Genomic DNA, 144,179 nt, shown 5'->3' with positions numbered 1-144,179 from the left:
GCGAGGAGCTGGAGACTGGCACCGCTGTGGTGTGGCTGGGGCAGGGACTGACGCTGGTCAGCTCCCCTCAGGAGTACTTCCCCGGGGAATTACTCCCTCTTTGGGGAACAGCCGCGTCACAGCGGTGCTGCGCTTTAGCTGAGCTCTGGGAGCGCTGTCTGGTGAAGCGTGACAACCCCGTGCTGTCACTGCATCACCCTTGTCTCCTTGCTGGACTTGAGAGGGCCACCAGGCGGTTGGTGGGCTTTCAGAAGGGGCAGCACAGCCCAGGACCTGGGATTTGCCACTTCCTAGTGAGAGGCCAGGAGTTTTCAATGGCCCTGAAAGGGCTAGGTCTTGGGATTGGGCTGGGCTGACCGTGGCCCAGCCTGGAGGGCAGTGCAGAGGGGCAAGGGAAGCTCCCAGGACAGAGCTGGGCCCCGGACACTCTGCCCCAAGTGCAGCAAAGCCCCGTGCCACAGCCCGCCTGGCAGTGAAGGCTCCCGGACTTGGGCTCCATCCGATGCTGCAGCCCCGGGAGCAGGAAGGGAAGGGAGAGCGGGAGAGAGGCGTCCATGCCGTGACGTGATTTGCCCAGCAATCAAAGGTGCTCCATGTGCACAGAGCCATGATACTGATGCCTCCAGCTGGGGAAGGGCGGCTTCTGCCACAGTGGGTCCCCACCGGGTTCGTGCTCCCATGAACACAGCCAGACACAGGAGTCCTGGGGCAGAGACACCACCCCTGCCGGGCAGCAGCTGCTGTGTGCTCGCCTCCACGCTCGTTTGCTGTTAGAGTGGCTGCGCGCTAGGCAAAAGCTCCTAGGCCCAGGGAAGGCCCGACTTGGCAGCAGCAAGGGGAGGAGAAGAGAAGAGAGGAGAGGAGAGGTGAGGAGACCCAAGGGAAGAAGACAAAGGGCATGGGAAGCAGAGCCTCAGTGCCCAGCAGGCACCGGACTGAGGACTACACGCTTTTTGGGTGGGCTGGGCTGGGTGCAGGTTGTTGTGGCACCTGGGGATCTCCTGAGCTCCCGGGGGAAAGAGAAAGCTTGTGACCACCTTGAACTTAGGTAGCAAGGTTTTGGTAGCGGGGGGGGGCTGCAGGCACGGTTTCTGTGAGAAGCGCTCAGGAGCTGCTCCCATGTTGAACAGAGCCATTTCCAGTCGGCTACGTAACGGGCCAGACCTGAGCCCATCAGTGCCTCTAGTCGTGCCTCTGTCATAGGATAGTTAAGAAGAAGGTCAAAACCACTGTGCAGCGTCTGTGAGGGAAAGCAGTGAGAAAAATGTGAGAGAATCAACCCTGCAGATACCAAGGTCAGTGAAAAAGGAGGAGGACGAGATGGTCCAGGTGTCAAAGCAGAGACTCCCGTGCAGGCCGTGGAGAAGGCCATGGAGAAGACCATGGTGAAGCACATTGTCCCCCTGCAGCCCGTGGAGGACCATGCTGGAGCAGATATCCACACTGCAGCCTGTTGATGACCCCATGCTGGAGCAGGGAAACAGCGTGAAGAGTGGTAGAGACGAAGCGGCGTGGACTGACCGCAATCCCCATTCCCCATCCCCCTGCACCGCTAGATGGGGAGGAGGAGGTAGAAGAGTCAGGAGTGAAGTTGAGCCTGGGAAGAAGGGGGGCAAGGGTGAAGGTGGTTTTAGTTTTCTTTTTCTGTCTGTCTCACTATCCTACCCCATTTTCAAAAGGCAATCAAATTAGCGTCCCCAAATCGAGCCCGGTTTACCTGTGACGGTAACTGGTGAATGGATGGCAGTGGAGTGGCCCCGGCTGGGCAGCTGAACTCCCACCCAGACGCTGTCCTGGTTTCAGCTGGGATAGAGTTAATTGTCCTCCTAGTAGCTGGTATAGTGCTATGTTTTTGAGCTAGGTATGAGAAGAATGTTGATAACACTGATGTTTTCAGTTGTTGCTAAGTAATGTTGAGTCTAAAGTCAAGGATTTTTCAGCTTCTGATGCCCAGCCAGCGAGAAGGCTGGAGGGGCACAAGAAGTTGGCACAGGACACAACCAGGGCAGCTAACCCAAACTGGCCAACAGGGTATTCCATACCATGGGACGTCACGTCTCATAGGAACTGGGGGGAGTGGGGCAGGGGATCGCCGCTCAGGGACTAGCTGGGTGTCGATCAGTGGGTGGTGAGCGATTGCACTGCGCATCATTTGTACATTCCAATCCTTTTATTATTACTGTTGTCGTTTCATTAGTGTTATCATTATCATTACTAGTTTCTTCTTTTTTGTTCTATTAAACCGCTCTTATCTCAACCCACGAGTTTTACTTCTTCTCCTGATTTTCTCCCCCATCCCACTGGGTCGGGGGGGAAGTGAGTGAGCGGCTGCGTGGTGCTTAGTTGCTGGCTGGGGTTAAACCACGACAGACGCTCTCTGCCCACCACCGTCCATGGGGCAGGCTAGGGCATGGCAAGAACAAGAGTGGGAAACGCTGGGCTCAAAACATAGTTACGTTGAGGAAGAAAAGGAAGAGGAGGTGAGCGGGGTCCCCAGGAAGGCAGAAGAGAGCAACGAGGGGTGGCGGAGCCGGGAAAAGGTGGGCAGGAAGGGCAGGGCCTGGCAGCCAGGGCCTGTCCCGAAGCCCCAGCGCGGGATCAGGGCGAGCACGGGGCTGGCGGGGCAGCCCCAGCCCCAGCCCCCGGACGCCAGCCTGGGGATGGGGCCGGGCCAGGTGGGAGGCGAGAGGGCCAGCAGGCAGTTGGTGGGGTCTCGGAGGGGCAGCGCAGGCCAGGACCTGGCATTTGGCCCTTCCTAGCGAGAGGCCGGAGGCTTCGTACGGCCCTGCACGGGGCCGGGGCTCGGGACGGGGTGGGCCGGCCGTGGCCCAGCTGTGCTCGGCGTGGTCCAGCTGTGCTAGCCATTGCCCGGCGTTTGGGCGACTACGGCCTCCCTCGGTTCGGCTCGGCTCGGCTCGGGTCACTTCCTCCCATTGTCCCCGCATCACAGACGTCGCCGTAGCCGAGTGCCGGTGACACCACCGGTGCCGAAGGGGCGACGGCCCCGTGCATCACGCCTGCATCACAAACACGGGCCGAATATGGACGTGGGGCTGAGCGCGGCCGGGCGGCATTTTGCCGGCGAGCTGCCAGGTGGAGAGAGAGGCTCTCGAGCTGGGAAGGAAGAGCGAGCGGACCGGGTTAGCTGGTTCCGACTGCTCCTCCTCAAGCTCTCCTTGGCTCTCTCCGGCACGCTACAGGCACGTCTGTCATGCCTTGGGGAATGAGCTGGTCCCCCAGCGCGGCGGCCGTCGTCGCCTTCGCTGCTTTCCTGGGCTCGCTGCTGGTGGCGCTTGTCTACCGCCTCGCGGTGACCGTGGCCAAGCCCCAGGTAGGAGTCGGTGCTGGCGCTGAGCCGAGCCCGGGCCGTCAGGGTGGGGGTCAGCAGGGGCCCGGGAGCAGCCCCAGGGGCGGGCTGGAGGGGCCCTGCCTGGCAGGGGAGGCCGTTTCCCAGCCGGGCCCTGGCCAGCCTGGGCCAGGAGGCTCGGGGCAGGCACAGGCCTGACGCTGGCGGGCTCTGGTTTGCTGCCGGTGCTGCTGAGGCGGCAGGGAGCGTGCCCCTCTCACCCGCTGCTCTCCGTGCCCGTGCAGGAAAGGAGGCCGAAGAAGCGCCGAAGCAGAGGCGGCAAGGGGGATGCCAGAGGTGAGCGGCCCCTGGGCCAGGGCAGGTGCCCTGCAAAGACACCCCCTGGTCCCGCGGGCCCACCGCCCCGTCCGGGGATGCCCCGTCCGCTCACTCCGTCTCCTCTGCCTGCAGGCTTTCTCATCCTGGAGGCTTTACGGCCCGCAGGGACGCAGTAAGTGGAGCCGTCTCCCCCCCGGAGCACGACAGCCCCCGCCGGTATCCCCGCACAAGGGAGGTCCCACTAACGCTGCCCTCCGCCCCTCTGCAGTTCCCCCGTACACCCGGAGATGGATGCTGTGTATGGAATAGTCCATCAGTTCAACAGGACCCTGGAGGACCTAACAAGATATGTGGACATGTGAGGCCGCTGAGGAGGGGATGCAGACAGGGACGGGGGGGGCATGGCTGGGGGCAGCGGCTTGGGGAGGGCATGGGGAAATCCATGGGCCTAAAACGTGATGGGTGATACCCTTGCGGCAGGATTGACCTCTGTGGTGCAGAGCTGACGGTGTCTTCCCCTTTTCCTGGGGCAGAGGGAACTGCTGTGCCCGGCAGGCAGGGATGGGGCCTCAGGCACACGCTGGGTGGGATCCCAGGCAATGACGCAGCCTGCCGCCTCCTTTGGGGCAGGAGGGAGAGCCCCAGGGTCCTCGGGAGTGCTGGGCTCAGGCTTCCCCTCCTCCTCCCCCTCACACAGGCTCAACTGCGAGACGCCTGAGGGCAGCGACAGCTCCTGGACTTCCATCACGGCCAGTGAAGTCGGATCCTCTTCAAGCACCTCCCTGTCCCCTTCGAGGGAAGACCCCCACTCCTGCATCATGGCGAGCAAAGCCAGCTCCTCTGCAGAGGTGCCTCTGTCCCCTTTGACTGAGGACTCCTGGACTTCCATCACAGCGAGTCAAGTTGCCTGCTCTTCACGGGCCTCTCTCCCCACTCTTTGGGATGGAGCAGACATGGCTCATGCCTCCAGCATCCAGCCGGTCTGGGCAACTTGCCCACCCTGCAGGGAAGAGGTGGCCAGCTGCCTTGGGGCCGGCAGCGTGCAGCAGCACCAGCAAGAACTCGAGATCCAGCTGGGTGCTCCCACTCCACCTCCAGAGGTGCCCGACATCCACTCCAGGGAAACGGAGGTGCCTATCGCACACCACAAAGGCCAGGACACCTTGGAGGGCCCCATCCCAGCAACGAAACTGGAGCGGGAACTGGGCCTGCCAGCCGCTGTGGATGAGACGCTGCAGGACGTCCCAGCCTCAGCTCCTCCATCACCTCAGCAACCAGAAGAGCGTGATGTGATAGTGCTGCCTATGGTGCAGGACCTGTGCAAGGGAAGTGCCCAGGACAGAGCTGGGCCCCGAACACTCTGCCCCAAGTGCAGCAAAGCCCCGCACCACAGCCCGCCTGGCAGTGAAGGCTCCCAGACTTGCGCTCCATCTGATGCTGCAGCCCCGGGAGCAGGAAGGGAAGGGACAGCGGGAGAAAGGCGTCCACCCGAGGACAGGGCCAAGAAACAGCAGGGCCAGAAGACGGCTGCTGCCACCCAGCAGTCAGTGTGTGGGTCCACTCTACGGATCCCTCTGTTTCGGGATGGGTGGCTTCTGCCACTGCGTGCTCCCACCAGGCTCGAGCCCTCAGGAGAGCAGCCGGACACAGGAGTCCTGGGGCAGAGACACCACCTCTGCCGGGCAGCAGCTGCTGTGTGCTCGCCTCCACGCTCGTTTGCTGTTGGAGCGCCTGCACCAAGCTCCTAGGCACTGGGAAGGCCCAACTGGGCAGCAGCAGAAAGGAGAGGAGAGGTGAGGAGCCCCAAGGGAAGAGGACAAAGGGGATGGGAAGCAGAGCCTCAGGGCCCAGCAGGTTCCAGGCTGAGGGCACGACGCTCTTTGGGTGGCTGGGGCTGGTGGCAGGTTGTTGTTGTGGGGCTGGGGGCTGGGCTGGGCTCCTGGGGGAACGAGAAAGCCTGTGACCACCTTAGGAGGCGATGGGGAAGGACTCGGTGGGATGTCAGGGTGAGGCTTGCTCAGTGGGAGAGGCAGGTGCCATCTGGACATTGCTGGCCAGGGGACAGCAAGGTGGCAGCAGCCCTGGGGACACCGGCTCCTCTTGCCCCTGGGGAGCCTGTCCCTGTGCTGCTAGTTGGGAGCGCAAGGAGCAGCCCGACCTTCGGAACGTGACCGTGCTCTTCCTCTTGCAGGTGTCCAAGGGCAGCAGGGCCCAGCGGGGTATGGACCCAGTGAGCAGCAGATCCCCTCCAGGCCCTACCAGGAGCAGTAGCTCTCCCAATAAACGTGTTTCTTCTCGAAGGGAGCCCATGGGAGTCTTTTTTGACCTGGGGAGGAGCAGCCCCCTGGCCCACAGGAAGAGTTCGCAGACCCTGTGGACACGTGCCTGCGAGGGACACAGGCTCCAGTCCACTCTGGGCCAGAAGTGTTCCTGAGAGCGGCACAAGAGATGCCTCAGGAGGATGGGGAGACACCCGCCTGCAAGAGGGAGCACGGGGAAACATCTGGCAGCAGCACGGCCAGCCAGGAGACCCTGCCGGGCACCGATGGGAAGGGGCAGGGCCCTGGGGCTCAAGGGGATGTGCGTGGTCCTTCCCCTTCTGGCCAGGCAGAGCAGGCACCACCGCAGAGTGAAAGAGCTGCCCAAGGCAATCAGGCCAGGTGTCTGAGAGCCCCAGCATCTCCAATGGGGGCACGTGACTTTTCGCTGAAGTCCTTCTCCGATTTTGGCTTACGTAGAGGTCATGCTAAGGCCTGATTTATGCTGGGCATAGTGGCAGTACTTCAAAGCAAGAGCAACATTGGAGCAGGTTAAAGTGGCCAGGAAGGGCTAAATGTCGTTATGCAGCCATTATTACCCACAGCTTGCTGTTTCCTGCAGCCATCATGCTTTACATATTGATTGTCTGGTAGTTGCTTCAGAATGTTGTTGGGATTTGAGTCTTGGGAGTCCTAAGTTGTAAGTCATGAGTTGGGAGATGCGAGCTGGTAGTTGGGAGTTGTGACTTGGGAGTCAGAAGTCGGGAGTCACAAGTAAGGAACTGTGAGCTGGGATTTGCAAGTAGGGAGTCGTGAGTTGTGAATCTGGGAGTTGGGAGTGGGGAATTGTGAGGTGAGAGTTGGGAGTTCAGTGTTGCGATTTGGAGTCGGCAGTCGGGGGCTGCGTGTTGGGAGTTACAACTTGCAAGTTACAAGTTATGAATTACAGAGTTGTGAGTTAGAAACCTCATGAATTAATTAAGTGATGAATCATTGAATTCACTTTAGATTAGCCTGTGTAAAGGGGACCAGGCCCTTGTTTGCCATCTTTGCTTCTTTTCTTTCTTAATGAGCTCATAAAATAAAGTTTTATTGGCAGAGTACGTTGTCCTGTAAAATCGAGAGATCCAAACAGACCATGACAGGATGTTGGGACACCAGAGATGACATTGGACAATGGGTGCCACAGGGATGACCTGTGCCAGTGAAAATGCAGCTTTTCCTTTTACTGCGTTTCAATTAACACCGTCCAGTTGTTTTGAAAATGGCCTTGTTCCTGTGCTGTGAGCCACAGAGCAGCTCCCAAAGTGCCCTTCTCTGCCATGCAAGGTGGAGCAGAGCCCCTCGGGACTGCCCACAGCCACTGCCCGAGGGAGATGCCCTCGCAGTGCCTGCAGTGGTGCTGGGAACCTGGAGCCACCGGCATGCAACTGATGGTTGGAGAGAAGCCTTGCTGTGGGAACCTGGGGGCTTCTGCCACACATCAATGCTGCCCCATGGGAGGGAGCAAGGCTTTGGCATCGGCTAAGAGAAGGGTGTGCGGAGCCACACACCGATCCTGCAGTTTCTGCCAAGAAGCTGCCCCCTGGGAGGGATGAAGCGTGATGCCTGTGATACTGGACCATTCAGATGGCTGGAGGTGTTCATGGACATGTGTTGCCTAGCAAGAAGAGGTGGAGTTTGTAATGCACAGATGCTCTAGCTGCTGCAGCCCTCTGCCTTTTGGTGCCCTGAGGGGAGGGGGCTAAGGTTTACTGGGAGCAGGCCTGAGGCTGGCCAATATCCATGAAAGCATGTGAGGCGACCATTACTGCTTGCCTACAATGTCAAATAAGATTTAAAGCCAATCATCCAAACCATGCTCCTCCACAACATATCAGACAAGGAAAGGCCCTTTGGAGTACCTGGCAGGTTGACTATCTGGGCCCTTAAAACCATCCCATGGGAAAAGATACATCTTAGTAGGAGTGGAGGTGGTGTCAGGACTGACTATGGCCACAGCAGTTAATGCCGCTCCCAGGGAACGAACAATTCAGGTCCTGTGAGGGTGGTTTAGTGTTTTACCCATCCCTGACTATATCCAAAGTCACAACGGGTCACTTTTTACAGCCACTGTGGTACAGGACTGGGCACGAAAAGAAGGTATCATCAAATGGGTGTTTCACACCCCATATTATCCCCAGGCTATTGGTATGGTCGAATGAACTAATGGTTTAATCAAGAAACATGCTGATGTCTCACATCACAACTGGGATACACGGTTGCCACAAGTGGTCTTTATCATTAATAACCGCAGGGGAAGTTATGGAAACCCCAAAATTAGAGCGTTTTGCTCTGCTGAACCATTAACAAGTGACATCCCCTCACCTGATAATCAGAGGGGTTGGGTCTCACTGGAAATACATGCAGGCCAACCCATCATGGTAAAATTGCCCTCTATTGGCATTGTACCTGTGACACTGGTAAAGCCCGCGGGCTTATGTGCCTGGGAAGCCTTAGATAAGAATGGGAAAGCTCATTGCATAAGCACTTGATAGATAATTCCTCTTTTCTAAGACCCTGTCCCAAGGCCTGAGGTGCACTTTGTGCTGTTTTGTAAGACCATGGAAAAGCAAACCATTTGAATGCTCCTGCTGATAGCAGTAACAACAGCAGGCATGGACAGCAAGGACCTGGACAACAATGTGGTGGCTAAAATGATAGTGGGATTCGCACTTATGGTAAACAACTTAACTTCAATAATGGCCTGTCTGCCTACCCCTAAATCACTAGAGGACCCCCTACCAATCTTCGTGCAAAACATTAAAATAACGCTAATCCTTGAGCTCACATGACAACTGTGCAATAATTACAGCTGGGCCTGGGGAAAGGTTGGAGGTCACACTCGTACCATCTATAGTTGGTCACCTGGCACAGTAACTGCCAATTCAATATGGAAGGCAAAATGCAATTACCCCTTCCTACCCCCTAATAAGGCCATGGGGTGGAGTTTTAATGGTACAATGCCATGCTTTAATGTTCCCTGGGGAATTACTGAACATAATGACCAATGGAAAACAGATGATCATTCTCTACAGTATACCAAGCTGTTAAACGCCACCTGGTGCATTAGACACACCAAGAATAATAGTAACAACTGTCCCAACACTTGTCAAGAACCAGGGTTCAAGGGAGCCTAGGAAAAATGTCCCTTCAATTGCACATGGGGACCTGACGGGGTTGGCCAAAGGAATGGGATACCACCAGCAGAAAAATCCCCACATTGGGATTGCCAAACAGAAATCCACTGTGAGAGCATAGATAAAATGCCATTATTGTGGTTATAACCCCCCGTTTGGGAAGCTTTGGTACAGGGCTGCCTGTGTAGTAATACCAGCTATGCATGGCCCACTGCCCTGACATATAACACTTACGGAGACTGTCCTCCTCATGCACCCACACAAGGCCTATGTCAAGCATCTTATGTGCCCGCCCCTCCCAATCTAGTATGGCCGTGTTCCGATGGCCACTTGTATTCCCAGCTACACCCACCTGTCCCCGGAATGGCCTGCACATTAGTTGTGCCTTCCCTTTGCCCCATTTATCAAGAAGGGCCTTTGTGCCATAAGTGGTGGGATTGCAGCCCCTGGGAGATACAACTGCTAGAGAAGGGAACATGGCAGAGAGCAAAAATGCAACTGGGATGGTGGCCGGAGGCCGTATTTAGAATGGGGACTACCTCTGTCAAAAACCAACAAGCCATTCGTGACCTAACCATGCAGGTGTCTATTTTAGCCAATTCTACATCTGACAGCTTAGGACTCTTGAATGAACAATTACAACACACCAGCAAAATGACCGCCCAACACTGAGCTGTATTAGACCTGATGCTGCTAAAAGAACAACGCATGTGCGGAGTGCTGAATTTATCAGTAGATGATTGCTGCATTTATATCCCAAATATATCCATACCCCTTTGAACCCAGCTCGACAAAATGAAGAAAGTAGCAAAGGACTCAGAGGCAATTGCTGCTGCATTAAACACCACCTGGCTGGGAAAGATTTTTAACGCATTTGGGTTCTCGCTGTCAGGATGGTTGACCAGTCTTTTACTATCCTTAGTAATGGTTATAATCATAATTATTGCTATTTGTATTGTAATAAGTTGTGTTAAGTGCATGAGAATGCAGTCCGTATCCATTGTTAGATATGCTCCTTTAGAATTAACCCAAATAATAGATGTTCCAACAGATGTTCCAATAGTTGTTCTGTTATAATTGTAGAATAACTGAAGAAATGATAATTCATAATGAGCATCAATCCTCACCAAGACTGTGCTCCCTTCTAGCTTTGGCGGGAAGAGGTGGCTGTACCACCACTCCAAAGAAACCTGTCAGATCGTGACTGTGGTTACAGGGTGGATTATGTGGCAGGTACACCCAGCCCGATGAAGACTGAAACTTCTCGGCCACTGGACGGAAAGGGTTAAACTAGAAGCCGAGGTTTGGGGCTCGAGCCGCCCAGCCCACATGGTGACTGGAGTCATGTCCACAGAGTGTCCCAAGTCAGGTACCCCAGCGACCTGAGCCCACCAGAAACACCTCATCCAACGAAACACCTTGGCGAAGAGAAGTTTCTAGACCCCTGACCCACGATGACCATGAGCCCTGATCCGAGTTAGGGTATAAACGGAGCCTGCCAGAAGACCCCTTTGAGCCAGTCTTCCTCAGAGCCTCGGGTCTGCAGTTGGAGACTCTCCCCTTAGATCGGGACGCCCTCTAAGGAAACTTCCCAGCGTTGAGTGGCTCGCCTTACCCGTGAGAGAGATGTGCGCATCTTGAGTCATCGTTCTGAGCCTACATCTGCTTACAGTTTGTGTAGTGATAGTTCCCAGCTGACATCCTGAACCTGTAAATAAGTTGTGTTTGTTGCAGCATTTATGGCCTAATATTCCTGTTCAATCTGGCTGTTACATCTCAATATCACATAACATTCCTGTTCAGTTTGACCGTTGCATTTGATATCACTGAAGAAAATTGACTTTTGAAGTATATCGCTGCCAGCCTCGTGTTTCTGCGACACTGGAATGAGGCTGGGTAGCAATGCTAGTTCCAGGAGGGTGGCCTGTAGTGTCCCCAGCCTTTAGCCATCATGGCCTCCGTGCTGGCAGTTGGGAACTGTCCACCCCAACCAGCACCTTGCTGGATACCTCCCGCTCCGGCCTGGGCCCAAACTGGGATTGGCCCAGTGCCTGCCCCTGCCCTAAGCCAAAGCTGTCCTGGAACAGCGTCTCTGGGCAGGACCAGGGTCAGCCCTGCCCTGGAGTAGGACTGTGGCACTCCCCCCTGGGCCAGTAACCCCATGTACATATAGTACAAGGACTTCTGAAAATATATGTTTGCTTTCTGCAATAAACAAGGGACTATTTGGATCCAAGACTGTCATTAATGTTAACAGTGGGGGAGGGGGGAGGTTTAAACAGTCATCTCTGAAACTTCAGTATACTTTCTGGCTCCCTATCTGTGATACAGTCCTTGTGTGCCTGAAGAAGAAGCAGCAAGGGCTGGGCATTAACCACAGCACAGAAGGCTGTGTAACTGGCCTTTGGAGGGGAAGAGGTAGCAGTGCCCTGTGAAGATTGTACCGTGGTGTTTCTCATTGGTCTTACCTCATTTCTCATTGATGAATGCAATGGAAAGGTGCTGGAGGATTGATGGGAACACAAGAAAACTTCTCCAGCGACAGTTGTAAAATAACATGCAAAGTGTCCTCACTGGCCAGAGGAATTGTGTTATGCGGGATTTATTTGCCCATTTACGAAACTGGGGATCGGTGCAGGAACCCACTGCATGGGATAATTTCAGATCTCCTTTTTCTCTAAGGGCTTTTCTAGATAAATAGTAATGGCTCCTTGCTCAAGGCAAAGTTGGAGTTTATGCCGCCTCATGCAAAGAAAACGTAAGGAGCCTGAGGCAACCTTCTATTACTCACTGCAGGTGGGGAAGATGAGGGATGGTCTGAAACGTGGGGTAACAGGAAAACCAGCTGGAGCAGGCATTAGAGGCAGCAGTGCTTGGTAAGAAGGGAAGTGAGCTCAATGCACAGAAAACATGCACCTTCTCAGAGCAATTCAGTTTTTCACATTACAGTAATACATAAGTTCCTACCCCAGCCTAAATTGCCTTTTCCAGCCAGGAGCCTGGGCAAGGATGTGGCTTCAGAAAGCAAAATGGAACTACAGAAGCTGGCTGAGGATTCTCACCTTCAGTCCCCCAAATACAGGGACATCACTTCCAGCAATACCAGAAAGCTGCACTGCCTTGTTCCTGTCCTGGTTTAACCCCAGCCAGCAACTAAGCACCACGCAGCCGCTCACTCACTTCCCCCTGACCCAGTGGGATGGGGGAGAAAATTGGGAAAAAAGTAAAACTCATGGCTTGAGATAAGAACAGTTTAATAGAACAGAAAAGAAGAAACTAATAATGATAATGATAACACTAATGAAATGACAACAGTAATAATAAAAGAATTGGAATATATGAGTGATGCACAATGCAATTGCTCACCACCCACTGACCAATGCCCAGTTAGTCCCCGAGCGGTGATCCCCCCACCCCCACTCCCCCCAGTTTATATACTGGGCATGACATCACATGGTATGGAATACCCCATTGGCCAGTTTGGGTCAGCTGCCCTGGCTGTGTCCCCTCCCAGCTTCTTGTGCCCCTCCAGCCTTCCTGCTGGCTGGGCATCAGAAGCTGAAAAATCCTTGACTTTAGTCTAAACACTACTTAGCAACAACTGAAAACATCAGTGTGTTATCAACATTCTTCTCATACCGAACTGAAAAACATAGCACTGTACCAGCTACTAGGAGGACAATTAACTCTATCCCAGCTGAAACCAGGACAGTTCCCAATGCTCAGTTCTCCTTGATGTACTCAACAAGCATCTGGAGTCTAAAGGAGCCTCACTTATTTGTATGTAAGAGACTTTGTTGGTTGCTGACTTGCAACAGGCCATGTGACACAGGCCTGGAGCAAATCAGTAAATTCAGAAGCCAGACTGATGTATAAAGAGAGTATTTTCTCTTGTGAAGGCAAGAGTGGGGCAGATGACATGGTAATTACATATTCTTCATGAGTGCTGCTTTTCTTCCTTTGCCCAAAGCAGCTTTGGAGAAAGCATTCCTATTTCTGTATCTCTTATTTGCACTGCCTTTCCCTTCCACAAGAAATATTCACATTGAGAAGGTTTGTCATTCTTTCAAGGGAATTCAACAGCAGTGAGGGGATAACAGAATGCATGGTTGGTCGATGATGATCTGGGACCCTCTCCTGGAAGCCCTGAAGTGTGTACTGCAGCACCAACAGTTGTCAGAGGCCAAAGCTTGACGCAGAGGGGCCCTACCGAGTTGTACATTCCTAGGGGGGATGCTGTCCTCTTTCTCCTTCCCCTCAAGCTCTTCAGCTTTACTACCTCTGAGAAGATCTGGAGAGGAGAGCTTGGAAATTGAGTGCAGGATCCATACTTTGCTGAAGGCCTATGCAGAATGAGGTATAGGGACACGCACAGAGAAGGACAACAGTAATGAATGGTGGTTTTCTGTTGAGTAGAAAGCAAAAGAACTTGCCACAGCCTTTAGGTGTCAACTTGGCAATCAGCAAGGGTGTCGTTGCTCCTCACGGGCCTAAGTTGTTATAATCACAGAGCCCTAAGTCATCATTTGGCACCACTTGCTTTGCCTCAGGTAGCAATGAAATAGTGTGGGTGAACACTGTAACAGTGTGAGTGCCCCCCCTCCCCCGTCCCCCACCAAGACCTGGTGGTTTAGAAAATTTGGCTGACTCAGCTCTACCTGTAAGACCTCAGTAGACCATGGTCCATGGAAGTGGGGGAGGTAGAAGACTGCCAGAGGAAAAGCTATGATGCATCATGATAGCAAAGTAAACACGCCTGATGTACATTGAACAATGCTGAAGAAAAACGGAACAGAAACCAACCTCCTCAGTAATAAGCAGCAGACTCAGAGGCCCTCAGTGTTTGGATGTGATTTTCCCGTAGACATGTTTTTACAGCTGTGGTTAATGTGTGACTAATCCGTACTGTGGAGTAACCACACAACCACTCCTAGAGTGTGCAAGCACACATAGGTGCGCTTCAGCAGTAGGGGTTTTGTTTGAAAGTAGAAATGGTAACATCCGAAAAGAATACTTAAAACCAACAACACTTTTGAACAGGGCTCTAATCATTTATGCCATGCCCAAGAAACTTGCAGCTAGGCTCCAGTTTACATACATAACAAAAACCACCTCACAAGAACAATAAACAGTTCAAAGGCTTCTGTTTTCAGGTGCCTGCTATCAAACATTAACACCAGTATTTGAGCAGGAAGAGCAGACTCAACCAACATTTTCAAGAGCGTATGCAAACTGTCTTTTCCTCCAGTAGTACATTAATAGTAACAATAACAAAGCCACATTTTCAGTCTGCATAAAAGGCAGGTAATGTAGCTCAAAACCAACCATATTTTCCCCTGTGCCACACTGAGAACAATAAACCTCCAAGAAGACCTTCTTGACCCATTGCTCTGGGTCATGAAGATTGAACACTCAACTGCTATTTTAAGTTATTCATAAAGTCAACTTCAGGCCTGGATGTACTGAATGAGAAAGGACTGATTCCTCCAACAGCAGGGCTGTGTGCTGCATATAGCTGCATGTACAGTCCTACTCACTTCATGTGACAGTCCCCGAAGGGCTGGTCAAACCCTGGTGTCCATTCAGAGCTGGGCTGAAGGCCTCTGACCATAGAGGATGGATGATTAAGATGATTTCTGATTGCCAGCAAAGGTAGCTTTTCAGATATCCTCCAGGTATGGATGGGTAAGTAATTAGATGGGCCACCCTCTCACTCAATTGTGATACATGCAAACTTTCTGGTTTTATGCAATCTCCGCTTTATTTTGAGGGCTTCTAATCTGTGGCATTTCTTTGAAAAGACAATAATATTCTTTTATGGCCTTTTAAAATTATTTCAGCCTTAATTCCAGTTGGTTTGATTTTGTTCTGCACAGAGAATATCCTAAGTTTTAACACGTTTAAGCTTTCCTCAGCTAAGGCTTTGCATGAGGAAGTCTGGGTGTATCTGTTAGAATAACAAAAAACCCATGGGATTCCTTTAGGTCACACATCGGCTCGGCTCGTGCAGCAGGGAATGGCATCCAGCACACCGCCTAAGCCGGGCAGCAGCAGGTTGATGAACAGCATGTGCTCATGCTTAGGGAGCCACAGCCGCCTGGAGCATCTCCCAGAGGAGCAGCCCCTTGTGCTCAGCACCTACTAATTCCAAATCTGATGGGCGTCAGGAACCACTGCCTTGCAGAAAAGAAAGATATCTTGTTCAGAAGCTGCATTTCTGTACTACCGTTGAGTTTCTGCTGACACTCAAACCCTCTCCTTTCAGAATGAAATGCAACCTGTTTTACCACCCTAGGAAAACAGCTAGCCAGTCACCTAACACACAAGTTCCTAGGCTTTGTTTTGAGGGAGAAATACACTGTTGGCATCAGCAGAAGTTTCTTCCATGCTGCCCCAGTCCTTTCCTCAATGTCCTCCCCCACCTTAATCACCTGCAGCAGCTCCTAACTGTGTACAGAAGGAGGGATCTAGCTGGCTCCTGCCTATCATTGCCAGAGATAAGGCAGGTGTGACAGGTTTTGATGGTGGATTTTTGGAGGTTTTTTTTTTTTTTCTGCATCCTGTTTGGAAATATATTGCATACCGCAGTAGTACATGTACCACAGTTTGGGGACCCCTGGACTGGTGGCATATCTTAAGCATACAGCTGTCCCCCACACAGGTTCTTGGGGGTCAGGAATGCTGTGATGGTTGGCTCAGCCAAGTAGGGGTTCATGCTGAGGACCCTTCTATACAACAAAGTCACGTGGCTTTAGTTAAACTGGAACAGCTGTGTTCTGAGATCCACTAGCTATACAAATGCTAATCTTTCTTTACTTTTAAATCATGCCTATTTATTCTTTGCTATATGACATTTTAAAGTAGGATTTTCTACTTCTAAAAGAACTTCATATTTTCTGCCTTTTTTAGATTTAGTGACTGCCCTTACCTAGTTCCTGTTTTGATTTCGAGTTAGCACATACTTGTGTGTGCGTGCACATGCATACATATAAGCACGTGTACATGTACAAACGTGTTTGCACAGACAAAGCAGAGTACATTGGTCCAAATTATGTTTTGTTACCATCTCAAAGAATGGTCCAGAAGGCTGCCCATCTGCTTTTCCCATGCTAAAGCACACTAGGGGAAGGAGAGTAGTAAACTAGAGTAAATAGAATATGTGATAAATAAGAGCAGACCATTGGCACTGGGGTAAGATGAGACTGTCTGTGTGGAACAACAGAGCAGACTAAAGGGTAGTTCATAAACCCAGCCGTGTTGATACCTTAAGAAGCACGTTGCTCCAGATGGCTACACATTGCATCATCCTCTCTCTGTCCCCACACTTTCCTCTTGCGTTTGCTGCTTTTATGCTAGTGGGGCTAAATCTTGTTAGAATCCCAGCCTGGCTTATCTGGATTATGCTATAAGCAATGGTAAGTGTAGAAATGTGACGGTTTAAAGTTTGAATTAGAATTTTTTTTTCAGGCAGTGTTTGCAGAGAGGTGTAATTTGGAAAGTTTAATGATAGACAATTTGAAGAAACAGGTTGAGGAAGACCTATTTCACATTTTCTCCTAACAGAAGTGACACTGACTTGCCTAATTAGTCTAGTCTCTTAAAAGAGGTGGCTTTCCAGAAACCTCCACCTGGAAATGTGGCTCAGCTGACCTCATCTGTATTAGACAAAGAACTTTCTTCTCAGCTTATAGTGAAGTGGCCTGAAAAATTCCAACCTTGATCTAGAGATGGTTAGGAGGAAAAACAGGATAAGAGAGGAAGGTTTTTTTTAAACTGGTCTCTATTCTTTGCATAGACTATTGGCTGAAAGATGTCCTGCTGGCTCAGGAACTTTTCATACCATAATCTTCCTGAACATCAAACTTTGTATTCAATCCATTTTGATCTTTTGCCCCCACCATTAATGGAAGGATTCTCAAGGTTTTTAACTATTTCAATGTTTATACTTGCCTGTTTCTTTTTTTTTTTTTTTCTTGCTCCCATATTATTCTTTAGCCTAAATTGCTCATCTCTGTCTTTTGAATTGTCCTGTACCATGACAAGCATGCAGACAGCAACTGTAGGACCTGTCAGTCTGTGTTTTCCTGAGCTGAACAAACCAAACACCATTAGTTTACTGTGGGAAGAGACTGTACTCCCACTTCATTTTAATGTTTTTCCTCTGTTCCTTCCCAGCATGAATTAATCCTAAAGCATGTAGGTGATGGTAAGTGAAGGGCTCACTAGTTCTTTGTATAATGATACCCACGATGTTAAAAATTCCCTCTATTTCCTGGAAATGCCTTGGCTACTACATCCTGTATTTAATTTTTTTCCTTTCTTACAGCTGCATCACACAGATAATTATTCTAAAATTGACTAATTCACCTAGCCCTTTTTTCCCCTCTCTTATTCCCAGGTCAGAGCAGAAATTCCTGTTGTTCCCTCCTCTAATGCCTGACCTTGTCCTATTGAAGTTGATCCCAATTGTTACTTGTCAGAACATTAAAATATTCTACTCTTGATACTCCACACTGTGGAGGCTGCCCAAATTCACAACAGCAAATAATTCCATGTATTCCTTTCCATTTCAGACAATATTTAGAAAGATGTCCCCAAAAATGAGGTCTTTTCTTCCTTCTACCTCCCTGTCTTGCAGAGCCTGCTGCAGGCTCCTCCTCAGCCCATTCCTCACCGCTTTACAATTCTTCGACTAATCCCCAGCTTCCTCCTTCTGATTATTCATTTTCTGTGTGGCACTGATAAATTGCTTTACTGAAGTTCAATTAGATTAGATTGCGTTTGACTGAAAAAACTGCTATCAAAAGCAAGAGATCTAATTAGTCTGGCACAATCTACTTTTGGTGAATCTATTTCATATTTTATCTCACATATCAGCATCCTATCTTTTAATTTTTCTATCCATCAGATCCTTTTGTAAGGTTGTGCATACTGCTGAGGCCGTACCTCTTCTCCCCTCTTTCCTTAGTGCAGATACTGCACTTCATTTTCTGCAGTAAAACTGCTGTCCTCTAATTTGACAAACTTATTAAAAATGCTGTCCATCAGGCTCCCAGTTTCATGAGCTAAAGACCACCCCAGAATGCCAACTATTTGGGTTTGAGCTTCTATCTCATCTTCTCCTGCATATTTAAAAGGTTTTTTGAGTTTTGCTGCTACCTCAAATGGAGCAAATTTCATCCTGCACCTTTATTCCACTACTCATTTTCATCAATATACATACTAGTCCTGATGAAGACTCTGATAAGGCATTTATGAAATGTCTGAAATAGCTTTTCTCCTCAGTAACCCCCAGAGTGGCCCTCTTTTTTTTCCTGTTCTCTGTTTCAATTACAAGATTATACAGCCTTTTAGATTCGCTTTAGCTTCCTTTATAGGATCTAATGCAACCTGACAAAGTAAGAATTGTGAAAAGTCTTCCTCCTCTCATAGTTTGCCTTCCTTGACATTCGGTGCATTGTCATCCTCCAGCTCATTTTTCCAGAACAAAGGAGGAGTCAGATTTTCTGCCAGCCACATTCTTTGCATCTCACTTGTGAACAAGAGCAAATGTGGTAATGGCTCCAGCGCAGAAGAAGACGAAAGTCACGAAGCACAGTGAAGAGAAACGTGACTCAGGAAAACCCAGGCTAATCTGTGCCAGAATACAGAGGCAGACTACCCCTTCCATAGCTTATTCTCTCTTAGTATGGCAAAGTTTCTCTCAAGTGCACCCTGAGGATCAGACACTGTGTTTCACTTGTAAGAGTTTGCACATAGAAATTTCCCACTTCCCTCTGCAATTCATTTTTTCCCTCCCTGCCACCTTAACTTCCCACATTATCACTGACTAGAAAAGTGGAAGCAAAAGTCTTGGGAACCCCGAAGGAAGAGAATTGATAGGAGGTACGACACTGCTATGCAGAACAGTCAACTCCGATCTTACACAAGTCTTCTACCCAGTTTAAGGGACTGGCAAAGTTGGCATGCAGCTATGTTTTGGGGTTGTGTGGCAGAGTTTTGGTAGCGGGGGAGATGCTGCAGGGCTGGCTCCTGTGAGAAGCTGCCAGAAGCTTCCCCGGCTCCAAGTCGGACCCGCCGCTGGCCCAGGCCGAGCCCGTCAGCGATGGCGGTAGCGCCTCTGGGAGAACAGAGTTAAGAGGGGAACCTGCGGTGAGTAGGGATTGGAGTGTGAGAGGAACCCCTGTGCAGACCCCGAGGGCAGTGAGGGAGGAGGGCAGGAGGTTGATGCCCCCGCAGCCCGCGGTGATGGCAGGCTGTCCCCCCCCAGCCCACGGAGGGGAGCGGGGGAGCAGATGCCCACCTGCAGCCCGGGGAGAGAGGAGCCCACGCCGGAGCAGGGGGGTGGATGCCCCCCAGGATGGCCGGGACTCCGTGGGGAAGCCCGCGCTGGAGCAGGCTGTGCCTGAAGGACTGCAGCCCGTGGGAAGGACCCACGCTGGAGCAGTTCACGGAGAACTGCAGCCCGTGGGAAGGACCCCACGGTGGAGCAGGGGACGAGTGAGGAGTCCTCCCCCTGAGGAGGAAGGAGCGGCAGAGACAGCGTGTGAGGAGCTGACCCCAACCCCCATTCCCCGTCCCCCTGCGCTGCCGGGGGGAGGAGGGAGAGAAAACTAGCAGTAAAGTTAAGCCTGGGAAGAAGGGAAGCGTGGGGGGAAGGTGTTTTAGTTTTTATTTCTCATTATCCTTGTTTTGGTATGATTTGTAGTAAATTAAATTCAGTTTGTTTTTTTCCCCAAGTTGGGTCTGTTTTTTGCCCCTGACCATAAGTGGTGAGTGATCCCTCCCTGTCCTTGTCTCAACCCACGAGCATTTCGTTGTATTTTCTCCTCCCGATCCCACCGGGGCCGGGGCGGGGGGGTGGCAAGCAGTGAGCGAGCGGCTGCGTGGTGCTTTGCTATTGGCTGGGCTTAAACCACGACAAGCTAGAAAGCACTTTCCAGCTTTGTTTAGCTATGGAAGCAAAGTCTCCTAAACTCAATCCTTCGATCCTTTTGTCTGATCTCAAAACCTTCTGATTATCAAGATTCCTCCAAACATTTTCTGATGGGAAACACACAGCCCACATGGTTCCAGCGTAAGCAAGAGGAAATTGTAAACTAAAAATACGGTGGCTAATTTACAGAACAAAAAAAAAAAAAGTAAGTTTCTTACAGCCAAAAGCCTTGTAAAAGGAAAGAATTGTATAAGCTGCAGTAAGACCCAGACAGACAGGCAACAGCTTTTGACTTCCCTACTTTGTGAAGGACTTTTTCCTCTACTTCTGTTTTTCTCCATCTTGTCCCACACAAGCCATAGCACCCCAGAGTAATTGATGCTGTACAGCAGAATACTTAGGACAGGCCTGCTCTGTTCCCCCTCCTTGGAGCTACAATCTCCAAATTTGTCTTGGGAAGCATGTTTTAATACAAGGACTTGGAGTTGCCCCTCCTGCAGCCCTCTCTGCTCTCAAACTCCTGGAGGCAGAAGTGAGGTAGCAAGAGGAAGCCCTGTGGAACATTAACAACTTTTTTCACTTTTTAGGGGATGGTGACATACTGCGCAAGCAAGGAGAGCTGCCAAAATCAGAACCAGCATGAAATGCTGCAGGGCTCTAACGAAGAGATTTCATTCAAGTCTCCACGACAGCCTGTTCATATCCCACACCACTGCCTCAGGGTAGAGCAGCTCAACACAACTCGGACATCCAGGGCAGGGCAAGAGGGAAGCAGGCCACACTCATACCCTGCAGATTCTGAGCTGAACCTCTGTAGGTTTAGCACCAAAATTCACATTTCATACTTGGAATCCAACTTCTTAAAGAACTGGGCAGTCTTAAAAACCACAACTACTTTGTGAAGTATTATATAGAGCAATGTTCACAGATCAGGCACATTCTTGCCAAAATGCCATTTATTGCAGTATACTTTTACATGGCATACAGATAACCAAATGTTGCATCTTCTGTTAGAACTCATATTTCATTTGTACCACTTAAATAACACAGAATGTCATGTTTGTTTCACAAACTGTCAGTTTAGACTACCAAAATATACAGTTTTTTTCCTTTCCCCTTAGCAAGGTTGTGAGGTACAACTGAAGTTTACCACTTTATCTTCCTGTGCTTTACAAGAACCTTTTCATAGATAAACCTATCAAACAACATTTCTACATTCCTATACAAAGCAAAGAATTACAGCTGAAATTAACACCATCTGGTCATTGCATTAACCTATAAAAATTCATTCAGTAAAAAAAAAAAAAAAAAACAAAACACCAAAAACAAACCAACAAACAAACGTAATGGATTTTGCAGCTTTACTTAAAAACAGCCAGCTACACGTATGCGCAAGTTTTCCTTGTGCATAAAGAAGAGTTTGGAATCAAGAAGTGTTTTGGTTTTTTCTTGGGTTTGCAGAGAAGGCACCAATTTTAGCTGCGTAGCAGCTCAGGAGTGTTCTATACTTCATTTAAATTACGCAGGTTTTTAAGTTTTACTGTTAATGTGCAACATTTGTACCAACTGTTGCAATATTCTCCAATATTCTCCAATCATTCCCTCTGGCTCAACAGTACAAATATTTACATCAGTTGTAAACACTCCTCCACCCACCCCATACCTTCTGCACTGAGTGATGACGAACTGAACTTGCAAGAAGCTAACGAAAGGCAGAGCAGAAGTAAGGCTTGTGCAGAACACCACACTTTTCTTCTCACTCGGTTTGAGATACTCTGGAGAACTCCAGACCCCCAATGAGGCCTCAGTGCCCCACATCTGACAGCACATTGACCACCAACAGCTTCAGGCATCCAGACTTTCGTCAGGAGGTGCTTTTCGGCCCTTACTAGTCTGACATCCCTGGAGCTGCTTCTCTCCAAAGTGCAGGAACAGCTTCTGAAGAGCTGTTCTGGAGTCGCGAGAGTCAAGCACGCCAACTGTTGTATATATTTAAGGCCACCTACACTTAGCCTTCGTCAGGTTTGTTTCAGATGCTATGCTTCTCTACTCCTTAGCTGCGAAGTCACGATATGCTGCTTTCTACCTTCCACCCCTGTGTGCCAAGGTATTCTGTGGCATAGACGGCAGACCACGTTCCGAGACAACCGCTGTAAACAGTGCACAGAGAGGTAGGTGCTACAACACGCCGTCAGTCACCTGGTGACTACACAGTAGCGTGGGATAAGAGTATTTGCAGCATGACAGCCCAGCCTAGATTCAGCACCTAAGCAGAGGGAATGTCTGAGATGAGACTGCTTAGAAAAACCTATTTCTTACCCAAGCCTAGAAAGAGCAAGAGGGTAGTGGGACAGTCCAACGCTATTGGTAAAATGAACTCTCCACTTAGTTTGCGGGTCTTTGGGATTTGTTTTGTATTACTGTATGCACCAACTGCTTAGGAGCTGGTTCCGACTACAGGATAATGCTTCCAAAATATAAGTTATTTTAAACCGCGTGACAGTCATTTGCTTACCCTGCCCCTCACACCTCCTTTCACTAGAAATCATGTTCATCTTGATGTTTCATAGGCATTAAGTGCTCCAAACACGGCAGGTAGAAAGAGCTAGAGGATTGCAGTGTACCAAACGTCTGCCCAGCGCAGCAATTTGTTACACTTAAAATACATACATGAGTTAAATAGGAAGGATCCCTGCTATATAGAATTTGAGCACTGATAATTGTTTATTCTTGCTAGCCCTTTCCCTAAATACCAAGAGGTTTATACATACAGTGCTCCCTTATCTTCTCCCCACCGCCTGCCCCAGCAGTCTTTAGGTAAACCAAAGTGAGTTTAGGAACTTGCGGTCCCACTTCTGTTCAAAAAAAAGTAAAATAAAATAAAAAAGTTGTGCAAGAAAGCAGGGAATCTTCAATGAATCCAGATCTACTTTGTAGTTATAAAATTTCCAATGGCAAAGTGGTAAGGGCAAATAACCCAATGATCATATGGCTTAAGTTTAATGCAAAGCACACTAGGAGGTCCACGTGCAGGGAGAGAAGAGTCCAAGAAAGGTGGAATAAGAAGTGTCCTGAAGATCACTGTTTATGCATAGAATTCTTCTTGTTTGTGTGGTTTTTGGTATCCTCCATTAGACTGTTTTGGTTCATCCAGTGAATAGCTGCCTTCGTCTTTTTTCTTCATTCTGTACAGCATAAATGCAACTAGAAACACTGCAAACACCAAGCCTACTAGTCCTCCAGCAATAACACCTAGAAGGGGGAAAAAGCCACAAATTACTCTAGACGCCACACCAGATAACGCTAGTATCATTGTAAGTTCCAGATTGTTCCTTACTGCGCGGTCCCTGAATTCATGACTTCCAGAAACTAATTTGTGCCCCCTTCCCAAACCAGTCATCCTGCCGTTACCAAGATGAGAGCCTGCTCATCTACACGAGGTAAACCTAGAGAAACAGATCTCCCAGCGGGCTACGCTGCAAAGCACGTAAGGCTACGTTGTTCAACTCTAGTAATTTGACCCAGGCAGCATTAGAGCAGTTTTACTGTAATTTTTGAGAGGAGCGAAGCAATAGGTTTAAACACAAAATTCCAGATAACTAGCAGTAGCAGCTTTGCGATTAGCAGATTAATATTATGCCCCTGTTAGGGTTTTGACAACACAGAATCATGAATCACCACCCTTATTTCAGAGATCTAATGTAAAAGGTCGGCTTTCATACTCAGAGATGTACTTGCAGAACCGCAGCTTCTGCTGCCTGGAAGACTCCTACGAGAGTCTGCTTTTACCAACTAGAAATCCAGAATATCAGGTACCTCCAAGAACTTCTTTTCTGTCCATAATTCCCGAGGCTCCTGCTGCTTTGGCATTCCTCCCAGAGTCAGCTGGCACTTCTGAGTTCTGGGTGGGGACCAAATCCTCATCTTTAGTCAAGATGAAGTCTCCCTGTTGGGACATACAAGGCAGGTTATTCATGTTTCTCATCATGTCTGTTACTGCAGACTTTCCACAGCTTTGGTTTTTTCTCATCTAAAACCCTCCACCAATATAACCTAGTAAATCAATCATCGTTTTCGACAAATAACCACCCTTTCCTGCAAAACCAACTTACTAGATAATACTAAAGCCACCTCCCTGGAACGGGTGTCAAAGCTATTAGTGGGTGTCAAAGCTATTAGTCCTCACCGGGTCTCCGGAGCCATCCTCAGAAACCTCCTCATGTGTAGGAACAACATCCTTGGGAGCTGTCGTCGTGGGGGTGGCAGTGATGTCTCCCTCAGGATGGATGGTAGAGTGGGGCTCAGGCACGTCTTCAGTGTCTGGCATCTCAGAGCTAGGGATTTTAGGTTTGAGCTCGTGGACCGTGCCTGAGGCTTCTGAAGGAGTTACATGAACCACTGAAGGCAAGTGAGTAGTGGGGCTTCTCACTGTTGCTGTAACTGCATCGTTTGTTGGTTTCTCATCAGGAGAGCCCAGGATGGACACTTCGTCCTTCACAGCTACCACTGGCTCCTCTGTCACTACATTACTGGTCGCAGAAGGAGATATTACTTCCTTTTCAGTTCGGCTCTCAGTCCCGCGAAACAGCTGTTCGTTGAAATCCATTGGTGTTGCCAGTAATGAGGAATTAGTTGGTTCTCCTGGGATTCTCCAGGTGTGAGACTGGTCAGTCAGGGGACCTGCAAAACAAAAAAAATATTATCCTTGGCCAGTTTAGAGACCTATTAATAGTACCTTCAGGATGCTGCTCTAAGGAGGATGCCTAACCTGCATAGCCAATTTTCGTTACAACAGCAGTTCAGTTTGTTATTCCTTTTCAGTGGAATAAGGAGGGGACAGACCAATGTGCTATTCAGCAGTACTTTATTAGTCATCTGCTCCTCCCCAAGGCACAAGTGCTAGTCTGTTTGCAGACAGGTCGACAAGGGGGACATCTGCTTCCACTACACTGGTTGCTCAGGATGGTTATCTGACTCTTTTCTCATAAACATATTTTTATATGATTCAGAGCAGTCATCCATATACTCAAACACCCTTAGTCGCTGGCACATTTGGCACTGATGTCAGGGTCTTATTCCTGCAGAACTTAATCTAAAATACAAGCATGTGGCTGGAAGGAAGCAGAAGGATACCGTGCGTTAGCTTTCAATAGCTTGCTCTTTCCTCGGTAGCATCTCCTCAACTTCAGCACTGAACACCAAAGGTCTCTCTCATGCAGTTTAGTAATCATTCTGATAGACTTCTTCCCCACCCTAAACCCCCTTTATTCCACTTTTAAAAAATTATGGCCAATGGGAACTTGCGCCTCTGATGATATAAAATTTGCACTTGATGTATGTTGGCAGGTTGGGGTTTACACACCCTCGAGTGCTATCTCCTATCAGCTCGTAAGAGAGGACAAAGGCCCCTTCTTACAGTCTCTCTTCCCCATGAGTAAAGAATCAGTCCAGTTTCATAACATTCTTCACACAATATCTCATACTAGCAGTCACATGGAATATGCCTGCTTCTGCTCCCTTTCAAGTCTCCTACAACTCATTTTCTGCTAATTGTTAGTATCTGAAGCAATACAAGATGAATAGATTAGGCTCTTTCTGTGTTCCCAATTCTCATATTCTGGGGCGGGGGGGTGTATATGATTCCTCCCTTCCCCACTTTTAGCTTGGATGCTCATCAAGATCTCGATTGCCACATTCTGGAAGGATCAAGCACGAACAGTACAAGTGCTAATAACTCACCTGCACCTGAACCTGAGAACGCATCGTCATCATCACCAGATGAATCAAGGTCTTCAGGAGGAAGGTTCAGATTTGTAGTTTGCTTTAAAGAGAAGGGGAAAGGTGTGTTAGCGATGAGTTTACTTAAAGTTATCGTGTTGCTTGCGCAGAGTCCTCTAAGGGCTCCTGAAGGTTACACAAACTGTCTTTGTTCAGATTGCATTTTCTCATCTTTCTTCATTCCATCCTCCCTCCCCAAAAGAGTAGTTCTGGTTAGCCTGTTCAGTGTTGGAAAGGGCAGTCTTGCTGTCTCCCTTCTCTGCGCTGCTTCCAGGCTGCACTTGCTTTGGGAAAGAAGAAAGCAAGGAATCCGTTTAGAGCTGCATCCTGGTAGCAGCCGATGCTCAGTCCTTACACAACATAACCATTCTGCTTCAGGTTCTGCCTGCTCATGTCTTTGCTATCTACCAACCACTTCATCTGTAAATTACTGCATTACTTCTAAGGAGCAGAAAGGAAAGGGAGACATATTGGTTTGGCTTCTCTGCCTTTTTCAGCCCTTCCAGCGCTGTTCACATATCCGAAACTACAGCGTCTAACTGGAAGTAGAATAAGATTCCCTTTTTATAAGCATGATCACTCAGGCTAAGTCCGGAGGTAGAAGCCAGCCTTCCATGTAGGAGAATACAACCCTGAGCTTTCTCCATTTATGTTTCAAGGAGTACACTAACCAGCACAGTTCAGTACCTGAAACAAGAGGCCAAAGCCCTGTTCCACCGCACCTGTTTGTCATAACACACAATGTTCAAAGCTGTTCAGGATATCCAAAGAAGACAACACTAAATAAAGCAGAGTGATCACTTCGTGCACCTTGTTGCCCTCTGCTGTATAAACTTACTGTTCCTATTGGTACAACATGCTTGACTCTCAGCTCATAACTAGCCCCAGGTTTATCTCTGCAGGGCTACCATTACCTAACCTGTCATTCTCCCTTCTTGAATTTCAAACCAAAGCCCTGTCAGTCACTTCTTCTGAATTTAATCTTTCCCCATCCCACTACACTCCCCATCTTCCAGAATTTTGATTTCTATCCCATCCTCAAGATGCCCTTGTCATCCCCTTCCACCACTGCCCCATCTGCAAGTTTCGGAGATATTGCATTGCATCATCCAAGCCGATCATAGTTTTATCGGGAGTGTGAAATCTCATTTTATTACGTAAAAAGAACAACATACAGTCTTGCCAGTTTGCAACCAGGGCCACTGTATTTCTCTAGCTTGCATTAACACGGTGTCACTGAAAAATGACTATAACACTCATTTTCATCCTAGGAAGCAGTTAGTCAGCAGTAGTATGATCTGTCAAACAAAGCACTTGAGCTCTCTCATTGTCACTTTATTACCTACATGGCTGCCTTTATTGGCCCTATCTCCTTCTCATTCTTTTAAGATACCAGGTTTATCCAGTTTTCTCTTCTGTCCTTAATACCTTATCCATTCCCCACATTTCCATAGAAAACTACTTTCCAAGGTGGTTAACTAGCCCATTAGATTCAACCTCTCTGAGACAAGTATGCAAGCTGCCACCAGCCTAATCAGGCCCAAGATCTTATCCCTTCTAGGCAATCATTGTAGTTAGATATTTTTTTTTTAAACAACAAGAAAGTAAGAACAAAAAAAACTCATATAGACGTTAAACTTTTTAGCACTTTCCTTCTCTACTGGAAAAAAAAGCAAACCAAAACAAATCACTTTCCCTCAAGCTTCTACAAGCATATTTCTCGAGTAATTTCCAAGAAGAAACTACCCTTCAATTTTTTGTTTAGCTGCATGTCATGAGGTAATTTGGATTTTTAGATTTGTCCCTGCTTGTTTGCACTGTGCTTTTGCACTCAACCATGGAAAGTAGGTCAGGTAAGTACTTCCTGTATGTTTTTCTTCTTGTGTCGAAGGTCAGTGACTCACACAAGCTGATCTCACTACACTTCAAATATTACAGAGTACGAACTGTTGGTGCATAAAGAGTATGGAAAGAACTGCCAGGCTTCCCAAACTCTGCTCCCTTGAGCGTCCTTTCCAGTACGTTCAAAAGTGAAGTCAGACTTCAGAAATTGCACCATTTTGGTTGATGGGGGGGTTGGGGGCCACTTTTCTCCCTCCTTTCTTGCACTAGCAGTGGCAAGCACAATCCTTTATTCTCCCACTCCGCTTGGTTTTGAGTGCAAAGGATGCATTGCAAAAGGGGGGGTGCATTGTCCTCCCAGTGGGAAGACTCTACCTTGAAGCAGTTAGAAAGCAATCTCTCCAGCTCTTTATTGAGGAAGGGGACTGCCAATGCAGTGTAAGACATGTCACCATACACCTTTATCTAGGATTGAGACTGACGTCCCCCCAAATCTGAATCTTCAGGCGTAGCTCATACAGGATTTCCAAGAACTCCTGGACAGATTTGATGGTCTGCAGACCTTAGCAAGGATCACAGACTGCCAGGAAATGAAATGGCAACTCTTGATCCTGACTACCGAGCCAGCACCCCTTCCACTTGTGGTGTTAATGGATACGGCTTGTTCAGTCATGCCGCGCTTCCTTTCTCGTTATCCAGCGTGCTCAGCCAGCCTACCCTTACATTTCCCCTCACACCTGAGCTTTTAGCCTCTTCCCAGGCTGCTGCACGTTCTACTTCTCCATAGCCTTCGTCATGCACTTCTTTGAATCCTAGTTTGATTTCTGTATCTTAGCAGGGATAGCTAGGTCATCCTAAGAGGAGGAAAGTCCAGTGCAGCCCAGTCTAAACCAATGAGACCCATGCTGTTCCAGTGTAGAGCTGCCCAGCAGCCACCTGCAAACATGAAGGCAGACTCAGACCGGTTCCTGCCCCCTGAGGTTGGCTACTGTACTTCAAGAGAATAACAGAAAACATGATTCAGGATTAATAAAGCCTGCTTTCCACAGCTTTATATGAGAACTTAGTGAAGTTGCACTAAATGTGTCTTTCTACTTAAGTTGTCCCAAAGGGTTTAGTCCCAAGCTGCTCCTCTGGGAGTTGCGGCATCTCCCTTTGACCAGGTAGTTTGAGGCCTGGGATCTGAGAGGGACTGTCTTTGCCCCAAATACTCAAAGGACAGTACAGGATTATGCAGATGTACCAGTCAGAATATCCACAAAGTGATGTAACTTCATGACATCGTCCGATTTCACGACACGTGAGCATTAAGGGAACGTTTGCCTTATTTAGGTAACTGTACGGTTATAGAAAGACTACACTTCTTGCTCCATAGACTACCGCTTCAGTAAGCATGAAAGGCAGTAACCTTTCCTTATGGCACCACAAAACACAAGTACTGCAGAAAGGTCATGCTTCTATAACGATCTGCTGCTGAAGGATTTCAGACACAGCAAGGTTAACATAAAACACTGACTCAGGACAGCATTGGAAGGGATTGAACTAATTTGGGTTTGCATCAGGAAGACGGACCGTGCTGTTCAGACAACAAACACCTCGTGGTCAGGGCTTTTCCATGACCTTTTATTGCAGCTGAGTTACACCAATGAGAAAGGTTTTGATTAGTCAAGAGGATTAGGGGCACAGAACACAGATTGAATCACCAGGTTGTGCTATCATACGAAAGAGCTGAAAATAAATTCCAGCTTAAAGCAAGATTACTCTACCAACAACTTTGCATTACTTTAGCTCAAAATTTGATTACCAGACTGTTAGATATAATCAGCTAATGTGGATGTGCTTTTAGAAATTACTTCCATCATCATCCAGTTCATTTTTCAGTCCACTGAGACTATTCGTGGACCATTCAGATAGTAATTGATGCTGCAGAGGCTGGATGAACACATTTAAGTTCAGACGGTGGGATCCTTTGCAGGATCTCTGATGGTATCTCATGTATTCTAGTCAAAAAAACTTTCAATTCTTACACTGCACCTACAGCACACGTTGCTTTTTTACCATTTAACAAGCTCGTATCTTTTTAGCTGCCTTTTTTTTTTTTTAGCAGCTCAGACAACGCATTAGAAATAACTTGCCAAGCCCTTTTGATTTGGTGTCGCTGAATTCAGTTGCATGTGAGGGGTAAAATTTTTAACAGCATTTTTGATATGCGTTAACCAGTTCCCATTAACCAGTGGAAGACCCCCTTCCCCAAGTATCAAAGCAGCCTGTTTAGGGGAAACCCTGGGGAGACTGTTAGCCTCTGCTCTTGCTGAGCGCTGTATTGTTGCAGAACAATAGTTATTCAGTTCTGCTGGGACAACCAGAAAGCCGCTTAGTGGCATCTTCAAGTTAATCAAGAATGGGCCAGGCTTTCACAACTCATTAGCAGTATTATTGGATCCAGAAATCTGACATACTTTGGACTTTTTAAAAAAAAAAAAAAAAAAAAAAAAAAAAAAAAAGCATAATTTCTAACTATTCTTCAGTCTTCATTTTGGTTGCAGTCTCAGTACATGAATCTTTCTGTGCTTATCGCGTCAGCTGCCACAAAGTTCCCTCCTGCTAGAACACACATCTGAAGTACTCTCTCATGATGAAGGGGAGATTTGTAGTTTGTTAGTTGATCTCACCCCGCCCAAACTGGGAACCACATTTCTTTAATTTGGAGCCACGGTATATGTAAAAGGAAGCAGCTTTTTTCAAATTGCTCTTTGAGGTAAGCAAAAACACTGGCTTTGCCACAAGCTGCCACAAGCCCTAAACTAGATTAAGGATGATTTGTATCCCACTCTTATTAATCCTAGTTAGTGATCAGCCACAGCAGCATCAAAAACACTTGAAATCCTCCATTATCTAAATAATGCTGTTAAATTTGCACATTTGTTTCTCCTAATAAATCCTTCTTATTCAGCTGAAAAGGAATGAGCTGTAATGAGCTCTCCCACCTCAAACACTTCCGTGAGCATCCTGCAAGATTCTTCCAACTTTATGGGAAGCAAAACCAATGGCTTGCTCTTGTTTAGAGACATACAAGAACAAGACAAGCATTTGCTCTCTGGTTTCACTACTAAATATGGCACTGGAGCATCTGGAAAAAGACTGTCACAAGGATTTGAACAGCTGTAAAATAAACTCAAACAGAAAGGTTTGTCTTTCACTTTTTTCTATATATTGAAGAGCAGAGCTAGTCCCTCGAACAGAAATGCCATCTGAGGCAGAGCAGCCTGAAGAGCTTCTAACCTCAAAATACTGCTATTAGTGTGTGGGAAGACAAAACCACCTGCTGAAAGAAATTTTAGCTTTGTTAAACCTTGATATTCTGCAGTTAATAGCCCACGCATAATTAACTACAGTCCCAGATGTCCATGGTCTTCAGACAGCTTAAATGGTTAAAGGAAAAAAAAACCCAAACCACAAACCACCAGCACCCTCACCTATCCCCCTCCTTCTGTAGGCATACAGACTGCTACCATTAAGTTGACCCTGCAGACCTTCAATTTTAAGTCAGCCATAATTCTGAAGTAGCTGAAACACAGCTGACGCTTTTATGCAGCAAGTCAGAAGTGAAGCTTGCGTGCAAGTCTGCGGCATCAGAAGCAGCAGCAGTGTGGCACCATCTCAGCTAATGGCTCTTCCAGTTGGTTCTCCTGTCACTCCGCTGCTAAAGTTAACCACCAGTGCTGCTTGGTGACCCTGCAGGTTAATGAAGTGGTTTTCTTCCTAGAACAGCCAGACTAACAGCACAGGCCAAAGAGCAGAAAGACGGCTACAACCCGTCCCACAAACAGCCCATGGACTGCATAGCCGAGATTTAAGCAGTACTTTTATCCCTGGCTAGTGTTCTGATCAAGGCTGTTCAAAGCATTGCAACTATCTGCCCTCCCTATTTCAGCTGGTGTCGTTTCCCGCCTCCCTCAGTGAGCTTTTGCTGCATACCAGACTTCATCATCCCCACCCTTCCAACTATCAGTTCATGTCAACTGGAACAAGGCTGGTTAGTGGCTCACAGGGTGCTCCTTCCAAAGGGATACCGTCAGGCAGCTCTCAAGTGGAAAGTAAAGGATGCTCTTCTGCTTAGCAATGCAAGCACCATTTTAGCAGCAAGAGCTAAACATGCCAGTTAATCTGGCTGCTTCTCTATCAGATCATTATTACTATAAAGGAACCTGGAGAATCTTGGTTAACCGAGTTCTTACTGGCCTCCTTTTCTGGTTTTGTCTGGTGACTTGCGAAGGGGACTATCTTTGAGGGAAAGCTCCTAGCTGCAACAGCAATTGCTTTTGTTTGAGGCACGAACCACCTGATCGTCACACAGTAGCCACCTCTTGGCACTCAAGGCAGTGAAATACCTTCCAATCCCTACTCAAAATAGGATGAGAGCTTTTAGGATCTATTTCACTACGGGGAGAACAGACCAGACTGTAAACTCTGCCCACTGTCCCCTAGGCTTTGATCCTCCTTTTCTGTCGAGTTTTGTGGCCACAGCAGGAGAAGCATACTCTGATCCTTTGAACAAGATGCAGTGGCCAAAGAAGAAAAGCATCCAGCTACCCTATACACGCAGCCGCTACAGTCCCAATACTTCCAGAGGCTCACCCGATAAGTACCACACTATTACCCAATCAGCATTACATTTTCTCCTTACTGTGACAGGGCAACTTTTTTAATTACGTAGGGCTGAAACACAGCAATCAAACATGCCAAGAGCGAAAACGAACCAGCCTGTCACCGTCAGGTTGGGTTTCACATTGTGCAGTGGGGCCCTTTAAACTACCGCGTCCCACAAAAGCGTGTCACTTCATGCTTCCTGGGCCATCCCCTGCATAGCTGCTCGTGCAGTCCCACAGTGAACCAGATCAGGGAACTGGTCTGCGTGAAAAAAAAAAAAAAAAAAAAAAAAAAAAAAAAAAAAAAAAAAGAGGAGAAAACATCATGCAAAGAATTTTCCAGCAGGACAAGTTCCCCAATCCTGCTCGGTGCATGAATGCACAAGTGTTTGCATTGGCACAGGGCAGAGTGCGGCAGCCAGGGCTGCTTAAGCAATTCAGAGAATCACAGCCTGGGTTCCCGGGATGCTGACACACATTCCCCTACCCTGCGGCAGAGGGGCAGTAACATCCCTGCCACCGCCACGCATTATGGAAATGCGCATCACCGCCCTCAGACTGCAGGCAACATGCAAAGCAGAGGCTGACTCAAAGGGCTCCTACAAAAAGGAGCAAGGAGAGGGGTTGTAGGGAGAGCTCTTTCCTGCAGAGTTTGTTTGTTCATGATGGATAAGGTTTGTTCCGAAGTCTTGCAACAGCATTTTTAAGTCCTCGCGGATCTCTAAACACAGTCATAAAGGCTAGATAGATGCCTTATTCAGAAAAGCAGTAGTACTGCTTTTGCCTTGAGCCACCTGAACTTTACAGGAGTTACGGTGCGACTGCAGTTCAGTACCGGACAAGGGCATATTGCATGTCCTTCAGCAGGGAGGGCTCAGCAAAGCCAGGGATAGCAGGAGTCCAACAGGCTGACGGACACCACAGCTGGGGAACCTTGTGGCCATGCAACGTACACAGCATCAGTGACAACACGTCACTCGTGCGTGCTGCTAGGAGCGTACAGAGCACCATGTCAGTTCTGATGCAGAAGAGCTAAGCTGCCTCCAAGTTCTCTCTCAGCCAGCTCCCCTAGAAGTCTGGTCGGTCCTTCAGCAATACAGAGAAGCAAGTCAGAGGCTGTGCTCCTGCTTTTCCACCTGGAGGATGTATCAAACAAGTAAGGTCCTACACACTGCTTTCACTCATGCCAACCTGCTCCTTCCAGCCAAGCAATACAGCCCAGGCCAATGACTGAATCTCACCGACAGGTCAACACAACCACAGACGTGGCACACAACAAACACTCAACTCAACTCTGTATCAGTGGCAGGTGCAGGTTGTCACAACGTGGCCAAAAGCGCGGTACCTTTTGTCTCCCACATCCAAGGCAGCCTGTGTTTTGAAGTTGCAGTCTAATGAGAAAGCTCTTTTCCCTGCAGCTAATCTCATGAGAAGCAGCCAGTTCAGTTTTATGCTATAACTGATTTTCTTTAAAGAGCCTTCCCTGCAGCTCTTTAACATACTTGATAGTTCAGGCATTCATTTCTTCAGATAGCACGAGAAAGCCACAGTCAATGTATAACCTCAAAGAGTTGTGCAAAGTAGGTGCAGCTCAGTGGGGCCATACAGCTAACAGCTCCAGTTCATCCCGGGGAATTAATTTCAATCTATTTCAGCTGGCTTGAGATGAGCAGTGAGGTGCATAAGCCGAGACCAGACAAACCTAACTTGTTGTAAAACCCTGTGACTTAAAGTCACCAGCACTTCTTACTTTCTAGTGTAGCAAAACTAGCAGAGAAGATTCAGCCTTTCAGCAACAGCCAGTTCATCTGCTTATTTAGAAAAGTACAGACCAAGAATTGCTTAGTTTCAGCCAAAGCCAGCGGTGGGCTGCCCGTTCCAGGAACCCTGACAAAGTAAGGGTAAAAAAGGGGAGTATGCTGCAGGTCAGAAAATCTTTATGAAACAGAAACCCATCCAGCAAAAGGACTTTAGTAGCCCAAAACCTACTACCCATGCATACTAGTAACTGCAACACAGATAAACATGACCCTCCTGACGGAAGAAGAAATTAAAAGCGACAGGAACTAAGGTCCCTGCTGCCTCTTCCCCCCCTGCAGTAGCACAGCCACATGCCCCCGGGCTACCACGTATTCCGACATGGCTAGTTCACAACGTGTAGGATGACCGCAGCACACGCGCAGCGCCTGCTGTGGAGTTCAGGCAGGTGAGGTTGAGCAACCCACCTCAGACAAGTCATCAGCAGTTATAGCCACTTAAACGGAGACTGGACTTTGTAATGTTGCCCTCCAACACACGTAAACACATTGACCTTATGTCTTCAACAGCAGTCCCAGCAAAACCGGTCCCTATCCTTAGCCAATTATTCCCATCCATGCGTTGACGTCTGTTACCATGAACAAACAGCCTCGCTTGCATCTGGGTGCAAATTCCTTTCTTTGCCCCATCTCCTGCCACCCGCTCACCCTGTCTTACGGGACCAGCACTGAGGACTGCCACTGGAGCGAAACTCGCTACAGAACCACCGAGACTTCCCGGCACGTGCAACGGCAATTGCAGGCTTCAGACCACCCGATTGCTCCTTGACAGCATGCACGGGTTGGAGAAGCCAGTCTCCTCTCCCCATAAAGCTAAGAAACAACCCAGCTTCCAGTAAAGCAGACCAGTTAGCATTACAGCCCTGAGACTGATGAATGTAGTCCAAGACTGGGTTTGAGGGAAGAGCTGCAAAGTGGCTAGTGTCTCCATCCGTCCCATTTGAGACTGTCTTCTTCCAGTAGGCCTGTTAGCTCAAACTGGTCAGCGTGCAGCTGTAGGCCACGTGCCAGGATGCCGAGAGGCTCAACCTTGCACGTTCCTCCTGCTGAGGCCATCGCTGCAGAACAGGGCGCAAGGCTGCGGCACACCAACGTCGGGACACGAGAGGCGGTTCAGGGACTGTGGTCCCACAGGAGCACAACTGGCTCTTTTCATCTTCAGCCGTTCAGCTCAGGAAGCCCCAGCTCACAAATCAGAGACGTGTCTATTGGAAAGCGTGATGTGGTCTATGGCATCTCAAGTCTTCAAATTAGGCTGGTGGCACACTATGAATCACTGATGCTGCTCAGCAGCACCAGGAAAACTTGTGTGTGCCTCTGGTCCTGTTTCCTGGAGACAAATGTCATAAAACTTGACTGGTGGAACTACTACCCATTTCACATGAGCTCCATGCCAGCTTTTATGTGATCAGAAAACTACCCCAAGCAACATCACTTACAGCTGCATGAGGGCTCTGACCTGAGCAGATGTGTTCCCAGAAGTCAGAAGCAACCTCATCACCATGCTACATGGTATTGTGGGGGGGAAGAAGCTGTTCTACTTCACCTGAGGAAGGGAAGCCAACATGCAGCCAGGAATACTTCCTGCCTCCAGGAATTATTATTAGGCAAGAGTAAGTGCAACAGCCTTCAGTATCCAGGCACAAGGCTAGGAGAAGACCCAGCTTCTTATCTCAATCCTGGGAGTTTCCCTCTTCTCCTCCTTGAACTCTAGCAATTACCTAGTACGAGATATGCCAAGGAGCCAGGAGACAAAGCTGTAAGATCTTCTTGAAGGATCACAGAAGCATTTTCACTCTATTAGTGATACATAGATATGTTTCTAATTTGAGCAAACTGCTTGCAGTGCTACGCTCGGTCAGTGAAATCCAAGTTTCAGTTAAAAATCTCTAGTGTATCATCAAACTAAGGGTTTACTGGTAGTACTTCTGGTTCCTAGCAGCTAGGAAGTTATTTAAACCTCAGCAGAAAGATGAACTCGCAACCCTGGAGTACTAAAGGTCTCAGCTAAAGCAGGTTAGTTAGTAAACTTAATGAGACTCCTTAAACCTACAAATAGTTAGCCTTACAACAACAAAAAATGCTGACAAGGTATTCTGATTAGTTACATAAAGTTACAGTGGAACCACCCAGACTTAAGGCTTTATAGGAGGATAGATCCTATAGCAACTGAATATATCCTATGGCAACTGCTTATGCACAAGACAACAAAAATTACTTTCTATTTGCTGACACTTCAGTGGCAGAAACACCTGCCAGCTGTAAGGCCTGCTGCTATCAAACTCTGCTTTAGCTTCCCCGCTCATCTGCTCATCGCTTACCCTACAGGACATACATCAAGTCCTTCACATCATGACAACCAGCCTGAGACTCAACAATCCAAGACAAGGCCTTCTTGATCGCTTTTGTAAACTCACGTTCTCTCCAGAAGGAGGCACAATGAAGTCTCCAATGCTTGTGAAATGTTTCTTTCTGCTAACAATCTGCATTTTCCATACACACATCTCGGACATCCGTTACCTTTGAATGCTGTATTTCATTATAAATCTCATACCCAGCTTCTTAATTACGACACCGCCACTAACCCTCTTCAGGCACACCCCCACTGAAGAGCTGACTGATCATGGAACTGGAAGTATCCAGAAAGAGCTGCCTGGCTTGAAAAGACACTGTCCCAGTCTCCGTCTCACATGTGCGCACCAGATGGCCCGGCCGGTCACACCCCACAACCTGATCCCTTGGTGCTGTTATTTGTCAGTCTGCTACAGAAGATCTTGACTATCTGCAAGGGAGCTGCAGAGGTAAGTTAGACGTGGGCAGCAAAATGAGCCAAGAGCTGGCATTCGGTAGCTCCCTCCTGATTTGGTCGTGCTCCCTATAGCTAAGCTCTGATGAGTTCTAAGAAACTCTGTTCTTGCACAGCAAGAGTCACACCAGTCAGCTGCTGGTCTGTTAAGAAGGAACTTGCGAGTCTCAGTCAGCAGCCAGTTGCTGGACTCACACCGACCATGCAAGCAGCTTTAGATTTTGGGTTTGATCCAATGCAGGGCAGTTCCTGCGCCTTGGCAGGTCTTACACTAGCACACACTGTTAAGTGTACTTTTTGCATTTGCTTCTACGCCTCACCATTTCCAGTTTCAAGTAAACCAGCATGGATGTGAAGAAATCAAGTCTCTCCCTACATTATGAGGCACGATATCAGGTCTGTTTTATCCACAGGATCCTACAGTGTTGACTAAGCCTAGACTATTTATAATGCAGAAGTCTTCCCTGCCAAACAGATGCAGTTACACCAGCATGACTAAGCCATATGCACAAAAGGACTGAAACATCTCCACCAGATGCAGGAGCCACATCTCAGATCAGGAATACCCTGCTCCCCCATCCCAAGAGTCTTCTCAAAGAGGCACTTTCAGCATCAGCCCTTCCTTCCACATAGTCTTCGCAGCTCCTGAGTGCAGGTGCTAAAGAAAAGCAGCACGTACGTGTTTCGGGTACTACTAGTCTCCTTGGAATAAACAGCAGCAGGCCAGATGGTCTTTGGGCACAGGCTGGACGTTTCTCTGAATTACTCTAACATAGAACACAGTTCAGGCTGCATGAACTCCCTTTGAGAAATATGCATGTTCATAACTCCTGGAGCATACAGCAAGGGATCTACCCATATAAAACGGTGCAGAGATGAAGCTCTCAGTGCCTCTTCTAGGACACTAATGGTCTCTCTGTTCAGGTTTACAAAAGCATTGTTAATCCTGCATGTAACACAAAGTTCTGACAGCACTTGCTTACCAATGCCCCGTTTACAGTTAAATTATGCAACACCTCAATGAGATTATGGAAGCTGGCTGGTGTACTTCCAAGCTGAGTCATGAGGGTGTTGAAGTATCATTTCAAAGCTGAAGCATCAAATGAAATCCTCCCATCAGAAACAGTCTTAAAACTGCTGCTGCAATTGTGCTCTAGTCACCTATAGTTCTACTCATTTCAGAAATGAGCATTAGGCATTTCTTGACCAAAAACCTAGTAGATTAAAGTAATCAACTCCGACCTAGAGTCACTCAGTTGCACCATTTAGTACCACAGAGCCCTGAACAAGGAACTGTTACAAAGGCAGGAAAAACCAGAGAGCTTCCCTTTGATCCAAGCAAGTCTTACTGTAACAGATACTAGCCTCAGCTACCTCATGCCTTCATTTTGAGGTATACTGTTTGTTTACCTGGCTTCCCCATGGCCTTGTTTCAGAGCAGTCACCAAATCAGCTGAGGAGGTTAACGTTTAGGGGGAGATGCTACCACATTTGTGGAGTCTAGATGCTCCCCTGCCTCCTATGGGCAACTGTAAGACTTAATTTGTGATTTAGACATCCCTGCGTTTTACACGTCTATACTGTGAAGAGACAAGAGACATCGCTAATGCCACCTCTGATGGACTGTCAGGCATTAAGACAAATCAATAAAACAGTACCAAAGATTGCAAGGCAAGCTGAAGTGCTTTAGTACCAAGTTACTCCTACCACAACACGTCCTTTAGTTCAGGCAAGTTTCTGGCAAGGAGTACCATCGGGATAGCTAGATGCTACATAACAACAGATCAAACTTGTAAGACACTGTTCAAACATCACTAAGTTAAAGATATTTCATATATGAATAAACTTCTGGGTCTACTCACTGACTACCAACTCTAGTCAGCACAATATATCTCTAAAGAAAGCAGAGCATAAAATGCTGAAGGACCACCTTGTGGACCAATTCTAAAAGCACAGGCTGAATCACTGGCATGTACCAGCACCATCACTACTTGCCCTGGTTTCAGCTCAGATAGAGTTAATTTTCTTTCTAGTAGCTGGTACAGTGTTATGGTTTGGATTTAGTATGAGAATAATGTTGATAGCAACAACTGAAAACATCAGTGTGTTAAGTAGTGTTTATACTAAGCCAAGGACTTTTCAGCTTCTGATGCCCAGCCAGCAGGAAGGCTGGAGGGGCACAAGAAGTTGGGAGGGGACACAGCCAGGGCAGCTCACCCAAACTGGCCAGAGGGATATTCCATACCATGTGATGTCATGCCCAGTATATAAACTGGGGGGAGTTGGCCCGGGGAGGGGGGGCGGGGGCATGGATTGTTTGGGAACTAACTGGGCATCAGTCGGCAAGTGGTGAGCAACTACACTGTGCATCACTTGTTTTGTATATTCCAATTTTTTTTATTATTGTTATTGTCATTTTATTATCATCACTGTTATTTTCTTCCTTACTGTCCTATTAAACTGTTCTTATCTCAACCCACGAGTTTTACTTTTTTTTTTTCCCCCAATTCTCTCCCCCATCCCACTGGGGCGGGGTGGGGGGGAGCAAGCGAGCAGCTGCATGGTGTTGAGTTGCTGGCTGGGGTTAAACCACGACACTACTACACTGAATGCTTTGCTGTTCCAGGTTTGTAGTATTCACCTCGCAAACCTCAGCTGACTGATTACACAAGATTTCTCACGCAACTGTAGTTGCTCATCCTTCTGAAGCATCCAAAAAGGTTGAGTTTTCAGTGAGAGAGTCGTGATCTCCTATTACGAACTTTCACTTTCTTTTACTGGATACTGCAGTTTTCAGAATTTCATAATATTCTGGGCCTGCTGCCAGAGACCCACTGGCTACATCCATACTAGTAAATTAAACAACATCAGGGAACGTCCCCGGGCACTGGAACACAATCTATACCATCAAATTATTAGAATGATCTCTGGCACAGTTTCGAGCCTTGCCAACTGGTATGCCCCCAAATAATGCATGGGAAGGTTCCCCAGGAGGCAGTCTGGTGGTGGGAGAATGTTAAAGGATAAGTCAGAAAATAAGATTTGCTATACAACTGAGACTCTAGCATTTAAGTTGGCCACAGGACAACTAGTGTCCAACCTCTTTTACTTACCTGAATCAGCGTGAGGAGGTTTGGTGGATCTTTTTAACCCCTTTTGGCTGCATGCTGGGGAGGTGGGGGCATACTGAGCAGTTAGCACTTTCAGCCACTGCAGTAATGACTTCTAATTATTCATAATTGCATCTTCCAGCTTCTGTAGCAAGAAACTCACCATCATTTCACAGCTCGGTGCGACTACAGATGCAGACTGAGGAACTTTTTGCAAGTTAAACACCCTTCAGAGCAGAGCCGATGCTGCTGGAGGATTAAGCTAGCAGCTTTCCTCTTCGAGGCCATGAGTCAGTTGATGTAAGCGCACGATAGCAGAGCACTCCTCTGCCACTGCCCAGACACGCCAGAGTCAGCCTCTTTTGTTAGGTGCTTTGTTCACTGATGGGAAAGTAGTCACAATCTAGATGATTCCTCCGTTAGGACAGAAAGAGATTTAGAAGTCAAAGCTGTCTAGCTGCAGGCTGTTAGGCAAGTTTCGATGCAAGCCTCACTACCACTTTTCCACTGCACGTAGGTGCCACTTACACCCTGTTAGAGCCAGTGAGGTGGACAAATCTCATTTGGCCATCAAATCTGCTGGTGCGAGAGTCTCTGTTACAGTTTCATAAGCACAGACCACAACAGGGGACTGAAAAATATCACATATATTAGTGTTTGCGTTAGATAGGAATTCAAGCAACCTTTGTGGTTCCTCTAGTTCGGGCTTTTACTCCCCTTACCCTTCAATTTCTTGACCAAAGAAAGCCTGGGCTTTGTCCCTAAAGAAGATACCTGTTAGCTGGTCAGTGGGATAACAGGTCCTCTCTTCTGCAGAGATCTCTTACCAGAGACTGATGTTTTGGTAGGTAGACAGGCTGCTCTGAGCTCTTGTGGTTGTGCAGAGCACAGGCATCAGATCTCCCAGATCACCATCCTGGGGTCAGGGCACACGGCCTCCAAATCCTGCTGCGAGCTGGTCAACAAACAGCACATGACGGGGACAGATATCTCTCTATATAAATATATACATACCTGTATTTATATTTCTCCACTGGTCTCAAAGCATACAATAAGGCAGCAATAGGGTCCTGGTTTGGGACAGGAAAGAGTCTGGTAGTCTCTTCCTACAGCACTGCAGCTGCCAGCTCTGATCCCCACGGAACATACAAAGGCTCCCTACCAACACAGCCGCAGCAGTACCACTGCTATGACATGGAGCTTCACAAGAGCTCTCATCTGGAAATCGTTACGTTAATCACTGCTTGCTCTCCAGATGGTAGACTGGCTCCACTCTCCCCTGCCCACCTCTGGCTTCAATATACAGTCCACTCCTCTAGTAATCCCTAGCTGCAAGGGGCTGGACTGGAGCTGCTGACTGGCTCTGACCAGGATGCGGACCACGACCAGCGTTAGAAACGACTTGGAAGAGCTTTTCTGTGTACAGCACAGGACAGTCATGGTCTGCAGCGCTGCCCAGAAAGCATTCGGCACGCTCCCCTTACAGCTGGAACGGAGTTCAAGTTTCCTTCCATTTGAGAGGCAATAAGCTCCTCATCACGGGGCATGGGCAGACAAAGAGCAACCCCCGTTCTCTAGCGATGGCTTGTGTACGCTCAGGTGATGGAGCCAGGGCACTCAGGGGAGTTGTTGCACGAACCGGCTGTACTTTGCAGAAGGCTGGTTGACAAGAGTGTGTGCCTGGGACTCCCTACAGCCAGAAATCTAGACCGTCAGCCTTTGTTTCCATGACTGGCATACAAGACATTGTCATTACTGCACAGGCAGTGCAGAAAAGTTACGGGGTGGAGTATGACAAAAACACAGAAGCCTCCACGAAAGGCAAGATACCCACGAGTATTCTAAGCTGGTTGGGAGGCAGTTCCCTATCTTTTATCAGTACCTTTGATTTAGTCAGCAGTCATTCTGCCATAGCAATCCCGAAGACCTTTCAGTTATTAGAAAAGCCCTGAACACTAAGAGGCAAAATGAGTGGACATTAAAGAGAACCATATTGCAAAAACAAGGGCTATGGAGAAGACAGTTCTGCCAGAGAACACAGCAGCAAGACACTTCAGTGAAGTAGCAAGAGCTCTTCAACTGATCAATACCCGAAGGAGTTTCAAACTAGAAGGCTAGCAGAAAAAGCCATAACTTACAACACCTCCATGACTCAGTTGTAACTGCAGCTCCAGTGACTCAACGGGAAGTTCTATTACCAACTCCATCCAAATCCCACTAACACGCTGGTTCCCATCCAGCAAAGCAAGCCTCACTGGTGAGACTGGTCTCAGCGGTGAGATACAAACGTTACAGTCAAGCATGGCAAGGAGCCCAAGCTAACAGACTCCGTTGGACCCATGCCGGTTCCACAAGACCCAGAACGTCGACTGCAGCCAAGCACCGCTTGAGAAACTGAGAGGTTGGGAAACCACCACATTAGCAGATGTTGCTCCACAAGAGTTGCTTGTAGGAGGTCCAAATGTTATCTCACCTTGAGGTAAGGCTTCACAGTGCAGTAGCTTTTCCACTAGCATCTCCACTAGCATTTCTCCAGTAGAAAGTGCACTATCCCAGGTTTCTAGCCAGGCCAGATAAAGCTCATTTCTGTGGTACACCAGTAGCCTAGCAGAGCAGTAGTTCAAATGAAGTACGCTAGCCAACTCTAACTTAGGACCTGTTAATAATATTGACACTCAGCACTCCTAAGGAGACACCACATGCCCTGTGCAGCCTAGAGTATCTTCTCGGCTCAGAAGAGAAGTGAGCCTGTAAAAAACACCAAAAGTCCTTGCACTGTTGGTCAAAACAACTTCCACTTTGCAAGTTCACTGCCTGTATCAAAGTCTAGGGAGTAACAAAGGTTCCTCACTTCTAATCCACAAAGAAACAGCGCCTTTAAATACTGAAATGCTCAGCTCGCAATCCTCCCCCCCAAAAATACATCCACTTAGGTTTCTGCTCATATTCCTCGCTCCAGAACACTGATACAGGACCCAACTATACTCCCTCATTTCTTCCACAGCCTTTAGCAGAGCAGGGCTACGGTATTGTTTGGAGGCACCGATCCAGCTGCACTGGAACAGGAGGGAGCTGCTGTTCTAGCTGAGAACTGATGTTTCCCACTGCTTTGCTAGTTCTCTTGGCACAGAAACAGCACCTGTCCAGTCTGTTTGTTTATGGAGAGAGTTACCATGAAAACTTCACAAATAAAAAGACTATCACTTTGAGTTAAATTGCTGTCAGGTAAAGACACTAAAGGTGTCGATGCTCCCCTTATAGGCAAAATGAGATCTAGTCAACAAAGCCCCGGCAAAGAAACTCATCTTGAAGTAGACGTGCAGGGGCTGGTCAGATAATCGCTCTCTTTGGCTCCACTGATTACATCACCGTGACTATAATGAGGGCTTAGGCACCTAGCACACACACAGACACCTACATTTAGGTGCCCTAACATCAACTGAGCATTGTCCTGAGGGACTAGTGCCATTTGAAGTACCCTATGTCTCAGCGAGTGCATCAATCTCCAGCTGTCCCGGAGTGCTGTATTAATAGTTCTGAGTTAATAGAGTAGGAGACATCCAAGACAAAAATACTAACGCTGCAATGCTGAAGCACAGCAATTTTGTCATTGACAGCACCTCCTCGGGAAAGGGGTCCGGTCCCATCTTCTCGCTCCCAAGAAGCTCCCTCCTCCCTGTAGCAGGCCCTACTAAAATCTCATCTCCCTAGATGCCGGATGACACAAACCAGTGTGGAATGTCCCTCTCGGAGGCATTAGTGTGGTTCTTGGACACAGGAGCCACTTCAAACAAGGTTACGACAAAGCGCTACTATACAGGCCACCTGGAGACACCTAAGCCCTAGCAATGCAAAACACGTACTTAACGTGGACCAATTTTGCTGCTAAAACAGCAGCCTACATTTCAGGTTAGTGCACTAGCTTAATTTTAGAAGGCTTACAGGTTTCTTGCACTTGCTGTAACTTGTCTCGGGTTGTTAGAGAGGATTGTTTGGTTTCCAGAAGTTTCAGAGTGCTGCCATTAAAAATGTTAGCTCTTCTAGATGCTTGAAACGGCGAGAAACCTGGAACAAAGGACTACAAACTTGCACCAGAGCCCCCTTACACGATACAAACCACAGCTTATTAGTCTCTGCTCTAATCAAAGTTGACCAGATACAATAGAGTCACCATTTTACCGGCAGGTAGGCACCAGCAAGTGAGTGTTCAGATGGAGAAGCGCTGTTTATAGTGCTTGATAAATAATGTGACGCCGCTCTGCAGGTACTACAGCAGAAAGTGTTTCCTCCTTATCCACTGCCTACATGTTTAATAAGCAAGCTGGACTACCTAATTTCTTCTAATTAGTTTACATTCAGATAGGAATGACATCACCCTTGGAAAAAGGTTCTGCCTGCTCTGCTAAGCTTCTGTTAACCGCCAGCATGCACCTACACCAGATGAAACAATCAAACCCCTGTTCTCCTTCACGGTACAGCCTGGATTGTCCACTGCCCTCCTGCAGCAGGCTATGCATCTTGGCTCAGTCAGCTTCATGGCAGGGTTATACCACGTAAAAGTTTCCATTTGAGAGAATAACTAGGTTAATCCATTAAGATGCATCAGCCTTCTTATTTCAAGGAAATCAATGCCCCCATCATAACAGCAGAGGGCAATTACTCTCATACAAGGTGTTTTGAGCAACGAAGCGTCACCTTGAAGAAGAACAGGAACCTCCCCAACCATTCCTGCGGGTAAGAGTACCTGGAAAGAAAAGCGCTATCGTTCGGCCACTTTCTTGGTCCTGCTTATTATTATTCTATGACAATATGCATGGATGCGTCAAGTCAGGACATGGTTTAGTGGGCTTGGTTAATGGTTGGACTCGACGATCTTGAAGGTCTTTTCTAACCTAAATGATTCTATGATTCTAAGTCATCTGGCACTAGCCAAGGGTCAAGTGACGTGCCAGCAGCAGTGGCAAGCTTTCCAATAATCGGACCACCAAGAACCCAACACAACCACGCCAGTGCCCGCAGCGCTGTGATCTGGCATATGCAAAGGACTGCGTAAGGTCACTCTGCTTTCTGTGCCCAACACACGAGGCGTTCTGCCACTTGATGCAAACACGTAATTATTCCAGATGGGTGGGAAAGGCAGCTCAGCCCGTGTCATTGACATTTCGACATGGGAGAAAGGCCACGTGATCACCAGAAGGGAAACAGCCTCGACGCTGAGTCACTGTGGAGAGCCCCAAGGACTTGGGTTCCTCCATGCGTTCACCCAGGAAGCCCCTCAATCTGAAGCGTCATCCGAGCCTGCGTGTCTCTTGCAGACAGAAAAACTCCAGACAAGCATTTACTTCATGTCCTTATCATTTCTAGTAAGGAATATTTATCACAGGGGAATTTTATCTGAATGCGCTAAAGAGGCTGCAAATTAACTGCAGTTTTTCCACTTTATTCAGCAGAAAGCTTATTCAGAAGCTATGAGCAGAGCCCTCTCCCCACGAAACAGAGCTGATTACGCACACATGCTTGTCATTTTTAGCTGTAACCACTCACTACCACGTGGGCTAGAAGTGTACGTGTCCAGATCTACAGGTAGAGCTCCCAGGCAGAATGGTACAGGAAAACCGGAGGTATTCTGAGCAGCCTGGATCCTGCCGAGCAGTTTGTTCTGCCGCTCCTTATCCAACTGCTCCTGTAGTTCATCTCCAGACAAGTTTCAAACCAATTATTCCCTTCCAGAAATAAAAAACCGCCGGTTTTGACTCCGGCGATCCCGCCTGCTCACGCAAAGCCTCACGTCCCACTTTTTCCTTCTAACGCACCCAAAGGAGAAGACTCCGGCAGCGACGCCCGGGCGGGCGGCCGGGAGCCCGTGTCCCTCACCCCCCCCCCCAGGAGAAAGGGACGGCGACTCGGGCTCTGTGCCCCTCGAGAGGCGGCCACCGGCCCCCCCCCCCCCCCGCTCACCCCCCGCAGCGAGCCCCGGGCCCCCCGCACGGGCCAAGCGAGGCACTTTTACGAGGCGGCGGTGCCAGGTTTCTGTGGGAAGGCCCTCCTCAGGCAGAGGGGAGGCAGGGAGCCTGCCGGGGGGGGAACACACACACCACACACACACACGCACGGCCATCTTCTGTTCACGGATGACATCTGGCGGCTGCTGCTGCGCGGAGGCAGAGCCTTCCCGGGCCGAGAGGCTGCCCGCAGCCCCGCGGGGACCGTCCCCGGGACACCGGAGTTTGGAGAAAGCTCCAGCCTCCCCGTGGCCGTCTTAACTCCGCTCAGGGGGAGCGCACGAAACGAGGGGGGGGGCGGTGAGGAGGGAGAAAGCGGACGCCCCCCCCCCACCTCCCGCCCCGGGCACGGGGAGGTGGGGGGGGGGGGGGGGGGGGCAGCCGGAGGATTTGTGCGCCGAGCCGACCCCCGGGATTTTTTTTTTTTTTTTTAGTGGGCAGGAGGAAAAGGCATCCGGGCGGACCCTCTGCCGGGCACAAAGGCGGTCGGGGAGCAGCCGACCCCGAGCTCCCTTCGGCGCCGGGCTGCGCCGAGGGGCGCGGCAGGAGCCCCCCCCCCCCCGTTTCAGAAGCCACCCGTGACCGCGGGGGAGGGCTCCCCGGCCACCGCCGAACCACAAAGGGCCGCATGCGAGCGCTCGCCCCAACCCGCCCGCTCCACGGGGCGCTCCACGCCGGAGGGAGGACGGAAGCATCCCCCCCCCCCCCCCCCGTCCCGCCCCGCCGCCCCGGTCCCTTTCCCGGGCGCACCGAGGGGCTGCCGCTCCCCGGCGGGGGGTTACCGGGCAGCGCCGCCCGCCCCGCAGCGCAGCGCGCCGGGGCGGAGCCGCCGGCAGGTCGGGATCAGCCGCAGCGGGTCTGGTTTGAATTAAGGCTGCCGGGGCAGCGGGGGCTGGAGCCCGCCGCCAGCACAAAAGGCCACCGAAGCCCTCCTGGCAGGGCACGGTTCCCCTGCAAGAACCTGTCGGGGCGGGGGGGGGGGGGGGGGGAAGCCGGGCGGCTGACGGGGCGCCACGGCCCCCCCAGCCCACCCCGGTCCCGGTCCCGCCCGGTCCCCGCCGCCCCACGTGCGCCGCCGCCCCCCCCCCCCCCCCCGCCCCGCCGGCAGCGGGCTCACCGGGACAGCAGCCTGGAAGCAAAGGGCCACCAGCCCCACGGCCACCACGCGTATCATCATCCTTCCTCCTCGCCGGGCCTCGGGAGCGCGCAGCCTGCCCCTTCCCCTCTTCCCGCGGTCTCCTCCGCCGCTCTTGCCCCGCTCCTCTTACTGTTCTTTTAAGTAGCTGCGGGGTCTCTCCCTTTTCTATTTTTGTCTTTTTTTTTTTTTTTTTTCTTTCTTTCTTTTTCCCCCCCCTTCGCAAGCCGCCGAACCACCCTCCCAGCAGCGCTCTGCGGCGGCGAGGAGTTGAACTCTGTCTTTTAATGAACTCACTGCAACAACCTTCACCTTACGGCCAACCCCCCCCCCCCCCCTTCCCCGGCCGGCTCCGCCTCCGCTCCCCTCCCCGGCCCCGGGCCCGGCCCGGCCGGCCCGCCCTGCCGCCCGCCCCCGCTTCCTGCCGCCGCGCTACCTGCGCCGGCACCGCCGGGCCCGGGGCCCGGCCCGTCCCCCCCCCCGTTGTGTCCCCCCCCTCCATCCTCATCCCCATCCCCATCCCCGGCCGGCGGCAGCCGTCGCTTCCCTCCCATTGCATTCGCAGATTTCCTCTGCGGCAGCGGCAATGCTCCCGCCGAGCTTCCTTCCTTCTCGCTAAAAATAATAATTATTAATAATAACGACGGTGTTAAAAGCGCTCCCTTCCCTTTCCAGTGTGGGAAAATCACGGGGGTGCTCTGCCTTCCCCCCTTCCCCCGGCACCGCTCCCGGGACAGCCCGTCTGCGCCGAAGCTCCCCATCCCCTCCCGCGGGGGGTTCTCCCCGACAAAATAAGTTTGGTTTTGGTTTTTTTTTGGGGGGGGGGGGTTGTCCTCCCTCCCGCCCGCGGATCCCCGGGGCTGGCCCCGCACCCTCTGCCCGTGCGCGCCTTCGTCGCACCCGATTTTCTGCTGCTCGGGTTTTCTGGCAGTGTGAAATGCTGCGAGAGGTTTGCGGCAAAAAGTGCTGCTTTAAAAGAAGCGCCCTCCTGCAATAAATTACCCCCGCTTCTCGAGTTAGAAGCAACTTCAGCGCTGCTGCGGGTGGGTCGTTTGCACATCTCACCCTAGATAGCAAAAATGAGGCAGGCAACCATCCCGCAAAAAATAGACCACGGGCTGAATTTTATTACCCTGCCTACAGGGTCAGGGCTGGAGTTCCTGTTTGCTTCCAGTCAATTCAGTTGCCTTTTTTTTTTTTCCTCACGTGTGTGTGCCAGCGCATGTTGAAGTGTTTTCTATAAACAATGCGACTGAATGTGTGCGCAAACATTACTAAAAAAAAAAAGGCAGTTTTTAAGAATTAATACTGCTGCTGGGAGCTGCAGGAGCGCACGTTGGCTGATGTGCACCGCATGCGTGCAGAACAGCTGGATGGACGAGGGATGTGGCCAAGCCTATGGGCATGGGACCGTGCTGCCCCGGGACTGCTGGGGTGGGGGGGTACCCAAAAAAGAGCCGTAACCGGCGCTTCCTGGTTGCTCAGGAGGCTTTTGGTGGGTGTTGGTCCATCTCTGCCAGACCCAGGCTCCCTTCCTACAGCTGTGGCCCAAAGGCTTCATAGACCTAATTGGATAGTCAATGTGGCTAAAACTGTTGTGATTTTATCAGATGCCTTTAATTAGCATTCTTTCTTTCCCTCTCTCTTAAATTACTCATGCAGCCTTCCTAGGAACGACTCCTGCCACGCCGCCTTTCCTTCAGGTGAGCCATGGCCACCCCGTTCCTCTCCCCGCGATGGGGAGAAGACGGCACCCCGCAGCCGAGATGGCCGCTGGCCCGCGAGGCGGCCAGACGGAACGGCGGGGTGGGGAAAAGATGCAAAATAAAAGTCGTGGGGGCACGGAGGTGCCTGGCGGGTGGCTGTGCCGGAGCAGCGGCTCCCGGGTGGGAGAGCAGACTGCTGCTGAGGGAAGGGGGGAGAGCGGCCCTTCCGAGCCACGTCTCGAGCCTGGCGCAACCCAGAACGTCGCAGATGAGACTTTTGGGATGGGGCTTGGGACAGAGATGCTCGGTGGTGGGGCCTGCAGAGCGTGAGGCCGAAAACGTCGCCCGGGCTTGGTTGTGACATCCAGCTGCGACGGCATGACTGGGAATGGGGAAACGCGCACCGGGCACGGTCAGCCTTCTCGGCTGATGTCGGCGTGGCAGGGGCCGGTTTGGCCACGGCTGCGTCTGCTGGACCCTTGCAGCCGCGGAGGAGGGAGGACACATTCCGCAAGGGCTGCTCCTGGGAACAGCGGCGGGGCACCGGTGGGGTTGCACGACGTATGGGTTTCATACAAGCGTGGGCACGTGTGTGTTCGGGGAGACGGTAGATCAAATAGCGCTGTGGGACTTCTCGCTGGAGTTGCTAGAAAACATTTAGAGCTCGATCGGGATGTTCTGGTCAGGATCTGTGAATGGGGTAAGGGAAGAACAATGCTGCGTTTGGAAGCCAAGTGTTTTCAGTGACATTCCCGTGCCCTCTGCTTGATCATTGAAGCATGCTAAGTATTGTGGTTTCAGTCAAAAGAGCTCCATGCTGAAAAGCCAGATGAGACTTGTATGGAAAGGAGTTTCTTGGCAGCCCAGAGCTCAGGGGATGATAGGAGTTGGTTGCCTCTGCCCAGTACAGTGGAGCTGCGGGGATTTCCCAGAACTGGATCAAGGGCTTCCAGCAGCGTAGCCCAATTGAACTCAGCCTCCCTGGGGATGAGGGGCTGGTTTGAACTGTGTCCTGCCATGGGAAGAGGGGAAACGCAGCCGGGGGAGGAATCCAGCCCGCTGCTTCCGCCACCACCAGAGGCAAGGGGGGAGCAGGGATGGCAACTGGTGCTTTTGGGCAACCGCCACCATTCTTCACTGCGTTCCGCAGCAGAAGCCATCGTTCCTTATCCCCTAATGAATGTGAGCATCACGCAGCAGCAGGAGCTGCCGGCCTGGCTTTCCAGGTGTCGGACCTACCCACAGGAGTGTGTGAGGACGTGGCCACTGTCACCGTGTGTCCTCACCTCGCATTTGCCCACCAGCAGCCGTGGAGCCTGCAGAGCAGATGACTGCATCTTCTCCTGAAGTCCGGTGCCATGAGTCCTTAGATGGTTTATTAATGGACTGTGACCAGATGGGGTGGGGTTAGAGAAAGCTGATTCTGTTCCAAGTTCCTTAACAAGGGTTGGATCGTTCCTGTGGCATCAGGCTGGATAGGTTCACACATCACAACTCGGTGACTTCACCTGTTGACAAACTTGTTGGAGGATGCTACAGCCCGACGCCTTGGGATGGAGAAGGGGAGTATGTTCCCTAATACGTGGTAGGGCGTTAGAGTATAGGCAAATACTGAGAATGCTTTAAGCGTACAGGCAGTTAGTTGCCCGCCCGCTGGGGTCGTGGAGTTGACAGCTCACTGCTGATGGGTGCTATCTCTGGTTGGCTGCAGGTAGTTGGCTTCCCTGCTGATGATTGGCGTTTTCTCAATTGTTGCTTTTGTGCCAGAGAGCAAACTCTTCTTTTTGCCCTGTTTGGTAGCTCAGTTATCTAAAGGGAGCTTACAAGAAGAGGAAACCCACAGCTCCTTGTGCATTTCACTTCTCAGCTATCACGTGTAGGCAAGGCTTTGAGTGAAAGCCCTGAATCTGTGTGGCGATTGCTGAGCAGGACAGAGAGGAAAGAGGGTGCCTTCAGACGCATGGGGCAGTTACAGGATATTAAATACCTTTAGTTAAATGCGCTCAGATTGAGTCTGCCCCAGAAACTGTGTGGAGTGAGGTGGGAGATGCACCCAAAACAAGTGATGGTGTCTGGTAAGGGCTTGAAGTACTGTCAGTGACATTCCCTTTGGCGTCTGGGGTTTTCCCATGGATGGTGCCTCAGAACGGCGAGCTGGCAACGAGAGGTCTTGATCAGTGGCCCCAAACGTGGGGATGGAAGGGGAAGGATTGTTTGTCCTGAGAGGGCCAGGAGGAGGTTAGGACAATGTGGCTGGTGGTCTATTTGGAGACTGCGGAGACCAGGAAGGTTTGCAAAGTTTCATTCCCTGCCAGCCTGGAGCTTCTCTACTCCTTCCCCTTTAAAGTCCCTCTGGCCAGTGCCTCTGTTCCCCATGGCTCACACCACATCCTCCTCTTTCTAACTCCATGCAGTAACAAAAGAACGATCTGCCTATCCCTTAAATCAGTACCGAGTGTAAGAACAAGTCTGCAGAGGAAGCAGCCTGGACCTTGAACCTTGCATTACCAAAGCTTGTCTGCCAGCGGGCAACATTTGGCATCCAGTCATCGTGCTGGCTCATCTGGGAGCCCAGACGCTGCGGTCCCCGATTCCCAAGACCGTCACTCTTTGTTCAGGGTGGTGGCACCGAATACGCTTAACTCTCTTCCCGCCTCCTCCCATGCCTTGGCGAATCCCATGCGGTTTGTTTTGGATGTCCTTTTGCACTGGTGTAGAAATAATTGATTCTGACCCTTTCAAATGCCGACTGTGATTTATAGGAGGATCACCTGAACCCACCCAGTACGCTTGCACCGTGAGATCTGATTTAGCTTGTTCTGTCCAGCCGCCTTTGCAGTGAGTCAGCCGTCCCTGAGCAGCTCCGTCTGCCTCCTGGCTTTCACTCCCGGGAAGTGAGGGACCAAAGGATGCTCCCCCCTGGCCCACACTGAGGCGTGGAGTGTGAAGTTAGCCTGAGGGGATGTCTGCTCTGATCTCCTTTCTTCTCCCCCATGTAATGCTCTGATGGAAGGGATGACCTTGCTTATTTGGACAAGAATAAGCCTTCTTGCAAAAACTCCAAGGTTTTTTTTTTTCAGCTCAAACAATGCAATGTTTAATGGTCCAAGTGTCAGTGTAGCTGCAGTGTTGGCTTTATAGACACCAACTGAATCAACTTGGCTGCCTCTCCCAAAAATTTGGTGGCTTTTTTTCTTCTCCTCCATCCCCTTTCCCCGTGTCCTGCTAATGAGAACTTCTGGGTGGACACTGAAAACTATAGATAAATGAGTGTGTGCCACTAACCAAATATTTCTTGACCTAATTTAGTAGAGCTTCCTTTGGCAAAAGCCCAGCTGGCAGTGGCATGCCACTTTTGTGATAGTTTTCATAAACAGCTGTAATAAAACCAGCTGCATTTCTTTGATGCTGCGTGTGAGGGCCTTGTAGGATCCTGCATGCTCATTACAGAGAGCCTCAGAACTGGATTTTGGGGGCTGGTGAATCAAAATCTATGGAGGGGTTTCCCATTAGCCTCCATGGGGTTTGGCTGAAGTTACATGGATGTTGCCCACAAGAAAAGACTGACTCGCTCTCTCTTCATGAGGTCTTTTGCTGTAATACTGGCTGGTGCTTCCACTGTTCAACAATATTGGCCCACCAGTCTCGGGGCTTGTGGACTACGCAGGTATTTCTCAGGGCACTTACCTGAATAACCACTTTTTTTTGTTGTTTTTTTCCTTGCCCAGGGAGAGACTCTCCTGCATTTCTGTGATTCACTTACCCATGTGGTTAACTCAGGACAGCTCACTTGCGGTGACTAACACCGGTTTGCAGTGTGTGATCCCTCAACCTCTGTGACCCTAAATAATTTGAGCACAGAATGGGGTTTGCTCTGGCATGAAAATGAGCACGGAGAGAAGGGGTATCATGATTCCCAGGCGGCTGCTGCTGCCGGGAGCTTCGGAGAAAAGGGAAGAAGCACAGGGAGGACAGAGCCCCGCTTGGTACCGGCTGACTTTCTCTCTGGCAGCCGGCCTGGCTCTTCTGGGGGGGTTCCATCGGTCCTGTGGTCCCACGAGGGACAGGAGCTTTCTTCAGTGCGTTCACTGGGGAAACGCTGAGACCAAGACTCGCAGGTTGGACGCCTGAGCTGCAAACCCTCTGACCGTGGATGAGAAGTTGGACTTCTCATAGCTGCCTGCCATCCTGCAAAGTAGGGGCTGTGATACTTAGCGTCTTTGTAGTGCCTTGATGACTGCCACGAGAATAAAAATATGTATAGTTTTAGTCCTACAGCTGGCCCTGGCAGTGCCACAGAGACCCATTATTTGCCTGGGAGAGGTGGGGACTCCAGGTCAAATGAGGTATAATCTCTTATCAAAGGACTCCTGTATTTTCTCTGTGTATTCCTTTACTGTCCTGGTTTGTGATAGAGGCTCCTGGGTGCTCGAATAACTCGCATAAAACCTTAATGAAAATTCTCCTTGTGGGATGTGGTGCCTGTACTCTTACAATGAAACTCTTGAAATTTGCTATCAGGTTTTGCATAAACCAGTGCTGTACGGCTAGTTAAAAAGTTCCAAATGAAGGAGAAAACTAAAGACTTTTAACCAAAATATAGAAATATCAGTCCACATGAGACATGTTACCTGTATGCTTCAAAACTGTTGCTTTTAAACAGCCAAATGACTTGGGTTTAGGTGTTTCTGCTACATGGAGAATTTGAGTAAGCACGTATAGCTCCAGAATTCTGCCAAAGCAGGTTTAATACTCCTACGTATGCAAAAAAGCTGTGGTCTTGGAAGAAGCAGATGCTGTAGCAGAGTAATCGTGAGAGCAGGGTTAGGCTGCATCAGAGGTTTTAGTTCAATTTCAGTAACTGCCGGTTAGAACAGAGATTTGCAACATTGTGAAAAATACTGTTGGTTTTTTTCCTTTTTGTCAAGCTGGTATGATCTGGACTCCAGATTCACTGAGCATCTCTGAGTAATGCTGCTCTTGGGCTGACTTCAGGTTTTACCATTTACTCTCGCTACCAATCGTGACTGTGCCGTGAATTTGATTCGATATAACAGACAGGTTTTCTTCCTGATTAACCAAAGGGATGCGTCTTGCTGCAATTATCGTCCTTCATTGAGCATTTTGAGGCCACTTACCCATTTCCGCAGATACTGGCCGTCTCAGGGCTGTGTGCCGTCACTCCGCTGCCGTATCCCTCCGGGCGGTACAAGTGTCTCTCAGCCCTTGCTGTCATAGCGTTGATTCACCCGTTGATTCCCCACCCATCCTGCCACATCCCTCATCGTGGACCTTCTCACGCTTTCCTTAGGAAAACGCCTTCGCCCAGCTCCCGTTGTCACCCCGCCTGGGCGCGGGGCTGGTGTAACCCCCGCCCCGGGGAGGTTTGTGCTCCCGCGCCCCAGGGATGGAGCTGGTGCAAGGCTGGAGCGGAGAGCAAAGCCGCGCTCGAGGTGTCTGCCCCTCAGCATGTCACCCGCGACGAACCACCACCACGGGCACATCTGCCCCGGCGGGCGGCAGGGTGCACGGCCGCAGGGGGGAGAGCGGGGGGCACGGGAGGGGACGTGCTCGGGTGAGGAGCGGGAAGAAAGGAGGGGAGCAAGGGCTGTAACCCCCGTTGGGCTGCGGGGTGGGTTTCTGCAGTGCCGACCTACATGTCTACGGGGAAGAGGGAGCTGGGGTTTTACCTTGGGTTTAAGCTTTGCGCGTGGCATGTGTGCGTGCTGCCTGCCCCGCTCTGAGCAGCACTAACTCTGCCACAGTGAACACAGACGTTTTAATTGCTTAATTTTTTCCGCCTTTTTGTTTCCTTTTTGAAGTTTGGTTTCTTTTTAGGCGATTGTGAAATTAGCTACGCTTTACCGGGAGGCCTGGAATGAAGGCTTTGCTGTGCATAATGGAGTCTTTTTATTATTATTATTTTTTAAAGATACCATTGGGTTCCCAAGGTGCTCCTTCTCCCTCCCCTCTCCCCTTCTCCCAGTATTTATAATCCAAAGAGTCATTATGGTTGTTTATTCCATGGTGGTTACAGTAGCTTTGAGCGTGTGTGTATGTATGTATATGCTTTGTTTCTCCATCTCTCATCCCGTCCTATTCTGCAATATAAAGCTGTTCTCACTCCCACCCCCAACAAACCCTTTGGGCCTATTCCTGCCTTCTATTCCCTCCCCACCTTTTAGCCACTGATTTATAAGAAGTTGCTTATCGGTTTCTGGTACCTTCTAGGTGAAGAGGCCCATTGTCTATATGAAGGTGTCCAGTGCCATCTTAGATGCCCTTCTGGAGTAGAAGGTAGAGGCTAGGCTGAGGCAAGCTCCTAGGGGATGTTCACCTGCCCTGTCCAGGTGTCTTGGATGCTCAAGGGTGTCTCCAACGGCACCAGTTACCAACACAGGCAACAGGATCTGTTCCCAGTGTATGTGTCTGAATGGAAGTGTCTACACCTAAACAGAAGTGGTTTTAAACCGGGATGGTGTCTCCCCCGTAGCCTTTCTGATGGCGAGTAGCTGCGTGACCCTGGTGGGAGTATCCCTTCTGGAAGTGGGTAGCGGGAGCCGTGCAGCACTTCACAGAAGTGTGGAGTGGGTGACCTTTAACGCCCTGACCAGATCTCTGGGCTTTTGGTTCCCCACGTGTGGAGGGGGTGGCACACGGGGTAGGGCTGGATGAGAGACCCTTTCCCAGCAGCATGCGAACTCGTATGACTCCCAAACTGGGGCGAATAATCAAACCCTTGGTTCTCAGGAGACACATGACATTTCAAGGAAATAGGAGACATCATGTGAATTTTGGAGTACTTAAGATAGTCAGTTTTCAAACAAAAAGGCTTTTTAAGAGCCAAATGGCCCAGCTGAATGAGATCAGTGTATAGCCTGGAGCTCTGACAGGGGTGAACTCTGCTCCATTCATCCCATCCCTCCATGCAGGGGGTTGGAATTGACTCTGTGGCTTGCGTAGAGTTTGTCCATCCTCAGCTCTTCAGCCCTCTGTAACCCTTGGTTAAAGAGCGCTTGCTCCGATTGTTTTACCAGCCTCTGGAAGCCGGTTTACATACAAAGGTGTGGAGCAGGGAACAGCACTGAGGCAGACCCACCAGACCTGAGCCAACGGGGAAGCAACTGAGCTGAATCCTTCCCCAAGATCCTAGCTTGTATGAGCAGATGGTCTCCCGAAACCTCTCGTCCTGGATTGATCTGGGGGCGGGGGAGAATTGCAAATACTTTCCAATCCTGTATTTCAGTTCTCTTAGAGAAAGGGAGATAAGGATTATATAGGGGAGGAAAGAGAGGTCTTCATTCCCACCAGGGAACCTCTAACTTCTGGTTCTCCCGAGGTAGGCAAGAACTAGGGTGCCTGTATTTGCAGTCATGGGAGAAGAGAACATAGCTGTGAACGTGCTTTCTGTCATCATCTCTCTCGCTGGCAAGGCCGGCTGGTGCTTTCTGCCACCACCTTCCCGTGTGTTGCCCTTGCCATCACACATCCCCTTCTTGCAGTTTCCATTGGCCCTCGGTAAGAACTTGTGTACCTCTGGGGATCTTACTTTATTTTGGGACCTACTTTAAGTGACACCTGAAACGGCTCTGCTTCCGTAGCACTGTGAAAAGCCCTTTCACAAGAACAGACTGTGGTCTTGCAGCCTGGGAGGGCACAGCAAACTTGACCTGTAAGGAGAAGGACCTCAGCAGGCTTGGCCAATTCCTCACCCGTCCCCGCTGGTGACATCCCTCTGCAGTGGTCGGGTACCACGGCAGCTCCGCGCCGCTGTGGATACAATTTGTAGCCGGCAACCGAAGCGAGCGTTTGTGAAACCGTAGCGTGTGAACCTGCCTCGCGATGAGCAGACAAGCAGGCTGCGTTCCCTGAACAGCCTCCACCACCTGAGCGCGGTTGTGCTGGAGAAGGGCTGTCTCCCTCCCCGCCTCCCTTAGGCTTGGCTGGGAAAAGAGCCGGCAGCCGAGCCGGGGAAGGGCTGCGGTGCTGTGCGGCTGCCAGGAAATCTGAACCCTCCAGGCAGGTCTTAAGCTCAAACGAAGCTCATTAGGGCTGCTCAGCCCAGCTCAGCAAGGGGTTTCTCCCTGTCCAACGGTCTAGTACATCAGCTGCGTCACCTGCAACGTGCCCCTGACTCTTGTTTGCAGATCTAGATGCTTTCGGGCTGAGTAGGTACTGTGCAAGCAGAGGAAGAAGAGGCGGAAAGCCTCTCGTGCCCGGAGAACTAATGCTGGTGAGAGGGTGAACATTTTATTCCTATGTTCGTTCTTCCTAATGAAACGAAGAGGGTCTTTAGAATAGGTCTTCCTACATTTCAGCTGCTATATAAAAAGCCTCTGGAGCGTTTCCAATTTGTTAATGATGGGGGAATGCTACTCCCAAGATATATTTTGCATTAAGCGAGTCTGGGAGAATTGAGGCGGAGACAAGGATCTCGAGAGCAGAACTTACCCACTCCCACCTGCATGCTTTAGGAGTCATGCTCCATCTTGTGCTATTTGTGATGCAACGAATGGTTCAAGCTGTGCTAAAAGCCCAGCCCAAATTCAGAAGTAGAAAGTGAACCCGCCCAGCTCCTTGTGGTTAGGACATACTCCTGTGAAGTGAGGGAGGTGGGTTCAAACCCCTGAGGCTGATAAAGGGAACTAATTCAAGCATCTCATTTGCTGGGCAAGTTCCCTAACCACAGAGCTAGCATGCAAAAAAGGAGCAGGCTCCATCCAAAGGGGCCGATGCAGGAAACACCCCTGCACCACCTCACTGAGGAATACCAGCAGTTCGGTTAAACCCCTAAGCTTGGTCTTCCCCACGGGCTCTCCGCCCCCGATGCAGGGCAGTAGCTTCCAATAGCCTCTATGTTCTGAAACTTAACAGGTAACACTGGGTTTTGGTTCACTCTCTTGGATAAAGCAGTTGCCTCCTTTCTTTAACAGGGGCACCGCGCGAGCAGGGAAAAGCCTATGCACTGTATGGGCTCTGGAGTGCTGTCACCACTTGAGGGACATCCTTCCATCCTTTCCGTGTGGGAGGAGGTGAAAGGGAGCTGTGACTGGTCTTTCCACGATAACGATGCTGGTTTCTAATCCCTTCTGAGAATGGACTGGGGGAGGCCTGGGCTGCTCTGCCACACAGGAGCACTGACACCCCCGGCTCATTCTGCAGCATCGCTCACGCTGTCTCTTCCAGGGTGGCAGGATCTACGTTTGCTAAGTTCTCCCAAACCTCTCTAGCCCAGCTCTGCACACCAGCCCTTGAAGAACCAAGCAAAGCCCTGAGAGGGATATATGCTATCCCCGACAGCAACCAAGCTGCGTCATCCCCAAGCCAAGAGGTGCTTGAATCAGCATCTCTGGGCACAGATAGCGCCTGCAAGTGTTTCTGGCATTGTTCACAATCACAGGAAATACTTCAAATTGAAACTTCAGGCAGAGCGAAGCACTGCCTGTAGCACACGCTCATCGAAACACCAGTGCTGCCCATAGACTAATGAGACTTCGGGATCCCTTCGAGTGCTACCAGTAGCTTGGTACGGTGTGAACCGTTGTGTCAACAGACGGATGCTTCGACCCTTTTGCGGGCTGGGGACCAGGACTGGGACAGCTGAGGTCAGATACAGCATGTGGTTTTTCCCTTTCCTTCCTCAAGCAGCAACACAAACTACATCATCACTGAGCAAAACTACAAAACAACCTGCCACTCTCAGGACAGACTATGACCAGCTGCCATGCACTCTATAAAATTCAGCATTAGAGCACTGCCGCTGACCTGACTGCAACCATTCAGTAGCAAATTGCTTTTCTGTAGAGTTAGCACTGGGTTTTCTCCCCAGGCGCATGACTTGGATGCAATCTGCAATTTTAATGACCAGTCACTAGATCTTAAAATGCTTTTGCAATTGTTCTTTCAGCTTTAATTCCCAGAATGACACGGTGGGAGTTGCTGTCACCCCACTGTTTACCCATTTTCCTAGTTACCCTATGTTAAACATCAAACATTCTCATGGAACAAAACTGACTGACAGATCAACCTAATTACCACGCTACTACACAGTGAGTCATAAGCATCTCTTCAAACGCCTGTTCCTTAGAGCAGAGGGAAGAAGAGTGACTAAATCAGTTTCTGAATCTCCTTCAGCACTCTAAAACACCTAGACATTATGACCCCTGAAACCTTAATCTTTCCCACACTCTGATGAAAAAGTATCAGTGGATCTAGCAGTCAGCGACGGAGGCAATAGTATTATGGTTGCTCTGTCCATAAGGGGCTACTTCGAGGAGTTATTTTAACACCAAAAAGTGGGAACACTTCCCCTGCAGTTGACAGACCACTTCGCTCCACACCTTAAGCCAAAAACGGTCCTTTGAAAAAATCCCAGGCTGTTACAGAAACGAGTGTGGATCCAATGCTGCCATAGACAGCTAGCAGTCTTAGCCCTCTCAAGTGCTCAAGAACTCATCCTGGATCCACTGGTGTATGAAGAAACTGTTGTCAGGTTGTAGCTGTAACTATATATTGGTAAAGATTTTTTGTAAGACAATATGAAGGCTTAGCTGCTCAGAACTAGCCTCTGGAAACTTAATGATCTAATGAAGGGTTTTTCAATAATTGACCGATTCCCATCAGATCACCAGAAATGAGTACCTTTTCAAAGCTGGGCTCCACAGATAGCAGACAAGTCGTGTAACTGAGAATATAAAGAATGGCTGGTTTCCTACAGGAAAAAACACAAGACCAGATGTATTTCACACAGTGTTATTCACACATTTTCATTTGGATTTTTACAGTATATACATGTGAACATTACATTATTCAATATGAGCCACCTGGAGTCAAACCTAATCAAACTGGTCCATAAACAATCTATATCAAAAAGCAATACTTGAGCAAAAAGTCTAGTTAGTGGTTCTACCCAAAGCCTAGAACAGTTGAAAGGAAAACCAGTGATTTTCAAGTTCCTGGATAGAATTTGTGCAAAATGATTTTAGGAGAGCAAGTGGAAGATTATGTTCAAGATACTGAAAGCACTAAGGATGATAATTCTAGGACTGTTTAAATTCAGCCATGGCATGAATGCTACAGGGACAAAGTACTGGGACATGATGAGTTTCTGCCTAACTTACTGTCTTGTATGTTGGAGAGAATGTCGGCTCTGTAGATTATAACACACAGCATTTGTACACAGGGTAAAGACAGTCACTGAAGAGAATTAACGTGTCCAAGGAAGTGGCTCAAAACTCATCCTTTGTGTGACTATGGGAAAGCTCTGGCTCCAATGACAGGGCTTGTACCTCCCGAGAGGAATTTTGTGAACTGCCACGCAAAAACTACTTGGCAATGAAGACTGTACTTACTGAAAATAATTAGGCCTACTACATCACTTAATGCAGGCACTAAATGACAGCTTCAGAAACTGGAAGTAGGCCAGAACAAAGTTTCCTATTTGCCTATTAATGACTTAATGCTACCATTAGAAAAAAGTAGCGCCTCAGATGTATGCTTTCATAGGATTTATGTAAACCTGATATAAACAGTAATACGACAGAATTCCTTATACAAGTTTATACCACTACTATTTTCTTTCCTCATGATCAGACTCCTACCATAACAGCCTTTTATTTGATCAACGCTCAAGACATTGTTTTCAAACTATCTTGTTGATCAAAACTTTAGGTTAAGCCATCCAAATGAATGTTTTACACAAAATACTTACTTCAACAACATACAAAGCACTTTCTTTATCTTTCAGAAACTGAATATACAAAGTAAGCTTTTTCCAAAATATTTCCATAGGCAAAGGATTAAAAAGGATTTTAATTATACACATATGGTCACAATTCTGCCTTAAAAAGATCATTGGGAAATGTACATAAGGCCGCTTGTAAATGTACATCATCTTTATGTTACTGTTACAATGTCATATGTCCAGAGAAAAAAATTGACAGTATCATACATATTTGCTTTACGCTGGGAGAAGGCTATTCAAAAATACAGTACTCTTCTGTACAAAAAAATCATGCCACATTTATTAAGATGGAAGAAGCATTGGTTTCTGTGATAACCAAATATTTCAGTCCATTTCTTACTATGCTTATTATCCCGACTTAAAATTTGAACAGATTGATTTCCCAAAGTGTCCATATTAACAGAATCAACAGCTATGTTATAAACAAAACATAATGTTTCTCACAATAGATAAAAAGAAAGCCGGTTCATATTTCTGAAACCATATAAAGATAGAATTTAAAAAAATCACTCTTGATTTGCTGAAATAAATTTACATTATACAACACTATATGCCAGGGGGAGAAAAGGGAATGGGGATATGAATATACACTAAAATGCAAATTTTTGTCCCAAAAAGGGGTAAAACAAATTACATTTACAGCATGAAGGTTTACAAATGTACATCTGTACAACCAAGGTAAGCATCACTACTAAATTAGCAAGGCTTGTAATAAACATCGAAACGAGAGATTTGTTTTCAAACTGTAAACTTACACCTATTAACTACACGTATACAATGCATATATTTATAGGAAGCAAAAAAGCTATCTGAATATTTAATCAATCATGCTTAAATGTTGAGCTATCAAGTTTACTTTTCAGTGGCCCCTTTTCTCTTCATCAATACCTATTTTTTGCATCTACAGTGAGAAAGCAAAATAAATGCTCAACACTTTCAAATCCTTACAATTCTATATGCAAAATAAAAAAATACAAATCTCTACTCTTCCTGCGTTGTAAAACTGACTGTAAAGTTAATACAGGGTTCACTCTTTTTCCAACAGTGTACTTTACTGAGTGGAAGTACCACCATCATTGTAATCTCTCTACCTTGTACAACAATTAAATATATAAGTATATACAGCACTTTTATTTTTAATACATCGCTAGAGAAAACCTTAGGGCATCATTTTAAAAAAAATGTATCCACAGCAGGTGATGAAAGCTAGTCTTTTAAAGTTTCCATTGTTTTGTTATTCCCTACTTTAATTTGCTGTGCCCTGTTTATTATTTGGATAGTGTGTTGTGAACCACCAAAATACAACTTAACTTTTCAACATGTTAAATAATGTTTATGCAGCTGATCAATTTTAATCTGGTATAAAAGACTTCACACAAAAGGGAAAAATAAGGATTAATTCTATATACAACTCTATAAACCTGTTGTGCTATGATGCTGGGTAGACCTACCAGATTGCAAGCCAGTGTATTAAAAGAATACTGTACTTTTTCCCTTTAAAAACTATTTCAGTGACTTTACAAGGTAAAAATTTACAAAATATGTGACAGCTATTTTGATACAATTACATCATATACAGGCATTCTGTGCTTTGCCAGCCATCCAATCTGATAGGTCTCTGGATCAGGGCTGGAGATATTTTTTTTCTTTTTTTTTTTAATAATTCACTCCCCAAAAATATACACAAGAATAAAAATTTTACAAATGGATGAACAAAGTCAATAAATAGATTTAAAAAAATCAGAACATTTATAGTTAAGTTGTATGTTTTGATCATTCACAATTCAATTTTCCTTCCATTTCTTTTCATCTTTTACAGCATCCCATTTGGTGGTCCACCAATTGGCCCCAGATCAGCACTGTTCTTCAGGTAATACTTTTCCAACTTGGCCAGAATGTGTTTGCCATAGGTATATTTACGCAGAGTTGTGATGTGGGGTCGAATCTGTAAGAAGAAACACGTTACTTTTCCCCCCCCCCCTCAAAAATTTTAAGTAGAGGTTACTACACTTTAAAAATATTATGTAAAAAAAAAAAGTCGGACGCTTGCATTTCAAAATTTTGGAAGTTTCTGGAAATACGTACAATTGGTGACTTGACTCACCAAACAATTGATGAACCTGTCAGAGGAAAAGGGAGGTAGCCCTTTTGTGGGAGTGCCCTGTTGGTGAGTGGGGGAAGTAGAGCTCCTGCAGGAATATACCGGGCTCTGCGTTATGAGCCTAGGGCAATTACGGCAATAGCACTTTTGTCCATGTCTGGATATTCTTAAGTAGAAAGTGTGCCTGTATGTTAGGAAGCCTAGGAATCTCTTTTGGGGGAATTTCAGAATGGATAACCGGCAAATAAAACGAGAAACCTGTATTTCTTCCGTTATATTAATAAAGATGACAGATACTTCATGTACCTTGTGCATTATTATTTTCCGCTGAGCAGGTTCAGCCATATCAATCATCTTCTGAACAACATAGTTGGCATACTGGTCCTTCATCATGGTGTATAAGGCACTGTGAGGACCATCATTCTGGCAACAGACCTCATCAATAAGTAAAGCTCTTTCAGCACGAGAAGCATGAGTTACACATTTTTCTACCACATTGCTGAAAAATAAGACAAATGCATTCTGTGACTTAAGATGTAACATTCTTTTAAGTAGCAATTTTAAATTTATCTGAACGGTTCAAGTGTCTTAACACCACTAAACAGCGCACTGTAAACACGTCAAGTCCTGATTTCCAAATTTTCAGTCTATAATGATTAAGTTAAAGGATTATACACTCCTACTCATGTAAAAAAGTAGTTTTCTGATACTTAGTATCTTGTAGGAGAGATTTTCCACTGGACCTACAGTAGATATACTGGATCTCAGGTTGCAGAGGTATTCTAGTACATCTATGTTGGTTGTGGGCCCTTCTAACAGACAATAGAGAAAGCCAGATACAAGGCTTCCTTGCTTTTTGAATAAAGGCGCTTATCAGGAGCATGCCTAGATCAGAGATATTGTCAAATATTTCTTTTGTAGAGAAAGTCTCTGACCTTTCAGATACCTCAGAAGCTGCAAAGGCTATCAATGCTTGTAAGACAGCAAAGTGATTCTGGTCCTAAGTTTGTGCTTTAGAAATTAAGCAAGTTCCAAGGAGAGGATTATGAGCAGTTCTATTTAGGCAAAGAAAAATAAAATCCAGACAAACTTGCTAGTTTGCATACAATCAATTTTTAATACAAATGCCCCCATAATGCCACAGTGCATTTCTACTTAATGTTGATGACAAGGTTAGTCTCACTAAATCCAGGATGAATTCTGAGGTGTGTTTTCCTTAGCAAAAGGCACATAATCCATATTTCAGCAAAAAGCTGAAAGGATGAGTTTTAAGTTCTAACTTCAGAGTAGTTCAGGACTTCTACAATGGTCTTTGAGATTTCCTAATGCATAAAATCCTTGTCAGGCTGAACCACCACTTTTTAAGGCTAGCCTTTTTATACTTGTAAATTGCTTGGCTGGACTGATAAACGACAGTCAGGAAGTCCTAGCTTATCATCATCAGTGTATCAAGCAAGTTCTAGGAGAGCTTTTCACCTGGCCCTAGGGATCCTCACATAAATACTTGTACAAGTGCAGGGAATGGGTTCCAAGGTGAACATAAACCATCCCATAAACCCATGGAATCTTCTTTGTTTTGCTACGGAACAGCATTTCCCCTTTCCCTTCCCCAAATCTAGTATAGAAATACCACTACCATTCATCTCTATAAAAATATGAAATTTCGGGAGGCAAGTTACATAACAGAAAAAACCCTATCATATCCTTTTTGTAACACAATAAATAAACCCAATATTACAACTTTAAAAGGTTAGTGAATCTTTAATATATGAAGGCTGTGCAATACCTGGCAAATTTGTGCTGACTCAGAGCTAGAACTTTTCCTCTTATTTCTGAAACTATTTTACTCTTGTCTTCAGGACGACCGTGCTCCAGTACATGTTGAATGACATAATTTCCGTATTGATCCTGAAAATAAGATGACTTCAATTTTCTTTTGTGTTCATACCAAGGAATCCATACAGCTTTTGTATATTTGCACAAACTTTCAAATTACTATTTGCACAGATACAAGGAAAAATACAATAATGGCAACTTTATAGAAACAAAGCGATGCAAGAAATATTCCATCAAGAATTACTTAATGGACCACAAAATTTACATGCAAAATGCAAATAATCTGTAAAACCAGCATTTTGCTAGAGTACCTTTTATCCTCTTAAAGAAAGAAGTCCTCAAAATTAAGATCATCATTCTTTAACAGCCATAGTATCTCCCTGAACTTTGGTTCCCCAAGACAGTTATGTTTTAACTAGAGACTTGTATATACAAGAAACCACTGAGAAATAAATGAGACTGTGAATATGTAGCAAAAGGCAATTCTTGCTTTTTTATGTGTGGAAATTCCTACTGAACTCTGAGTCCCTTCCAGTATTTTAAACGGATTCAATTTCAAAGCCATCTGTAGCACTCATTTTGTTCATCTGAGACCGAGACAGGAAATCATGTTGTATAAGGTCTTTTGCCTTCTTTTAGAAAAGATGCCCCTTTTGTGTAAGAATATGCAACATTTATATTTTTGACAATGTATTTGTGTTTAGACATTATTAGAAGTTATCTGAAGGGACACCTGAGTGAATCACGATAGACTACAAAAAGGCAATCTTTGCAATGAAAATTATACTAGTTCTGTGCATTTACAATGTATATTCGAAGCTACAGTCAAAAGTATAAGAAAAAGGCTTTTTATATCTTCTTTGCCTCCCAACTTCCAAATTCATTTTCATTAAAACTATGGAAGGAAAGAAAAACAAAAAATCAATGTCTACAAAACTAAAAAGAGGCAAATGAATTTAAACAATTTCTTAAACTAAGAAATAGGAATAAATTGTAACAACAAAAAAAAGCTCTGAAATACATTAAAAAGTGAATATATGTACTAACCTGCACTAGCTGTTCCGTGTGTTGATGCAGCTCTTCCAAGATTGGCAAAGTCTGCTCAGCAGTACAGTGTTCCAGAATACGCTGAATTACTCTACAACCATATGGATGAGTTGAAAGTACAAATACCTTAAAATAGGATTGCAAACTGAAGTTAAACCAACTGAAGTTTACAGATATAGTAATGTTACCATGTTTGAAATGGAATTGAACATGCCTACTACTTCTATAAAAAACACAGTCTTGCCTGCCAATATCAGAATTCCATCTCCAGTAGAAACTGGGAAAAGATGAAAATGCAGTTTTTTGCGTGTCAAGGACTCCAGTAATTATACAACTAAGAACCCAAGTTTTCATTACAATGTTTCTAGCCTACTTAGCTACAAAGGAAAGCCTGGAAGTATGACCCTTAGTTAAGCACTGTTCACCTTTCAAGCTTTCCCTTTAACTTTGTACTTCATTTTCAAATCTTAGGATGTTGACACTTATAAAAAGGAGTTCAATTTTTCTGGCAGATTTTCACTGATTTCACATTCCAGCATATAGAACAGGCTCCCTGTTACAGATATAAAGTTTGTAAATAAGTATTCAAAACATAGTCAAAATCTTGCTTATTCCATTTGTTTGCTTCTCCAGAAGCCAGGTTTGTGTTTCAGGAATTAATTTAGAAGATTTAAAGAGTCAGCATTCATCAGAACTGAACACAGAATCTTGTCTGATTAGACATTGATCCAAATGATGCAGGCAGGTGAAAGAGACATATTGTTACATGACATAACTAAAGTGTGGTATTTTTCATTTGCCACTTCAGATTAGCTAGTATTTTTTATATAAAATTGCTTGGAGCTGAGGAGGGATTTCCAGTAAATAGAGTCACATTTTAGTCAAGGGGCTCTATTTACAGTTTAGAAACTGCATCTCATCTACCCCATACACACTTTTTGATGTAAAAAGACCTGACTCTAGAAACCCTGGTATGCCATTTACTATGTACAATAATAATTCAGACATTCTTGTGTAAAATGTGAGAGAAGGATATTGTAGATTTTGTTAAGAAATATATTTGGCCATCCACTAAAGTAAAATTTAGTAACACAGCCAAGTTAGTAAGATTTTTACAATTCTTCTCAAGACTATAAAAGTACACGTTTGTCTCAGAGTATTAAAATTTTATTTAGCTGCAGCATATTCTCTAGCCTGCAGCATAATCTCAATCTTATATTAATAACTTTTTTGGAAACAAAACCAAATCCCCAACCTTAAATAAACAAATACCACCCCCCTTTACTTAACACTAGCCCATATGTAGGGAACAGATTAGTATATTTCTTTAAGGTATTTCCTTAATGATAGACATTAATTGGGAAACATGAACAACAGGGTTGCAACATAAGCAACTGAAGAAAATGGAAATTTTAATGAAAAATATAAGCTAGAGAGCAGATACTTTATTACATAAAAAATGGCAATGTTAGAAGTTATAAAGGAAATTTGAAATGGCATATCACGAAACTCAGAAAGTCTGGCTTCAAGCCAAATACCTCTATTGGTATTTATAATGCATCCAAACAGGTCTTTCTAGAGCCTCACCTCCAACAGATTCATCTTTTTACAGCATGTTAACTGCCTCTTCAACAGCTTTTCCATTTTATCATCCCTTTTTTATCCTACTTAAAACAAGCTGACTGCAATGTGTCAAACCCTATCTTGTATATGCAAATGATGGAAAAAGATCAGCAGATCAAAGCAGCCCTACAGAAGAGGAAATGAACTGTTGACACTACCTGTCCTTTGAATGCGTCAATGATGAACTGGAGTGACTGGGGTTGAACACACTCAATACATTTTTGTACAACGTGGTTTCCATTTTGGTCTTTCACACATTTCAGAACATGACCATCCAACTCTTTCACCATTTCATTCTGAAAAAAAAGATTATCATTGTCTTTACAATAATTCCCCCCACCCCCCCCCCCCCCCCCCCGGAATATTCCATTTCATCCTAACCATCCAATCTTTATATTCACTGCTGTTTTACTTGTGTACCTCAGCAATTTAATTTAAACAACTACTTTAGTCCCTAGGGCATTTCATAATGAAAGGAACAATCAACAATTTAAGCAAGTAAAAAGATGGATGCAATAAAAAGAAATAAAAAAAAAAAAAATTGCTCTAACTTACAATTACCTGCTGGTCAGGTGAGATTGACTCAAGTGCTTTCTGAATAACACGACAACCATACATCTGTAGGGCTAACGGCAGAACATGACCACGTATGCGTGTTGCTAGGGCTAACTTTTGATCCAGGCTTCCAAACTAAAAGAAAATAAATATGCTGTTAACAAATGAAGACATATTGCACCATCCTGGAATTTACACGATAGAGTTTAAGTACTTTCATCATCTATTACAGGTTTACTGAGCACCTTGAATGATTTTTCCCCTTTGTATTTTTGGTGGGTATATTTACCAGAAGTTTTTATATTCTAAATGCAACATTTTGTAATGTTCCACATTCTAATCACACACCTGCTATCAAATGCATGACCTCGAAAGACAACAGAAAAGATTGAAGTAGTTTATACTTGACTCTCTGTAGGAATATTTAAGTGCAATAACCCACTTATTTAGACAAATTATACCAGGCAAATTAATTACAGATCACTGTAATGTATTAATTCAAACCAGATTTTCCCTGATATCTCAAATTTGTATGGATCAGTGTATTTTACATCTTGTATACAGTAAGCAAGCTGTAACAGGAAGTGAGGAGGGGAAAGATTTCAATCCCTGAAGTAGCTTCTTGGTAACTTCATGTGACTTGAACAATCATTCTTACCACGGGCACTTTAGGAAATCTAAAAATACTTGCGCTTTGCAGAGCAAAATCAAAATTATTTTGTACACGTGCTGTATTAGAGTATAATTTAACCAATGTTTTTCAGCAGTAGCTACTTCCTGCCCATATTATTCCCACCACGGTGCTACTACAACCTTCTGTGCTGCTCCATGTTGAGCAGAATAGAAGCCAGTCAAGCTTCATAATAATACACATAACCCTGTTCCCAGATCCCCCACACAAGCTCCTGAGTTGGTACAGCACAAGAGACCACAAAGAAGTGATGACTCTGAACAATCAGCTGGGTGGCACCAGCAACATTCATGCAGCACTGCTGAGAACTGTCACACCCCACACCTGTAGTCACCTAAGGCTCTGAAGAAAGCTCAAACAACTTCGCCTTCCTACTAAAATAATGAACTAAATCCATTGCTACACCTAAAGCCTAGTGCACTGTTTTCATGAGAACTCTTCCGCAGAATTAAGATGAAAACACTCAACTGACAATGATTATCTATGTATCCATCCAACCTAACGTTATGGAAAAAACCCAGCAATTGATGATAATTGAGCAAGATCAAGATTTTACATACCATACATCAGCCATGCTTTTCAGAAGATTTTTTTATTTGTAAAAAAGAATATCAAGTAAAAAAGAAAGTGAGCACATTGTTTCGTAGATTACTCATTAAAAACTACATTCCTGTTTACAGCAACCATCTTATTTCTTACTGGACATTTTCCAGCTTCACCTTCTATCCACCCAGATACTTTGATATGGTCCTTGATTTAAAGTACACCATGCTAGATACCTTTCCTACACATAACTTTTTCCAGGACACACGTATTGGTTTTTCTTCTCTCTGTAAGTCAAATTTTGTCACTGTCTAATAAGGCTTTTTTTTTTTTTTTAACCCCATAGTTGTTAACAAAAACCAAAGCTGTTTTAAACACTAGTTTTAGTAACATTGGGTGTATCTTATGACATCCCTTCCTCAAAATTATTCCACCTCAATAAATTTTATGTGAGTTTCTTCATATACAGCACTGGATGAAGTTCACACAGCTATTTACTTGGGTGCAAGAGCATTTTCCAGATCCACTCTTTACCAAGATGCAGTAACCAACAAAAAGTATCCTTCAAATCTTTGTCTCCCATCATCTGCTGAAAGTGTCTGTAAATTACGCAAAGCCTGAGTGTGCAGCCTGTACATTCACCAATATTCACCAACATATGCACCACCAGTGTAAAGAGAAACTGTGCCTGTTACGAAAAAAAAACGGGATACAGAACAGAAAACACATGTGCAGTGTTATATGTTTGGGTTCTGTGGTAGAAGTCCAGTAGAATTCTGCTCTGATGTTAAGAAAAAAACAGTTAAATTTAATCAGATTTTACAGCATTTCATTTGCATTTCTGTTCATACACTCAGTGTTATGCTTACCTCAAAGAACTTCTGTATTACATAGTTTCCAAACACATCAGTCATCAATTGATATGCTGCTTGCAGGATCTCATTAAATACCATCTGGCGCTCAGCTGGAGTAGCTCGCTCCAGCTTTTGCTGTATAAATCTAAGTGCAAAAAAAAAAAAGGTACATTATGCTTTACATAAACAACAGGAAAACCTCTCAAACGCTGTTTCAATGAGACACCTCAAAATTCTAAAGCAAGTATTCAACATTTATAGAACTTATTAAAATGAAAGTAGTGCCTTTGCATATAAAAGGATACATTTTAGCAAAATTATACTTTAAAACTTTCATTTGAAAAGGATTAAAGATGAAAAGAATAACATTATCTAAGTACCTGATGATGTATTGCTGAAAAATGGTTTTAGATTCCAGATGCCAGATATTTTGTTTTCTTAACCAACGCCTTTTTGATACCTAAATACTAGAGTTTACAAGTCTAGTTATGAGGCTATTTCTACACTGAGAACTTCTACAAGCAGCTAAATTTATCCTACTTTTATAATGAAATTTCCTAGAGAAGAAAAAGGTTGGTGTAAGAGCATGTGCTCCAATTAATGGCATGCTTTGTATTAAGATGACTAGCAGCTCATTCAAATGTTTGATGTTAATGTAACAATATCAAAGCAGTAAAATATTATTAAGACATTAACTTTACTATAATAATTACCTAGAACCATGCTGGTCTTGGGAAAATTCAACAATATGTCCAACAAGGTCTCTTAGTTGAAGATTAGGGAAACGATTGTTTCTGAAATCTTCCAGCAATCGACTACGTCCAGAAGGCATAATATCAGACCTACTGTAACGAAGGCGTGAAGGAGGGAAGAGCTGACTGGTGGAGCTAAAAAGACTGGAGGTACTTGCCGCACTGCGATACTTTGCTTCGGCTCCAGGTGCTGCAGAAATATAGCGACCACTACCATTTGTCAGTCCTCCTACAAGGAAGCAGTTCTGTCAGTAAAAGCCGTAAGGAAAATAGGCAACAGCAAAACAGTAAGTGTACTAGAACTACAGATATACCCTGGAGCCAAAGAAAACAACAGTGTGGTCTTGTTATTTATATTTACCTCATTATGGCTGGAGGAGTTACATAGCTTTATCTTCCAATAAATAAAACCATTCTCCTCATCATTTTAATTTTTTGTGAAGGGCACCAGGAAAAGAAATGTCATTAGAAGAATATAACAAAGCAGGTAAAGTGAGAACCCGCTCAGACTTACAGAAACTTTAGAATTGGGTGGGCCTTAGCTTAGTGGGCAAATTTCCACTTCACAAGTAATACTGACTTATAGCCTTGTTAGTAGTCTTAAAGTTAGCCAATTGTTTCAAAACAGACCATGAAATCTGAACTACCCTTCAGTCCCTATTGAAGCACCTTTCCAACTTAATAGTGTGAAAGGGTATTTTTGGGGAGGCACACATGATGCCTCTTGTCATGCTGTACCTGTTCTGCAGGATATCTGATGACTTCAGCATCCCAGGCTTTCAAGCTGGTACCTCTTGTAAGCACTAAGTATGTCAAATTTCAAACCAGGTAACTAAGAATGCTCTACTCTAATTCTAAAACAAACAAAGACACATCAAACTGAAGTTCCTTTTAGAAACATGAACTCCTTTCCTTGCTGCAAAAACATCCATCACTCTCACTACACTTTGTTTTTCCTTACTTTCCAAGAACTGAATTGCCTTCCTATGTTTAGGTCCTATTCCCTTTTGCTAGTGATTCCAACGACAGCTATCACCATCTCACAGTCCTGTGAATTTCTCGTCATATATTGCTCTCTAATCAGTTTATGCCACTCTAAACTCCTCCAGCAGGCCTCCCCCTCCACTTTACAACAAGCAGCAATTATCATAAGCGGCATGCAAACAAAGCATCTTTCTCAACTACAGTATGATTTTAAAAGGGATACTACTACTATACTACAAGCAGAAATATTCAAAAGACAACTCCCACCTAGAAACTTCAACTCTACTACTTAAAAAAAACCAAAACAAAAACCTCAAAAACTCCCTGAAGTTATTGAGTATGAATTGGAAAAGGAAAGCATTTTCAGTTTCCCTATCCAGAAAGTGACACAGTAACTGAAAGCCCTTTCAAAGTCAACAGAAAAAATATCTACACTTGAATTTAAAACAAATTGCAGTATGTGCTGTTTGAATGGTGCTCTATTACAAAATTAATTATTAAAAAAAAAAAAGAAAAAAAGAAAAAAAAAGAGGAATCAGCTGACAGTGCCCCAGCCAAGCCTTCTTTTGGTTCCAAGTATTTATAAGGCTAGGCAACAACAGTGTTACAGTGGGCTGATAATGTACTAATGGTAAAGTATCTTTTCGAAAGGTCAAACTGCAATACCAGAATTTGAGATGTTAGTGCTCTGCAAGACACATCAAGCATCACATTTATTGCACTGTATAGGATTATGCCCTGAAATAGAAATAATTAGTATTTATTTTACAATTAGTTTTCAAAATTCAGTGGTAAGAATCAGTAAAGGATCAGTAAATACTTTATGCCCCACAACACCTTTTAAAAACTACTAGGTTTTCTTTTAAATTAAAGCCTCTTAATTCTTTACAGCCACAAAAATCAGGTTCTTTTTACCTATCATTTTTAGTTTCCGTTGACAATCACTATTTCCAGAAAAGAGCCAACAGTGACATGATACTAACAGACAAAAAGAAAAAAGAAACCCAACATTCTGCAGGTGAAGCAGTATGCAGAGTGATGCTCTACAGTAATTTCTCTTCCAGGAATGGCCTTCTAAATAACCAAAAGTTATGCATCTGTAATTACAGTATTTCTCATCTAGATTATTTAAATATATGAATGAAATCCTAGCTTCCCTGTAAATGCTGTGTAATACTACTATTTAATGCCACGAGATGGCAGCAAAGCCCGTTTAAAAGGAAGTCTTATAGGCTACTTTCCTGTTTTAGCATCTCTATTGCTCCACTGATCACATGCTCAATTCTGTGCCACAGACTAATAGGGTAGTTTTGATTACATGCTCACAAACTGCAGGGTTCTAGTTAGCACACACAGTCATGGAACTGCACATGTGAATCAGGAATTATTTCAGGTAGGGTGTGGGGTTTTTTTTGTTTTTTTTTCTTTTTTTTTTTTTTTTTACTGAGCCTTCATGTAAGTGTAAATTAAATGTGACAACTTATCCAGCAATTAAAACAAATTAAGAAACTTGGTAAGGTTTTAACAAATATGCTATGTATGTGTAGTAGAACTGCACGTATACAATACATTTCACACTCAGGATTATCAAGGCTTTCTTCAGTCTAATTTGGGAACGATCCCTTTTTAAGACTTGTAAGATGACTATGCTACAACTGGGAGACTCCTGTCTAGCCTGTGAAACTACTGCAGACAATCACGTTAAGCAGGATCGTAATACAGGAAGGCTGAAAACATATCCATTGTGCCTAGAAGAACTTGTCATACTTCAAAAGCACACAGAAAGCTTAACCTTGTAAACCCCTGGATATTATTATAAAAAACAGTAATTTAATAGATAATTAGCTTCTCTTCTCATGTAACCTTTTATTACAGCAGCAGTGTTACAGCTCAGTGGCAACTCTGCAAATCTGAAAAATAGTAAAACCCCCAAAATAAAAGCATATTGTCATAGGTACTTATTATATGCAGATATACTCTTGTATACAACAAATTATTTTCTTAAATACTGTACTCATCATTTTCTCAGTCCAAAACCACCAAAGCATTAGTGTGGACATCAAGGACACCTGGTCTTCTTCCTGAAGACTTTGAGTGTGAACGGCTTACAAATGAAAACTGAATTCTAGTTATCCAAATCCTCCTGGTTAGCCTACCATACCTGCACGCTCTTCAAGAACTCAGGATGCTTTGTTTTACAGATCTGATTCCAAACTAGAAAGGTAACAGCCTAGGTCTTATAAATTATTTGGGGAACATACTCAACTGAATAAAGCACCTAGTCTAAACTGAAGTTTCAGTGCAAACACTGAAGTTTTAAAAGACTGTTATCAGGCATCAGTATAGCCGCACAATTACAAACCATTGGGGAATAAAGTGTGCAGCTCATTCTTCAGATAATCACTTCGCTATCACTTCTGATCTCGTAAAACAAAGATCTCCAATGCAATGAATAATATTAAGTTGTTTTACAGTTTAATTGAACCTAAATCCCTGTGACTAGTGTATAGGGAAGAAGAGGCACAGAGGTATAAAGGGGATATAGACCATCTAAAACAGAGCCTTACTAAGCTTCAAGGACACAAAGCATGTTAAATTACTAACTCCTTAACATGGATAGCATATTTAATGTAAAGGAGAACATGAAAAAAATATTAAAAACTAGGTCTAGGCACAATTATTTTGATAGCATTAGTCTGTTAGTACTTATTACCAAAGTATTTCTTCGATTGTTTCTAACCAAGACATAAACCAGATTTACTGCACAGTAACTGCTGTTTATACCAGTCAGCAGTATTATTTTCTAGTAAAATACATGAGTATATAAACACTTTAAACTTGATTTCTACAAAGTACTTGTTCATCTGTAAAAAAAGTAGCTTCATCTCATCCTCAGCTAAAAATTTAATCTTCACACGGAAAACAGAATTACACATATATATGTACACATTTATGCATATATATATGTATATTTTATTAATCAATGCAAGTGCTTATTATGCCTGGTTTACCGAAGCCCTACAGAGTAGGTACGCAGTAGAGGCAATGCGAGTTCCCCATACTGTCTTGCCAAGGGGCCTTTACTCTTACCCAGAATGACCACTTCCGAAGATAAAGTATCAGTCTAAACTACTAACAAGCTTGGCTAGCAACGCATAGAAAATAATTCCTCCAAAAGCCCAGATTTTAAAAATCTTACTCTACGCCAAACCATTAAAATGCTGCAATGTACCAAACAGAGTAAGCACTACCAATCTAAAAGGATTTTTAATAACATAGGAAAAATACTTCCTCTTGCAGTTTTTTTGTCCCTGGGAGTGAAAGGGTAGTTCAAATTCATGACCTTACTGCTCCAACTGATTACAGCAAAGAAGCAGTTACAGACAACTTGACAAATCCCTTCAAATACAGGAAAACTGACACTAGAACAAAGTAATTAGCACATTCCTATTTTAGGGTGTTGAATAAGAGTTCGTGAGAAAAGATAAAAACAGTAAAATATCATGAATTTCTTGTAAAAGGGAAATTGGTCTTTTAAGTTACAAATTGCAGCAGTGTCTGACAAAGGGGTTATAAAACCATGCACCCTTTCCCAGTATTGTGCTCTAGTATTCTGGTGGCTGAAACAGGAGCAACCGAGCTTGATGCCCATTTTAAAACAGGAGTTAAACTTAGCTGAACCTGTTGATATAAGCAGGCAGGACAAGTTTTGAAGGTGGAGGGAGAGCTGCATTTGACAGGCATTATCAGAATACCAATGAAAACTGCATGCAGACATGAACTTACAATGTTGTTCTACTCTGAAAAGTGACTATGCGATAATCATACCCTTCTTAAAAAATACTCCCTGTTTGATTTCAGGTATAACTTCTCTTTTGGTGAGAAAGCTTTGCCTTTTTATTTTTATTTTTTATATGTGAGAACAAAACAAATGCTTCCAAGAGTGGTTGATGAACACACCGGAATAAATTTAACAGGACAAACAATTAACTGCAGAAATAGTCTTCAACTTTTTGCGATTGCGTACCTTGGATGTAACTGCACAAAGATATGACACGGGGCAGAGTGCAGGAAATGCGAAAAAAAAAAAAAAATTACTGCATTTTTGTGAAAGCAAAAATCCAAAAGACCTCAATTTCCAAATTTCAGATTGATTAGGTAAGGTAGCAAAAATTTACCCGTAATCAAGGTCCACTTCATTTGGAAGATGAAGAGGCAGTACACATGGAAGCCAACAAGGTTGTGTCAATTTTCAGAGTACAACTGTACGTTCTGGCCTTTACACACTGATCTAGTACATGATTTTAACAAACTATTATGCTTAGTTCACACTGCCAAACAGTCCAAAATGGATTAAAATCAGTATTTAACAATTTCTGGTGATAGAGGTAATCCTCTATACTGATCGCAGCTTATTTTCTCAGAACTGAAAAAAGTCTTTTAACATTTATCAAATGTGAAACAACACAAAACTTCAAATGTTTTGAATTTTAGATAATGCCTTCCAAAATTTGGTTTAAGTATAGTTTTCAGTAATATGAAAACTATTGTGAGAGTACTTCGAAAAGAAAGAAAGAAAAAGATTTCCATCATAACCCCATTGTCAGATGTTCAGAACTTTCTCAAAAGCCTCCATTTGGGCTGAAACTTTCCATGCTTGGTCTCAGCCCAAAGGTGCACTTTGTAGACCTGAAAAAGGAAAAAAGGTAAGTAAAAAAAAATAAAACGTGCTGAAACATCCCCTTGCCCAGTTTTACTTCGGGTATTCAGCACTTAACCGTGAAGGGGATACTGAACTGTAGATGTAATATATTTAAATTACTTTTAACCTTGTAATACATATCACTCACACATTTCTCACAAAGTGTATTTTGGTAGGCACTTTTAAATTTTTTCCTGTTTTATTTGCACTAATAGAAGTACAGGGGATTAGGTTGCCTACTACATGCACAAAACTGTGCACTGAATAGTTACTGGAGCAACAGGCAACGCAATCTTGAAAATACATCCAGTTTCATTGTATGATTTTAGCATCCAAATTAAATGACTACAAATATTTGCAGCAAAAAAAGGGAAAGTTTATCAAGTAACCTCAGGGTAGAGGCATTATCTTCTAAATATACTGTAGGCTGTGGTGGGGTTTCTTTAGATTTTTTGATTTTATTTTATTTTTAAATTTTTTTAAAAAGGTTGAGCTCCCATGTCATCTAACTAGCTCAAAATTTTTTCTAAAAGATTACTACCATCATTCCTTAAAAAATACATCCGATAACAGAGAGCCACCACTGACAAAGCCTTTGCTACTTTTTACAAATGCTTTTTCTTTTTTTTCCACCACCCTGGTGATAAACTACTGTCTTCCTGGCAAAGCATCCGGGCCATGAGGTAGTAGGCTCACTGATCAAAAATCACCTTTCAATACATTTTACATGGAGAGCTTTGCTCACTTTTCTACTTGATCATAGTAAGGGGCAGTAGTGAAAGTCACTTCACTGTTAAACACAGTATCATCTTAAAACATCCTTGAAGTGGTAGTACACTGAAGTAGAAACAAAAATAATGCACCTTTGCTTGTCATACTGTAGAAACTTAATAAAAAAAAGGATCAGTAAGTCTTACTGGGCTCTCTATCGGGCTTCTGCAAGGGAAGAAAAATCAGTTGTTGGCCCGATACTGCAAAAAGTTGAGTGCCCTCCACTGTCAAATCAATGAGCATTTAGGCGTGCTCTTCCCCTTTCAGGAATGGCCCCTCTTCATTACAAAACTGTTTAACAGCAAAGGTAATGTGACATCTCTTATGCAACATATATTTTACACATAGAAATACATACACACATACAAACAAAAAGTGTTTTTTTGGTTTTTTGTTTTTGTTTTTTTTACCTAAATGCAAACTGGATGAGGATCCATGTGATGAAAGTGATGGCGGTGGCGTAAGTGAATGTCCTGGCGTTTGGCTTGGCAGAGGCATGCCTATTGGACTTGGAGAGGAGGAAAATCCCAGACTATTGTAAAATGGCTGCCCTATGGGTGCTAGGCTGCTACTAGATCTTTTGTACAAGTCAGAGCTAGTAGATAGAGAATCTCTCCTTGTGGCACTACTACTTGCAGAACTGCCAACTGAAGAAGAAATAAAAAGACCCTAATTACACAGTGTCAACTGAATAAAACCTATCCCCAACTACAGCTGGGCAATAACAGATGCGATCACAATAATTACAGCAATCGTTACGACAAAGACAATTACTGTGATAACCACACATACTTTTAAGTAAATCTAAGTGGGTATAAACATACCACTGATAAGTAATTTCACCAATGCCCATGTCTTTCAACATTTCATTCTAGACTTCTCACAGTGATATTGCAGTAGTCTATTTTAACCGCCTGGCTTCAGGCTTTGGGACAAATATGGAATTTATGAGATTAGATTACACTGTCACTTTATAGAATAAATAATTCTAAAAATATTTCCACTAAACTCTTTGATACAATTTTCTCCACCATAAATTATAAGTCAGACAGTGATACTTGATTTCAGGAAAAAGGCTAGAGACAATTGGTTGTTGTTGTTGCTGTTGTTTAAGGCTTCAGAAAATAATCTATGTTGCTGTTCAGCTGTTTCTGAACTTCCTCTTGTTTGTGAACCCCTCACCTGTAGGAAAAAAATGACTACTTAAAATGCCCTACAAGAATTATAGTTCTCAAAGAAGTGTTTTGAAAAGATATTGTAAAGAGGGAATAGGCTAAGAAGAAGACGAAAAGCAGAGCAGAGATAGGAAAATTACGGTGAGAAATAAAAATGTAATTCTACTGCTACCAGTATTTCTGAAAGACAAATTAGACTAGAAGCTTTGGATAACAGTGTATTAGTGAAGGACTGGTTATCCTGCACAGCATCATTCAGCAGGGCGATGAACAGTCTAGGATAAATTAGGAGAACAATAAAAAGTTTTTAGAAATGTTAAATTCTAATATCTGTTGCATACTAGTGAAATATTAAGCTAGAGTGCTTATTTTAAACACTGGAACATTATTATACTCATGAACAAAACCAAGATTATGGGTATTTTTGATAACAAAGATACTTTTAAGCTGAATTTGGAACATTGATTTCTTCTTCAACTTAAAAAGGAAAAGGTCAGAATTTATACTTCCATAATCTTTACCCATGTCAGGTACCTTCCTACTAAAGCTGGCAGCATGGCCCAATATAAAGGTCGCCCGATACTTCCCATTTTAAGACACTAATTTGTTTTCTCATAACATTATCAACTTCGCTAATACTTATCATGGCACGTACCTGCTTGGACCAAATTTTTCAAAGAAATTCTGCCCAAACAACACTGCCATTTCAGAAAAACAGGCAAGGAAAGATGCTTTATCCTTGGCAAAATAATCCAGCTACCTATTATTTGAGAAGTTAATGCTTTCACGTACTCAGTCCAATATACTAGCAACAGGAGACCTTTATTTTCATGCTCTCTTTGACTGAGCTAAAAGTCTTAGCAAAAGCACACTTCACACAAGTTCAGCACAGATCTGCTACAGACTCATAGCTGAAAACTTAAACTCCTGTCCATACATGGCACATCTGAGATGGCTGATAAAGGTTTTCCCTGCAATTGAACTTCTAGGCGTCTGTGTGCCTTGCCAAAAATGGACTCTGAAATCGCTGTCCAAGATTCCACCTTGTGTTCAGAAGGGCCATCAGGCAGTGTGAAAAGGAAGTTTTCTACTTCAAATGCAGAGGAGACAAAAGCCAAACACAAGAAATAGACCGGGAGGGGGAAAAAAAAAAAAAGAAAACCAAAAAACGAGAAGAAACCAGAACCAGGAGGAGAGAAAGGTCAGACAAAGGAGCCAACAAGGAGACTGCAAGAAAAACCGGCAAGCACTTTCAAAACCAGTGGGACTGAGGATGAAAAGAAAGCAGATCTGAAGAAACATTAGGCTGTAGAAGGTGTATGTGACTGTGGGGCAAAAAGACTGGAATAGTAAGCTGATGATGGGAACATCACACAGTACAAGCAGAAACAGAAATGTATTTGGGAGGGGGAGGGGAAGCAGGAGATAAATGTTGCCTGGAAACTGGGAAGGAAGACTAGAGGAGAAGCCAGAAGGAAAAGATACTGGACTAACTAGGCAAGGAGTTTGAGAATAAGAAATCAGAAGAGCAAATTAAGGCAACAGTTGAAAGAAATCTCAAGATTTGAGACTTGCTCTACAGGTTCTGGCTCAGCTAGTTAACCATGTGAATGTTAATACAATGCTACATGATGGATTGTTATTTTTCCAACTATGAAAAAAAGCTAAGCAAACTTCAGCTTTCTTTCAGGGTTTCTTACTCAGCTAAATTACTGCAGCTTAACAAGTTACCATGAACCAGCTGAGCTGCATTTTCACACACACACAAGCAAAGCTCACAAAACCTAGAAGATAATTTGAATTAGCTTACCCCTCTTCACCACTGTTTAAGCTAATGCAATTACTTACACTTGTTATGAGCCAGAAGTAGGCATCTGGAAAGCTGCTGTAGTTGATCTAATTCTTAGCTACCTGTTAAGCTGCAGTAACTTATCATGTACCTAAACTTTTAAAATGGAGTACAAATAACTTTATATTAAAAGAGCAGAGACTGTAAAGTATATACAGCCATTTATATTGTATGCTTGCCTCTTCCTGTTTTTACTTTGTTGTTCAGTCATTCAGCTAGAACATGCTCACCTTTGCTTTTTTTGCAGAGCTATTTTTTTTTTTCCCCTGCAACAACTGAAAACGTAAGGGCAAGAAGTGTATTGCATCTGTCAGTCTTCATGGCTGTATTTTAACTGAAATTCAACCTTTACAACACACTGAGGGGAGTTACAAAGAAGCTGAAACTTTGGCAGGTAAAAAATTAAACTTGTTTTTAATTTGCCTCAACATGCATTAATACCATTTGTATAAGTATTCATCTGTGTAATTCAATTCAAATATACATACAGCTCAGGAACTCTTGAAAAAATAAAAAAAATCAGGAAGCATTTTTTAAGTGGCTGTTACGGTAAGTACCATTTATACTTGGCAGAAGGGCACTCTCAATATACTTTTATTCCAATGATACTACTAAAAATATTTCAGGTTTAGATAGCACCTTTCATCAGCACTTCTCAAACTGCAAAAGCATGGGCTTGCTGCTTCCCTCTGGAAACTACCACGCTAATTAAATCACCTAGAATACTGCTGCAAGATTTCAGCATATGCTGTCTATGCTGAAGACTTTGGACAAAGCTCTGGAACTGACCTTTACTACAAGAAAAATGCTTGATCTCCTGTGCCAGAAAGAACTATGCTGATTCTGCTTAAGTAGATACACAACTAAAATTTTTATTTTATGGAGGTCCTTGTGATAATGCTGGATAGACTTTTATGACTTAAAACTACTCTATCTAGAGACTTAAAATAGGTGCACTGCATTAAATATGCAAACATACTTATCATTACTATCTATCAATGAAATGAAACTGTACCTAGAGTGAAACACAGCTGCGAAGAATTCACTGAAATCCTGCAAGTAGCTCAGGACAAATTATATTACAAAATACAGCACTTGGATAGCCCAATTACTTTGTAAATAAGTTTCACCTGCTGTGGTACTATGGAAAATTAAGAAACCCTACACAACTCAGTAGCCTCTACATTTTGGGGTTTTTAATTTTTTTTTTAAATTAAATATGGTATGTTTAGAGTCTCCTACTCCACTCTTTAATATCAGATACTAGAGAGGATCAGTGTAAAACTTGATTCTGGACTTCCTAGCAGTAGTTTTGTTAAGATAAATAATTTTCCAGATTATTTTACGAAAAACAACACTGAAAATCTCTGTGTTGGTATGCGGTATATTTGATGTCATTATTCTCCTCCACTTAGTTACCAAATAACAGGTACCGTCTTTTAACACTGAAGGGTGTGTTTTTCCTTCTTTTTTCCCCACATATTAAGCTAACTTGTAATAATCTTCACTTTTTACATTTCTTTCAACATTTCGTTTTTTTTTTTAAATTATTTCCCTTCGAGCATTTAACTTTGTTGAAAAGAATACTGTTAAGAGTACATAAATCTCCCCCAATTTCTACCCATCTGCAAGGTACATAAGATTATAAACATGCTCTGCTGAAGAAATACTACTATTAATAATAATTATTCAGTGCCGTAACTTAAGAGATTAATAGCCAAAGGAAATATTCTTTAGAAAAGATATTTTGCTTGCCTCACTAGTACCGAATCTGAAATATAAGAAAACCTACCTTGCATGTTTAAAAACTGCGAGTAAGAAATTTCTGCTATAGAGCAGAAAAATTATGGCAGTGTTGATTTTTTTTTTTTAAAAATACAATCAGGTTGATAATATTTAGGAGCATCTGTTGAAATAATTTAAGGCCCCAAACTTGCACAGAACTATTTAACTTAACTGTTTCTAAGACTGTACCTACTAGAGTTAACAAGGACTATTCTTGAGTATTAAGTCTTTCTGTTTTATGAATCCTATAAAAAATGTTATGGAAACACAGAACTTAAATATTAGATAAAATTTTGAAAGTCATATGCGATTTAATTTTTTTAAAAATTAGGAATTTTCCTGACATGAAAATTACAACAAAAGAATGAATCTCAAACATCATCAATTGTTATTTTAAGCACAGAATGAAGACTTCCTTGAAAATAAAAAAGCTTACTAAAAACAGTAACAAACTTTGGGGGCAGAGTACAGTGCTCAATACGTAGTATTTTGGAGATAATCTATGACTACAGGATATTCTTCAAAAATGCATCTTGTATACAGAGCCCAAGTGAATTTAAAAAAACCCTTTTTCTTCCCCTATAATTTGTTTTACACTTGAATAACCTATTTTTGCATTCTTTTTAGAAATGTATGTGTATATAATATGTCTGGATACAGATACGGTTCTTTGCTTAACACAAAAGTCTCAAAGAATTTCCTCACTATGTTAACAACCTACCTGATGAGCCAAATCCACCAAGTGCAGAGCCGATAGCTGCTCCTAAAGAGCTGCTACTTCCAAAGCCAAGAGATGTGCTTCCTGGTTGGCCAGGACCATGTGAAAAAAGGGAACTGCTCTGGGAGTTATTGGTCAAAGAGTTACTGCCATAAAATGAATTGGATTGTAGGCTACTATTTGTTTGCTGTTGCTGTTGCTGCGGCTGGGCACCAAGTGGCCGAAATAGACCGTTCGTGGCTCCTGCGAGATTGTTTGCTGTTCCTCCAGCTGAAGCAGCTGCAGCTGTAAAACAGATGTTTTCAATCATAATTACTCTCTCAAACATTTCTGACTGAAAATGGACTATTCAGATCTAAATCATATTTTCCTGAAGCCCTCTTAAACAAGCAGAAATTCACACATTAAAGGACTAAAAGAGACTTTATATAGTATTACACAGTCTTAATTACCTGAGAAAAAAAAATAAAGACAGCATATGTTGTAGGCTAGTCAAGGTTGCAGAACTGTTAATGTAATTGAGGGAATTTTCAGTGTAAACATGTAAGACATTACCGTTTACTGAACTGTACTTTTATATCCAAAGTTGCAATAGCAGAGTTGCAGCTAAGAGTCAAAGACATTTTCAGCTACTAACGTCAAAAGCGAGTTCTGCACAAAGAAGCTTACAGATTAACTTAAAATCTAATTTTCTGAACAAATTAATTTAATTAATCTGGTGTTAGTATTTTGGATTTTAATTTAACAAATGTAATGAATACAATGGTTCAGTAAAGTAGTACCAGACATTATCCCTGATAAAAAGAGAAAAAGAAAACTAGAGACTTTTGATATAACTAATTCTCCTCTTCTGCTGTCCATTCTACAGTTTTCTTCCTTGCCACACTTTACTGGAGAAAATACTTTCAGGAGAAAAGCATAGCAAGGCCCCAGAGCACTCCATCATCTTCTGCCAGGCCGAAGCAATGAAATGATGCTTCCCAGAGGACACCATTTAGGGATTGATGAGAAGTGCATGTTATATGCATGGGGAGAGGGAAAGGGGAAAAATGTTCTTATCTGACAAGCAACAACATTTGCAGAAACATGCCTGTATAGGTATGGGGAGAGGAGTGTAAATTTGAATTAAAAAAAGGAAAACTACATCTCTGAGACATAGCAGTCTCTCTCAGAGAAAGGGAGGCAACAGAATAAGAAAGAGAGCATGTATGGTATGTCCTTCACAACTAGAAAACTTCACAGATGCATACAAAACACATCAACAATATCAAATACTAATGAACCAACATTACTATTAAGATTCAGTACAGAAGTGGAAGAAACCTCCATGCAGGATCAAATACTTACCTGCTTGTGCTGCTGCAGAACTGATTATAACAGGAGTTGAGGCCACCAATCTGACTGGTGCTCCAAGGCCAGTTCTCGCTCCAGGGCCTACTACTAAGGCACCAGTCTGATCGTAATAGGCAGTGGGAGCTAGTACTTGATAGCCTACACAACACAGAATACAAGAATTAGTAGTACAGATAGTCTCATATAGTCAGCATTTCTTCTCTCCTTGAAATATTCTGACAACAAACTACATGGGCATAAACAGCAATTCTGCCATATAGCCTTAGAACATCAACTGGACATTGAAAGAAAAAACAGTGAACACAAAACAGTGTGACAAAATCTTAATTTAGAAATGCTCTACATATTTTTTTAAAACTAGAGTAACAGCTAAATTTAGTAGTCTAAAGTTGAATTTTATTTTCAACGTTAACAAATTAAGTTTCTAACACCATAGTGAAGAGGTACAGGAACAACAAAACTGGCCATATTTGGATCATTATTGAATCAACTTCTTTCATCAATTTAAAATATTCTACATTTCTCTTGTACTCCCTTTGCACATGGAAAAGGTATCGAAATCTGTACAATTAAAGGGCTGAACTAAATGCAAAGTTGGCAATTCCATACATTACCTAGCCACACTTACAAGTCCATCTACAAAAAACACATTAGGAAAGGAATGCTGTATGTGCAGGAACACCTTGGACCAGTCAGTTTCACAGAAAAAGAATGACTGTAATCCAAGTATAATTTCATTCAGCTGACAGTTAAGAGTTGGAACTGGGGGAGAAAAAGAAGGAGGAATTGAAAAAGGAGAAAAGCAGCAGTAGGAAGGAAAACAGGACACAAGATATGAATGAAGGAAAGCAAAAGAGAGCAAAACAAAAAACCATTTAGGACAAGAGCAAGAGAGTTAATTTTAAAGCTCTGACACTTTATAGTGAAGTAGAAGAATTGGAGTAAGAATCCCTAAAAAAATGGAAGACAAGAGCTAGGATAATCTAAGAAAGGGTGCTGACAACGAAAAGATAACACCATCTAATTTTGAGGTTGACTATTCTTATAAAGCAATAAAACAAAACCCAAGAGAATTTCAATATTCCTCCCATGTTCAGATATATATTAATGCTATTAAGAAAAAAGTTAAGATTGCAAAAATCACACATCTATTTTTGTATGTGTAAGAACCAAGACTTTGCATACTATTTTAAGTCAGTTTCCATGTATGTTCAGAACTAGGTCTAACAGAATTCTCTCTGAAATACACATGGACCTGAACATAAAGACCTGGGCCTCTAATTCCAGGTGAGTACCTCAATCGCCAGGCTTCCAAGTCATATTTTCTCCTCCTCAATTTCTAAAACATCTGTGTAATCTCTTCTGCCTAGCTGCCTTGCTCCAAAAACAGAGCTGGAAACACCATCTGCCTACTGGCCTGGTGGTTACGGTACTGCAGGGAAGCTGGAGTCAGGTCCAAATTCTCTCACACTAAGAAAATCTGAAGGTATGAAGGAGACTCAGATAGTAACTGAACAGGAGAAGAGTAATGAGACCCCAGATCTTTAGGTTCAAGTCATGGTTCTGGAGATGAATGCACTATACTGCTTATGAAAACTTGTCATTACTATCATTCCAAACCTGTTTGTTCTAACCGCTCACTACTTGTTTTGCATTCCAGGTGCATCTACCTTCCTGTGCTGTTGGTGGGAAAGAGAAGACAGTTGTCCTCCGCAGAGTTTGTCTGAAAGTTTGGCTAGTTAAAAACAACCAGAACAGGTTCATAGAATTGAATTGGTTAGGAAACCTTCACTATAGGTACCACTGCCTCTTCCACCTACAAAACTGTGTTGTGCTCCTCTACCACCTTCACCACTAAGAAAGGTCGCTACACTACCAAGGCAGGGAAAGGCGAGAATGACTGCTGTCTGTTTTACTGTAGTTCTGTAAAGAACACAGCATAGCTTATTAGAAGATCTGTGACACAGTAGGAAAGCTCTTTATAAAACCACGTATGTTCCTGCAAACATTAGCTATGTTTATTTACTAGTACCTACATAATTTCGACTTTTACTCATAGCGCATTCAATTGATAATACCATGTTGGTCCTGCCATTTGTTACTGCTCTGTCATATAACACCACTGTTTCAGAACTCAGAATTGGCTAATACTTAACAGTATTTACTCTGTCCACCTACCCTCTTCAAATGTTCAAACCCATGGATAATGCTATAGCTGTATAAAGAAGGACTGGGAGCCAAACCAAAAAAGATAACTTATTGCATAAATTAAATTTACTGGGATTAATACTAATGGAGTTTAATAATTTTAGATTTTCTAAAATAATTGACTAGTATGACTGCTGAATTAAAAAACGGAAGCAACTTGCACTTGCTCTTTGCATTACAAAATGCCCAATTACTCTTGATACTTCCTTGCCACTATCTTATCTGTGATGCCACCCACAAACAGGTCATTTAAAGTTAGTAATAATAAACTAGGTCATTAGCATCAAGATACCATACATCGCAGAAGGTTCAGGCTATGCATCAGAACTGGTGGATGCTTCTATGTTCCTCATCTCTGAAATGAATACTTTCTGACCTGGAATAGGAAGTCTCCCAGCTTTCTACTCAAATCTACTACACCAAAAGCAATGTAGGACTATTCGTGAAATTGCTGAGAGCTTGCTAAGTGCATCTGCAGCCTCAAAGGTATAAAATTACTTGCTTTGACATCAAAAATACTATTTCAGAGAGACCATCTCAGATCAGATTAAGTAATTGAAGAACACCTCTCATAGCAAAACTTAAGTCTTCCGCTTTCCCTTCTTTCACAGTATTCTACAAACTCTGCACTCCACCCCAGAAAGATGAGCACAAAGATAAAAACTATTTCCCAGCCTTCTCTCTTATCAAAGATAAGATGTGACTTGCCAGCTGATCTCCTCTCTAATTCCCTCTTTCCTCCTGTTTCAGTTTTTATTACTTTTCCAGCACATCATCAGCATCTCCCTGTGGCTGTGCAATTTCCCCTCCAAATTAACAACTACCAAAGCTCATTTCAGTGCCTTCACATTCAAGCTTACTGTGGTCTTCCACTGCAACCAAAAAACTAAAACATACTCTTTACTTCCTAATCAGTTCATATCACACCTTTTATTTTAGAATTCAACTGCTCTGTCAACACTTACTGTCTCCAGATCAGTGGGGAATATGAAAGTAAACAATCTGGTTTACCAATACTGTGCTTTGCTGAAATGATTTCTAAATGTCTCCAAAACCACAGACTCTGAAAACTTTCTGTATTCTTTTCACACAAACCTTAAATGTTCTTAAAGAATGAGAGGAAATCTGTTCTCTTGGCTTGTGCAGCCCATTCTTAGTGTTGCTCTTATCCATCCAGTAATTTCTTCACTGTCTTTCACCGGATACTTCACACTCTCTTCTCACATTTTTGTATGTAATACCACAAAGCTTTGCCCAGATCTCCTACTCCCTTCCCTCTATGTAATTTCCCTCGCTGATGACACCCAAACGTATGTCAGAGTTTGTCACTTCTCTCTACTCAATGTAACAGATGTGATGCTTCTTACTGCCAACTGAATTATCTGCCCCTTTTAACACCACCATCCTGACACCTCTCTCTCTCCACTCAGGAGCATAACCTGCAAGTCACTGTAGAGTCCTCTCTCCCTAAGTAGGAAATTTACAGCTTCTTCATTTTCAACATTCCCAAGATCCCATTATTCTCTGCATACAGATTTGAAAATTTATTCAGCTCTCAATTTTCCATCTTTCCTTAAATGCTGAAGTCTTCACTTCAGTCTCCCAAGCTCACCAAAACCTGAACCACTATAACTTTTCATTTGTTCTGATGAAGATATGCACAGCCTTATCTCTGCACTTGTCCTCTCACAAATCAAATTCAGAGCTTACTATCCTCCCAGTAAATAATTTATACTTTCTATAACCATTGTAACTTTGCCAATACTGTAACTCCCTGTATGTCTGCCACAATTATATTTGAGTTCTATTTCATACTACCTGGAATGCATGACCCACTGCAATGTCACACTTCAAATTCCTCTAGGTAATAAAAAATGCAATGCCAATAGACAGAAATGGTTGATTTTATTGTTTTATACAAGTTTTTCGGACAATGCAATTTATGTGCCCACCTGCGTGCTAGATGCACCATTACAGTCAGTGCTAACAGCTTCACTTGCATGAATTCAATAAAACTAAGTTGCATCTGATCTAGCCAATGCAGTCAATGAAGCCTCCGGAGGGATTGAGCTGACGGGCTGCTAGACATCTATTGTAGGGTAAGCTGAGCAGCTCTGCAGCCTCTGTACAGCATGTCCAGCCGTTGTCTGTGATGAGGCCTGGTTTCATTCATAGAAAAGAATGTATACTCATCATATTATTATGAAATTGGGAGTACCCTCTGACTTTGTCTTGCACATTTATTCAATCAGAAACTGTCTGGTTTTTAAGAATCCTTGTAAGTGAAAGACTTGCTAAATTAGGACTGGAAGAATTTAAAATGTAATTGCGTAACTCTAATGCAACATATATTTCACTTTTGATAGTTTTAAAAAAGAACCTGAATTTTTCTAAAAAGAGACTTAGAAACATTACATGAAAAGTAACCTGGATTTCAGACAATTTCTCTTTGCACTTAGGATGAAATATGTGCCTTACATGCTACATGAATACACCTCCCTAAATTAATATGGAAATACTGGAAATATCAAATTTGAAAAATAAAACAATCCCACAGTTGGGATAGCTCATTAATTTCATCCAACATGAAGGCTGTGGCAAGAAGAAAGCAGCTGAAAATTTGAAGACAGCAGTATGGATGAGCTGACTAATATACTCTCATTTATTAGCTTGCAGTGAAGCCAAACTACAAATGTCCTCTCTGCAAAGAATATTCAAAAGCTTGAAATTCAATTTGGACCTACACTTTCTTGTAAAACATCTAAGTCCATTGAAACAAGAATTCCACACACTTTCTGCTTGTTTATTACGTTGTATGTGTTGTTCAGTGGTTAGTTACTATCTGGGATTCACTTAATCACATTTTGGTAACCAGATGTAATTTAGTGATCTTGACTCAATTTTATAGTAAGTGAATAGAATAAGGCACCTCTGGAGCAAAACCCACTTTAGGATAAATCAGGTAACTAAAATAGAGTCAGATGAATCAAGACTAAAAGTTCCTATTTCTCTTCAGTAGCTATAAAAGGAGCCTTAAGTATCTAGCTCAAATACAGACATCTAAAACAGTATCATGATTCCCATCTAAAATGGCTTGTATTCATTTCATCATCCCATATCCTCCTCCTGCACCTAGAAAGACAAATCACCAGCGCTCCCCATAACTCACTATGAAACCAGCTTATGATGATTGAGAAGACAAACGTCCTTTTTGTTTATATTTTGAGCCCTATTCCCTGTAACAGTGTGGTCAGTAAGGCTGAAAGCCAGTTGCACACAATTCCTATTACAGAACAGTCTCAAATATGTTCACATGAATAAAGTTTTTCTCTAGCCATTCAGGCATGCAGCAGATGGGACAAAGAAGCAGCCTACAATGGAAATTGAATAAAAAGGTTGCTGCCCTCATGGAAAAACCTCTTGGGGGCTCATGGAGGAGGAAAAAAGTCTTCAGGTCCAGTCTTCACAGGACAGACTCTTGCATTACTGAGTTTATGTATGTGACCACTCAGTATTACTTTCAATCACCCATTTGGGGAGGGGGCCTTATTGTGGGTTTTAAGAACTACCCTTGAACTAAGACAGATACTTTTCTTTTTGAAAATAATGCTCTTTTTACATCTTCCCATAATGAAGTCACAAATTTGGGCTGGGTCAAGGTCTTAGATGTTGATCTGACTCAAGCTACATGTCACAGGCTTTTTACAAGGCACGGACCACCCCATAGTCTTAGAGCTCCATGTCGAAAGCAAGACCTAATAACTAACTATAAACAAACACACACCCCCCACACCCAAACATACAAAAACTGGTATAGCTAAGCCTTTGAGGCTTTTGCAAAGATGCTTATAGCATCTCTGGTATGCCTCAGTGTTTGCAGGCCTTCTCTGCTGCTTTGGTGAGTACAGAGATACCACTTGACAGGTGCTGTGACAGCACACTTTGCTGATTCTCAGGTGAAATATGCTAAAAGCTGAAGATACTACTGCATGAGAAGAAATAAAAATGGCAGTTTAAAACAAAAAGGACAAGAAAAACACAAGAGCCAGTCTGTTCTGCAGCTAGAGGTGTAAAATCCGATCGTGTGAGGCAAAGTGCACAACGCAGTCCTGGAGCATCCAGCAACAAATTAACTCTGACTTCCCATAGGTTGTGAGGCATTTCACAGTAGTGCTGACAGAGGAGAGAGCCTGTACAAGTCAAAAGCATTTGCAGCTACCATCAACATTACCTAACTTAACTATGTAAAATCTTAACTTTCATACTGAAGAACGGCCAAGTATACTTAAGTTTTCTTGCTCAGGTAATTGTACCAAACACTTAAAAGTGATGCTGAACTTCATGCTAACACATTGTGCATTTATGACACATGTACTGAGACTCAGAATAACCATCCCCCGAATAAGTCAGAAGCCACGCATGCTAAAAGCATCTGAGGCTCCAAGCTTTGGAGTGCTTCCACTTCAAGCATGTTGTGATCTTCAGGGATGATTAAGCAGTCACTTTCTTTTAAATTTCCTAATTTTGGATTCTGAATTTTAGATCTATTATTGTTGTTATTGTTATTATTATATGCCACAAGTAAAAAATAACTTCAGAAAGACAAATTAATACTCCCTGTTGCAGAGTAATGAGACAACTCATGACGTTTTAAGACAGCGTGTATATGAAATTATCCTGCAAAAATCTACGATACTCCTTGTGTACACATTTGTAACAACAAATACAGAGAAAACACTCCAAATAAAAAATGCTAGAGGAATTTCTTGTGCTCTAAGAATCCCGTGCCAGTATTTTAATCCAACTGAACAACATAAAACTACATAAAACACAATTTTAAGCAGCTTATCATAAACATAACAGGACTTTGATAGTTAATCTGTTATTTAATAACACCAATATTTTAACTTTCAGTGATTCTCTTAATCCACTGATAACATACATACCTGGCATGCCTGTAGCAAGACCCTGACCAAAAGCCAAAGCTGGATTTGCTGCTGCAGCTGCTGCAAGTGACTCTGCCTGCTGCCCTTGCTGACCCTGATTGGGAGTAAGGGGGCGCTGAGTTGCTCCAGCTCGCAGAACCTGGAAAAGACCAAAACAACACCCTTTCCTTAAAAGCTAAGAAAGCAAGCCCATTATATTCTGAAAGAGGTCTAGAACAGTTGCTTTGCATATTTGATGCCACTTAGCTCCGAGTTTCATTTTGGGAATACTCCACCTTATTGGTTTCAAGGATATATACAAAGAATAAAAGGCATAAACTAGTTTGCTGACAAATGTGACAATAAAGTATCTGGTCTGCTCTGGACAGCAGAATCATGTATGTTCCATTGATAGTAATGATTATAAAGCAAGGAAGAAAATCTGTAAGAGTGATACGTTTATGATCACATTATCTATTAACTGAACACATGTCCTTCCCTGATAAATGCATTTGTTTACATTATTTTCAGGCAATTAATGATTTAAGTCTGAATACTTCAGAGCCTGTAGTAACTCATCTAAATAATTAACACTACACTGCCAACAGTGCTGTAAAAAAATGCACCCACTAAGTTTTAAGAATTCATATAACACTCCATCACCACGCAACACAGGCTTATTTTATTATGTTCTGACAGCGTATCTCTGGGAATCCGATTGAAAAGCAGTCTAAATTCTTGCAACTACTCTATTCCTCTTGGTTAAAATAATCTTTTCCAGGTCCAAAATAAGAGAAGTACAATCTATAATATATCCCCACAAAGTATCTCACGTGCTTTGCAGAAATTGAATATTAATTTTATGGAGAAAGCAAAAAAAAAAAAAAAAAAAACCCAAAACAAAACACTGGAGGGATGATATACATTCAGTTATGAAAGCAGTTCACTGATAACAATAATCAGTAGGAAGAAAGATCCACCTGAATATTAAAGCAGTGATGAAGCTACTCTGGAACTTCATGGTAACTCAAAGTCACTTCTCAAATTTACAAGAATGGCATGGAACTTAACCATATTGCCAGAAAAAAAAACCCCACCACACCATTTACATTCATTCAAGCATAAGATCATCATAAGATTTCGGTTTTCCCTTTGTGGAAAAAGGCCATTTGTTTATACTGAAAGATCATATAATGGTTTTAAAAATGGATCCAGAGTAACAATAGCAAATTAGCTTTTTTTTTTTTTTAGTTACTTAAAGAAATGGAATTTTCAACAAGTTCTTGTAACAATTGCTTATTCTTGATTTAACAAGGCAAAAATAACATATGGCACGTGATGATGTTATAATACAATTATCCTCTCACAGAAAAGTATGCAGGGTAATCCTTCTTCCCCATGAAACAAAAAAACTACTAATAACACCTTTATTTCCCTAATTTTTAAAGGGACAAAGAAAAACCTGTAACATTCCATTTCCCAGCTAATTAATAAAAACACCAATAATTTTTTTCCCAAGCTTAAAAGAAAAAATATCCTCCTAAAACATCCCTTTTCATCCACTTATGTTAGCTTTCTAGATTTTTAACTTTACATTAATTTTTGAGTAACTGTGCAGATAGCATTACCTAGACATAAACATAACAGCACAGTGACCTGGATTAAAGGAACTATTTTTCATGGTTTTTATTTTAAAAATTGGGAATGCAAAATAAGCTGAATATTAAGTATTGCAGTAAGTGAATTTTTAAAGACAATCAGTAATATAAGGAAATGGAGAATTTTTAATATTCATTCATTATTTGATACAACACATCTGAATTATGTAAAATTTTCTAGAAGCTGATCCTTATATACTGAGAATATTAAGGTAAGGCTTTAAATGTGCATCTCTTTTTTATGAAGGACATACCGGCTGCTGTCCCTGTTGTGCCTGTGAAGCCGCTTGCTGATTTGCTGTGGTATTTGCTGCTGCAGCTTGCTGCTGAAATAAATTGGCTGGATACACCCCCCATGGAACACCATAATACTGAGGCGGAACCACAGCAGGACCTAAAACCAGAAAACATGATTATTCCATCTGTTTCAGCTAGTTAAAATAATTGTTTATATTGTTTGTAGCATCCCTCATTAGTCTATCTTCTATACGTCAAAACAGGAATCAGCATTAAAAAGAAATGAATTCCCATATTAGCCAAAATGATATATGCACACATATGGGTTAAAGGATTCACATCAAACCATACCTTCTCTATGAAAAAAATAAACACCCTTGTGAGACTCAGGTGACAAAGAAAAAACTTAAAGTAATCAAAGCTTGTATACCAAAGAACAGTCAAAATCAGTTTCCATAGTTGGAAAAAAAGATCACTTCAGAACACCACAGAATGAACCAAGTTCATTCTCCTGATAGTGATACACTGAGACTTTGATCACCTATTATTCCTCCTTTCTGTACGCTTCCTTTGCTCATAAACACAACTATTGCCTTTCCCTCCCCTGCCTACCACATCACGCTCTTCAGAGTGAGCACAGTTACCTCTTCCAGTCTATTGATAAAGAATCTGTAGAGAAGTGAGCTTTCTATGTCGTTGTATTGTACACATAATGCATTATGTATACATATATTTTAGTTCTTTCTACTGCCTTGCCTGTGAAACCACCAACTGGAGATAAGAGGGTTTTTTTCAAAATGCTATGCTCAGGTCTGAGCTCTAGCTGGGACTTAAAATACTCAGTAGTGTTGTTTCACAGTGATACCTATTAACTTTTTAAGAGATTTTCCTGGGCTTGGGGTTTATCTGTTGTCTGGGCCTTTTAGCATGCTGGAGGTCATCTTTATTCTCATGCCCACTGGGAATGAGAAAACCTGGAATTAGAAAATTAATGCACCAAGTAAAAACACACAAGGAAAGGCTAGCTATCTCATCTTTCGAAAACAATACATACTACTACTGTCAGATGAAACCTTATTAAGGATAAACATTTTTAGAACAGAAGAAACCTAACTGTTGTATACAAAAGTCCAGTGGAAAGAAATACTCAGAATCCATATATAACAGAAACTGGATCTCTTTACATTTTAGTGAAAATTTTCAAACCCACAATATTAATTTTCCTACAAGTCCCTCCTTCCTAGAAATACATGTACAGAGAATAAACAGGATGGATTTCAGCTTTTTTCTAATTCCGTTCAGTAAAATTATCAAGATAGACACTAGAAAGTGTTCAGTTACCTGCTAGGGTAGCTGCTGCAGCTAATCCAGCTGCAGTGTATGGGTCAGTACCTGGAGGAGCAGCACTGATAATGTATGGGTTTGGCACAAAAGCAGCTGGAGCCAAGCCTGCTGAGAATACGCCTGCTACAGTAATAAACAGAGTTTAATTATAGCTAACATACTTAGCAAGCATCGTCATATTCAAACTACATCTGTTAAAATCAGAACTGCTTGTACTTTCGAAGTTTCTAAGAGCAGGTACACCATTACAAAAAAATCAACACTTCTATGTCTTCTCACCAGTCTTTTCTTACTAATCGCAAGGCCCAACAGCTTTGTTTTGCTGGATCTACAGACTCCAAGGAAATTTCTCTCATATGTATCTACCCACCCTTATATAGAAGAGATTATTCTAAGTGGAATTTACCTTGTCCAGTTTTAACTATCTAAAAGTTACACTAGTCTTACAACTAAATCTGTATCAGACAAATCATCTAGTGTCTTAAGTGAATCTGCCAGATAGAATGAATCACCTGCTAGAGATACAAATCTCTTTTCACTGACAATAGGGGGAAAAAAATCTAACCAGGTAGTTTGAATTAGATACCTAGGTTTTAAACAGCCAGTTATGGGATGCTAATCTTACTTTCAAGAATCCAAATTTGATAGAAAGGATCATAATGGAAGGAGACAACTGAAGAAACTCAGTCAAACAAAGCAACGCTACCCAGAGTTTCCCCTGTCAGTCAGGTTCACGTACTTTCTCCAACACTGAAGCAGCAACTGGTCCAGCAAGCATAGCACACCAAGCTATGTTCCTCCTTCCAAATAGGCGGCTTCTTGCTAAATTTCTATTAATATGCATATCAGAGGAGGCTGCATTTCAAAGGGGCAAGATACAGCTGACTGCTCAGTCCGCACTTTATACAAAGTAGGGGCTTCTCTGCACTGTAGAAGCCAAAGACAGGACTTGTGGATTTGCACAAACGTCTCAATCTGCCATGCTCCCAGCTCTGAGGCTGTATTAATCAGCCACATAAACGCTAAAGAGCTGCCACTTTTAAACCCCAGCTACAGGGTGCTGATCCCTCTCTGAACAGACCTCACAATCTAGCTAAACAAGCTGGTGGGAAAACACAACTGTCACCATATTGCAGGAGAATATGGACACATCCCTTTGGAGATGCTGCTTTCTATTTCTGTCTGCCCTTCTGATCCTGAGAACTCTTTTCCCCTCAAAGAGGAAGGAGATAGGTGCACACACCTCAACAACCTAGTGGTGGAGAGTGGGAAGGACAGGAATCTTTAAATCTGCCCTACAGTGTCATAATCTGAAGAGCTCCTTCCTTAAATAACAAATCGTTTCCATGTGAGTTCCAACCTCCCTCACCCTAAACACACAGCTTCCCTAGAGGCAGATAAAACTGTTGTCACTGAATTATAGCCTCCTTGATGAGTTGCCAGCACACAAAGAACTTTATGTCTTTAATTAATTCACTGGATTACTTTAAAGAGACAGAAAAAAGTACTTGCTAAAGAATTAATTCCATCACAGAGAAAGGTACCCAACAAGAATAAAGAGCTATCTGCTTAAAAGGTCCCATTAACGAAGAAGAATGAATTAACACAAAAGTCTGATTTCAAAATCCTACTATACAATGGTTTTTGACTGGATTATCAAAAATACTAAACTGCAACAGAACAACAGAACTATTTTTGTTATTTTAGTAAATAAAGCTAGTGTTTCTATCACTACTTATAGCAGGAAAGCTTTTACTTTTTCTCCCATCAAAATTCAACTATTGTGCTACACAAGCAAAAATAATTTTTATTTCTTTGTGAGCAACAGTTCAAAGCAGGCAAAAATTTACACAACAGAAAACTTTCTCTAAGGACAGGACAGCCTTATGCAGTCATTCTGAGCAGTTTTCAGGAGAACTACTAAAATGGGCCAACTGATCAGTATGTATTTGAATTAGAATACCATGGGTAAAACTGAAAGGATTATACCAAAGCAACACACCCACTTTTGCCAGGGATGCCTGCTGTACTTTACAAAAACCTCACCTATGTGTGGCTGCTGAGCTGCAGCCAGTGCGTATTGCTGCTGCTGGGCTGCTGTTAACTGTTGAACAGTCAGAGCATTAGTCCTCTGGAAAAGCTATTGGAAAAGATAAAAAAAGATGCATTTCAGTTTTCAAAAGTCAGGGCTATAACATACTGGGATTTACTTACAGAAAAAGATTTTAAACCAAGATTCTATCCTAATAAGTTACTAAACTAGAAAATTATGCACCAATATTCTTCTAGATTAAATATACATTTATTTGCCTTTGACTAAGTCACAGACAAAATAAAATCAAATGTATTATATGCTTAAATGACGGATTATCGAAGAGGATGACACACAACTTAAAGGACCAATTTGCCATGTTTTCAAGTCCAGTACTAACCTGCTGCTGAGAATTGTAGTCAAAGAGTCCTACAGTAGCTCCTGAAGAGTCCATTTGTACCTGATTGCCAGGATAGTCAAACTGTAGAGAATCAAGACCAACTTGTTCCATGGCATCTAGATTCTGATTTTCTGGATTTGAGAATTCTTCTACCAGAGGCTTGTGGGCTGTAGGATTGGGAAGTGGACCTAATCCTTCTGTGGTGCTGGGATTGGGGCCCAAGCGTTCAGCTACTTCTGTTGGGGAGGCTTGTCGACTTCCAGGGGTACGACTGTTTAGAAGAAATTCAAGATAGGCATAATTTTATTTATTTTTTTAAACTTCAAGACTATACAGCTCTTCAAATCACTGAGAAAAACAAACTCATCTTTGAGGCTGTTTTGAGTGAAATGGAGTGAACTGTGGTCACCTGTAACTTTTGGGATGGCTCTTTATTGCATTTTGGGAGAAACAGGAATTATTAGAAAACTTACTGAAGAGAAATTAAAAAAAAAAAAAAAAAAAAAGGAGAAAAAGAAGAAAGGAAATGGCTAACTGCATCTCACGCCAAAGGAGAGAAAGAGACAATAAAACTTCAACTGGCAAAGACAAACATACAATATAGCAAGTATCTTTCACATCTCAAAAGCAAACAATACATTTTTTACCTTCAGTAAAATGGACTAACAACTGCCTCATTTAGCATTTGACTAAAACATTTCACTTCCTAAACAACTCATTTAACAGACTACACTACAGCAGATGATTGGTCAGGAGAAAAAAAGTGTTCCTAATATAATCGCATTGATTCTGTCCCAGTTTCCAAGAATTATTTATTTCCAAGAATAAATATAGCCTGTTGTTCCAGAAGAAAATCTTTAGGATGGAGGAAAACATATGTGTTTTATTTCTGTTGACAGTAAGACAGATACTGAGCTGGAAATTGTTTACTATGCCAAACCCCTGAAAGTTCAATTTCTAGATATGAAGGGCTGGTGGTGACTGAGATGTAGACAGCTACACTTACACATCTCTAGGTGCACTAGTGTTTAAATTCCTATCAGAGGCAGTGAAAATCTAGTCAATACCGTTGACAGAGCCTAGACAGCAACTCAACTGACCAGTCACTAGATGTTTACTTCAGGGTAAAAGATGAATTGTTCTCATCTCCACCAGCCATACTGACTAAATCCCCACTGACTACAGGGGAATTTCTGTGCACCTATAGATGCCTACAGGCAAACACCTCAAGAGAGATGTCAACAGATTCACATCCTAAACAGATTCCCAACCCTGTATTTGGTTAGATTCAGGGTACCTTAATTTGGAGCGATACTTCACCTTCTGTGTCAGGCTACATTGTTTAGACTATCAATTTTTACTGGCAAAAAATCTAAGTCAACTACTAGGAAGGAGTTGTGTGACAGAATCTATGATCCCTTAACACCATTATTGTGTTGGCAGAACTCAACTATGTATTGTTTCTCAGGAAACAGACAACTTCCAGTTAAGTTTGCTTTATTTGTGAAAACTGGGCTCAGATGCAAAATGCCATCTTGCGGGATGAAACTACACTTAGCCGAGCAGTACACTGCCAGACCAGTGTGGTACACTGCTAATTCTAGGATAGAGACACAGCCTTATACTACCTGTTCTCCTCCCTCTTCAGGGCTCCAAAGTTGAAGTACATCTGTTCCCCACTGAAGCACAACATTAATGCAAAAAAATCTGCTAGAACTTTGGTATTCACTGATTCCAACCCTAAAGACTGTGTAGCTAGAAAGCAATCTTTTAGTGAGTTTATTCAACAGTACTGTATGATCTATTACTTTGGACAAAATACTTCAAAGATAAAACAGTTACACTGGATTTATTTTAATGTAACAACCAACCTCATGACAATCATCTATAACATATTGGCTACCATCTAAGTATCCTAGCTAGCAAACATGTCTTGCTCAATGTACAAAACTTGAGTTTGAAGCCATTTAATATTCCTTATTCTTCCCAAATGACATACAGTATCAACAAAGTGAAGAAAAAAAGGAAAAAAGGCAGTTATTTCAGTACATATTTTAGTCTAAAAAAAGCTGCAAGTACAATAAAAATACAAGGAGGAGGACAGGACAAAGTTTTTTTGTTAATACTTATGTTTACCTAATTTAAGTTGCTCCTTATATTGGTGCTGTTCTGTTGCTATAGTTAAAGTTGTGTCAATACTTCAATTATAAACCTCTGTTTGGAGGGCTTTATACCACCAGTTTACACAGACCATTTAAATTAAATGGCTTTTTTTTTTTTTTTTTTGGAAGACATTTACTGGCTTTGGATGCTTTTTTGCACTTGTGTATTTTTTAAAAATTTCTCTCTTTAAATAACACAAAAGGTACTACACAAGCAACTATTTCAAAATTGAAGTAGATACTGGTAAAGAAAAGCAGGATAAAATTTAATCTGCATTTTCCACATGTAATATTGAAGGTAACTGTTTATTGTGCGTATTGCAGCATGCATCCGAACGGAGCTAATTTGAGCTCTCAAATGTGCTTGGTATTATATTCTTTTCAATAATATGTCTTGAAAAATAGATTTGAAGGATCCCTCCTAAGCCTCAGGTAAATACATTTGTTAAAGTCTAGGACATACTTACATATGGGATTCAAACATGCATTTTAATATACTTGTTCAATTATGAACTAATGAAACCACAACTATTCGGTCACGTTCATCACATTAATACAAATTTATGAGCAGCACTCTAGTTTTCTGATCTTGTTAATTCTTCTGTATGACAGTTACGAATGCATCACAGTCATTTAAAAACAAAGATTAGTCCTTTAAAAATACCCAATTTAAAATGCAGCTTAGTATTAGGAAAAAACCATCTGGCTGTGCTGTCATATAGGAGTTCACAGTTCAAAAGCTCAAGCTTGGTCCAATTTCCCCCCCCCCAAGTAAACAACCAAACCACAACACCATTCCATATTGTGAATAGATGACATTTAACTATGTGAATAGGGAAATACATTGTTTTTCCTTAGTCAAATAAATGGTTTCTATCAAGACTTTTGAGGGGAAATAATTGTGTTAGGCTGTGGTATCCACTAGCAAAATTAGAAGGAAGATTAAAATTCTGTAGGACTTACTCTCTACAACAACAATCAGATGCAAAAGTTATAGAGTATTAAAAAGAAGCAGAGAGAGAAAGGAATTTAGTTTGAAATTAAAAGGGTTAAAGTTTTCATCCCTCTAATTCACCACATTTTGAAGGTACCCATTTACTTTGAATAATTACTATATTAAGATGAATTTGTCTCATGAGAAGTGACACACACATTAATGACATCCTAAGAAACATGTGGCACAGTGGGAAAGGGAGGACGTGAGGTAGGAAGAATAAGTCTGCAGCTGGGTAATGTTTAAAGCTGACACACAAACCGGAACTGTAATAATGCCCTTAAGAGACATGCTCGTCTTCTTGAGAAACAGTTAAAAGCTTACTTAAAATCTTTGCAATCGGCATCCATTCCATTTGGCAAACCTCTGCCATTTATTTTAGTAACATCCTCATCATCTCCTTGTTTAAGATCTCTGTTTTTGTCCTCCTCAAATGGAGAAGCCTTGCCTTTCTGATCTCCTTTCTCAGGTCCATCTGTTTCAGCATCTCTAGTGCCCTGAGGAAAAAGAATCTGTTTGATTCTGAATATTGAACAGAACACAATAGGAGCACCACAAGGTGACCTAATTCTACACTACAGCGCACGTAAACGATACAAACAGTTTGTTTTCAATGAAATTGCATTTGGTGGGTAACTTGGTCATCAAGTTTCAACCAAATGCAATTAATAACTGCCAAAATGTGAAAAGGAATGCCAAGATTTATAATGGAAGAGCTAACTCAACCTTAACTATAGCGGTGCTGTTAAAGCAGTAACACTTCAAATTAGATAAAGTTTATTTTATAAGGTTACAACATCTAGTACAAAACAAACCCGTATGAAAACATAGAATAGGAAGATCTAGAATAAAGCCCATCACACATTTTAAATTATTTGCAATCTTTTTCCTATCTGTATTTAAAGGTGTTAGGAAAGTACTTTTTAAAGACAGCTATTTAGTCAAGATTCCCAAACCACTTCCCTGTTCTGCCCACTCCAACCAAGACAGACAGACAGATAGCAACTACACACTTCTTTCTAAAGAGAAGAGTTAAAAAAGGAAAATGGACAAATAGAGTAGCAAATACAACCATGTAAGACAGTAAGACCGTAGTGGGTAACTAGGCACTTAGCACACTGCATTACTTACAAAAGCTCCTTTCCTAAACCGGGAATCCAATTTATCAGCTGGAGAGGAACTTAACACATATTCTACCATGCTCACTCCAAGGCCACCACTTTCTGATCGTGGAGACAATACAGCATTTACTTCACTGTTTCCATGAAAACCCTGTCCAGGCTTTCTCTGTACCATAATAGGTTGGGACATAGAATGGTCTGTTAAAAACAAACAAACAAACAAATAAAACTATTTAACTTGCAATGGTTTTGCATTTCATTACAGAGGTGATATTAAACAGGACCAAAATTAAATTCAATAAAAAAATCCAAATCCCAGTTTCAAAAAGTGTTATTGGCACACAACCACCAGTGTAGGATACATTTTCACAATTAAAATTGAAGGAAAATGAAATTTAATAAACAATTAAAATTTATAATACTAATTTACTTTGAAAGAACATTTAGTAAACACAACTGATTTTTCAATACATATATGTGAATCACTCACGAGGAGTTCCCCATGCAGTCTCTCTCCACTCATCACCAAGGAATATCCCTTTTTGTCCATCTTTTGCTGAATCATCAGGTTCCCAAAACTTTTTGGCAGGTAAAAGCTGTTCCAAAAGAGAAAACGGTTTTATTTAAAATAGGCTTATAAATGGGCAAAAATTAGCAATACTATTAAAAGGATATGCAAGTAATTAATTTTAGATACTAAAGTCAGCATTACATAAGGAAGCACTCATTGCCAAGGAATAATTATAAACACTTAAAAGTTATGCTGTTACTGAAGCTGATGCTGTATAAAGAAATTGCTCAAATGACCCCAACCAGACTGAGATTCTGAAGTTATGAGGGAGATATACAGAATATAGAAACAGCTGTGAAAAAAGCTAATCAAATTAATCCCTGTGTTAAACCGAGTTAATCTTCTCAGAAACTTTAACTAACACTGCCTTCTTTCTGTGTTCACTCAAAAGCTTGGCCTTTAATTAATACTATCATGGTAATCAGAAACAGCAGCAGTTCATTGTAAAGTTATGTTCACTCAGAAACAAATCACATTGCAAATTTTAGAAAGCAACTAAAACACATGGTGGCAAGTCAGCTCCTTTAGACCATAGGGAACTGCTGATTACAAATCTGTGACATTCAAATTTGAAGTTCCACTTACCAATGATTTCATTTAGCTGTATGATTTTTTTTCATTACTACTTCTAAAGCAGAAAGTTTCAAGTCAGATCAATATCACTTCTTGTACTGTCTTCAAGGACAGAAGACCGAGTATGACATGACAGAAGCACCACACAAAACTACCTCAAATGTAGCATTCTTTTTACATTTTACTACTGTTATTTTATTCCTCTAACTTCTCCCATTGGTAGCAGTAAAACTGCCAAACTCTGCATATGACATTTTCTCTTGAATATGTAATTTAAAAACTTGTATTTTCAGACTATGTATTACATCTTTTACAAGGTCCATCAACTGAAACTGCAATGAAAACAACTTGCAAAACAAATTGGGAAGAGCTCTGAAGACAGCATTGTAATCCATCAAATTTTGCAAAATACAACTTTCACTTTAAAATTTTAGATTTTGTGAATTTAGAAAAAAACAAATGTAATCTGATAAAGCTTTGTTTACAATAAACAAGTATGTTCTAGAGCTTTGATTCTCCTGTTAAGCAACTAAAAAATCCTTCTGAACTTCACAGCTGCTTAGTATGAGCCTTGATGAAACTACTAAAAAGAGTATTTTTTTAGGTATTTCTTCATGTAGTATTGAAAGAGCTCATGAAAACAGCTTAGAGAAGAGGGTAAGATTGCAATTAACAGGCCACAATATTAACACTGAAACAGGTGATGAGAGCTCCTCTGCAGTAACTTAAGGATTGCTGATTGCTGTTTTTCTGTGCTGTCCAAAGCTCTTACCAGAAACAAAGTATTTTGACTAGCAAACGTACTGAAATCCCTGGGTTCCTTACATAAATTCATTAACACGGAAGGGCTCAGGGTGGAGGATGATAAACAGCCAAACCTCAACAAAACTATAGGAGAGTATTATGCTTGCAAGAGTGTTATACTCTGCCCTGACAAAGATGCCCACTTTCTCAACGCATGGGAGAATCATCACCTGATGTCAACCAAACATACTTTGGAAGCATCAGGATATTAAGTTTACCCCGAATTTAAGGCATGAAGTTAGCCATCAGAGGACAGATAAATAGATTAATGGAATCTTCTAACTGTGGTTCAACTAAAAGCAAAAGATTATAAATTTCAGATCAGCCTATGCAATCTATTAATCCTTTTTAGCTTTACGTTGTAACAAGTTTGCAATACTACTTATTTTTCATTTTGTAGGATAGTGGTAGAACAGAAAGCAAGCATTTCATGATGTCTATGAAACCTAGGTTTTGAGAATGAGAATCATATTTTATTTTAAATACAGTCTAAGACAAGTTCAAATATGCGTCCAGCTGAGATGAGAGCTATGAGCAATACAGAAGTGAAGGTGTCACAACCTAACACAACCTTGTCAGAATAAAACAGATCAAGCAGTATCTTGGGTGTCATAAAATAAGCATCACCTTAAAATATGCTTACCCTGAAATTAGTAAATTCCACTATCAGACAGGTGTTCAGACAACACAATGTTAAGAACAACATGCAAATTTAGAGCAGAACATGCTGCAATACCGGTTTTGGTTTCAAAACTCATTTGCAGGATTTCTATCAGAGGAAAAAAACTGTCCACTGGTAGAAAGCAGCAATAATGCTCACTGCAAAAGTACAGGTTGTTTGAGGAGGATTTTTTTGTTCTTGTTTGGGGTTCTTTGTTGTTGTTGTTTGGGGTTTTCTTTAGGTTTGCTTTGGTTTGTTGGTTGTTTTTTTTAAAGTAAATACTCTCAAATTCCAAACACATATATTCAACTGCTTGAGGCCTTCATGTACTCTGGTACACAAAGAAAATAGAATATCTTTAACACAAAACATAATGCATCATCTATACCTCAAGAGGCTAAACTTAAACTGTATCCTATTGAAGATCAAACAGATTTACAGAAAAAAATTCATTAAAATTTCTACACAACAAAGAAGTCCCTCAAATATTTAAATAAATGGAATTTTTTAAAGTTTACAATTTTGCACCTCCCTGAGGGCCAGTGATTTAATTTATTATTTACTTATTCTTGACAGATGATGGATATGACATACACTGTGCTCTTTTTAAAGAGATGCTTTAGCTATTAGATTGCCATATAAATGAGCAGCCTGTCAACTATTTCACTGTGGAACTACAAAAAAAAAAAAAAGTACTTCTCAGAAAAACAAGCATGTTCCTCTTGAACAGACAAGGAAAACCCCCACTTGATTAGTTCTACTGAAGAAGACTTAATCAAGAAGTCATCACAAATTATTACAAGTAGCTAAAAATCATCGTGATAACATGCATTTTGCTCAGTATTTCCTGCATTTAATCCAATAAAAAAAGAAACTTTACAAAGATACATCCAATCCTAATTCAAAATAATGGAAAAGGTTGCCATATTTCTTACTAAGCTCTTCCAACAGCATGCTAAAAAGTGTCTTTTTCAGTATCCGCACTGATCTCTGTTATCTGCCAGATAAATAAAGCCCTTTTCTACGCATAGATAATAACTAATTATGCTAAAGCTGCCTCTTAACCAGCTCTCTGATAAGTAACTGCAATCTTAATTACTGGCTCTTGAGTTAAGGATTTTTTAATTATTAATTTATTTTTAAGATCAGAAGTCATTCCTACAGAGCATTCTACAATTTCTCTGAATGAAGTTTTGACCCCAGAAATGGATACACTGTCCCCAGAAATGAAATTTGTGTGTGCTTTGACCTTGTAAGTTTCTGTAAAAATAGAAATTATAAAAAAAAAAGATTCAGTTTTATATTCTGTTTGGCAATTAATTTTATGTATGCCTGTAGTAGGTCACACTAAAGGTCCTGAAGCCCACTATGCTGGCCCTGAAATAGCAAACAACAGATGCCTAGAGAAGAGAAATAGCACCATGTGTCAGTATTTCTTCAGAATATTATCATGACCTTAAGGGTCATGATAGCTTTTGGGAACTGGAGCTAGAAGCATTATCTATGTTTAACCAATCTAACAGCTAAAATTTTAGGAGACATTTAGAGAATGATGCCTGCAACGCAGCAGATCTCTTGCTAATAAAACTAGTCTGTTTCTTTACAGAATAAATTAACAAAGAATTGCAAGACAAAAACAGATCAAGGAAACAGTACATCTGGCTCATGTTATGCTCCCCTATTCCGGATACTGATACCATACTCCATCTGAATGCAGCTCAGATGGATAGCTTAACAGAAGGATTTCCAGTACGTATTATTTCCAAAATGTGTTATAGTACAATGAAAACAGATTTCGTACTATATTCCTTTACATTAGCACATGGAAGAGATACTTGCTTGAGGATTCACAGACAGTCTTGATTTTAGTAATGATGTGAAAAGTAAGCCTTAACAGCCTCCTAATGCCAAGTATTGATTGCCAGTCGGGAAAAAAAGACCAAGAAGGATTACAATTATGAACAAGAAATTAATTTCACTTCAGAGAAAAATCTATCCAGACAGAGAAAATGAGGAAGAGAACAAGTTCCCAATAGCTAGAAGCAGATCACATGACATGATCTCCCTTTCTACCCTGAAAGAGGGTAGATTTAGATTAGACGTAAGGATGAATTTCTTCACTGTGAGGGTGTTGAGGCACTGGCACAGGTTGCCCAGAGAGGTTGTGGCTGCCCCATCCCTGGCAGTGTCCAAGGCCAGGCTGGATGGGGCTTTGAGCAACCTGGTCTAGTGGAAGGTGTCCCTGCCCATGGCAGGGGGGTTGGAACTAGATGATCTTTAAGGTCCCTTCCAACCCAAACCATTCTACGATTCCAATTCACACCTTTCAAAGTAGACAGAGGGCAGCACGTAAGAACATATGACTACTGATTCTAGCTTACAAGGGTATTTATGAGGACATATCCTTTAATATTTTGGAAGGTTATAACCAAAACCAAGGTTAAAACAGCCATGGAACCTATTCCAGAACTACTTTATTGTTGTGCAATACATTAAGAAAATTACTGAGTAAGTCAACCTAGCTATGTGAACCTGTATTACCTCAAGATACCTGAAAGACTCCATTGAAATGAAAGATGTAATAATCTAGTAAGTGCAGGGTCACAATATAGTACGAATTTCTGATGCTATATAACTGTACCAGAACTCTTGACCTTTTTGTGTGCGGTTTTTTTGTTGCCTTTTTTTTTTTTTTTTTTAAACACCTTCACAGATCCACAGAATACCATGAAAACAAAATCACAGTCATGCAGAAATATCTCCCTCAACCTGAGATAACCTAAAACGAAGATCTGTACGAGCAGTCATATATATATCAATTTAATTCCAGGGCATTTGTATCATCCTTCACTTTCACTTCTTCCAATCTTTCAGAGTACTTCATGGGCGGCAAAAGAACAAACACCAATAGGAATTTTACCCACCCACTCTATCACACTGTTGGTACTATCACAAATACCTTACTAACACCTTTACCTTTCAAAAGGAGTTTTAAGAGCTGGGGAGGGGCAGGGGGAAGCAAGCATATCCAATGTGGCTACTCAGCTTACTAAAGAACAGGGCTCATCTCTTACTGCTTTTTCAAATAGAAGATGGTTCAAGAAAGTCAACATAGAATCCTGGATGAAGCAAAAATTGCTGAAAAGCCAACTGATTGGTTAAGTGCTTCATTAAAGTAAAAAAAAAAAAAAATTCAAGTAAGAACAGCCATGTGTCAGCCCAGAAACATTCAGCAACTAGAACATGGCATTTGTTTTTCCATCAGTAATTTATGGTTTCTGTAGAGATCACAGTCCTATCACCATTTTAAGAAAGTTAAGCTGAAATATTGTCACTGGTTCAATTATCAACTGAATTAGGTAAATATCCAGCAAGACAAAAGGATCAGTGAATTTATTTCATTACCATGTCCTGTCAGTAACCTTAATGCATGTTGATTACTTTCTAAACAGTTCAGGGAACTGCTTTTGAAGGAGCTAAGTCATCCTCCATGATCTTCAATTCCACCCCCCACAAAATACACTGACTTAAAAAAATCCAAACAAACCAAACCAACCAAAAAAGTCCTTCTTCCCTCTAGCTAAATTATATAATAGCACTCTTCACCCTGGTTAAAAATCTTCTTTTAAGGAGTAATTACCAGTAAAAAAAAAAAATAGTAAATTACCACACATTTCTGCTAGGGTATGCCAGTTTCACTTTTTCTCGAGCCAAACATTTTTCAGATCCCAGTCTCCTTGGCTTCTCAGAGTTACTAAGCAATTGTTTCACTAGCTTAGATGCAGTGACACCGAAAACGCCTCATTTCATAGACTTGCACAAACTTTCAAACAAATTACACTGTCACTTCCCCAAGAGTATCAGTCATCTAATAAGACTGACATAGTAACACAGTAGATCCAGTCAACAACCACCCCAGTGTTCCTGCAAAGCACTTAGTTTATCTTCACCTTAGAACAGAAATCTTTGGTTGTCTGAAAAGTCAATTTAGTCTTAAGAGAAGCTCCTTGCTTCATGTCATATTATTTATGGCTTATTAAATTGTATCAACATTTCCAAACCACCAACTGGATTTTCAGCTCTCAGTAATTACCTCTCCCATTCCCCGAGATTCTAGGGCAAGAGCTTGAAACTCATGATTCATCTCATCCACAGATCGAACCTGTAGGGGGGGGAAAACAAAAGAGCGATCCATTAGTCAAATATATTTTCAAAAGTTGAGTTTGTAATACTCCTCAAGATTTCTGACAACTGAAAGCACACACAAAATTTGCTACTTGATCTAGGCTGAACATGAGTTTATATTTCGTGAACAGATACAGTTAGTGACCAATTTAATGAACCATGCTAATATAGTAACATGCAATAAATCCCAAGACACTTTAAAATATTAATCTGCATATATCCGGATGCATATCAATCACTATGGAAACAATGACCAATATTACGTTTCAACAAATGCAGAAAAAAGTGAAATTAAAGATTTGGAGACAAAATATCCTTTGGAAAGGAGATGATCTGTTGCACACAATGTGACTGAGTACACTTAGCAGCAAACAAAGAAAAGCTCACAAGACAGGTCACAAAAGCTACTAGCAACATGTTGCTTTTGAAATCTTGTAATTGAGTGCATTATCACAATTCCTTGTGCTTTCTTCCAGGAAATAGCACTCTTCCTTCTCTGTGTGTTGTCTTTTTTTGTTTGTCATAAATATGAAAGGTATATTACTAAAGCAAGAGCTGCTGCTGCAACAAACCACCTCCTTTTCCACAGCATGCAGACACAATGCACTGGGTGCACTCTTTCCTGAGAAAATGGTTTCCACAAGGAATGTTCAAAGCCATGACAAGCTTAGAAAAACAAATAAAAAAGGGAAATTCAGAGCTGTTTCTCCCCTTCCTTTCTTTCTCAACAGTGAGATGCAGCATGGCAAAATGGTAAAGTTATTCAAGTTCAAAGTAAAATTAAAGTTTCCCTCCCAATACTAGTCTCTCCTGAGGAGTTAATTTCACCAAGCAAACCCATACTTTTATTAACAAATAAAACAAAATGAAGTTACTCCATACAGCTGATAACACGTTACAATCACTTTTCAAAAAAGACTCAAACACCAGGCAAAGAAACAATCTTCTGCTTTTAATATTCTGGTGCAAAATGCCAATTTTTTCTTAGCATTTGTAAAGTGTTAATTACCTGTCAATAGATGTTCTATTCTCAAAACTCTACTCTCAATATATTGTTATTACCCCATAATCATTATAAGCCATTAACTTCTGAGGTTGAGTGTCTCTGCAGTTTTGAGGAAGAAATTTCACAGCTCAAAGAAATATTCCCTCAGAAAGAACATTATTTTAGTTAAGATGGATTCTGAAACCAATCCCCAACAATTTCAGTGAGCTATTGCAGAGCAAATTTAGTTTCATATTTTCAAATTTAGTGAATTAGGGGAGCGGTGGATCTTAAAAAAAAAATTGCACCTTGACCTTTTTTCCAGTGATGCTGACATTTAAGTCAATCAGGTTGATTTTATTCTTTCAAAAAGTGAAAGCAGATTTTCACGTATCCTTAAAAAAGCTAAAGACTTTTTTCAAATTAATTAAATAAATAGATTATTTATAATCTATGTGAAAGAAGCTTTTTTTTATTACCTCTGAAGGATAATAAAATCTTTGTGCATGCACACAGAAAAATTAACTGTAGAATAGGAATTATTTAGAAAGAAAAATCAGAAATTCAAATTTTGAAGACTTCTGATTTTGGATATCACAGTTTCTGAAAACAGAATTTCTTCTACAGATGGCTGAGAGAGTTGATTATCTTACCATAAGCCACTCCCCATGATAAAGTCATGTACTTCAGTTTCAGTTACAATCAAATAGTAAATTAGATACTTCTGTCTCAAAGGGTGGTTTTGATCTAACAGTATCTCTAAAGAAAATTTGTAGCTAATGCTTGCCAACTATATTTGCCATAAACACTACCCAAATCACTGTTAGATAGAAACAGCCAAGCTTGAAAGATGTTGAAGTTTTTTGGTTGTGGTTTTTTTTTTTGTTTTGTTTTGTTTGTTTGTTTTTGTTGGTGTTTTCTCCCCCCCCTCCCCGGGTGGGGTTGGGTGGTGGTGTTTGGTTTGGTTTTGGGTTTTTTTTGTGTGTGTGTGTGCTGCAATACCTAATACCAAATGCTTATTTTTCCCAATTCAGCAAAGTTCAAAAACATAGCCACACACACTTCCAAGTCTCTAAGAAAAGACAATCCAAGAATCAGGGTAATAGCACAGCTAACTTCCCCCCCCCCGGCGAGCAGTTCAGAGTCAACTCTAAGAAACTGAAGTTTTCTGAAACTGTAAATAAACTTTAGTACACTGAACATTGATTTTGCCCACTGGCCCCTTTCTTACAAACATGAAATTTAAGTTAGTGTTATCTATTGCTATCAGCAGCAAGAGAAACAATACAGTCCTTTTACTGTAACAAAGAGGGTCTCCATTTCTGTTTCCATCAAGAATAGCAGCCCAGAAAATCCTGTCCCATATCATGAATACATGTTTCACAGATCAGTTTACAGATTGGAGAAAATACAGGCAGCACTAATATTTTCTGAAGATCTGCTTTTTTCAATGCTAGCCCTATCACTACAACAGAAGAAAACATCCAGAATAATGACAACCAAGCTACATCTACTACATACAAAGACATGCCCTCTCCTTGAAGGAGAAACTTTGGTTAGGATTATCCGTATTACCAGGAAGTTTTATTTTCTCTAATTCAATGCCAACATTCACCCAATTAATATGCTCCAGAAATAAACATTTTTAATATATACTTTTTTTACCTCAAATTCAGAACATTCAAAAAAGATTTTATCTATTTTTATTCATTCCCTGTCATCTGGAATAATTCATAAATCAAAAAAGAGGCCTATGAAACATACTGCTCAACATTTACAATTTTTTCCCAGTTTTGGCTGATTACATCTTTTTTTCTTGTTGTTTTTTTTCTCATCCCACAATCACTCTGAAGACTCCTCTTTCTCCATTTACCACCTACCTGCTTTTGGGATTAGCTGCTAGATCTAACCTTAGTTTTCATGAGTTGACTGCTAATAAGCCTTTCCAACTAAGGGAAGGTGGCAATGGTTCCACACTTCTGATACACATCAGATCATTCCACAGGGCCCCCAAATTATGCACAAATGGATACTACACACCCAAGCAGTCTTTAGGTATAAGAATTCCTCACATGCTGCTGTTAAATAGATAGAACTGTTTAAGCGTACCCATGAACTTTTCTGCTTTGACATCCTGATAGAAAATTCTGATCTTTTCCCCGTTCCACAGAAACTGGATACAACATACCAGTATGTATTAGTTCATTTTTCATCACAGCATTAGGAATGAGATTTTAATACAGAGTAAAAACAAAATTATATTTTTTTAGTAGACTCTTTCTTCCTAAAATTTACACTCTCCCCCTGAAATTCACAAAATTATTTATTTTAAATCTAGAGTCCTACGCAAAAACCTTCCTTTACTCTGTCAAAACTCCTAGTGAGAGTAGTTATCTCACTTCTTTCTGTATTTCACTACTACCTCATGCCATGCCCACAAGATAATCCTCAATACTGAATGCTGCAATGTTCAACAAATAAATTGAGTTCGTGACAGAGCTGAGCACATCTAGCCAGCTACTGATGAATGGGACAGTCCTTCCATCCTTCCCCTAATAGCTTTTACCACTCCCTTGCAATGAACTCAGTAATCATTAAGTAAAAGGTTTGATTCAGAATTTTCTTCCTTCTTTTTCTGTGCATGAGAATTTCACCAGAATAGAATCATCAATGGTTTGGGTTGGAAGGGACCTGAAAGATCATCTAGTTCCAAGCCCCCCGCCATGGGCAGGGATACCTTCCATCTTGCTAAAACACCCCAGCAGTAAGACCACTAGATTTGACATGGGGAAAGCAACAAGGAGAAATTGGTCTGGAGCAAGGTGGAATAGGAATACCTGCTTAGTGGCAGATAGATGATAAACCAGTAACATGAAACCATGTCCTAGCATAACTCAGGACAGAGTTCAGGAAGCAGACTGTTGACTGGATAGTCATCTAGCATTACCACAAGAAACACTGCTTAAAATAATATCCCATTTCTGGAATCCAGGCACCTAGATCCAGACCTATGGAGAAGTCCTCTCTCCAATAACCCCAAATCCTGCCAGAAATAAGCTTCTAAACATTTCCTTGCAAAAGCAAAGATCAGCCCCTTCTTTGAAAAAAGAGCTGGAGAATAATAATAATAAAACCACAACCGAAAAAAAAAAAAGATACACGAAGATTTCATTTTTAAAATCAGAAGTGGTTAAACCAGCTAACCAGAAAGAGGTAAAGACACATCTCCTGCATGAAGAAATTTCAAATCTCATCCCACCCCTCCCAGGTGAATATTTGAACCACCCTGACAAAGAAAAGAACAACAACATATTTTGAAGTTGAAGTTGTGGTACTAGGCCATAAATTCAACACAAAACACCTGGCAATGACAGTACTGTGACTGGAAATAAAAGGAAGCTTCTGTTCACATTGCAAATGCTTGAGCTTTTTTCTTTATTTTGCTGAATGCTTTAATGTAAAATATCTTTTTAGTAGTTTCCTACAGGGGTGGCTCTTCTGCAACATTTATCTTATTGTGTATGATATATGCTTATGGCAGAGACTTAGAATTACTAGCAAGTGTAAAACTAATTCAAGAACACTAAAATGACTATATTTTAAAACACAATACATAGTTAAATACTGTCTTGTAAAGCCATGCCAGACACTTGACTACATATACAAATAGCTCATTTAACATTTCAGATGGGTAGCCAGCAAGAAAGTACTAAATAAAAATAATATTTTAATACAAATTACAACATTAGACACAAACCTAGTAGAGATTTATAACAAAGGACAATGACAGAAAACTATACAATAAGCCTAAACTGCAAATCCTCAAACCTCTATTATCAAATATTGTAGTTCAGGGCTGTACATAGACATTTCTCCTCTAGAATATTTTGCCAAATTACCTAAAATCACCTTATTTTGGCTTAGAAGATAGTGCATCCAGATAAAAAAAGATGCTCAGCAGCTGAAGAGGCAACCACTAGCGTCACAACTGAACTATGTTTTGTACACAAGTTAGTTACAAAGTACTAAATATTTTCTATAACATTTTAAGAAAACAAGGCATTTGTTTGATTAAAGCTGCCTTTGGCTAGATGCATCTTCCCATACCTCTTTCAGGCATCAACGAACCAACTGCCAAACTGGTTAATAAAAGTTGCTGCTCCCGAGTAATTCAAGTCTACAGGTATGTTGTATTTTGAAAAGAGAGAACATTTTTTGAGCACCATATGTAACAGTACTGCAACTGCAGACTTAACTAAATACTCCAAAATGGAGCAGTCCAAGCTCCTTAAGCAGTCTGAATAAACAAGATGTTAGGCATTTCTGACAAAACACTTAAGCAACCAATAAATCCTAACACACATTTCCATGGTTATAATCTCAAAAGCATAACATCTTCCCCCAGTAAGTTTTTAACAGTTTTCATTGCATTAAAATATAGTGTTCTAAAACAAACTCAAACTTTTTGGAGGCAAGTGAGTAATTCTTCAATCCGTGTATTTTAGGCTTCTTAACTCATTCCGAGATTGAGCTATACTTTTGCACTAAATGACCCTTAATACATTGAAATACTCTAACAAAAACAAATTTAGTTTGTCAATGTAGTTGGCCTGGCTCAGCAATCACTCCGGATCTTAATGTTCTTCTGTTTTATTTCCTTGTGAACTTTGTATTCTAAGTTTAAGAAGCAATCCTACCAGTGCTGAAGACACCAACAATGAAAAAAATGAAACTAGGAGATTTCAAGTTAGGGTTTCTGCAGCATGTAGCAAGGGAGGAAAAAAAAAAAAAATATACACACACACACTCAGCAAAAGCACTGTCCAGTCTGCTGAAAAAGCTAAGTCACAAAGGGGGAAGGTGATCATAAGAGCTGACACTTGTATACACAACACTGACCAAATGTTTTGCTTGCTTTCTTTTCCATAGGAATATCAGTAATCTCCAGATTACTGACATGCACACAGGAGAAAGGAATTTTCTAGGTTTTTATCAACAGCACATATATAAAAATATATACAAAATTATGCTGGATAGCATCTCACAAGTCACTGCCAAGTCTGGAAATTACAGATCTACTTGCAACAGACCACAGAGAGCAAGCAAAACAGGAAAAGGAAGCACCGACACCTGTTTCAGAGCTGTGTGATGGTTCATTGGCCTAGCAAGATTCAGGAACCTTGGGTTCTGTTCCCAGCTATGGAATTAAACATGCTCTAAGAAATAGGTAATTGCACTCATTCCTCCTGAACATGAACTTTTCCATCACATAAGAAACTTATCTCTTCCTAGCACAGGCTTTCATGCCAGTCTTCCCACCCAACAAGTTCAAATTCTGCCCTAAGAGTGGCAGAACTATTAGCACAAGTTTTTCTAACTACTGTCAGGTGTCCTCAAGCTCAGGATTTTAATCCCTACAGGCAAATACTGACAGAACTACCAGCCTCACATAAATTAATAATAATGTGTCTGTACTGAAACCAGATTTTATAGTTACACTGTTTGCTCCGTTTGAAGAGCTAAAGTGATATATTACAACATAAAAGCAGGGCATATAGTTTGTACTAAGTAACTTAGCAAGTTTCTCAAAGTCTTTTAATCGTGTAAGAAACTATCCACTCAAAAGATTTTCTAAGAAATGTACAGAACAGGAAGTCAGGGTGACAGGAATTGCACAAGTTTGTAAAATAAAAGTCTAGAGAAGGGACAGACATAAACTATAAAAAGTTTATATGTAATTTTACAAAATACAAGAAAAAACATAAAAACTTGTCCAATGAGAGCTTTTGTAAACAGGAAATTATTTTAAAAATTTTAATTAAAACAATTGATTAAAATAATATTTATCCATACATTTTTAGCTTATTATTTAAATGAGCTACAAGAAAAGGTAACTCTTCAAAAAAGTGGCTGACTGATCCTTTACTGCTTGTAAATCAAATGGAAGAACTGTCTTTCATACAAGAAAATCTACAGGTTTCATCTTCAATGTGAAATAGTTTAGGTGTAATCCCATCTAGTTTGGTGAGTCTCTTAACCTTCCCCCTGCTGCACTCTCAGATGTGTATATTATTCTGCACCTCTCACTCCAATGTTCCTGCATAAATATATCACAAACAAAAAAGGAAGACGCTAAATATATTCAGCAGTTTGAAAACAAAGCTGTGAAATGAAACCTGAATTGCAGTTCTCGTCTAAACACACTTATTATTTAATTGGTGCCGATTACTTAATATATGTACAATTTTTTTTCCCTAATTTTAAAATTCTACACTTTTCTTATTAAGCTAGTCAATTAGCATCACCTTCCTAGAACAGAATAATAAATGCCACCACTATTCTAACAGAAGTTTAGAGGAATTCATGAGACAAATTTCTAACCTTGTTTTTCCATTCTACACTAAAAGGCTTTGTCAGTGAGTAATAACACCATACACCTACTTCTATAAGGAAGTGTGACATTAATTTACTGCATTGCTGTTTTGAGACATCAGACTTCATTACTACATCATTAGCTCTTATTCAAAAACTTTATTTACTAAGTTAAAAAACTTAACAAAAACCTCAAGTGCTCTCTAGGCAACATGCTATTAAAAAAAGGCTTAAAAAAACCTTTTCCTTTTCTGAAGATGAAAACTGTATCAACCCAGAATTTATCTACACACAACCAGGAACTAGGGACAATTTTTCTCAATCTATATTGTCATGATTAATGAAGCATGTAACTTTCCTTCTAATAGAAAGTCAACAAGCTTTTATTAAATATGTTAAGAAGAATCAGAACAATCAGAATGTACAGGCCTAGAATCAAGTAAAATTTCCATAAATTAACTTTCTACATTACAATCAAGACTTTTTTTGCTGTGTTTTCTTTAGATAACTAAATTATTTTCACTCTTCTATTTGCCACCAGAGAATACGAAATAGAACATCTCCCCCCTGCCCAAAAAGTAAAAAAACAAGCTTTAAATTTTTGTTTCAAAAATTATGTATTTTTTAGTACCATCTTAAAAAGAATGTGATTTTAGGGAATCCCATGGAACATAACTGATTTATAAACAATATCATTTATACCAAGAAAAAGATTTTGTACATACATATATACACACCCCCTCACACACCTCCCCCCCCACTAAAAGTGGGGCTGATGAAATGACAGAAGTCACTCTGACAGAATTTCCAGGAAACAGTTCTGTGTTATTGTAGCACTGATATCAGGAAAGATCCTCCCACCCCCAGCAATTCTGTATATATAGCAATCCCCTTCTTCAGAGCATTTACTTTCATTTCCTTTACTCCTGAACATGGCAGATGTGTTTACTATAACATTCATTTTTCAAGGATATAGTTTTTAAGAACACTAGATGCAAAAACTGAAGTTCCGCCAGCAATTCTCCTGCCCAGAAGTTTCTAGCATCATGACTTACTTCTCCCTTGCAGTCCAGTACCCTTTGAACGAGCTCTGTTGTTTTTTTTACTCCTCCAGCAGGCAAGAAGCAACTAATACCAACACAGTCTGATCTTCTCAAAGTGGTTGCTAAAACCTGAGATGAAGAAATGGAACTACCTAGTCTTTAGGCAATGAATTGAACCGCGAGTAGTACAAAAAAGAAATTCAGAATTTTTAGACTTCTCACTCCACTATGAATAACTAGTTGTTCTAAAGACAGCTGCTGATAAAACACACAACTTCTCTGTAACACCACCATAAAATGCCAGTGGAAAAAACCAGAAGTTCCAAATATATGCCAATCTGCTTCAAAATCTACCTTGATTCTTCAAGCCTTTAAACTCTGCATAACCTCAAGGACAGCCACAGAACAGTAAATATGTTTCTTTTAACGTATTTTAAAAGAATTACTATAGGGAAACATATGTGTTTTCTACTTTATCTGCCTACAGCAGAGGAACGGACACAAAGAAATTGCTGTTATCAATTTTTTCAGCTGTTTTCTAAGGATGTTCTCTTTGGACAGTATGTGTATTTAAACTAACCATAGATTTCTACAATTGCCTAAAAGCTGAAAAAAAACAGTCAACTAAAAAAAAACTAAAGAGAGTACTTCAATAAGCCTCATTTCTAATTCAGTAAGAGCAGCAGCTTAGCCTTGGACATTAATATCTCATTAAATGTTGACTAGCATAGTCCTTCAAAGGACGTAAAAAAAAGTCTAAAATAACACCCAAGACTTTATACTGATGACAGTTAAGCTACTGGAAATAAAGTAGGTTATTTACAATTCAAATTGAAGTAATAAAAGTTTTGTAACAAAAATTAGTTCAAAGATTGGCATTAATACATCTATCTGTGTTACGGTGGATTTAAAGCCAGATTTTTCAACCTTTTCACTTAAGAAGCTAAAATTCAAGAGCACTTGTATGTAAAAGCAGCTATTAGCACATAAACAGCAGAACTTAGGTAGCCAGAAGCAGTAATTGTGGACAAAAAACCCCCATGTTTGAATTACCATCTAACAAAATATAAGGAGGTGATCTTACAAGCAACATTTCTGATTAGATGTCTAAATTCCAGGTTATTCATTCTCATCCAAAATAAAGTGTTCCCTCAAATAATTTACCTGACTATGTGCTGCCCCCCTGCCTCCCTTCAACACTTTGCTTTGCTCCCCATGAATTCCAACCTCCCTTGTTTTCACTAAAGAGAAAAAGCTTTCACATAACTCTTCCATTACCTTCACAAAGATACGCAAGGGCCCTTATCACCCTTTCATGTAAACTGTACCAAACCAAGGTAGTTCAGAAAACTAAATGTAGCTCCTCCATGCAATAAAGCAGTGTCATACATTTTCATAAGCCCCAATTTTAATCACATGAAAAAAAGAAAGCCAACTACATTCTAAACCTGCAGATAAGAACTTCGATTAAGCAAAATAAATAACACTGACCCAAATTTTAAATATTTTTATTTTCTTGACACCTTGAATAATAAAAGAAAGTGAGTAAGAAAATATGAAGAAATATACTGCAAATGCAATATGCCTGAATGACTATATGCAGCCATTTTTTCCCAAGCTTACTGGCTCCCACCACCTCATCCTGGATGTCTGTGCAACACTCTCCTAGAATGCCTAAACCAAGTTTTACCTTTGGGACAAAACTCCACAACCATATAATAATCATGTTTGGAACGAGGCCTCACTCATAATCCCACGAAGAACCTGGAGCACATGGGAATAAAATGCAAAGAAACTTCAACTGGCTCAGTAAGCAGCCAGCTCAGGTCTCTGGTTCCCATTACGTCAGGCTTCAAGGTGCATGAATGTGCATCGGCTGCTTCCAGCCCACATTACCTCCAGAAGCAGTGCTACCATTCAGATTTATGCTACTGTCAATAATTCCTTGCAGACCTGAACCAATTCTGCACAGAGCTACTGCTGCACAAGTATACAGGGTAGTTTCTCTATATGTAAATCAAAGATAATGCACAGTTGACCACATGCTATTTGTTTTGCTGTAGTATCAAACCAGTCTCCCTATGCTAATTACTGAATAAGCACTAAAGTACGAAGGACTCTGCTTCAAAGACCTCTCAGCCTAAGCATAAGACAAAGATTGATACAATGAGAAGCTGAATTGGTAAAATAAGAATAAAGTATTCATATTAAGACACTCAACAATGCACGAGGGCCAGGTATTTGGAGACATCAAGGCAGGTGAAAATGTAAAGACTAACTCAAAGAGTATGTCAGAAAGCACAAAAAAGCTGAAGAAAGCACAAGCACACCTGTCAATATACTTAATAAAAACACAACTAATACTACAATCCACAAAGGGGGGCTAGCAGTTCACAGCTTGATAGCATATGAGACAACATGCAGTGGGTGGGAATTGGTCAAGTGCCTCACAATCTAAAACTATCAGCTGCAGTTCGCAATTGTTGGTGAAAAGGTCAGAAACTATGCAGATGCATCAAAACAGCAAATGTGATTGGAAGGGGTGATTAAGGAAAGAGTCTCCTCTGAAAAACAGAAGTTACATGGAATAAACTTGTTTGTACAAGTCAGGTGACTGCAATTACTTTCCTTGTCCTGACAACAGTTAAGATGACTATTCCATGTACTACGTGCTTGAAACTAAAAATACAAATCAAGTATCTGCAAAATTCATCACTGTAATTTTCTTTATTCTAGCTAGGGAAATGATTTAAAGTATATCACAGAAAATTTCTCAATGCTTTTCTTTCAGTTGAATTACATGAAAACACCTTGCAGTATGTCGCAAAATATTCCTTTTTAGCTATTTCAAATCAAAGAGGGGAAAGACAGACAAGTTGCCCCTTTCCAGGTATGTCTGCTGCCAGAACCGCGAGAGTCACAAGAGGGTAATAGGTGATGTCTCAAGTACATAGGTTGCAAGACATTTAGTTTTTTTAAACACACAAAAAGCCATGACCTTAAAATTCATCTGAAAAACTTACAATACTTGCTCCAAATTATACAGCACTAGTACAATGGAAAAATCTCACCAAGAACTTATTAAACAAGATTGTCTCAACAGGGCATACAACATTTTCAAAGACAGGAATCAAATGCCCTCCTCCCAGCTCTCTCCTAACCACAATGGAAAATCCTTCCAGTCCAAGATTTCTTTTCCTAGTTTGTGAGGGTTGAAAAGTTTTGGTAATTTGCAAGTTTAGGAAGCTGCTTAAATCACATATTTGACATTCATAATCTGGGTTTCAAGTTAAGTGGTGCTAAACGCTACTGGAATTAATTGAAGAAAATAGTAAAATAGAAAATTAAAACCACTGCAAACTTAAAACACAGAAAGACAACACTTAAAAAAAGTTGTTATAGAACCTGTTGATTGCAGAAACAGAAGTAAATGATCTTCAGAATAGCTTCAGATGGACATTTACTTTACAGGGAGAAGGAGCCATCTATCAGCTAAGATAAAACTTGAGCTTTTACTATGACAGACTAGCAATAAAAGGAAAAGTAGTTATATGCTGCATAGTTGCTCAGCACTTGAAAAAGTCTTAGAAGTATATGTTTACTGAAGTTATTTTGAAAGCACTTTAAAATAGTTCATTTCACAATTATACATTATTTTTAAATTTAAGTAAAAGCTGCAAACAAAGTTAGGAAATCAAAAAATATGGACTACAAGCTCACTTAGATTTCTAGGGACAGTTTTAAGTAGAACCTATAAAAGGAAGAACTGACAATTCAGGAAATGCGACTCCCACTGTAAGGTCAGGAAACAGATTATGTTGTTCCCAATTTGAATGCTGAGATTATGTTCATTGTTCCAAGGGATGGCTACATGACTGTGAGGTCTCATATGGGAAAATTATTTCCCAATTTCCATTGCACAAACATATTAGCATATCTTATTTGAACAGTAAACAAAACAATCTTATTGTTTAAAATCAAGGCAAAATTTTCACTAGAAATTGTCCATTTTATCCTGGAGGCAACAAAGTTAAACATTTGCAAATTTTAATAGTTTAATAGCATCCATGCATTTTCTCATGACTATATTAATTCTAATAGATCCCCATGGAAGCCATGCTGCATACTTGCAAAAACTGAATATAGAGCTTCTCCTCCATACCACAGAAGTGCTAAAAAGCTCTTGAACTCTGTAAGACTCTTTCCTTTTTTCTCTCCATACCCCCAAAACCAGATTTTTCTTTGTTAGAGCAGCTATTCACAAAACTTCTCCAGAAGTTTGTAAGTTCTAACACGAATTACTTACAGCAACTGCAGCTCAACCAAAGCTTTGTGCAAAGACACAATTTATATTCTTTTGTTTATACCACCGCTATCCTTTGGATGCTTTGAAAAGGCTGCTACAATCAGAGCATTTCTCTGGCATTCTTTTGCTTATCAACTCTTGCTTCTTCAGGATCTGACAAAGGCTCTGGTAGACCTAGCTGCAGGACTCTAATGTTTTCACCATGAGTTCCCACCTTTTTCCCCTCCAATGGAGGCAGAGAGAGCAGAAGCAGCAAACAACATGTTAAAATTCATAACCCGATGTATTTAGATTAAACTGCTGAAGTGCTTAAGTACCTTCGCCATGAGGGAGGGAAGTAGAGAGGGCAGATAGGGGAAAAGACAGGACAAATAGCTTGGCCAATATCACACTGCTGTAGCTCTTCGCTTCAGCGCTGGGAAGAACATTTGCAAGGACTTTTGACATCCAAGAAAATATACCCCTGTGCTTCCCAAAAACCTCATCTCTCTAACACCAAATATTACAGACTGACTGTTGATCACTAAGTCTTTGTATCCCAGACAATTCTTCATTACAGGAGTGAATTAACAACCAACAGATCACTAACCTATCTGCAGCCCCATGGGGATGTTAAGAAAAGGATGATGCCTCAGTGGACATTGGTCTTCCTCAGATGCTGTTCTATCAAAGAGCCTGAAGTGCTTTTTTAGTCTTGAGGGAAAGAAAAAAAATGTCAAAAACCCAAGTGAGATGAGTTTTTATACTTAGTTCATTATCTTTTTTAACTCTTCAGTATTAAATATTTTAAAAGGAAGATGAATGAAACCCAGGGTTGGTTATTTCTATATTAAGAAGTTTACACTTACACCTGTCAGTCAGTGACTAGATGCTCACTGCTGTTTTAATATGAAAGGTGACAATGGCGGTCTCCTGACTCAAATTAACACTTCTGGCTTTGACATCTTGTCTGGAGGAGTTGCACATGCATTGCCTTTCAGCTGAGTGTCCAAAGATTTTTGGGTATCACCTCATGCAAATGAGTGCTCCTCTAGCCTCTGCCCTCCCTTACGCTGCCAATTATTCTCTATAGCCTCCCACTCTGCCAGCATAATAGTTCAACTTTCCAAAGTTTTTGCCATATGAGTAACTGTTGTCCATCACTTTAATTTTCTGTTGCTACAGCTGAAACAACCATAGAAGAACACAGACATGAATGTTAACAATATCACACATTTCTGTGCCTCTTATTCTGAAATGTTCTATGAGCCAACAATCTTAGTTTTGAGTCAGAGTGGCTAGTTCATTTAGACACTGTGTCAAGCATACACTTATCAAAAAGCTTTTTTCATCTCAACTAACTGTTGAATTCCATTCAACTGTGGCGTGTTTGAACTTCCTGCTCTTCTCTTAAATGTGCGTGGCATCTGAAATTTTTCCATCGCAGTCTTGGTAATTTCCAAATCAGCATACATTAAGCCTCAGTACTACCATGGAAGCCCAGGATAACCCACTTGATCTTTCCCTGTGATAGAAATGGCCTCTAATGCTACTGTGAGCATAGAATAGAATATTTCAGTTGGAAGAGACCTTCTAGTCCAACTGCCTGACCACTTCAGGGCTGGCCAAAAGTTAGAAGCATGTTATTAACAGCATGAACTGCCTTCCAACTATTGACAATTCCCATAGTTCATTTCTCAGTAAACCCTTATGGGGGACACTGACAAGCAATTCTTCAGTCTTTTAACCAGAGTAAAAATTAAATATCCTACTAGACAAATAATCATCTTTATTAAAGACATTGTCTTGCCTTATGCTTAGTAAGATGTTCAGTTCTTTTGAAAACATTTCAGATAGCTTTCAGAAGACCAAGATGTTTCCTTAGTCTTCCCAGGAATTCGTTTCTTGGAATTAATTAAGTATATTTATTAATTTCTTGTTCTGTTACTCAACTTCTTTAGCACTTCAACTAATTTGAAGATTCCTCAAAATCCATCCGTGATTCCAGCCAAGTTGAACTGTTCCTCTTAAAACCAAATTGCTCACAACTCCTCTTTCAACTCACTTCTATGTGCTACTCAAGAGTTAGTCAAAAGTATCAGGTTTCTTTTGGTCCAGAAGTGAATACGAGGTTTTTCCATGTTCTGTATTTACTTGAATCCACCTGTTAAGGCCTCAGGCTTATGCGAGTTTCTTGCCAGAAGACTAGTAAGGTTTCCCAAGATAATTTAAGCAATCCTTATTTTCAATACATGAAAATTTCTTACTTTTTGTTACTATTTTTGCTTGAAAAATCCCTGCTGAATTTACAATTTTCCATTTTTGTATTTAACTTTCTATACATTTTAAGTTCCTACTGAATCAGTGGGGCTAGAGCTCCGTTGTCTTCATAAAAAAGGGGTTTAGTTTTGCTGTATCTATCTAAAATGCTTTTTTATTCCTTTGGCATTGTCTTACATTCTTTGACTGCACTATGACATGCTAAAATCTACGTAAAATCCACAGTTTTAAGATAAGCTTAGATAATTTATATTGAATAAAAGATTTCAGTATCTCCATTTCTACTTCTTTTATATATATCTATGTAACAATCTAGGCAACTGGCTCTAGATGGTCCTGCTTGAACAGTGGGGATGGACCAGATGACCTCCAGAGGACCCTTCCAACCTCAATCATCCTGTGATACTTATCTACTATACTTGCTTCTACTAGTTTTCTTTCCAATTTTTTTCCTATTTTCTTTCCAATTTTTTCCACATGCATAAAAAATTCTATCTTTCATATATTAACCTACACAAAGATTCTGTCTACCCAATACTCACAGAACACAATCGCAACTAAATTCCATCCGCAGTTTGCATAAATTTAATTTTAGAAAATCCATTTCTTTAGTACTTCCAACTCAAGAGTTGTCTGTTCCTTAAAAAAACCAAAACAGTAACTTCTGTCTTAACAAAATCCCCCAAAACACTGGTACACAGACAACACTCAAATCAAAGAACTGAAATGGAGAAGTCTCCTCATCTGTACTTGATTTCTGTTAGTTCATATTTACTAAGGAAGAATGGGAGCAGTGAAAAATGGCAGAACATAAAGGCAGTACTGATCACATTAAGTTGGAAAACACTATTTTCACACGGGTTACAATGCACAGCAAAGAGTAGTTTCCCCTTTGCTAAATCTTCATCATGTGTAAAACCATTGAAGCACGTTAAAAAGTAAGAGTAGTTCCCCTGCATCCCCCATTCAAGTTACCAGAAAACACACATGAGGTTCATGACATTTACCTGCTGGAGGAATGGAGAAATATTTTGATGGACCTAACTGACTATTAAACAAAGCTGCTGATTAAGACATAGCTCTGATTCCCAGTGGGGATGGAAAGCAGGTGGCAGAAGAGAGATGCAACTGTTACTCAGCATTTAATTATCTGTGAATAATTTTATCTACACAACGTATCAGCCTTGGGAAACGCTAGTGAAAATCAGCACCGTTCCCTGTATAACAGGCTGAACACTGGCAAGGAAAAACCCAACATTTCTTACTCAGGAATTGTGTCGAAGTGGACAAGTAGAATATTGTAGAATTTTATATTTACAGAACTGCTTTACAATTTCTGCATAAGTGTAATACAGAATGTGATACAGCATGAAGCAGGATGTCAGGGGAAAAGATTTTTTTATTTTGCTATGTAGATGAATGTAAGAGGAAGAAAAAAGTAAAAGAGTAAAACCAGAAAAAAAATGCCAAAAGAAATTAAGGAATGAGAAAAAACAGATGAAGGAAAAAAACAGACACAAAATAATCCTGCTTTTAAGGTCAGCAAATTTTGTTTATTCACATTTGCTCCTATATTTACTACATTTTTTGAACACATTCCGTAAGTCCTTGGGCTAGGGAAGGTGCAAAAAGCTCCTCATGGACTTAAGTGTGGCACATTACAAGAACCCTGGGGAAAAAAGCCATTCCTATCTGAAATTCAGAATGAAGTTTTTAAAGAAAATTTAGGAAGCTGTATCAATTAAACATTTGGGGGTAAAAGCTTAAAACTGGATTTTTTTTTCTTCTTCTTCTAGGTTACTACCTGCAAAAGGAGAAAGTCAAGTTTTGATCTACACTTAATTCTCCTACTTCTGTTTTACCAGAACAAGTTTTTTTTACCTGCAAGCGTAACAAGTAAGATTGTGTGCTAAATCCATATTACTTCTTATAAAGCCTATCAGAAACTAGTGCCTTTTCAAACTAAACTAACTGTTTTGTGTAAATTCAAACCTAATGATTTGATGGTATTCTGATAAAAAGTAGGTACTCACAGAAATAGGAAATGCTTATATAAGTTAAATGAATGGTTCAAACTGAACATTTCAAAATTATTTTATGTGGTTTCATTTATATAACTGCTTTAACAAAATTAACTGGAGTTTGGGTTACTACAGGCTTTGGAAAACTAGCTTAATTCACACATATCTTTCTTAAAGATGTGGTTTTTTGTTGAATCCACAGGAATTGTTAAAACAAAAAACAAATAAACTACCTGCTGAATGATCTATATAAATGCTATCTCCTGTGGGCCAGCTGTGTTTGCTGGAGTAGCCACTGAACTGCTCTCCAGCCTGCCTCTGGAAGAAATAACCAGCTGTGGCATCATCCTAAGAACACCCACTGAGGAGTACCTGGACATTGGAAGCATCTGACACTGCAGTTGCAGGGATGGTGAGAGGAGTGTTTCCACTTGAACTGGGCCATGATGTTGCTCCAACTTCCATTCCAGCTGGGGCAACCCCTACTCCAACCCCACTTGCTTCCTGACCAATGTTCACATGCATCATTCCTCTGGTCTCCTGCCAAGCCACTTCATTCATGCCTAGGACGACACACGGAATGCTCATTTCACATAGAAACCTAAAAAGAAAAAGTCTTGCTAACATAGAAGGCTTTCCCACATATCTTCAAATATGCAGCTCTTACAATTAGGATTTAAAAAAAAAAGAAAAAGTCCAAGCTATACAAGAACAATATTCATTGTCAGAATGTTTATTGATTTAAACTTTAAATTTTAAATACCTTTACCAAACTAGGCCTCTAAGAGAAACAAAGTACCACAGATTTTTTTATAAGACAATATATTAATATGGTAGAGTTCCATATGTTACAAATGTTTGACGACATATTTCCTTGCTAAAAAAAAAAATCAAAATATGATTTTCAATCATAATAGCAGCAGTTTCTTTCACATTATTACTCAGCATGATGTGAAGACCATTAATTCTGTCATACTATGTCTGATTTTATAAGTTTGTAGACTAGGTAACGAAGTAACACAGAAAAGTAACTTCTCAATCTGAACTACATCTCATTTTTACATGGCAGCCTCAGTTTTTCTTTCAAACGTGTTAAGCTATTGAAGATTTTAACACAGTAATTGACATTAAACTTCTCTAACCCACATGACAGTACATTTTGGGGTTTTCACAAAATAAAGATTTCAGGCTCAGATTAAAAAGAAGTTTGCCAACTCATTTTTGAAGTATTTAAGTCTTGGCTTGAAACAAGTATAAATGACAACAGCAAAAATCTCTCTCTGATATCGACAAAATTTTCTGCAAGAAAAAAATACCTGCTCCTGAACACATATACTTAATGATCCCCACACGTTCTCAATCCACCATAACTGATGTATTACTCTTCTTTTAGTATGTAAACGGACATATATAAAAGCCAAAATACCCCCTACAATGTTAACTAAGTACTTGGGGGGGGGAATTTAATTTTCAAGTCCAAGAAATGTCTCGCTTCTCATACTAAACAAGAGTGTTAAGTCCAAACAATAAAAACTGACATCTATGGAAAGATAGTTTATCAGAATCAAACACTTAGGTCTGAAGATGTAGACAAAAGAAACCACAGTCCTCTAATCCCCCTACACAATTCTACGTTTTTCATCTAGCCTTATCGACTACTGAATGTCCAGTCTTTAGGGAGATATATAATATATAGATATATGATAGGAGGATTTTTTTTAATATAATCCTAAAAAATCTTGGGTTTGTGACATATAAGATCTAAAGCTAATTTGTCTTATTAGTACTGTTACAGTAGATATTTGCTTACTGTCAAAATACCCAACTAACATCAGTTCTGCAACTTCTTCCGACTACGTGACTAACTCATCGTTGTAGTGCCCAGAACTAAAGTTTAAGCAATATATATCATAATGGAGATAAACAACAAGATACTTCAAAAATATGAGTCAAAACAGACTCATTATTTTTAGCTCAACTACACAAAGTCACCTCCAGTAAGTCGAGCTTTTTATTTATTCAATACACACATGTAAAGACTTATGGAACCAAACGTACCAACCCAGCTTTTAAAAATTCATTTCCCCTTTGAAGAAATCTGTGAACAAATTCTGTATGAAACTTCAGACCAGCCACACAATGAAAAAAATGTATACAAGTAGTTCAATACATCACTCAAAATTCTCCCTCAAAATAACATGGATGAAATCTAAAAGCAAAGTTATGAATATAGGTCTGACACAACCTTACTTCTATTAGAATTTACATGCCAAGAGCTTTATAATGGAAAGAAAGACAGCCAGACCTATGACCTGTAACTGAGAGTTTTGCCAATACCTCAACAGCACTGATGAAGAGGTAACCTATCTGAGAATTGTATGAAAAATTAAAACTGAAAATAATCAAAATTGCAAAATGTACACCAGATTATATTGTCCAATGTACACAAATAAATATTGTAAAAATCTGCCTGTTAGAAAGGCTGCAGATGTGATATTTAGCACAGCCAGTAGAGGACAGAGGATCATATCACCACTTTAAAGTTTGGTGGAAATAGATGCATATATAGAACAGCTAGCAAAAAAGTAAAATGTGGATTATTACAGAGGTTCTTTTGCTACATTTCAGAGTTTTACATTTCCTTCTCAACTCCTAAGATGGTCGTCATAACCTCTTCAGACATATTTCTTCTACATGTCTACAACTGTTCTTAAATAGCCATGTTTAGAGAAATACTCTGTTAACCAATAATGAAATATAATCTTTAAAGATATCGCTAGAGATGGCATCTGGTCTTTATTTGTAAGCTAAACATTTCACATACCAGCTTGAAAAGCTCCTGCCTACTATTCTAAAAGACACAGCAGGTATTCTGAGTAGGATTTGAACTAAGTCTTGCTATAAAGTTTTGGTATGCAAGCCATTACTATAAAACAAATTTTATACAACTTGTTTGAAATTACACCCAAGCAGCTAGAACTGAATATTTTTACATGTTCTGATGTAATTTAAAACTCTTCCACTAAAAGACTGTGAAGTACCTCCAACTTCATTATTAGAAGCACTATATAACTGGTATTTGTTGTTATAGGAGAAAAGGACCTTTTAAACGAAAGACTTCTTGTCCCATTTCTGAGACAAGAGCCTGGGCACTGGCTTTCTGACAACACTGGAATGGTTGCATTGTGCGGAATAATCAAGACAACAGCTATGTTATGGGTGGGGAAAATTCACATTTAATGAGGTAAGCGTTTTCAACTAAATTTACTGAAGAGAAGAGAAAGAAGATCGGTAACTCTCTCACATACCTATACATATAACACACACAATGAAAAGTATTCATAAAGCATGTCTACTCTACAGTTTTGCATTGTTTCCTTTGTAGAGCTTCTATTTATCAGAAACTTTAAAGAAAATACAATGTATTAATACTTGTTTCACAGGAGATTCCCAACACAGAAAGAATTTAGCATTCAACAGAATTTAGGTTTCTTTTTACTGAAGCGGACAATGAATTTTTATATAATTTCACATTCAAAAAGAAGCATGAAGACAAACAAGCAGGAATTCAAACCATCTACTGGATTATTTGCCTCCGTGTATAAAAACTTGGTCTAATAATTTTGGGGTTTTAGAAACCACTGTACAAAGGAAAAAAAAAAGATGAAGTTATCAAGGAGAATGCTTTTAGAAAATTCTACATGTGCTGATTATTCAGTGCACACTCACGTATCATTAAATCAAGCGGGGAAAAAAAGTACCTAAAAGTGAACTAGAAAGTGCTGTTGAAAATCAGATCTAGTTCACAGTGTTCAACAAGCTGATGTCCTGTTAACACACTTGGCCCAAACATCTGCAGTTATCTGGCCCAATGAGAACACTGCAAAGAAACAGCGTTGAGAGAGCAAGTCTTGAGGAAAACATGTACATGAAGTTTTCAATGTGCACTGCAATCCTACATAAGATTTAATATACACTGTCATAATAAAAGGTATCTTCTCATCAAAAGACAGGCGAGTCCAACTTTTTCAGCCAACTGCTTCTTGCACTATTAGGTCAGTCACAATACCAGATACAATTATAATTGCCTCAGCACTGTGCCAGTATCCCTAACATAGAAGAAAAATATTAAGTGCTATAGAGTGATGCTACGGAAAAAAAAGTACCATGCCCTATTAATGCAGAAAAAATATTATTCAAATAACATGAACTTTCCTACGTGCAATATCCACATAATAAACTGCAGAATCTGCATTATCAAGCAGTTTCTCACATGCATTTGCCTACTAACCATTCTGCTGGGACAAATTCCAAATTTTCAACTCTCTGAACACTTCAGAAAACTGACAGGTGATTTAGTGTCATTTCTACACATATAACCGAAACTACATCACCACTAAATTATCATTTCCCTTTTTATTCCAGTTTCCTTCTCCCACCTAACATATTTATATTCGCATTGACACAAATTGAGTTGTAGACTGGAGAGAGGTAGACCATAATTCTCTCAGCTTCTCAGCAAAACTGCGACTGTTGTTAACATTTGCTTTTAAACCTAGACATGACTAAATATAACAAAATACTACGTTTTATACATAAAAATGGTAACATGGGGTAGCAATTATATTTCAAATGCATTCATCTCTCGCACACCTGAAGAACTATACCATCAACTCATGGTAACTAAAAGGGCCTGATCTCTCAGTTGAGGTGCAACAAAGACTTCCGTAAAAGAGAAACTAAAATAAATCTGAAAGTATTTTGTTAACATGTAGCATATAAGTGTCAAACAATTAGGCGATATAAGAAGTTTTACCGATTCTAATTTGCAATGACCTATATATCTCAGAGACGCCTACATTGCTCAGAAAAAAGCATCCCAAAAATCAGCTGATAGAACCTCTTTATCACATCACATATAAAACATGCTACGCATTTTGGTATTAAGCCATCTTGCTTCAAACAGCAAGCCAGAAAAATATAAAGCGTCCCGAGTATATTAATTTTCTCTCAAGGAATTAGAGTCTGAGGTTATGAAATACACGAAAGAGAACAATGCCAAAAAAAATCTTTGCACAATGACTGCCAAGGAGATTAAAGCCCAAACTGTTAGTTGTAAGCACGATCCACTCAGGGCAGCTGGCATTTTTCTCAACTTTTTGTTATTGTAGTCTGCGCAGACACGTTTGAAGAAAAATTAAAACCTAACACTTCATTGTGTGGCATCAACTACCAAGAGCATTTGGCCTTCTCGCTCCACCCTCAGAAAGCAGTCGTTATCCTTAAGAGCACTGAAGAAAAATAATACAAGTTTTCACGCTTTCGGTCCATGTAGACAAAGCCCATTTTATCCAAATTCCGCACGCACGCAATTGTCCGCGGGGCTGCCGGAACGACGCCCCCACGTCCCCGGCTCCCTCAGCGCCTCACGGCACTTCGTACCGAAGCCTATTGTAACACCCGGCGCCGTGTCCGCCCCCCCGGGCCTGCCCCAAACTCCCCTCACCCTCACGCGTGTACGCGCCCCGGTGCCTCCCCCCGCCTGCGAGGGCCCTGCCCGTCCCCCGCGTGTCCCCGTCCCCCCCCCGCCCCGGACTTCTCTCAGGCAACAACTTCGCCCCCCACACCCCGCCGGGATGGAAACTGCTCCCCAAGTCGCCGCCGCTCCCCTCGGCTCGCCGAGAGCACAATGCCGCCCTCCCCTCAGCATCGCCGCCGCCCGCCCCCCTCACGCCGCCGCCCCCCCTCACGGCGCTCCCTCCCCACCTCGGCGCCGCTCCCCGGCGAGCCGGGAGGACACAAAGGCGGCGAGGCGCGGGCGGCCGCCGAGCAGGCCCCGCGCCGCCCGGTGACCTGCCACAACATGGCCCCCTCCCGCCCTCCTTCTCCCCTCCCTCTCCCCTCCCTCGGCGCGCAGCCGAAGCCGGAGACAAAAGGGGGCTGGAGGAAGGGGGGGCCCGCCCGCCCGCTCCGCCCGCCCGCGGCCTACCCAGCGCGGCCCCGGCCCCCCAGGATACTCACGGGCTGGCTGGCGGCGCTGCTCGCTGCTGCGATGGAGCCGGAGCGGGCCCTGGGACACCCCTACCCGCCCGCCGCCGCCGCCGCCGCCGCCCCCCCCCTCCTCCTCCTCCTCCTCCTCCTCCTCCTCCTCCTCCCGGCGCCTCTCCTTCCTGCCTCCCCTCCCCCCCTTCGGCCGCGAGGGGCTCACAACAACATGGCGGGAGGGCGAGCCCGGCGCGCACGGAGGGAGAGGGACAGCGAGAGCGCGGCAAACCTCCCCCCGCCGCCGCCGCCGCCGCTCGCCCCGACCGCCGCCACAGCGCATGCGCGCCCCAGCCCGGGAGGGAGGCAGCGAGGGAGAGGGAGGCGGCGGCCCCCAGCCCCTTCCGCCGTGCACCGCGCATGCGCTGCCGGCCGGCGCGCGCCCTCCTCCTCCTCGCCCGCCCTTCAGCCCCGCCGCGCCGGGCGGGCACCGAGGGAAGGGGTCGTCCCCTTCCCTCCCGCCACACAGACCGGTCAAAACAGGGCTTTTACGCTTTACCTTTTTTTTTTTTTTTTTTCTCTCTTTCGTCGTTTTCGTTTTTCGCCTTCGGGGAGGGGTGGCGGCGGGAGGCGGTGCCCGCCCGAAGGCCTGGGGTTAGGAGACAAAGGGGCAGGCGAGGCCGGCGGTCAGGGGTACCCGGTGGATCCTGAGGGCCTCGCTCCCCGCACCGCCCGCGGGGGAGGTGCCTTGGGCTTAGGATAAACAGAAACGCATCACCGTAGTTATTAATTAGCTGCCGTGCCGATAGTAGCTGCCTGACGGTCTTGGGAAAAGTCAATTTGTTGCCTTCCCTCGAGAGAGGTAAACGTAGGATCTCTGATACAGCTGGGTGGTTGCTGTTGGTAAACAGGGTACTGGATGCTAGTAAACACGGCTAGTGATGGGTCTTAATAGCCCGACTCAATGCGGGCATAAATTCTACTTATTTAGCAGACCCTGAAAAAGAGAGGGAGCTCTGCCTGTCACTGATGTTTTAAAACAGAGATTTCACAAGAAAACCGGCTATTCTGCCGTATTACCAGTTCTTAAAGGAGTCTGGTTAGCAAGTACTCCATTTCAGGAAGCGGCACGCGGATGTGATCACAGATCAAACCTTCGGACGAAACCCGGTTATCAGTCCTGCGGCGGCTGTTCAAAACACTGCTACCAGCCGTTTTTTCTGTAGGCAGAAAGGAGGCAGGCCCTGGCAGTCCCTGTGACTCGCTCTGCGTACGGCAGGGTGAGAGCAGGTGAGTTGGGGCGCAGGAATACTACGGGTACTGGTGCTACCGCTGCAGCAGCAGTTGTGGGGATGAGATGTCTGTGACTACCAACTGTGTTCTTAAAAATAGAGGTGACTCGAAGGAAAAAACCCTCACTGTTTTCAGTATTTATAGACATGGTTAAAAACATGAAAGTTCCCAGCTCCTGATAAAGATAGAAACATTTTCCCAACAAATGAAAATGACTTCTTCAGCTTAATACTAGTCAGCTAAGTACCCAGATGTCTGCAGTCTGCTGCTGCTCGTGTGGCTAATCCCTATGATCCCCAGTGTCCTGTCCCACTACCACCTTTGGGCTGTCTCCAGGGAGGCTGCAGGGCTGAAAAGCCAATTCCTTTGCTTACTCGGGGAGAGAAGGCCTCTAAGTCACAGCCTCCCAGTCAGCCCTTCCCTTCGTGCAGACCGGCTGGGACTGAAGAAAACGCTGTTAAGCTCTTGGCATCTCAAACACCTAGAGCAGCTAGTCTCTGTTACACCAGCTCTCCACCTCAGACCCTTTTGGGGACCCTAATTGTCCTGGATAATTCTCATCAGTGCTTGTGTAAAGCATTAAATGTTCAGGAAGAACTCAACATGCCTTTCATAAGCATAAGTTTGAACAATGTCTCCATCGGTCTGCTTCTCAGTAGTGAAAAACCCAACCTCATCACGAAACAGAAAAATGTTTAAGTGCAATCACTTTGGGATTTGATCTGAGAAATACAATTACTTGGTTATTTTCTCAAATATTTTTCTAAAAAAAGCAATCAAAAAAATTCTACCACCACACACCTCACAATTTAATAATGGTACTAAAGTTTTTGGCTCACGCTAAAATAGTTCAAGAAAAGTCTTTCTCTCTTACCTTTGTTCTGAGTGGAAACTTTAAAAGTACTTAATACTTTAGATAGTTTAACTTGGTATCACTCCATTACAAAATGCTTTTCCTAGCTATTCCTGTTTTTAAGGGGGTGTTAACAGCTGACTGGGCTCTGCTTACACTCCAAACATTTCAGATAAACTCCATTAACACAGTTATGCTTTGTTTTTTTCTGTGAATAAGCATCCTCAATGAAAAATACTGAACAAATATACAGTCTGCAAGCCTAGAAGTAGCCAGGGATATGGAAAGCCTGGATGCTGTTGCCTTCCTCCACAGTCTTCCTGTGAGACCTTGGGCAAGGTACTTAATTGAAGAGCACTAACAGAAATTGAAAGCTGCAGTCCTAACCGCTCCCACTCAGCTAGTGTCTAATCCTGAAGATGTCTACGTTTTCTGAAGCCACAAACTTCAGGACCTAAAACTCTGCACATGAACAAAATTTGTCCTGCTGTGCCACCATATCCATGTCGCCCAGGAGTTTTGACAGACAGTGCTGTAAGATCTAGCAGGGTAGCAAATAAGTAACCTGTATTAATTAAAACCAAGGTATTGCTCCATGAAAATGAAACAACTAGATGTGGTAGACCTTCTCAAAGCATCTCCAGAAAAGACGCAGGTCCCTACAAAAGCTTGCACTCTTTTAAAACAAAGTGTGCAACACCTTTCACTCCCAGGACTGGGGAGCACCCAGATTTGATTCCCTTGTTCAAGACTCACAGGTCTGACTTCCTCAGGGGGAGTCCCAAAAATCAGCAGGCTACTTTGGCTGCCCCCTGCTGCATCTGGGCTGTTCTGCAGGGAAGAATTAGATCTTTGTCTCAGATCTTAATGGCCTTGCTGTCCTTGCAGTCATACCATTATAGAATGGTTTGGGTTGGAGGGGACCTTCAATGATGCTCTAGTCCAACCCCCAAGTCTAACTACCCCCAGTCTAATCCCCAGTCTAACTACCATCTTACTGCTTAAGAGGAGCAGTCATAAATGGGTGAGCCTTGCTCAGTTCTCTGAAATACCAGCTGCAGTTAACTACCTACCACCTTCACAGAAGGACAGCACTGCAGCTCGTAAGCAATTAGAGCTATCTGTCCATGTTCCAGAGTAGGGCCCTGGAATGGTGGCTCATATCCTTAGCGTGTCCCTTGTTAGCTACATCTCTAAGATATGCTGATCTGGATGTATGTTTTGTGCATTTACAGGAGCAGATCCCCTTGCAAAGTTATTAATTTTCCCACATACTGTGTAGCAAATCTAGGCACCCAATGCACCATTCTGGATTCCACTTTGTCAACAGACGTACAATTAATTAATTAAAAAAATCAATGAGTCTGAAATACTACATTCACAAGACTTGCTGCTAAACGCATTGCTATAGGAATCTGTTGGTATTTCATGTTTTAGGCCAGCAGTGACCATAATACCTAGGAGGGTTTACTGAGATAAGAACTCTGGCTCAGTGGGCCAAGTGTCCCCTTTGGCTAGCCTCTCCCCAGGGCCTCAGAGAAATGTGCTTACAAGCCACAGACTCTTTGTACAGAGTGACTTTCCTGTCCATGCATCCTTTTGCCCCACAATTGTTTCACAAACACAGCCTTTCCCTGCCATAACTATTCACCATGCTAACTCGGGGTTGACTCTTCTCTTCTATTGCTTTTGACCATGTAACCTGTTCATTAACTCAGCTCCTGCTGTATCTCAAGCTCCACAGGCTATTCCTGTCTCAACCCTCTCTCTTCTGATACAGAAACATTGAGCCCACTATATGCAACTGCATCCATTGTCCAATTTTAATGTTTAAAACTACACAACCTTAAGCTTTTTTCCCATGCGTGGGAAGAACTCTTCTGAGTTACCTTAGCATCCTTCAAATTTCCCATTTAATGCAAAAACTGGTACAAAAAGGCCTTTCTTTAGTATGATTCCTGTAAACCCATTTGACAACAGCCAGGCTCTCAGTGTGCTGAAAAGCCCAGTCTGCTCTGTTGCTCAAAAAACTGGTAGTATTTCCATCTGTTTCCCCTACCTGTCTGTGCAACTGTGTCTTCAAGAAAGACCATCTATTCTCTGGGGTTTTTGTGACTACCTGGCAACTGGCATAACATACTGAGCTAGTGCAAATGACAACACTTCGGTTTGGGACCAACAGAGAATTCACAGCTGAATTATAATAAATTTTGTCACGAATCCCATTTTTGGACTTACTCACTACTATACGACTGTTCTAAAATGCGGGGATGCTGACTTGCCATTCAGTTACATGGTCATTGCTCCTGTAGACAGGATCAGCTTTTGCAAAGAAGCTGTTCTGCAAGAGGTTTAAAGGAAATGCATGAGAGGAGGTGTCAGCGAATGGAATGTGCAGCCCTGCAGCACAGATCTTCATGAACTTGTCCTAAGAAAGAAGTGTCTCTCGTGGAAGTGCTTTGCTAAGTAAGTCTAAGCTAGAATGGCTGAGAAGCTGTCAGCTGAAGACTTGTTTCACCGGCAAGACGGCTTTTGTCCCTGAGTCATTCACCCCTCATAATTGGCTGAGGTATAAACAAGCTTCATAAACATACCTCAGAGTCACAACCACCAGAGACAATCATTGTAACACAACAAGAGTAACTAATGGCATCACTTCATGTACATGAATGTGAATACCTTTGGAGTGGCAAAGCCAGAGATAATGTCAGCTGCTTTTTAGATTCACATTCACTTCGTTCACAACAGAGTGGCTATCAATGCTTATCTTAAGAAAAAAGCCTGTGTCTCTCAATAGAAACATATTTTTCTTTCCAGTGGAGGATTAAGTTCCAGGAACTCTTCATGCTGAACGCAGACTGTGGCTCTTAGAACTGAAGATTGCATATTATACTCAGTACAAATAATGAAACCTGAAAGATGAGCATCAATTTGATTCTCACTCATTTCATATATTAAGTAGTAATGAGTAAACACTCTAATTTCTAAAAAGGGAAAAAAGTTCAAAGAAATATCCCAGGCAATGGAAGCGATCACAAGAGCTCTTAATAAGAGGCAGTATTTTTTTTGTGCACTTAGAATAAGATAGTTCAGCCATATCAGAACACGGAAGAGTGGGAAGAATACTTTTTTTTTCCTTCCCAAGGAAAAAGATTCTAAGAATCCTAAAAGCATATCCATAGGCTTTAATTTTGTTGCACAAAGTCTCACCAACTTAACTTGCATGAACTAGAAATTCTCTGTATCTTCAAAAATGAGAAGCCATAGTACAGAGGATAAACTAGAAGAAACATCTGCAACAGTACTTTGGCTTATATAATTTCTCTTGTCTTAGGTTCGTCAACACCCTTCTGCCTATTGCCGTATCAGATACTGATCCTCCCAACTGCAGTAGGTTCTTCTGATATGGCTCTGAACAAGCAGCCCAGCACCAAGTGGACTTTGCTTAGGGTAACATTTGACATCTCGGGTCATCTCTGCTCTTGTTGTGTAATCACTAGACTATATTTTTTACTTCTAGCTTAACCATACCTGAAGCTCCCCAGAATATCCTGTTCTTACACAGTGTCAAGGGCGCCGACCACAAGCAACAAGATATGTCTACGTGACTGGACATACCATTTGAATATGAAACCGCAGCACAGCCATATCAGCTCAGAGCTAGTTAAGACCCCCATTCTAACTCACCATTATAGCATGAAGAAACACTCACTGGCCCCCATTTCCACATAGAGAACCCAAACCTTATTCTATGCCAAACATGCCTTCAGAGCAACAGGGCATAGCACAGTGAATGTACAATGCCAGAGATGTATGCAGGAAGGGAAATCCTAGCTTGCTTCCTGAGCATAAACAAAATGGTTGAGCACTGTAATACTGAAAAGTAGGTGTCAATGTTATGCATGTATTGCGTAAAGTATTACATAAATAGCGACAGTGTATTCATACGTATGTGGGCTTACCTTTAATTATATCTGCAGGTTTTACAGACTTCTAAAATACCTCATCTGTTTCCAATGCATCCGTTTTCCTAGGCAGTTAGTCAAACACAGAACAAAAAAAAATTCATCATGCTGAAACAATGTATTTTTTCATACTGCAAAATTCAAGTTCTTTTTCTGAGTCAGCTCTCCCTCTGCTGCAGTACAGGACCCCTGCCTTCAGCTAATCTCCTATCGGGGCCCAACAGCCGTTTGTGCATCCGCACCCCCCAGTGCTGGGGTGGGGCTCAAGGGTGAGCCTGTGTCTGTAGCAGAAAATGGAAAAGGCAGGGCAAGAAGGAAGAGCAGCACTTTGTTTTTCTGCGGGAGCTGCTGGGGGAGGAACCTATACCACCCACCCAGCTATACCTTTGCTGTTCCTCTAACACTGGGAGCAAAGAGCTTTGGAAGTGGGAAGCAGAGACTAGCTGTTCAAACGGGAATAATCAATTCCCATTTTCCTGGCACAGGAAAAGTAGGCACCAGCCCACACCCCGCAGCCTGCGGCTTGCTTTGCCTACTGGCTTGAGCTGGCTCCAGACGGAAATCCAGTTCAGCTGGAAAACTTCTTCCCTCGTAATACATCCTGTTAGTGGACTGCAAAACAGGAAGTTTATATGTGTAAATAAGAGTGCCTTTCCACTCATTTTGGCTAAGGGCTAAGAATTAGAAGACAACATCTGTAGATTCATCCAATTTGCATTCAAGAGAACAATACTACTTCAGAGTGATTCTTGGACATCCCCATTACTTCATGAATTTATCAACTGACTGCATCATGGACAAGGGCAATTAGGAAGCTACGATCTGGGACCAGAAAAAGTCTTCCAAGCCTTTAAGCACAGTTCTTTTCTTCACCAAATGGAATTAAAACCTGGTCCCCATCTCCCACACATACTTCCCCTGGAAGGCCGAGAAAAGATGTGTAATCCATTTCATCCTTCCTTTTATTCATATCTATTTGTAACTTTAACCAAAGCATACAGGTGGGAGTAATTACAATCTCAACACATCACTATCTTCCTGAGATCATTAGTTTTTCTATTGGTAAAATTGTACAAGATGAAGCGTTAGCTGCAAAATACATGTTTGTTACAACTTCATAAAGCACCAGCCGGAGATATAAACCTGTGTGAATTTTCCAGGCAAACTTTTTTTTTCCTTGCTATTTGGCAGAGTCAAAGTGAGGATATAATTAAACAGAGTGTTAAAATTAATCCCTTGTCCTAGCTTTTTGAGAAGCTAGGCAGTAACTGGCATGGAGACAGGCTGACCCCCCCCCCCCCCCACCTTGTCCCTGACTAAGCTTACCCCAGGAGATCAACTTCACAGTCCTCCAAGTATGGCCCAGAGCCCATCGTACAGCCTATGCCTACTCCACAAACAAAATATTTTGGGCACGTAGGGGCAAAGCCTGACCGCACGCTGGCCCTGACTGCGTGCTGAAGTACATCCCACCCCAGCAGGAGGGAAGAGGAGCAGAAGAGTGATCTGCCCCACACGTGTTGACAGCAGTCGGTGCGATGCAGGGATAAGCCTACCCAGCTCCACCCTGCACTTCATACCGTGACCCAGAGAAAGCAAACAGGCAGAGGCAGCCCACAGAACTTTCATGAGCTGCTGCAAGCAATGCTACCCTATTTTTCTTCCTGACTGTTGTTCTCTGAGTGCTTTTCCTAGTCCTCTAGCAGTAGAGCAGGTCCTCTGCTCTGCTACAATACCAAAGCTGGATGCTCCCTCCCTTTTGTGATTAAGAAGAAGAAAAGAGGCAGGCGGGCAAACAGCCCTTCCGTCTTTGGGGTTATTAGGGGGAAGATGCTGTTGCGGCAGCAGTGGGGCAGGCTGGGCAAGGTAGCTGCCTTCTGTGAGCCTTAAACATCCCTTCAGGCCCGGGGTTTCATTAAAAGATAGGTATCGGTTTTGGTGAAATCTTTAAGGCATTGAGTTTAGTACCTTCAGTTACTATGTCCCCTTTTCACCTAAGAAAAACTGGAATGATTTGGGCCAGTATTATTACGATGTTTTTGGCAAGAATTGTACAGAGGACACTATTTTATTATAGAATGATATCTAACACAGTGAATGTAAAGTTATAGGTTAAGCTCTAACCATGTGTTATAAAAGTTTGTTTTAAAAATAATAAAACCATTTAGTATTAGTGAAAGTATTACTATGCATCTACTAATAAATGTAGGAATGAATTTCACTGATTAAACAGAATTTTGGAGTTGAAAATATAGCCATGTTTTAATTCTATTTTTAAACTTGCTTGGTAGAAAGTTTTAATGAAAATGTTTATTTGTATTCTGGTATTTAAATGACAGCATTCATTTGATAATGAGTCTGCAAAACAGACTTCATGTAGGACAAGATAATCTAATCTTGAATTACACTGAAATAAATGAAAAATGAATTCCAAAATGTAAAAGTATTTCTTAAGCGTACAAACAAATGCAAAGAAATTGCTGAGGCTAATTTAAAGTACTGCTAGGAAAAGAAAAAAGAAAACAGGACAGGTTTGGAATGCTGTGTATATACACATATATATACACTGTGTATATATATAGCTATAAAATCAGGAAATAGGGATGTAAACAGGAATGAAGGAAGAAATTTTTATGATATTCCTTCAGTAGGTGAAAGAAAATGTAGCAATGGCACTTGATAACAATAACTGCCTGCAGTGCTAAAATGTGGAATCCTGGAGCCAGCATCACTCGAAGTCTGTTGATTTTTTGTAGGTTTGGGTTTTGTTGTTGTTGTTGTTGTTTTGTTGTATTTTGTTGTTTTTTTTTTTAATGAAGTCACTGCTCCAGCAGCCGGGGGAATGAACCCTTACACAGATACTCTCCTGTTGCTCTCAATGGGTCACTTAGGATCTTCTCTGGTTGTATTGACTTCTAATGTTTGCAGTGTCTAGTGGTAAAAATGCAATCCTTATTTGCTTGTTTAGCTTCAGAATGCTATTCTAATCATATCAGAAGCAGCATTATCTTTTCTAGTTTTATTATAAACCTTCTAATAATTATTTTATATTTCTAATAAAAATAAAATGTTTGTAAACGGAACTTTAAGTCACAACTCTTGACCTTTGCAAGCAGCGGTGGGATCAGTACTCATGAAAGTTGTAATTATTTTCTTTTCAGCTGTGGTTCTTATTCTGTGTTGTTCCATCACTATCTTCTCTAACAGTTCTTTTATTTAAGAGTACACCCAGGCAACATGTAAGAGTGGGACTCTTACTGCCCTATGCCCAGCTCAACAGAGCAGCCCAGAAAACATGCAGTACAAGACTAGCAGCTTCCTCCTGAATACAGTAAGATAACTAAACTAGATATTCAGTATCTGACTGGCAACATGTGGGATACCAAATACATTTTCATGCAGAATATCTGTAAAACAAAAGGAAATCTTTCAAAGTTTAATAGTTGCAGAACCAGAATATGCTGAGCCCTTACTGAGTGAGACCGGGGAGCCTTGACCTCACCTTTCCGCGGCCCCGCTGCAGGCTGTCTGCAGACCCAGACAGGAAGCACTAACTTAGTTTACGGTAAATTCTTGGTTTTTAGATTCCCTCTTAATCCCCTGGGCTCAGATCTGCTATTGTAACATGGCAGGGAAAGGCAGTTACTGTCCAAATTTAAACAAGCTCTGTTTCAGTGATTATTCTTGTTGTGAAGCCTAGGGCTGTCATGCATCCTCAGAAATGCCTTTTTTCCTCCCCCTCCTACTCCCAGTAGCCCAAGCTGGGTTTTTTGCTAGCTGCAGCTCACGTCGGCATTTTTACAATCCCAGCCAGAGCTTCTTCTGCTGGAAGGCATGCCAGGGGCCTTGGTCCCTTGGGGGCAACCAAGCACTGCTGGCCCCTGGGTGCAGAGGGGCTGGCAGCACCATGAATGGAGCTGGTGGCTCCAGGTCATCTCCAGCGGCGTGGAGGCCCAAAGCTGCGCTGTTTCAGGGCTCAGGTGTGAGAAGAGCCAGGACGCACTGGGGAGGTAGAGGCTTAGAGTCAAACACTACAGGGCACCCCTTCCCCAGGCAGATACCTCTCAATGAGCCCTCTTTCCTTCTCCTGTTCTCACACAGGGCACCTGTGGTATGTTTTCTCTCTACCCCAGCTTTTCTTCTGGGCTCAAGACTTATTTCAGAGCTCCGCTTTCCTCTTTTCAAGCCTGCATCTCTACTTATATCGCAAGTGCAGGCACCAAGATCTGCCTGCAATTGCAGTTCAAAGCCTGCATTTTGGAGGTGATGCTATTCAACTTGGATTTGTGGGTTTCCATGTTCTGAAGTAGAGAAGGCTGTCAAACACACATCTTATATCCTGGAAGAGTTCTCTAACCTTTGGTACCTCTCATACAACTTGATGTGGTTTTTTTGTTATTTAAAAAAAGAAAATCTTCATCCCTGCACAATTTTGTAAGTATAATATTGGTGTCTACCTCCAATATAAGTTACAGGCAATGTTTGGTCACTCCATCCTCAGATTGTGGGTTATTTTTAATCCCCATTCTGAGATTTGTAAGTCTTTCCCAAGCACGGGACAGGGAAGCCAAGCCCATAACTGTGTTCCAAATACCACTCCTGGAACCTAAAATTAAATATTGCAAAATATTTGCCCACATGTTTTGTCTAGTTCTTACCACTGACATTGGCCTTTACCTTCAATTAGCTTTCTCTAGTCCTTGTAGCTATTGCTGAGATAAAAATAGCCCTAAGGACATTAAGGAGAATTTTCATTCACTACTCGAGTATACTCTATTTGTGTTACCTTAATATTGAAGAGCTGATACTTATTGTAGGGTTTCTTTTTAATCAGTAATGCAAAATATCAAAACCAAATGTAGACAGCCATGTTTCACTGGACAAAGCTGCCTTATTGTTTAGAGACCAGTAGATGGCAACCGCCCATTGCAATGTCAAAGGTAAATGAAAAGTGAGCATTGTTTAGGCAGTGGATTTATTATGTGACAGCTTGAGCAACAAAGCTCTGCTACTCCACATAAGGAGAAAGCAGTACTTTTATTTTTTACTCCTTCTTATACACGTCTTTTGAAGGGGAGCAGTGAGATGCCCTTTTACATAGCCAGTTTTGACAAATTATAATGGTGACAGTCCATTTGACTAAAATATCTTATGGCTGCTCCTTACTGCTGATATCAGTGAAAAAAAGAACAAGTCTATGGAAAAAAACATCCAAAGCAATCAGACTGTCTTAGCTTCCACAGGAATAGCCTCAAGTTCTTATCATGATTAATTAGATTCATTATTACTTGAGGTAGAAGCAGTTAGAACTGAGTAACAATGATCCTAGGACTGGAAATAGACCTCCTTTTAGGAACTGACTGAGACTGTTGATATACCAGTTAATTAATCTTGGTTATCTGAGTGGTCTTACAGAAATTTCTTTGACATGATCAAGTTTGAAGAAATTCTGATTCTTTTTACAACATTAGATTAGAAGTTCTTCATTTCTAGGAGCAAGAACTGTAAAGGTTTGAAACGATCCTCTCAGGCCCTCCAAGAACCTTGCATTTTCACTTTAGAAAAGAAGCTCCTTCATTAAAACAGGAGAACAGTTATGGAAATATATCTGTAACCTTACTAGAAGGATACTTAACTACCTGTAGTCATATTAACTTTTCCTTTAGCATTGATTTAACCATATTTTGTGAATACATTTTCAATGAGGATTGGTATCCATAATACATGTATGGATGCATACAGAAGTAGAGTGTTTATAGTGCAGAAGAAACCAGACCTTTTGACCTCTGAAGGATTCCAGCATCGCCTAACAATGTGATTAGCAATTTTAAAAAAGAATACGCTACAAATAGCTAAACCAGCTAACAAGAAGTGCACTGTCACCTAGTAGAAGTAAAACAAAATACGTTACTGGGATGCCTCCCTCCACGTTCTCAAGCACTTTGTAAACCATTAACTTGAAATGCATTAATTTGTACCCTTGCAGTACGAGGTGTGTAAGTTTATTCTCAGAACTCACATCTTTTCTAGGAAGACTTATAAAACCTACTTGATACAGATAAAGTAACTTTTTGCTTTTGTTAAAGCTACAGCTTGATCAGCTGTGAGTTTTTATAAGTGACTTTGAAATTAGGAGAAATCCAGCTGTGATCCATTTCCTAGTGAATACTAGTGAGTTGGTATAAGGAATGGCTTCTAATATCCCTTACACCCCCCCCCAAACTTTTCTCATTATTTCCTTCATCTAATAATAAGATTTATACTGTAAAATTCAGAGAATTCACAGCTGAATTTCTCTGAAGTAATTAAAGGCCTCCAACCCAATGCTGAAATTTGTGTAACTTTATTTGCTTTAGCATGAGAAATTATGTGACTCGTATATGTTGCTTTTCTTATGGGCCCATGAGTTTTGCTAAGAGTCCAAGATAACTCTTGGACTCTTGCAGAAAACTGCAAAGCTAGTGAGACGATTTAAAAAAAAAAAAAAAGAAGGCAAGGAAAGAGAAATCTAAATGATTTAGAAGAGAAGGAATTTTTAGACAAACAATAAAAGTACTTCTTTGTTTATATTCATGCTTTTTTTAGCTCAAATGGTTGAGGAGGACAGATAGTTTTAAAGATTCAAGGTCTGCTGTTTCCGTGAAGGGCTGAGGAAGGTCTCACTCCCGTTTTCTGGTACTTATCACCACAGAAGTCTGCAAGAGACCACCAAGGACAGTAACTCTCCTTCTGTACAATTGGAGCCAGTAAAGTTTAGTTTAAGTTCGAAGGAATCCATATGGAAATTCCCCTCTGCTCAATACTTCCTATGTATCACGGATCATAAAATACACCCTCATGCACTGTTAACAATATTCAGTTTTATAGCAGAACCCTCCCCGAAGTCTAAGATTTTACGTGTTAGATATCTAAGTAGGGGTCAGTGGCATTTCCAAAAGCTTGTGCTATGTTTCTCTTGGGTGTGCACTGAAATGTGTATATAATGAGCAGTGACAAAATTCTCTGAAGATCATGGCCTGGTAAGAATGTGCCTACCTCGTGTACATTGGCAAAAAGGGCCCATAAAAATGTAATTATAGCTTTTCACTCTTCTCCTCCTGCACTTTCTAAAATTTGAAAAAGCCAGAATTGCCCCCTACTATTGTGCAGAAAAACAGTCTCTGGACTGTTTTTAGCAGAACATTTCTCTGTCTTTGATTAAGACACTGGAAAGTTTCCGCGTTGAGCAAAGCCATAGCATGTTGGGTGACGGGCTTGTTTGTTTGATCACTTTATAGTGGGGAATGAAAATGTGAATGAG

At 42.4% G+C, this 144,179-nt stretch overlaps 2 protein-coding genes across 13 annotated transcripts; both read right to left on the bottom strand.

Annotated features, from left to right (window-relative positions):
* Positions 1-20,939: 20,939 nt before the first annotated feature.
* SDC1 (syndecan 1) lies at positions 20,940-47,467 on the bottom strand. The gene is made up of 5 exons (XM_030037840.2): positions 47,120-47,467; positions 25,738-25,819; positions 24,185-24,678; positions 23,815-23,944; positions 20,940-23,250 (listed from the first exon to the last, which is right to left on the bottom strand). Exons 1-5 carry the CDS (start codon positions 47,177-47,179, stop codon positions 23,084-23,086), a joined length of 933 nt encoding a protein of 310 aa, XP_029893700.1. The 5' UTR covers positions 47,180-47,467; the 3' UTR covers positions 20,940-23,083.
* A 12,112-nt stretch (positions 47,468-59,579) lies between these two features.
* PUM2 (pumilio RNA binding family member 2) lies at positions 59,580-137,060 on the bottom strand. 12 transcript variants are annotated; one of them, XM_041128738.1, is made up of 21 exons: positions 136,877-137,060; positions 107,709-107,777; positions 101,497-101,602; positions 101,017-101,204; positions 100,210-100,382; positions 96,730-97,000; positions 96,344-96,437; positions 94,295-94,420; positions 92,971-93,110; positions 91,080-91,218; positions 83,920-84,063; positions 82,576-82,857; positions 77,456-77,692; positions 70,550-70,817; positions 69,852-69,981; positions 67,749-67,883; positions 67,352-67,489; positions 65,571-65,696; positions 64,474-64,595; positions 62,994-63,186; positions 59,580-62,531 (listed from the first exon to the last, which is right to left on the bottom strand). In XM_041128738.1, exons 2-21 carry the CDS (start codon positions 107,757-107,759, stop codon positions 62,400-62,402), a joined length of 3,195 nt encoding a protein of 1,064 aa, XP_040984672.1. In that variant the 5' UTR covers positions 107,760-107,777; positions 136,877-137,060; the 3' UTR covers positions 59,580-62,399. The 12 variants fall into 12 exon arrangements, with proteins under 12 accessions (XP_040984672.1, XP_029892732.1, XP_029892733.1 ...); XM_030036872.1 differs by lacking the exon at positions 136,877-137,060 and adding an exon at positions 130,808-130,900; XM_030036873.1 differs by lacking the exon at positions 136,877-137,060 and adding an exon at positions 130,804-130,890.
* Between the last annotated feature and the right edge of the window lie 7,119 nt (positions 137,061-144,179).

Source organism: Aquila chrysaetos, chromosome 15 (assembly GCF_900496995.4).
Source record: "Aquila chrysaetos chrysaetos chromosome 15, bAquChr1.4, whole genome shotgun sequence".
NCBI lineage: Eukaryota > Metazoa > Chordata > Aves > Accipitriformes > Accipitridae > Aquila > Aquila chrysaetos.
The sequence above is the reverse complement of the archived record's forward strand: the minus strand, read 5'-3'. Positions and strand labels throughout refer to the sequence as shown.

Excerpts from the sequence above, each read along its gene's own strand:
- PUM2 (XM_041128738.1), bottom strand. The coding sequence starts at position 107,759 with ATGAATCATGAGTTTCAAGCTCTTGCCCTAGAATCTCGGGGAATGGGA. Across the intron at positions 101,205-101,496 it reads GACTGCATGGGGAACTCCTC|ACCATTCTATGTCCCAACCT; the intron begins GTGAGTGATTCA and ends TGTTTTTAACAG. Across the intron at positions 67,884-69,851 it reads TAATACAGAAGTTCTTTGAG|TTTGGAAGCCTGGATCAAAA; the intron begins GTAAGCATAACA and ends ATTTTCTTTTAG.
- SDC1 (XM_030037840.2), bottom strand. The coding sequence starts at position 47,179 with ATGATGATACGCGTGGTGGCCGTGGGGCTGGTGGCCCTTTGCTTCCAG. Across the intron at positions 23,945-24,184 it reads AGGATGGCTCCGGAGACCCG|GGAGACTTCATCTTGACTAA; the intron begins GTGAGGACTAAT and ends ATGTCCCAACAG. Across the intron at positions 23,251-23,814 it reads CAGAAAAGAAGTTCTTGGAG|GTGTTATTGCTGGAGGACTA; the intron begins GTACCTGATATT and ends TCCCCCTTCTAG.